The 108,235-nt window shown below is 42.9% G+C and overlaps 2 protein-coding genes across 4 annotated transcripts; both read left to right on the top strand.

Annotated features, from left to right (window-relative positions):
- The first annotated feature begins 45,242 nt into the window (after nt 1–45,242).
- HEBP1 (heme binding protein 1) lies at nt 45,243–82,713 on the top strand. The gene is made up of 4 exons (XM_070371118.1): nt 45,243–45,438; nt 66,751–66,889; nt 69,522–69,702; nt 82,098–82,713. The coding sequence occupies exons 1-4, from the start codon at nt 45,361–45,363 to the stop codon at nt 82,273–82,275; spliced, it is 576 nt and encodes a 191-aa protein (XP_070227219.1). The 5' UTR covers nt 45,243–45,360; the 3' UTR covers nt 82,276–82,713.
- Nucleotides 82,714–97,223: 14,510 nt separating this feature from the next.
- GPRC5D (G protein-coupled receptor class C group 5 member D) lies at nt 97,224–107,655 on the top strand. Of its 3 annotated transcripts, none has more exons than XM_070370038.1 (3): nt 97,224–101,166; nt 105,209–105,263; nt 106,359–107,655. In XM_070370038.1, exons 1-3 carry the CDS (start codon nt 100,272–100,274, stop codon nt 106,441–106,443), a joined length of 1,035 nt encoding a protein of 344 aa, XP_070226139.1. In that variant the 5' UTR covers nt 97,224–100,271; the 3' UTR covers nt 106,444–107,655. The 3 variants fall into 3 exon arrangements, with proteins under 3 accessions (XP_070226139.1, XP_070226137.1, XP_070226138.1); XM_070370036.1 differs by having other exon boundaries at nt 105,209–105,277; nt 106,372–107,655; XM_070370037.1 differs by lacking the exon at nt 105,209–105,263 and having other exon boundaries at nt 106,372–107,655.
- Nucleotides 107,656–108,235: the final 580 nt, after the last annotated feature.

The following is a 108,235-nucleotide window of genomic DNA, read 5'->3' as shown; positions in this document are numbered from 1 at the left end:
CTTTTGCATTCCAGTCCCCTATAATGAAAAGGACATCTTTTTGGGGTGTTAGTTCTAAAAGGTCTTGTAGGTCTTCATAGAACCGTTCAACTTCAGCTTCTTCAGCATTACTGGTTGGGGCATAGACTTGGATTACTGTGATACTGAATGGTTTGCCTTGGAAACGAACAGAGATCATTCTGTCGTTTTTGAGATTGCATCCAAGTACTGCATTTCGGACTCTTTTGTTGACCATGATGGCTACTCCATTTCTTCTGAGGGATTCCTGCCCGCAGTAGTAGATGGCAAACAAAAGTTCTAAGAGATCTCTCACTTGGACTGCCTCATTTGCATGAGAAACAGTCCTAGGACTGTCCTGTGGGGGTAATCCCAGCATTCTAACAGTTATTCCCACTGCACTTTACCCCACACAAAAATATAATATCACTCATGTCAACAGAGGGAAGATTCTGGAGCCAGGCCATGTTTGCATGAGCATGCATGGTGAGTCGCTTGTTCCATGCTTTTTGACCCCATGGACTATAGCCCAGCAGGCTCCTCTAACCATGAGATTCTCCAGGCAAGAATACTGGAGTGGGTTGCCATGCCCTTCTTCGGGTATCTTCCCCACCCAGGGATCAAACCTGGGTCCTCCATATTACAGGTGGAGTCTTTACCTTCTGAGCCAACAAGGAAGCCCTTGAGAATTAAATGGACACATGCAAAGCACACAGAACCATGTGTGCCACTGCGTGTTTTGTGTTAGCTCTCCTTTTTATTAATAATTTACTACTTTTTGACAATGTAATTAATAATAAATTTAATAGTACTTTAGTTAGTTAGTTAAGTCGCTCAGTGGTGTCCGACTCTTTGTGACCCCATGGACTGTAGCCCACCAGGCTCCTCCATCCATGGGATTCTCCAGGCAAGAATACTGGAGTGGGTTGCCATTTCCTTCTCCAGGGGATCTTCCTGACCCAGGGATCAAACCCAGGTCTCCCACAATGCAGGCAGACGCTTTCACCTCTGAGCCACCAAGGAAGCCCCCTAATTAACTTAGTAATAAATTTAATAATACTTTAAGAGATTAGTAAAATTAGTTGTTTATTCTTTGTGTGTACTACCATTCCCGAAACGTCCACTGACACTTCTCTGGAGGTATGATTAAAAACCACGTTTGACATCTATGTGGGTCATCTAAGAAAAGCACCATGACAGGTCACAGTAAACCAGTAGAGGCTTACCTGATATTAGATTAGCTAACTGGAACACATTCTTGAGATACAAAGACTGAGAAAAATAACCTTTAAGCTGAGTAGAATCAGTTTCTGCTGTAGGATAGGAACTTGAGTTTCTGGGAGACGATGCCTGTGAACTGAAATAGCCAGAAATACAGGAGAGCAGGGAAGGAGAAAATCTGTTCATTTTTCTTAGTGAAAGTCCCTTTTTATGTGATGAAAGTAAAATAAATTGTACAAGGGAATTTCCTGGTGGTCCAGTGGTGAAGACTCAGGCTTTCATTGCCTTGGACCGAGGTTCAGTCCCCGGCCAGGTAACTAAGATCCCAAAAGCCGCACAGTATGGCCAAATTTTTTTAAAATTTTTAATTAAATTGTACAAAGTTTGATTAAAACTTTGCTTAAAACTGTACTGTTGGGACATCCCTGGTGGTCTAGTGGCTAAGAATCCACACTTGCATTGCAGGGGGCACAGATTTGATCCCTGGGTCAGGGACCGAAGGGTAAACACTCTGCCTGCAATGCAGAAGACCTAGGTTCGATCCCTGGGTGGGGAAGATGTCCTGGAGAAGGAAACGGCAATCCACTCCAGTATTCTGGCCTGGAGAATCCCATGGACAGAGGAGCCTGGCAGGCTGCAGTCCATGCAGAGGCACTGAGCCACTAACACCTTCACTTTCACTTTTCAGGAAACTAAGGTCTTACAGGTGTGGCCCCTGAAATAAATCAAATAAATAAAAATAAAATTCTAAAAAAGAAAAGAGAATAATAGCATGCATTAAAAAAAAAACAAACTATCATCACCCACAGCACTTACATTTGTGCAGCACATAAGTGTGTGTAATTGTATATGCATCCCACAGATACGGCATCTCTAGCCCTTTTTATGCCTAATCTTTTGGGCATTCCCCCTTTCCCCATCATCACCCCAGCTCTCCCAAAATGATTTTCAGGGGGACACAGATGCCAAGGAGTCCCTCCCTCGTGGCTCCCTGACCTTACCTCCTCTTTGGCTCTCTTAACTCCAGAAATCTCTCCCATCCCCTGCACTTTTTCCCCCCATTTTAACACAGGAACCACAGCTTAAAACAGCGTTTCTCACATTTAATGTACTTTCGTTCAATTACAAGAAAAAATTCAAAGCAGCCACCGAACAAATCAGAATCCTCGACTTTTACCTAAAGAAAACGTGTGACATGCTCTCTGTCACCTGGCGTTCTTAAGTGCCTTGCTGTGCAAACCGCCCCCCACCCCACCCCCCACACTGAGGGCACCCTGGAAAATGCAAACGCCTGGGCTTCCTGGTTTTCTTACCTGACCTCTCTAGGAGGAGTGAAACAAGGGGGGCTGGGGAGACAAGCCTGAAGACAGCCCCCCCTGTCTGACCACTGTGCCTGCCATGAAGAGAAGAAATTCTATATCTGACAGTCACAGCTGAAGCCACAGAACCTATTCTGGTCTCCCTACAAGGATCTGCAGTGAGATTATTCTTCCTCAACCTCCTAAGCTTCCAATACTTTGTGGTGGAAAACCGTATTTGCTGATTTTTATGACCATTGTGATGCCCAGTGTGTTAGTCCCTCAGTCATGTCCAACTCTATGACCCCATGAACTGTAGCCCACTAGGCTCCTCTGTCCAGGGGATTCTCCAGGCAAGAATACTGGAGTGGGTAGCCATTCCCTTCTCTGGGGAATCTTCCTGACCCAGGGATTGAACCAGGGTCTCGAACATTGCATGCAGATTCTTTACCGTCAGAGCCACCAGGGAAGCCCTCAGTTCAGTCAGTTCAGTCGCTCAGTCGTGTCTGACTCTTTGCGACCCCATGAATCACAGCACACCAGGCCTCCCTGTCCATCACCAACTCCCGGAGTTCACTCAAACTCACGTCCATCGAGTCGGTAATGCCATCCAGCCATCTCATCCTCTGTTGTCCCCTTCTCTCCTGCCCCCAATCCCTCCCAGCATCAGAATCTTTTCCAATGAGCCAACTCTTCGCATGAGGTGGCCAAAGTATTGGAGTTTCAGCTTTAGCATCAGTCCTTCCAAAGAACACCCAGGGTTGATCTCCTTTAGAATGGACTGGTTGGATCTCCTTGCAGTCCAAGGGACTCTCAAGAGTCTTCTCCAACACCACAGTTCAAAAGCATCAATTCTTTGGCACTCAGCTTTCTTCACAGTCCAAATCTCACATCCATACATGACCACTGGAAAAACCATAGCCTTGCCTAGACGGACTTTTGTTGGCAAAGTAATGTCTCTGCTTTTGAATATGCTATCTAGGTTGGTCATAACTTTTCTTCCAAGAAGTAAGCGTCTTTTAATTTCATGGCTGCAGTCACCATCTGCAGTGATTTTGGAGCCCAGAAAAATAAAGTCTGACACTGTTTCCACTGTTTCCCCATCTATTTCCCATGAAGTGATGGGACCAGATGCCATGATCTTAGTTTTCTGAACGTTGAGCTTTAAGCCAACTTTTTCACTCTCCTCTTTCACTTTCATCAAGAGGCTTTTTAGTTCCTCTTCACTTTCTGCCATAAGGGTGGTGTCATCTGCATATCTGAGGTTATTGATATTTCTCCTGGCAATCTTGATTCCAGCTTGTGTGTCTTCCAGCCCAGCGTTTCTCATGATGTACTCTGCAGAGAGGTTAAATAAGCAGGGTGACAATATGCAGCCTTGACGTACTCCTTTTCCTATTTGGAACCAGTCTGTTGTTCCATGTCCAGTTCTAACTATTGCTTCCTGACCTGCATACAGGTTTCTCAAGAGGCAGGTCAGGTGGTCTGGTATTCCCATCTCTTTCAGAATTTTCTAGTTTCTTGTGATCCACACAGTCAAAGGCTTTGGCATAGTCAATAAAGCAGAAATAGATGTTTTTCTGGAACTCTCTTGCTTTTTCGATGATCCAGCAGATGTTGGCAATTTGCTCTCTGGTTTCTCTGCCTTTTCTAAAACCAGCTTGAACATCTGGAAGTTCATGGTTCATGTATTGCAGAAGCCTGGCTTGGAGAATTTTGAGCACTACTTTACTAGCATGTGAGATGAATGCAATTGTGCGGTAGTTTGAATATTCTTTGGCATTGCCTTTCTTTGAGATTGGAATGAAAACTGACCTTTTCCAGTCCTGTGGCCACTGCTTATTGCTCAAAAATCTCTGAGCGTCCTCCATGGGCTCATAAGCAAATCTGATCATCTGGTACTTCCCATTCTCTAGACAATATGTTCCGTTTTACTGGTCATGACTCTCCTACAGGCTTTCACCACTTCCTCTTGAAATCAGTACCTCTGTGTCCACAGCAGCTGCCACCCCTCCCTCCTGGCACCACTGGAGCCACCCCAAGCCTCATGGCCATTTCTGCCTCCTTTCAGAAACTGTTACTTCTTCCTGTATCTCCCACCAGCCAGTGCCACCTCAAATTTGAGTGCTGTTGAAATGTCAAAGCTGTTCAGGGCAGAGGCAGGTGGGAAAGACTGTACTCTTCTTTCTGTGTTACACTTGATTAGAAAAGCAAATGCCATGCTGCCTTTCTTCAAGGTCAAATGTAGTATTTTCATTAAACAGTGCTATTTGTTTTTACCCAGTGAGTCAGTCGGAGCAAGATTATTGCCATTATCAACAATCTCAAAACTTCAGTGGTTTTCAAGAATCAGGTCATTTCTGCTCATGGCAAGGTCAAGGTGAAGGTGGGGATAATCAGCCCTGAGACTCTATTCCTCCAGGTCATTCAGGGAACCAGCTTCTTCTGCCTAGTGCTTCTTCCTCCCTAGGGCCTTCGAGTCCCCCACTGGATCATCTGTTATCATCTGATCATGCGGGAAGCTTTATGGGCCAGGACTGGAGGTGATATATGTGACCTCTGCCCACATTTATTTAGCCAGAGCTTAGAAACAAAATGGGCTTCCCTGGTGGTGCAGATGCTAAAAAATCTGCCTGCAATGCAGGTTTGATCCCTGGGTTTGGAAGATCCCCTGGAAGAAGAGATGGCAACCCACTCCAGTATTCTTGCCTGGAGAATCCCATGGACAGAGGAGCCCGGCAGGCTACAGTCGATGGAGTTGCAAAAGAGTCAACACAAGTGAGCGACTAACTAGATGCAAAATAGGTTTGCCAGGGAGGGTATGGGTATAGGAAGAAAAGGAAACAGTTTGGTGAGCTTCGAGCTAGTCTCTGCAACCCTAGTCACCCCCTATCTATACAGGATACAGACCTGAGTTCTCGGTTTTGGGGAGGGTCTTCAGGCTCTGCTCTACTTAGAACAATTCTTCTTTCCTAGGGACTAAAGCTTCGCTCTGGAACTGAGCTTGTTGTCCTGAGTTAGGACTTGCTGCTGCATCTAAGGACAAGCTCTCCTGGGAGGCTCCTCAGCCTCTCCACAGATGACCATTCCTCCATCTGTCAGCAGGGCCAGGACCAGTCTGAACTCTCTGGCAGACATGCCTCAGGCTCAGAGTATTGTCCCCGCTGCTACAGGGTGCCAAAGAGACTGAATCAGGGAGCAATACCTATGAGATCAAAAAAGAAAAATACTATGGGCTTTCCTGATAGCTCAGTTGGTAAAGAATCCGCCTGCAATGCAGGAGACCCCGGGTTCATTCCTGGGTCAGGAAGATCCCCTGGAGAAGGGATAGGCTACCCACTCCAGTATTCTGGCCTGAAGAATTCCATGGACTGTATAGTCCATGGGGCCGCAAACAGTCAGACACAACTGAGCGAGTTTCACTTTCTTTCTTTCACTGTAGCAAATAACAGTGATAGCATGGGGACTACGTTGGTGGCAGAGAGGATAAGAATCCACTTCCCAATGCAAGGGACACGGGTTCGATCCCTGGTCAGGGAAGATCCCACATGCCAAGCAGCAGCTAAGTCCAAGCTGCAACTACTGACCCCGAGCTCTAGAGCCCACACACCACAAGAAAGAGTAGCCCCCACTCTCCATAACTAGAGAAAAGCATGCCAGCAGTAACAAACACCTAGCATAACCACAAATTTAAAAATAAGTTATTTTTAAAAACAGCTCACTCTCCCTCTAATGTTTAAGAAATGACAGCAGGGAGATGGAGAAAAGAAAAGGAAGTGCTCAGCAAAAATCTGGGGATGAGATGCAAATGCCAAGGACCCTATGATACCAGCCTTGCATTTAGAGCAGGAAGTTTGAAAAGGGGAGGTACAAGTGGCATATTTACTTCTCATCACAGAGAACCTCACTCTCTAATCAGGAGTTGCATGGCTTATCACGAAGACAAACAGGTTTATGTTCTGAGTTTAGTTCAGTTCACTCACTGAGTCTCGTCTGACTCTTTGAGACTCCACGGACTGCAGCACTCCAGGTTTCCTCATCTGTCACCAACACCCAGAGCCTGCTCAAACTCATGTCCATTGAGTCGGTGATGCCATCCAACCATCTCATCCTCTGTTGCCCCTTCTCCTCCTGCCTTCAATCTTTCCCAGCATCAGGGTCTTTTCCAATGAGTCAGCTCTTCACATCAGGTGGCCAAAGTATTGGACCTTCAGCTTCAGCACCAGTCCTTCTAATGAATATTCAGGACTGATTTATTTTACAATTGACTGGTTTGATCTCCCTGCTGTTCAAAGGACTCTCAAAAATCTTCTCCAACACCACAGTTCAAAAGCATCAATTCTTCGGCGCTCAGCTTTCTTCATGGTTCCACTCACACACATACATGACTACTGGAAAAACCATAGCTTTGACTAGATGGACCTTTGTCGGCAAAGTAATGTCTCTGCTTTTGAATATGCTATCTAGGTTGGTCATAGCTTTCTTCCAAGGAGCAAGTATCTTTTAATTTCATGGCTGCAATCACCATCTGCAGTGATTTTGGAGACCAAAAAAATAAAGCCTCTCACTGTTTCCATTGTTTCCCCATCTATTTGCCATGAAGTGATGGGATCAGATGCCATGATCTTAGTTTTCTTAATGTTGAATTTTAAGCCAACTTTTCACTCTCCTCTTTCAGTTTCATCAAGAGACTCTTTAGTTCTTCTTCGCTTTCTGCCATAGGGTGGTGTCACCTGCATATCTGAGGTTATTAATATTTCTCCCAGCAATCTTGATTCCAGCTTGTGCTTCACCCAGCTGGGCATTGCGCATGATGTACTCTGCACAGAAGTTAATTAAGCAAGGTGACAATATACAGCCTTGACATACTCCTTTCCAATTTGGAACCAGTCCATTGTTTCATGTCCAGTTCTGTTGCTTCTTGACCTACATACAGGTTTCTCAGGAGGTAGGTAAGATGGTCTAGTATTCCTGTCTCTTCAAGAATTTTCCACATATTGATGTGATCCACACATTCAAAGGCTTTAGTGTAGTCAATGAAGCAGAAGTAGGTGTTTTTCTGGAATTCTCTTGCTTTTCTGTGATCCAATGGATGTTGGCAGTTTGATCTCTGGTTCTTCTGCCTTTTCTAAATCCAGCTTGAATATCTGGAAGTTCTCGGTTCATGTACTGTTGAAGCCTGGCTTGGGGAATTTTCAGCATTACTTTGCTAGTGTGTGAGATGAGTGCAACTGTGTGGTAGTTTGAACATTCTTTGGCATTGCCTTTCTTTGGGATTGGAATGAAAAGTGACCTTTTCCAGCCCTGTGGCCACTGCTGAATTTTCTCAGCTGGCATATTAAGTGCAGCACTTTCACATCATCTTTTAGGATTTGAAATAGCTCAACTGGAATTCCATCACCTCCACTAGCTTTGTTCCTAGTGATGCTTCCTAAGGTCCACTTGACTTCACACTCCAGGACGTCTGGCTCTGGGTGGTTATCTAGGTCATTAAGATCTGTTTTGTGTAATTCTTCTGTGTATTCTTGCCACTTCTTCTTAGTATCTTCTGTTTCTGTTAAGTCCATACAGTTTCTGTTCTTTATTGTGTCCATCTTTGCATGAAATGTTCCCTTGGTATCTGTAATTTTCTTGAAGAGATCTCTGTTGCTGCTGCTAAGTACCCTCAGTCGTGTGGGGCTCTGTGCGACCCCATAGACGGCAGCCCACCAGGCTTGTCCATCCCTGGGACTCTCCAGGCAAGAATACTGGAAAGGGTTGCCATTTCCTTCTCCAATGCATGCATGCATGGTAAGTCACTTCAGTCATGTCTGACTCTATGCGACCCCATAGATGGCAGCCCACCAGGCTCCTCTGTCCACAGGATTCTCTAAGCAAGAATACTGGAGTGGGTTGCCGTTTCCTTCTCCAGAGAAGAGATCTCTAGTCTTTCCCATTCTATTGTTTTCCTCTATTTCTTTGCATTGATCACTGAGGAAGGCTTTCTTACCTCTCCTCGCTTTTCTTTGGAATTCTGCATTCAGATGGATATATCTTGACTTTTCTCCTTTGCCTTTCGCTTTTCTTCTTTTGTAAGGCCTCCTTAGACAACCATTTTGCCTTTTTGCATTTCTTCTTCTTGGGGATGGTTTTGATCACCGCCTCCTGTACAATATTATGAACCTTCGTCCATAGTTCTTCAGGCACTCTATCTATCAGATATAATCTCCTGAATCTATTTGTCACTTCCACTGTATAATCGTAAAGGATTTGATTTAGGTCATACTTGAATGATCTTGTGGTTTTCCCTACTTTCTTCAACTTAAGTCTGAATTTTGCAATAAGGAGTTCATGATCTGAGCCACAGTTAGCTCCCGGTCTTGTTTTTGCTTACTGTGTAGAGCTTCTCCATCTTCAGTTGCAAAGAATATAATCAATCTGATTTCGGTATTGACCATCTGGTGATATCCATGCATAGAGTCGTCTCTTGTGTTGTTGGAAAAGGGTGTTTGCTATGACCAGTGCGTTCTCTTGGTGAAACTGTTAACCTTTGACCTGCTTCATATTGTACTCCAAGGCCAAACTTGCCTTCTTGACTTCCTCCTTTTGCATTCCAGTCCCCTATAATGAAAAGGACATCTTTTTTTGGTGTTAGTTCTCGAAGGTCTTGTAGGTCATCATTCAATTCAGTTCAGTTGCTCAGTCATGTCTGACTCTTTGCGACCCCATGAACCACAGCATGCCAGGCTTCCCTGTCCATCACCAACTCCTGGAGTCCACCCAAACCCTTGTCCATTGAGTCGGTGATGCCATCCAGCCATCTCATCCAATGTTGTTCCCTTCTCTTCCTGCCCTCAATCATTCCCAGCATCAGGGTCTTTTCAAATGAGTCAGCTCTTTGCATCATGTGGCCAAAGTACTGGGAGTTTCAGCTTCAACATCAGTCCTTCCAATGAACACCCAGGACTGATCTCCTTTAGGATGGACTGGTTGGATCTCCTTGCAGTCCAAGGGACTCTCAAGAGTCTTCTCCAACACCACAGTTCAAAAGCATCAATTCTTCGATGCTCAGGTTTCTTTATAGTCCAACTCTCACATCCATACATGACCACTGGAAAAACCATAGCCTTGACTAGATGGACCTTTGTTGACAAAGTAATGTCTCTGCTTTTTAATATGCTATCTAGGTTGGTCATAGCTTTCCTCCCAAGGAGTAAGCATCTTTTAATTTCATGGCTGCAATCACCATCTGCAGTGATTTTGGAGCCCAGAAAAATAAAGTCTAACACTGTTTCCACTGTTTCCCCATCTATTTCCCATGAAGTGATGGGGCCAGATGCCATGATCTTAGTTTTCTGAATGGTGAGCTTTAAGCCAATTTTTTCACTCTCCTTTTTCACTTTCATCAAGAGGCTCTTTAGTTCATCTTCATTTTCTGCTATAAGGGTGGTGTCATCTGCATATCTGAGGTTATTGATATTTCTCCCGGCAATCTTGATTCCAGCTTGTGCTTCTTCCAGCCCAGTGTTTCTCATGATGTACTCTGCATATAAGTTAAATAAGCAGGGTGACAATATGCAGCCTTGACGTACTCCTTTTCCTATTTAGAACCAGTCTGTTGTTCCATGTCTAGTTCTAACTGTTGCTTTCTAACCTGCATACAGGTTTCTCAAGAGGCAGGTCAGGTGGTCTGGTATTCCCATCTCTTTCAGAATTTTCCACAGTTTATTGTGATCCACACAGTCAAAGGCTTTGGCATAGTCAATAAGGCAGAAATAGATGATTTTCTGGAACTCTCTTGCTTTTTCGATGATCCAGCGGATGTTGACAATTCGAGCTCTGGTTCCTCTGCCTTTTCTAAAACCAGCTTGAACATCTGGAAGTTCACAGTTCACATATTACTGAAGCCTGGCTTGGAGAATTTTAAGCATCACTTTACTAGCATATGAGATGAGTGCAATTGTGTGGTAGTTTGAGCATTCTTTGGCATTGCCTTCTTTGGGATTGGAATGAAAACTAACCTTTTCCAGTCTTATGGCCACTGCTGAGTTTTCCAAATTTGCTGGCATATTGAGTAGGTTATCACAGAACTGTTCAACTTCGGCTTCTTTGGCACTAGTGGTTAGGGCATAGACTTGGATTACTGTGATACTGAATGGTTTGCCTTGGAAACAAACAGAGATCATTCTGTCTTTTTTCAGACTCTGCCCAAGTACTACATTTTGGACTGTTTTGTTGACTATGAGAGCTAATCCATTTCTTCTAAGGGATTTTTCCCCACAGCAGTAGATATAATGGTCATCTGAATTAATTTCACCCATTCCAGTCCATTTTAGTTCACTGATTCCTAAAATGTTCACTCTTGCCATCTCCTGTTTGACCACTTTCAATTTACCTTGATTTGTGGACCTAACATTCCAGGTTCCTATGCAATATTGGTCTTTACAGCATCGGACTTTACTTCCATCACCAGTCACATCCACAACTGGGAGTTGTTTTTGCTTTGACTCCATCTCTTCATTCTTTCTGGTGTTATTTCTCCACTCTTCTCCAGTAGCATATTGGGCACCTACCAACCTGGGGAGTTCATCTTTCAGTATCATATCTTTTTGTATTTTCATACCATTCATGGGGTTCTCAAGGCAAGAATACTTGCCATTCCCTTCTCAGTGGACCATGTTTTGTCAGAACTCTCCACCATGACTTGTTCATCTTGGGTGGCCCTACACAGCATGGCTCATAGTTTCATTGAGTTAGACAAGGCTGTGATCGAAGTGATCAGTTCGGTTAGTTTTCTGTAATTGTGGTTTCCATTCTGTCTGCCCTCTGATGGATAAGAACAGGAGGCTTGTGGAAGCTTCCTGATAGGAGGAATTGGCTGTGGGGGAATCTGGGTCTTGCTCTGATGGGCAGGGCCATGCTCAGTAAATCTTTAATTCAATTTTCTGTTGATGGATATTCCCAGAGCATCCCTTAATAAAACATAGGGGCTCAAGGTCATCCTACAATTTGTTCTTACTCTGATATGGAGAAGGAACAATTTAACTCAGTAATCACTGGACACGTGGTATTGCCGTAAGTACTGGGGACAAAGAGGGGATTGTCTTCTCCTCTATTTGACTTCTAATTACTGGAATATTTCATTGCTCAATCCTGGGATCTTTCTTCTTGTCTCAGAAACTGTATGTCCATTTCTTTACATCTATTATTACACATTTTTTCTCCATCTAAACGTCTCCATAGACTTCCAAGCTTGTGTGTACCAACTGGCTACTTGAAATATGTATTTGGTAATGTAATAGATATCATAATTAATATGTTCAAAATAAAACTGTTGTTTCCCCACTCATCAAAAATAAACAAACATAAAACAATAGGGCTCATCCAGCTTCAACTCATATAGACTTCTAATCAATAGAACTTTCTAGACTAGTCTAGCGTAACCTAGACTATAAAATGCTTCCTGGGCCCTGAGATTTAAACAAAGTCTTAACAAGTCCCTAGCTGGCACATATGTTGAAGAGTGACAATTGTAAAAAGGATAACCAACAAGGACCTACTGTATAGCACATTGAACTCTACTCAATATTCTGTAACAGCCTAATCAGGAAAAGAATTTGAAAAACAATAGATACATATATGTGTATAACTGAATCACTTTGTCATCACACCTGAAACTAACACATTGTTAGCCAACTGCTGTCCAATATAAAATAAAAAGTTTACAAAAAAATAGAAAGACAGTAATTAAAGACAGATCCACCAGAATTGACGCTTTCGAACTGCAGTGCTGGAGAAGATTTTTGAGACTGCCTTGGACTCCAAGGAGATCAAACTAGTCAGTCCTAAAGGAAATCAACCCTGAATATTCATTGGAAGGACTGACGCTGAAGCTGAAGCTCCAAAAGTCTGGCCACCAGATGCGAAGAGCTGACTCACTGGAAAAGACCCTGATACTGGGAAAGATTGAGGGCAAGAGGATAAGGAGGAGACAGAGGATGAGATGGTCAGATGGCACCACTGACTCAATGGACATGAGTTTGAGCAAATCCTGGGAGACAGTGAAGGACAGGGAAGCCTGGTATACTGCAGTCTATGGGGTCGTAAAGAGTCGGACATGGCTGATCAACTAAATAACAACAAAAAATGGAAAACTATTTGCTTCATTTATAGCATACTAGCCAAAGTAAAAACCCCTTCAAAATGGTACCTGATTCTTGATAGGTATTCAGTGTTGAAAGTGACTGATATTTGGCCAACATTTGTTCTAACTGGTTGGGAATTCCTAGCTGATTAGTCAGACATGCTCTGATTTGTCAGGACATGTACTGATTTGTTAATATTTATATTAGACCTTGGTTAAGTCTTTTTAGTTCTACACTTCCTGTTCACTGATTGACTCCTGAGTAATGCTCTCAAAGTCAGTAAGTTAGAGTGCTGCTGATTGTATAACTAACATACTAGAAGACTTCATTTTTCTTCCCTTCTCAGAGGATTTATCATAAGCAGCAGTGTTGTAATGATTTGAATATCTGTCTACCACAAAACGTTGAGTTATTTAAGAAAAGAAGTGAGATTTTTTTTCATCTTTTTTAGCCCTACACAATGCAAAGCACATTGTCTCAGCTGTCTGTTGGATAAATTGGAATTCATGAATGAATATCACATTATTGAGAAGAATAAAGTCAAGTTAGAAAAAAATCAATTTTTAATCAGGGGATACCACTTTTTATAAATGTTTTCTTCTTAAGTTCACGTTCCTTGATTCCTGTAATCCAGATATTCTCAAATTCTTTCACTGCACCTCTTCATATCAGTGCCATGTCCAAGCACCCATCTTGTTTGATTTCAGGAAACCCAGTCCCACTGCACATGTAACCCTCAAAAATGCTTATACACTCCATACATGCCTCATGACTTCCAACTGGCCCTCCAGTTAGGTGGACTCAGCTTTTCTAATAATCACCTCTGGTCATCTCTGCATCTCCACAAGACATCATAATAGAGAATAAGCAACACTGACACTTGGAATCAAGGGCCCTAGAGTCCACTGGTTATAGCCTTCTCAAGGGCCATGCCTGGCCAATTCTTTCCCCAGAGTTGGATATGAAGTAGGGAACAAATTCTGCAAGACCCTTCCCTTCAAAGACCTAGCAATCTAGTAGGGGAGACAGACATTAAGCAACTTATAAATAGTCTTATCATTTTGAATGGTGATAAACACTATTACTGAGAGGAACCCAGTACCACGAGTCAGTTACACGGGAAACACAGCTTAACTGGGGGGTGGGGGCGAAGAAATGACTCTCTGAGAACTTAAGACCTAGAGAATGGGTAAAAGTTGACTGTGCCCAGGTCAGAACAGAGCTTGGTTTTCTGGAGGAAAGCAGTGGGCCTGGAGGACAGTTGTGCAAAGAGCTGGTGGTAAGAAGTAAGAGGTAACAGGAGCCAGATCATACCAATGACCTCAAGGCCTTGACCCTGAAGGACTTTTATCAATAAAAGTGGTATCATCTTGTTGTTGTTCAGCCACTCAGTCGTGTCCAACTCTTTGCGACCCCATGGACTGCAGTATACCAGACCCCATGGACTGCTTTCCTGTCCTTCACCATCTCCAGGAGTTTGCTCAAACTCATGTCCATTGAGTCGATGATGCCATCCTACCTTCTCATCCTCTGTTGCCCTCTTCTCCTGCCCTCAATATTTCCCAGCATCTGGGTCTTTTCCAAAGAGTCGGCTCTTCGCATCAGGTGACCAAAGTATTGGAGCTTCAGCATCAATCTTTCCAATGAATATTCAGGGTTGATTTCCCTTAGGATTGACTGGTTTGATCTCCTTACTGTCGAAGGGACTCTCAAGAGTCTTCTCCAGCACCACAGTTCAAAGGTATCAATTCTTCGGTGCTCAGCCTTTTTTATTGTCCATATAGCATCTAGCTAGCTCCTATGTGGAGAAAATAGAGGAAACCAGAAGTGGAGACCAGGCACAAATTCTGACTTTTTACCTGCTTTTCTGTTTTAGCAAGAAGGAAAGCGTGGACACTGTTTATCTTTTTAGTATACAACCTGTTAACACTTTAAAAACTCACATTCCTTCTCCCGGGAGCCTGGCTGTAAATGCGAGTTATCTACTCCCAGCCTGACACATGCCTGCCACTCCAGCAGCCAGGCACCCACAGGACTGAACTATCTGAAAAGTGAAAGTGAAAGTGAAGTCGCTCAGTCTTGTCCGACTCTTTGTGACCCCGTGGACTGTAGCCTACCAGGCTCCTCTGTCCATGGGCCCTCTGTCCATGGGATTCTCCAGGCAAGAATACTGGAGCGGGTTGCCATTTCCTTCTGCAGGGGATCTTCCCAACCCAGGGATCGAACCTGCATTTCCGGAATTGCAGGCAGATTCTTTACCCTATGAGCCACCAAGGAAGCACCATTTGAGGACCGAACCAAATCACATACAGACACCACGGCTCCCTGGATCTCTCTGCCCTGAGTGATGCCCCAGGCATCACTATCGCCTTAGATGACAGCCCAACACACACGTATGGAAATAAACTCTTACCTTCTATATTGATCTGTTACAAGGAAAAGTAAATGGCCATCATATGAGGTATAGTATATAAAAAGTAAGTTCTCCTTAACATACAATCATACTGAATACTAGCCATCATTCACATGCTGCATGCTGTTGCTTTGGTCATGTCCAACTCTATGAGACCCTAGGGACTATAGCCCGCCAAGCTCCTCTGACCATGGGATTCTTCAGGCAATAATACTGGAGTGGCTTGCCATGCCCTCCTCCAGGGGATCTTCCCGACCCAGGGACAGAACCCACATCTCTTATGTCTCCTGCATTGGTGGGTTCTTTACCTAGCGCCACCTGGGAAGCCCCAACCATTATCACTCCTATACAATTAACAGTTTCAGCTTTCCTTATTTGAAGCATATTATAATAATGTAAGTGTTAGTTGCTCATTCATGTTGGATTCTTTGAGACCCCATGGACAGTAGCCCCCCAGGTTCCCTTTGTCCATGGAATTCTCCAGGCAAGAACATTAGAGCGGATTGCCATTCCCTTCTCCAGGGGACCTTCGAGACTCAGGGATCCAACCCGAGTTTCCTGCATTGCAGGCAGATTTGTTACTATCTGAGCCACCAGGGAAGCCTATATAATAAGGTAACTTCTGAATTACACTAAACCTAAAAATTATTTCTCAAATATTTGTCATAAAAATTATTTTGTAAATATTTTTCATCACCTTATTATTCCTTAAATATTTTATTATAATCTGTCTCTAATATAATCTGATAAAACCTGATTGCCATGTATAATACTTGTGGCCATTCTTCTGGGTTTGGCAACAAGCTTAGTTTATCAGCCTGGGGTTTGTCATTTCCAGGGTGTTATCTGAGGTTCTGAGAGGAAAAATGGCAGAGGCGAGAGGATCTAAGTAGTCATAGACTATGCAGATGTTGTGAAACAAATGAATCTCCTCCACCATTGCCACCACAAATATTTTTATTCATTCTTTTTTCTTTTATTTTGGTTTCCTTCCAAGCACTTGTCCTTAAAGAGCTAAAGGCTCTGAGAAAATTTTCTAGAAACTATGTGTATAAAGCTGCCTTTTATGTATCCAGTTCTTCAAATCTCATTCTACTTCTTTCTTATCATAAATCTTCTTTTTTATTTTAGTCATCAAAACCTCTACATTTTATTCTTTCATCTAAGTAATTACTTTTTTATTCCCTTACCCCATTCTTAGAGACCACAGGTGGGGACTTACAGATGAAATTTTGCATAAAGGTATTCTCTCCTTCCCAACACAACTGGGTCATCTATTTCTTTGTATGAGTCGGTCTTAAATATTTTTATTTATTTATTCAGCTTCATTAGGTCTTAGTTGTGGCAAGCAGGATATCCTGTGGCATGTGGAATCTAGTTCCCTGACCAGGGATCAAACCCAGATCCCTGAATTGGGAGCATGGAGTCTTAGCCACTGGACCACCAGGGAAGTCCTTGTATGAGATAATCATGAAAACCTGAGTTTTATTCTTCACTTGGACAACTTTGCATGAAGCCAATCTTTCCTCTGCTTCAGCAGTCTTGAAATCCAGCACTGGTCTTATTTGAGGAAATACTTTGATATGGGTTTTTATATTTCTCTCCATCACTTTTTGGAGGAACACTTATTCCCAATTCCAGATTTCCATACAGCAGCATTTCCGCTAGAGCACCACGGAAGAAGTGTTTTCTGATTGGTGAGGTCAGCAAAAAGGAAGGAAAGCACATTAGCATGGCTGCTTCCCCTTTGGTACATATTCATTCATTCACTTTTTAAATTATTCATTCAACAAATATTTGAGTGACTGCTACTTTCTGGGCTCTATTCTAGACCCACAAACAAAATAATGGACCCAGATCAGGGACAAGATAGGTAAATAAACAAAATATACAATGTATCAGATGGTGATAAATGTCATGGATAAAAATAGAATAGGGAAGGGGAAAGGAAGTGTGGAAGTGCCTGGCAATGGGGGAGGAGATTTCCAATTTTGAATTTGATGGTTAGAGAAGACCTCAGTAAGAGGGTGACATTTGAACCTGGATTTCAACATGGAGATGGCAGGAATAGCAGGTGAAAAGCCCGAGGCATACCTGGACTGTTTCAGGACCAGCAAGAATGTGGCTAGAAAGGATGGTTCTAGGGGGAAATCAGCAAAAGATGAGCTCAGATATGGCCCGAGCAGAAACAGGTTATGTGGACTTTGCAGGTATGAACAAAAACTGGCTTTTAGTGTATATTAAACAGGGAATGATTTAAAGTTTAGGGGCACAGAAGTGTTGATTTTAAAAGACTTAGATTTTATCACTTCTATGTGGAACCTAAAAAAAATGGTAGAAATGAACCTATTTACAAAGCAGAAATCGAGTCACAGATGCAGAAAGCAAACTTATGGTTACCAAGGGGGAGAGGGGCAGGGATAAATTGGGAGATTGAAATTGACATACACACACTAATATATGCAAAAATGCTACGTATTAAGGACCTCCTGTATAGCACAGGGAATTCTATTTAATACTCTGTAATGTCTGGAGAATCGCAGGGACGGGGGAGTCTGGTGGGCTGCCATCTATGGGGTCGCACAGAGTCGGACACGACTGAAGCGACTTAGCAGCAGCAGCAGCAGGAATGACCTATATGGGGAAAGAATCAAAAAAGTGGATATATTTATATGAATAACTGACTCATTTTGCTGCATAGCAGAAACTAACACAATGTTGTAAATCAACTAGGCTTCAATAAAAATAAATAAGTAAATAAAACTTGTTTTAAAGGGATTCTTTTGGGTCAGTTTGCTGTTCTGAGAATAGACTATGAGGATGGTAGGAGTGATGAACAGCTTTTGGCCACAGCAATCATTCAGCCAAGAACTGATGGTGGCTCAGACTAGGGTGGTGGTCCCAGAGGTGAGAAGTAGTGTTAAGATTCTTAATTTATTTTGAAGGTAGACCCCTGGGGAATTGCTGACAAATTGAATGTGAGGTATGAGAGAGAGAGGAACCAAGGAGGCTTTGGAGCTTTGGCCTGAGCAACTGGAAAAGGGGATCAGAGGAGAAGCAGGCTGGAAAGGGAAGGTCAGAGGTTTGTGCTGGGATGTGCTAAACTGGACATCCAATCAGACGTGCAAGTGGAAATGGGGACTAGGCAGCTGATATAAGGATCTGGAGTTCAGAGAGACGCCCTCAGGCTTCACAGGTGGCGCGAGTGGTAAAGAACCCGCCTACCAGTGCAGGAGACCAAAGAGACGCAGGTTCAATCCCTGGGTGGGAAAGATCGCCTGGAGGAGGGCATGGCAACCCACTCCATTATTCTTGCCTGGAGAATCCCCACGGACAGAGGAGCCTGGTGGACTATAGTTCATGGGTCACAAAGAGTCGGACAGGACTGAAGCTCCTTAGCACGCATACCTAAGGGAGGATGTAAATTTGGGAGGCATTAGCATATAGCTTGTTATTGAATGAGGTCTCTAAACAAGTGAGTATAAAGCAGAGAGGAATGGAAGCAAAGGGAGGAGACAGTGGGCCCTGCAGCATTTCAGCATCATAGTTCATAGAAAACAGGTTGAACCAGCCAGGAAACCAGTGGGAGTAGCCAGTGAGATCAAAGGATGGCCAAGGGAATTTGGTGGGAGGCTGTGATTGGGGGTGAAATGCTGCAGAGAAACCAAGGAAGGGAAGACTAGGAGAGATCTGCCTGCTTTGTGAGAGTGCATTTTTGTTCTCCTCTCTGCTGTCTGTGGCTTAAGGAACCTGCAGTTTTCCTGCTTTGCCAGACTAAGCAAGCCTCTCAAATTCAAAGAAAGAATGTGCAAGCCCTTTTGGCCACAGATCTAAGCTGTGTCATTCAGTTTAGCTTTCTTTCCACAGTGAAGCTGATATTTTAATCTCCATCTGCCCATCTCTTTGGTCTCTTCTCCCTTGAATCAGAACTCTGCAGGGAACATGGGTATGAATTTACTGGCCCCCAAAACCTTCAATAACCTCAAATAATCTTTTTGTGTGTCTTGGTTTGATAGATGTTAAGTTTTGTTCTCTTATATTAAATACAATCGGTTTCCCCAGTATTATTTTCTCTTCTTCCTGTTCTTAGAAAGATTCTCCCCCAAACTACTTTCTTCTTCTCTAGTCCAATTTTTAACAACCAATGTAGGAGGTACAGATAGGGTTTCTTAGGTGGCTCAGTGGTAAAGAATTCACCTGTCAATGCAGGAGACGCCAGAGACACAGGTTCAATCCCTGGGTGGGGAAGATCCCCTGGAGGAGGAAGTGGAACCCACTCCAGTATTCTTGCCGAGAATCCCATGGACAGAGGAACCTGGTGGGCCACATTCCATGGGGTCGCACAGAGCAGGACACAACTGAGCGACTGAGCACATAAGAGGTACAGATACCTCAGTGGAGCCAAGGACCATAATCCAGCCATACAGTGATTCTTTCTTCTCAAGGGAAGCAGATGAGATTAAGAAACTATTCCTAATTATCATTCTTAACTAACACTTTCACTTTGGGCTTCCCTGTTAGCTCAGACGGTAAAGAATCTGCCTGTAATGCAGGAGACCCAGGTTCGATCCTTGGGTTGAGAAGATAGCTTGGAGAAGGAAATGGCTACCCACTCTAATATTCTTACCTGGGAAATCCCATGGACAGAGCCTGGTGGGCTAACAGTCCAAGGGGTCGCAAAGACTTGGACATGACTGAGCTACTAACATTAACACTTTTCTAATTATTGTACTTAAGCAAGGTGTGCTTAAAACTTCTTCCCAGAAGCCAGGCTGAACAGCAAACCCAAGTGTCATGATTTTCTTACACCGTTAAAAGCTGCTCTTTCCAGAAAACACCGAGCTGTATGTTTTCATGTTTCTAAAAGGACAGGAGTAAACTTGCCCTTTGGTGACCCAAATGAAGTAGAAGATATCATGGCACATCTCCATGAACCCACAGTATCTGCTCTACCACATGGAGTAAAAAACAATCTAAGTCCTTGGACATGTCACCAGGTCACACCTGCAGACACTCAATTGCCCTCTCGCCTCCATGTACTTATGGACAAAGACACTGAGTCTGGGCGGAGGACCGAGGGGAACTTTTTTAATTTTTAAAATGTATCTGTTTTTCATTTTTGGCTGTGCTGGGTCCATTGCTGTTAGCTGGCTTTCTCTAGGTACAGTGCCTGGGCTTCTCATTGCAGTGGCGTCTCTTGTTGCAAAGCACAGGCTCGAGAAAACGTGGCGTTCAGCAGTTGTGGTGCACAGGCTTAGCTGCTCCACGGCATGTGGGACCTTCCCTGAACTGGCAGGATAATTCTTTTATTTCCTCTTTTTTTTTTTGCAAGTAAATTCTTAACCACCGGACCACCAGGGAAGTCCCTGGACCACTGGGAACTTTAAGGAAGACAACATCAAGCAGAGGACAGGAGTCATAAAGGTCACAATGATGAGAAATCCTCTGATGGCCTCTAGCTCTGGGGCTCTGAAATTTCCATCTCAGGATCAAAAAGCATCAACATATAGTTGAACTGAGAAAGGACACTTGCCCTAATTTGGGAAAAATCTAAAAATAAAACCAAGGAGGATTATTTAGAGAGAAGGTATGGCATGGGGTTACTCATCCATGACATTAGACGTATCTCTTCTTCACTCTGTCTCCTTAACGACCTCAGGGGTTTTGGTGTTGTTTATGCCTCATCAGTATTTAATAGCTTTAAAGACTATTAGTAGGATTCTTGGGCTTCCCTTGTGGCTTAGTAGGTAAAGAATCCATCTGCAATGCGGGAGGCCTGGGTTCGATCCCTAGGTTGGGAAGATCCCCTGGAGAATACTCCCACTCCAGTATTCTAGCCTGGAGAATTCCATGGGCTATAGTAGGATTCTTAGATTTACATGAAGCTATTTTCTTATGGGCTTCCCTGATGGCTCAGCAGTAAAGAATCCACCTGCAACACAGGAGATGCAAGTTTGATCCCTGGGTTGGGAAGATCCCCTGGAATAGGAAATGGCAACCCACTCCAGTACTCTTGCCTGGAAAATTTCATGGACAAAGGAGTCTGGCGGGCTATAGATCATAGGGTCACAAAGAGTCAGACACAACTGAGTACTTATTATTATCACATTTACTTCATTTTCATTCAACCACCCTAAGAGATAAGATTTTATTCTTTTATACTTCCTCATTCCCGTGAAACATGTTTATGTTTCTCTTTAATACCTTGACCTTAAAGTAGTGAAACTCCGCTGTCTTGTTGCAGAGATTTTTATTTACAGACAACCACTCTCTCCTTCAGTAATAAAATCTTTTAAGACAAGTAGATTTCTGATAGAGACATTTCACATAATGTTAACTTGCTCTTTCAGAATACAGATTTCTTTTCAGCCTTCAATACTGAAAGTTGACTTCTCTTTTGAGAAAAATCTGTGTACCTTGTTTCTCTTTCACCTTGAAACTAGGGCCAGAAATGTTACACATTGAAGAATTTCATTTCATTGCCTTTTGGCTTTATCTTATATAATTCTTTCCAAGTGAAATTCCTGAGTTGGGAAGAGCCCCTGGAGAAGGGAATGACGACCCACTCCAGTATTCTTGCCTGGAGAATTCCATGGACATAGGAACCTGGCGGGATACAGTCCATGGGGTCACAGAGAGCTGGACACGACCGAGCCACTAACACTGACTAACTTCCAAGTGGAATAACAATTTAATTTTAAATCTGTCTTCTATGACATCATTACCCAGGTTTTAAAATATTAATCTCATTGATAACACACTATCTCTTCCAGTTTCTAGTACATGCTAAACTACATGTTCTTATGTATAAAGGAAAATAATTGGCCAAAAATTTAGTTTAAAATGGAATAATAAAAATCTTCTTTAATTTTAATCACACTCAATGTATTTGCCTCAGATGCTATTCATCCACTAACTTTAATTTCATGCCTTCTATGTAAATCTAGAATGGCAATTTCAGACTAAAGGACAAATAGCCTTCAGATAGGGACAAAGGGGGTTTCTGTTGGGGGTCTGTGCCTCAGGACATCCCAGGCTTTGAAGTTTCTTGGTGGAAGTGCTTTAAATCTCCTCCAGCACATGGGCCACTCTGTAGCACTGCCCCGCCAGCTCCAGTTTCTCTCCTTAGGGTAGCTCTCTGACCCTGCCTCCACCCACACCCAGGAATTTTGCAATATGTGTATATATATATATATATATATATATATATATATATATAAGCACTTCCCTAGTAGCTCAGCTGGTAAAGAATCCGCCTGCAATGCAGGAGACCCCGGTCCTAGGTTGGGAAGATCTGCTGGAGAAGGGATAGGCTACCCACTTCAGTATTCTTGGGCTTCCCTGGTGGCTCAGCTGGTAAAGAATCAGCCTGCAATGCGGGAGACCTGGGTTCAATCCTTGGGTTGGGAAGATCCCCTAGAGAAGGGAAAGGCTACCCACTCCAATATTCTGGCCTGGAGATCGTGGACTGTATAGTCCATGGGTCACAAAGAGTCAAACACGACTAAGCAACTTTCACTTCACTTCACTGCATGTATTTTCTGGACACATAGCATGGGGGATCCTAGTTCCCCAACCAGGGATCGAACCAGGGCCCCCTGAAGTGGAAGTGTGGAATCTTAACCACTGGACATCAGGAAGTCCCATGCAATATATTTTAAATCAGACTGCTTGGACTGATGAGGCTCTGCTAGAAATATTTCCTAAGGTCCTCACCACCCCATTCACCAAAAGTCTATGACAACAGAGCCACACACCCACAACACCCACCTCTCCACCGTGTCCAGTGTCAGACCAGCTGAAGGGGATTCAAGTGTGTGTTTAATAGCGCTGATATCAATGTTGCAAGGTCTCAGAGGTCTGCAATCTAATCCCCACCGAGTAGGAATTGCTTCTGTAATCCTCAGTCACTTCATCCCTGCTTGGACATTATCAGCTCCTAAGAGCTGGTGGTTATGCAGCTGAAATCCGCTACTGGATTATGTCATGATGGTTACCCATGACCACCACCCCACAATCTAATTTGCCCTCCCAAAGCCACAGCAAACAAGGCCTAATCCTCATTCCATATGGTAACCCTTCTGAGGCCTGAAATACTGAATCAGGGCTCTTAAGAAATTTTGCTTGAAGTTATTTCCTCCTTTCTATCAAAAATATTTTCTCTCCCCCCTTCCTCTTTCTCATAAGTACATGAAGTTCTGTTCCCCAATGCAAGAAGTTTCCTTTGACATTAATTTCTCCTTCAGCAGTCAAGCCTCATATTCCTTAGAGAGAAGGTTTTTGATAGCATTAATTTCTCTTTCCCTTTAGAAATGTTTTTTCTCACTGCTTGGGCTTTAAATCTCTAAAGACCTTAGACATGTATTCTAAAAGCTGAAAATGGCCATTGAAGAGCAAGATTGGATTACCTAGAGAAGAGAATATACCTGGAGCTAGTTTGACCTATGACATCACAGAATCTCTCCTTGTTTCTGTTTCTGGGCTAACCTCAAAGACTTGAGGTTTTGTTCTCATGTCTAAGAATGAAACTCCTTTCTTCTTTACTAGGCCAACCTTAAATAAGAGAAAGCACCTTAGAGAAAGGGTTTTTGCATGAAGTTTTTCTGCCTATCCCATAGAATCCCTAACAAATTCTTTTTAACCTTAATTTTAATCCTACATCTCTGTTTTCTTATCTGAAAAATTGTTGAAAATATTTCCCTCCACTGCCCAGTCTTAAAAATAAGGGATGCAAGAGTCTATTTGCTTCCATTACAAAAAGCATTGCTTTCCACACCTTAGCCTTACAGTACAGATCAGTGGATTTGTGATCTCTTTTAGGGAAGGGACAGAAGTTACAAAATGGCAACTTAGAAAAGAAGAGATACAACTGGGATCCATGACCAGGTACTACAATGTTTACAATGTTTAATTTTAAATGAAGGTATAAAATAAATCTTAAAAAGAATAAAAGAAGGCATGGTTCATTTCAGTTTGATCTTTTTGTATGCCATTTCAATTAAATAAAAATACAATTTACTAATATGTGCACAAGATGAATTTCAGCTATTCAAAATAATGACATAAATCTAAATGTACTAACATGAGAACATACCCATGATAAATTTCAGAAATAAATGTATAATGATCTATTTTATGTGTGTGCATGTAAAAATGGTTTAATGTGTATAAAAAGGTGCAAGGGACTAAATATTTGTGTCCCCCCCCAAAAAAATTCGTATGTTGAAACAATCCCCAATGTGATGGTATTTAGAGGTGAGACCTTGAAAGGTCTTAGGATTAGTGCCCTTATAAAAGAGCCTTTCAGGGACTTCCCTGGTGGGCCAGGGGGTTAAGAATCCACCTTTCAGTACAGAGGACACAGGTTCGATTCCTGGTCAGGGAACTAAGATCCCACATGCTATGGGGCGACTGAGCTCACAAACCACAACTAGAGAGCCAATGTGCCGAAACTAAGACCTGAGACAGCCAAAAATAAATAACATCTTTTTTAAAAGAGTATTACAGAGCTCCTTCGTCTCTCTGCTGCCTGTGGACATGGCAAGTAGATGACCATCTATGAACCAGGAAGCAGGTTCATCTGCTATATCTTGAACTTTCCAACCTCTGGATCTGTGAGAAACGAATTTCTGTTGTTTATAAGCTACCCCATCTGTGATATTTTTGTTAGAGCAGCCTAAGCAGACTAAGACAGGAAAGAGAAATAAACAATTGCCAAGAATGTTTATCTCTGGGAGATATATTGTCTTGAGTTCATGAAAGGAGAGTTTTATCAGAGAACTCTCACTTTTGACTCCATATTCACTTGTATTACTGGATAATAAGCAGGTAACACTTGTAAAAAAAAAAATTTTAAGTTGCTACCAGGACAGAAATAGAAAAGAAAAAATACTAAGAACCTAGAGTCAATCAATAGAACTTATATAAAATGTAGATGTTAATTTCCATTGAAATTTTAAAATATCTTTTTATATTTTATTGACCTCAAATTATGTCACCTAGTTTCATTTTATAATCTACCCCTTCTATTATTTTCACAGTGATCATATTTAAGGTTGATTGTAACTTGTCTATCAAATACTGATGAACTGAAATCTTTCCCATGCATGCTACAGCCTAGGGAAATACCTCTTAAGGACATATGACACTTGTTTACTCATAGTAGAACTTCAGAGGCCTTGTATTATAACATTTCTTCAAAAAGAGTCAATTTTTTATTTTCTCAGTTTGTAGTTCCCAGCTTTGTTGAACCTTTGTTTTCCTGAACCTGACTCTAATCAGGTTCAGTCTCTTTGGGATGTCTTCATAGGATACTTGAAAAGAGGCAATAAACTGCAGTTCCTCCCGTATTTTTTCCTCTTGAAAAAATAAATATTCCTCTCCCTTGTTTAATTTTAAAACTCAAATAGAATTTCTGGTTCCTGGCATAGATTGTTGGCTCCCTTCCCCAAAATCAAACAGGGAAGAGCTTCAAGAGAACATAAATTCCAGGAACTAATGACATGGACAGTAAGAGACCTCTGGGGAGGTGGGAACAGTGTAGCTCAAAGAGGTGGAGGCAGATGGGCTGGCTAGAGCCCAGAGCAGAAGACTGGCTGGCAGAAATAGGTCAGCGAAAACAAGTTTACATTTCCTCCAGCCTCTTCCTTACTCTGCTCTGAGGCAACCATTGCCTCTTTGTCCACCTTGAACTTCAGACTCATCTGGCCAAAACTGTCTACTAATAACTCTCCTTGGATGTCTAATAGGCATCTCAAACAAAATGCCTCCTCAAACAAACTCTTGATACTCCCCCCAAAACCTGTTCCTTTTGCTGTCTTTCCCATTACACTAAGTGATAATTCTATCCTTCTCGTTACTGGTTCCAAATCTCTTGGTGCTGTCTTCCATTTGCATCTGGATAAATTCATACAATGGAGAATAATCCTGCTATGAAAAAAAAAATGTTTCCTATGTACCACTGTGGAATAAATTCCATGACACACAGCTAAGTGAAAAAAGCAAGGTGCAAGATAAAAGGTATAGTATTCTACCTTTACCAAAAAAAAGGAGGAAAAATGAGACAATGTATGTTTTCAAAAATGGAAGAATAAATTAAAATGCAATGGGAAATGGTTGGGATCTTCCCAGGAGGCACTAGTGGTAAAGAACCTGCCAGCCAATGCAGGATGTAAGAGATGCTGGTTCGATCCCTGGGTCTGGAAGATCCCCTGAAGGAAGGCATGGCAACCCACTCCAGTATTCTGGCCTGGAGAATTCCATGGACAGAGGAGCCTGCAGGCTACAGTCCATGCTGCTGCTGCTGCTAAGTCGCTTCAGTCGTGTCCGACTCTGTGCGACCCCATAGACGGCAGCCCACCAGGCTCCCCCGTCCCCAGGACTCTCCAGGCAAGAACACGGGAGTGGGTTGCCATTTCCTTCTCCAATGCATGGAAGTGAAAAGTCAAAGTGAAGTCGCTCAGTCGTGTCCGACTCTTAGAGACCCCATGGACTACAGTCTACCAGGCTCCTCTATCCATGGGATTTTCCAGGCAAGAGTACTGGAGTGGGGTGCCATTGCCAAAGAGTCACACACCACTGAAGGGACTGAGCACACAGGCATGGGAAATGGTTACTTTTAGGAGGAAAGCAGGAGGTTTGAGGAAACAGGGTTAGAAGCTAAACTTCTCTGAAAATACTTTGTTTTATAGCTCTTAACTTCGAAACAATATAAATGGTTTAGTACTCATAAAACCAAATTTAAATCAACATGAGAAAATATTAATCCTTGAAAGCTGAGAACAAAAAATCAAATATATCAAGATGATGGATTAACTACATAGAGGTGATTTAATTCAATAACTTCAAAATACAGCAATTTCTACCTTTCCTATAGGGTACAGTCCAAAAGAAAAACAGAATTGCAAAGTTATCTTAAATTGTATTCAGGGGTCATATTGCTAATAATAAAAGTATAAAACTATTAAACACACATATATACATATAATGCTGCCAAGTCGCTTCAGTCGTGTCCGACTCTGTGTAACACCATAGACACCAGCCCACCAGGCTCCCTTCTCCACGGGATTCTCCAGGCAAGAACACTGGAGTGTGTTGCCATTTCCTTCTCCATATACATATAATAGGATAAAGCAAATAAGTAATTCATTAATGGTGCTTGAAACTATTATATACAGACATAGAATAAGCGAAAGCAAATTAAGTAATGATGCTAATGAGTAAGAGTAAAGAAACACAAATTAAAATCAAAGTTAGGTTTTGAAAATGTGATGCTTTATTTGAATTGGAAATATCCGTATTAACTTAGAAGGTATATATGTTTAAATAACATATATATGTTTGAATTGGAAATATGAGTATTAACTTAGAAGATATTTTCATATATATATATGTTTCTAGCGCTGCCCAGGCAAACGACCTAAAAGCAATGACCAGCCCAATGGGGACCCCTAGTGGCCAGACTGTATTATCTAAATACCATTTCCCACGGAAAGGAACCAGGCCTGCTTGGGAAAATGGATGAATTCCTATCTGGAGCAGGAATGAGCTTGCAATACCGAGTCATACTAGAAAACAAGGAAGCTCTTAAAGTTCACTGGCATCATGTCAAATAGTCCACATGAGCCAGTTTGAAGGAGTTCCCAATGGTCAAAACTGAAACAATTTTTAGGGGCTCCCAATAGCCAAGGGACTTCCCTGGTGGCTCAGACAGTAAAGCATCTGTCTACAGCACGGGAGACCTGGGTTCGATCCCTGGGTTGGGAAGATCCGCTGGAGAAGGAAATGGCACTCCACTCCAATACTACTGCCTGGAAAATCCCATGGACAGAGGAGCCTGGTAGGCTACAGTCCATGGGGTTGAGAAGACCCCTCTAGTTCTCCAGAGGGGATCCACTCACTGAGGTGCTCTCAGGTCATCTTTTCCTCCTTACCTGCTTCATTCTCCCTTCTTCTGTTCTCTGGAGGATAATTTTCCAGAACAATGACCATCACCCAAGGCAAGAGTACTGGAGTGGGTTGCCATTTCCTTCTCCAAGGGATCTTCCTGATCCAGAGATCGAACCCTCGTCTCCTACATTAGCAGGCAGATTCTTTACCACTGAGCCACCAAGGATACCAAACTGCTGGGCTAGCAGAGCTCAAAGAACATTGAATAGCCTAAAGAGGTCTCACGTCAAAATCAAGGACATGATAGTGAGAATCAGAGACCTAAGATGGGGATATCTGGGTGCAAGAGCCTAACCACCTGGAATCCCAATACTTCTTAATCTTCCAGGTTGGCCCAAGATGCTCCCTCCCCTTTGCTAAAGCAGTACAGACTCCATTCAAATGGAGATCCCCCAGCAGACCACACCTGAGGCAGGTAGTTCACAAAATGCTGCTTGTTCTCCTCTAACTCTGGTTCCATCTTGCCCATTTGCCTTCAAACCAATGACTAGGGGCAAGTATGAGCAGAACCCAAGCGGGGAATTCCTCCTCTGGAAGCATATGGCTTATGCAGTCTGTGAATCTGAATACCTGGCCAATATGCAGCAACAGAAACTGGGGCGTGTATGGCAATGGAACTCAAGGATGTTAGACAGGGACTTCCCCAATGGTCCAGTAGTAGAGAACTCGCCTGTCAGTACAGGAGACAAAAGAGTCGGGTTTGATCTCCGGGTCAGGAAAATCCCCTGGAGGAGGGCATGGCAACCCGCTTCAGTATTCTTGCCTGGAGAATCCCATGGACAGAGGAGCCTGGTAGGCTCTAGTCCATGGGGCCACAAAGAGTCAGACACGACTGAGTGACTGAACACAATGTCATAAAAATATATTTCCCAACCCAGCCCATGTATTGAACATATATCCAAACATGTTAAATTTGGAAAAACAATTCACCCTGAAGAACCAGGGGATCTTACTAAAACAATTTTAAATATTTCCAGGTGCTGAAGAAGTTATGAAGATGGAGAAGGTACAAGAAATTTGAAATATTCTAATACTGAAATTTTAATAGAGATCATTAGCAGTTTATAAACACTACCTATGAAACACAAATTGATGATACAGCCTAGACTATTTCCCAAGCTATAACTGGAAACAAATAGCATTTGTGGCTAAGAGATGAAGTACACATTCAGGCTTAGACCTTTAGCAATTGGTACTTGATGAAACCTGATGAAGAAAATCATAAATATTCTGTGGCAGGACAATCAAACTAAAACAGAAAGAAAAAGAAAGGAAGACAAATGACATGCCCCCTTTGTGGCAGGCCTTTCCCAATGTGCAAAGTGCACCTCCATTATACATTAACTAGATCTCCTCAACACAGGAGGACAAAAATCTGTGAGAAAAAGTTAACCCCTTTCTTCAGATGCCAGCATTGCAATATTGTAATTCTATGATTAATATATTTCTTTTTCATCTCATACAAGGGTACAGTGGGTTACACTGACCAAAGTCTTATCTGCACATGCATAATTGAAAAGAAAAATAAAAAACCTTGTTGGCTGAACTATGGATACAAAGCTAACCTGCCAATATGATACATAATTTGTCTCAAAAATGTATAAAACTGCATCTCTAACTCCTGATCAATGGAGCAGTTCTCAGAGCTTCTGAGAATCTGTTTCCCAGGTTATAATCTTCAACGTAGCTTGAACAAAATTCTCTTTTCTTTCTTCTTAAAAAAGAAAAGAAATAGGGGGACTTCCGTGGTGGTCCAGTGGCTAAGACTCCATGCTTCCAGTGCAGGGGGCCTGGGTTTCACTCCTGGTCGGGAAACTAGATCCTATATGCCACAACTAAGACCTGGTGTGACCAAATAAATAAATGAGATATTTTTAAAAAAAAGAAAAGAAATAAAAAGAAAGCCAGGAGAGAAATGGTGTCCTAGCCCAAGTTCATCTCATGGTGGATATACAATGGGTGCACAGACCTGCCAGTGGTTGGCAAGTCCCTGGGTGCATCCTTAGGATGGATGTATTAATACTTAAAAACAGGAAAACCCCTCGGATTTATTCCTTTGGCCTGTTCTGTAACAGTCATTAGGGTATGAGAGAGTCATTTCCTAGGCAAGTTGATAGGGCGTCTAGGGGTCCCCAAGGAGAGAGGGGTCTGGAATTCTCAAGGAGGAAGAAAGGACAAACTTTTTTTCTTTCTCCACATTCCTTAGGATTATATAACAATAATGTATCCTGCCTAAGGACAGTCTTTGGATTAAACCTTCTGTTATCTTAAAATGTTAATTATGGGAGTAGACCTGGTCTTTACAAGGATGTATCTTGCCTGAGGACAGTGTTATCTTAAAATGTAAATTATGGGAGTAGACCTGGTCTTTACAAGGATGTATCTTGCCTGAGGACAGTGTTACCTTAAAATGTAAATTATGGGAGTAGGTCTGATGAGGTCTTTACAACCTCCAGACATTCTTTGGATTCATTAGAGAGTATATAACTTCATTGTTAACACTAGCAAGCGGGTACTCTTTCTACCCCCTTCTGATGCCTATGTCAGAAGCTTTCTCTATCTCCTTTATACTTTAATAAAACTTTATTACACAAAAGCTCTGAGCGATCAAGCCTCGTCTCTGGCCCCGGATTGAATTCTTCTCCTCCGGGGGCCAAGAATCCCGGTGTATTCGCGTGATTCAACAACCACCTTTCAGGTAGAAATGGTGAAGTGAAAGCCTCTGAAATTTCCTGCCTTCTCTTCTACCCATGATAGTGTGGATCAGAAGAAATACCATATACTGGGAAGAATTACAGAAATCAGTACCACCTTCAAAGAATTAAAGGAGACAAAGATGATAGTCCCCATCATATCCCAGTTTAATTTACCTTTCTTGACAGCTGCTGGTTCACTACTCAGTGTTAGTCGCTCTTTGCAACCCCATGAACTTAGCCCACCAGGCTTCTCTGTCCATGGGATTCTCCAGGCAAGAATACTGGAGTGGGTTGTCATTTCCTTCTCCAGGGGATCTTCCCACCCAGGGATAGAACCCGTGTCTCCGACATTGCAGGCAGATTCTTTACCATTTGAGCCACGGGGAACTCTACAACTGCTACTACTACAAACTGATACAAACTGAAGTAACAGTTGTCCCAATCACAGGTGCTACACCAGAGGTGATACCATTGTTGAAACAGAACAACACAGTTTCTGTCACGTGGTATACACTACTGATCTGGCAAGCACATTCTTTTCATTCCCTAGCAATAAAGAGGACCAAAGCCCTTCTCTTTTTTTAATGCGGTATGGACAGCTGCTCATTCTCTGTTTTGTCCCAGGGCAGCTCTCACTCTCCAGACTCTGTCATCTCTCCTCATGGAGCTGTATTTTCTCCTTTGCCCAAAAGCACAGAGAAGTCAAAGGAAAAGGTCCACCAGGAGCTGAAGGAGCTACAGGTTTCTGCTCAAGGCCAACAAGATAAACCAGCAGATCAGTAATGATGTGTCTGAACTGCAATAGCAACTGATGCCCTCCACTGACCTTGAGAGCATTTTAAAAATGGCTGTTTCTGCAACATGGATGGATCTAGAGGTTATCATACTAAGTCAAGTACGTCAGAAAGAAAATGACAAATACCATACGATATCACTTGTATGTGGAATCTAAAATATGGCAGAAATGAACTTATCTACAAAACAGAAAAAGACTCATAGACATAGAGAACAGCCCTGCGGCAGCCAAGGGGAAGAAGGAAGCAGGAGGGGAGAACTAGAAGTTTGGGATTAGCAGACATAAACTAATACATACGTAGGGTGGATAAACAACAGGGCCCCACTGTGTAGCTCAGGGAACTATACTCAATATCCTGTGATAAGCCATAGTGAAAAAAGAAAAGAATGTCCAAATGTATATAGTGGAGTTATACACTATAACTGTTACAATGTATACACTATAACCGTATAGTGTGCAACTCTCTCTGTCTGTCTGTCTCTCTCTCTCTCTCTCTCTCTGCAACATGGATGGACCTAGAGGTTATCATATAAGTCGAGTAAGTCAGAAAGAAAAGGATAAATACCCTATGTTATCACCTCTTTGTGGAATCTAAAATACGGCACAAATGAACTTACCTACAAAACAGAAAAAGACTCACAGACACAGAGAACAGCACAATGTTGTAAACCAACTATACGTCAATAAAAATTAAATTAGAGAAAACAAGACTGCTTCTTCCATTCCACCTTTCAAGATCCGACACAAAAGTCTTCTATCATCAACCCCAACCTGGAACCACACAAGGAAGGAAATTCTAAGAAATGTAGCTTTAGCTTAGCTGGGTTCACATACCCCACCAATTCTCTTGAGCTCCATGGAAATCATAAACAACGGTTCTCAAGTTTTATTGTGCAGAAGTATCAGAAGGCCTTTAAGCACTCCATCCTGAAACGTCTTTCTATGGCATCTATGATAGAAATACACTCACCTTTCATATATGCAACTCCATGGGGGTGGGAAATCCATTCAAAACTGAGTAATCAAATTGGAACTAGCATAGAGCTGTTCAGAGAAATAACAAGGGGGGTGGGGAATGGAGGAGAGGAGCTGGAAAAAAAAAGAAGGAATTAAAAAATGCCAGAAAAAAAATATTGCTATAGATTTGATGAAAATTTAGACCAAACATTTTGTCATGAATCATAATCAAGGAAACTCTTCAGAGATGAAGAGGGGGCACTGCATAATGATAAAGGGGTCAATTTTCCAAGAAGATATACCAATCTTCAAGCCGTTCAAGTCCAAGCTGAATAGAGAAATAGACAAATTGCTTTTGACTGTTGTAATTGGAGACACCAACATATTCCTATTAGTAACTGACAGATCAAGCGGGCAGAAAATTAATAAGGATATAACTGATGTGAGCAGCATTATCAATCACTTGGTCCAGTTAACATTTATAGATTATTTCATCCAACCACAGCAGGAATACACATTCTTCTCAAGCCCACACGGAACACTCACCTCAAAAGAACACATTCTGGGCCATAAGACACATCTTAGCAAATTTAAAAGACTAAAAGTCATACAAAAGCATTTCTCAGATCATAATGGAATTAAACCAGAAATTAACAACAGGAATGATAACTGAAAAATGCTCCCCCCAAAACTTGGCATAATTTCTAAGATATACAGGCAAGTGAAAAGAAAACAACGAACAGGAACCATGAGTGTAGTAGGTTATCATTTGTGTAATAAGGAGAGGGGAGAAAAATATATGCATGTATTTAACTGTCTATGTACAAAAAAAATCTTCAGAAAAAATATATATGAAATAAACATACTAATACATACTTCTGAGAAAGGGAAGTGAGTGGTTGGAAAACAAGGGCCAGATGGAAACTCTTTACAACACATCCTTCAGAACATTTTTAGTGTCTGAAATATGTAGTTTTCTCCAAAAATATATGAAATTTTAAAAGTTAGTTTCCCTGTTGCCCCCTCCCAGAGATTCTGATTTGGGGCTAAAGAATCTGCATTGATAACAGGCTTCCCAAGTGATACAGGAGATGCAAGGAGCACACTGTAACTAAAGCCCCATCATAGGCCCACACACATCACAGGCCCACACACAAAATTATTATACAAGAGGAATCACAAAGAAATGAAAAGGAAGAGAGCCAAAGATGAGATCCAGGCACTGATCCCTCAGAATGGGGAGATTATACCCTTGTTCTCAACAGGAGAAGATGGAAGGGAAACTTCTCAAAAAAAGGACAATCCATCCAGGCAGATGTAAGTAAGAACCAGATCCTTTCTCCATTCTAACTGCAATTTTAATATAGACCCTGCCATCAGAAAGAAACAGCTGATACTACAATTAAGTTATGGACATGGCAATAGAGTTCCTCTCTTTGGATTCCTCTTTTTCTCTAAAACTGCTGATTGTGATCAACCTTAAGATTCAAATACGAACTATGCACAATTTTTTCCTTATTTCTTCTAAAAAAAAGTACTTAGGGGACTTCCCTGGCAATCCAGTGGTTAAGATTCTGAGCTTTCAATGCAGGGGGTACCGAGTTCAACTCCTGGTTGAGGAACTAAGAACCCATATGCCTCGTGGCACAGCCAAAAAGTAAAAACCAATTTAAATAATAATAATAAAAGTACTTGGTATAGGAGAGAATGCTAGACATCAGCACACGCATGGACACATACTCACAGTCTCTCCAATAATCATGTTCATGTTGCCAGCTTTTCTCACCCCAGCCCACCTTCACTCATTCAACAAGCGCATATGGAGAACCTAGGTTTCTGGCGCTATTCTAGTTACTGGGGAACAGAGTCCTGATCAAGGTGCCTCTTCTCATGCTGTGTACATTCTAGTAAAAGGGGGCAGACAAAAGAAAAAAGAAGTATAGAAATGAATCCTATATGTTTAGATAGTAATAAGGGCTTTGTGGGAGATGGAACAGTTCAGGTTCCATCAAGCAAAGTCTTTCTGAAAAGGTGAGCCAAGAGGTGAGAGGAGGAGGAGCCAACCAAGTGAACTCCTGAGCAGACGAATATTCCAAGCAAAGGAAGAGGGATCTGATCTCGAACAAGATTCCCTTCTTGAGGAGTGCAGAGAAGATGAGTACAGGTGGAGGATACTTAACTAGGACGAGGACACTAAAATATTAGAAGAGAAAGAGGCTATGTGTGTGTGTGTACATACTATAACTCACCTCTGCACCATTCCATCACAGTTTACACGGATCGTGCCCTCTTTACCCCTTAAATTCTCTGTGTATATTTCCTAAGAACAAGAATGTTCTCTTACACAACCACAATACAGTCATCAATATGGGGATCTCCAATGCTGGTACATCTATCTAATCTGCAGTCCTCATTCCAATGCAAATGATTATTCCAGTACTTTCTTTATAGCTTTTTTTTTTCTAGACCAAGGTCCAGTCCACAATCGCAGACACTTCATGCATAGTCACTTGGTCATGTTCAACTCTTTGCAACCCTTTGGGCTGTACCCCTCCTCTGTCCATGGGATTCTCCAGGCAAGAATACTGGGGTGGGGTGCCATTTTCTTCTCCAGGGGATCTTCCCAACCCAGGGATCAAACCCGCGTCTCTTGCATCTCCTGCCTTTGCAGGCAGATTCTTTACCTACTGAGCCACTGGGGAAGCTCTTAGTCTCCTTCAACCTGGATCAATTCTTCAGGCTTCACTTGTCTTTTAAGATACTGGCATTTTTAAAGAATACAGGTCAGTAATTTCATAGAATTTGTATCTATGTGGTTTCTGTTGTCTTTATGGTTAGATTCAGGTGATAAATCTATGGCTGGGATGAATGACCCAGGGGTGATTTTCTGTTCTCAGGGTATTGATCCAGAGGCATGCTGTCCCATGTTGGTTATATTCATTGTGGTCAATTATGATCTAGGAGAGGTATTGTCCAGTTTCTCCACTGCACTGTTACACTTTGAGGAAAGATACTTGAGAGCATGTGAGTAGGTTTCCGTGGTGGCTCAGCGGAAATAAAGAATACACCTGTGATGCAGGAGATGTGGGTTTGATCCCTGGGTGGGGAAGATCCCTTGGAGAATGAAATGGCAACCCACTCCAGCATTCTTGCCCGGGAAATCCCACAGAGGGGCCTGGCGGGCTACAATCCATGGGGTCACAAAGAGTTGGACACAACTTAGTGACTAACCACCACCACCACCAAGTATCTTACTCCTCATCAAAGGAACCCTTTAACTATAAACACATTCATTTACACCCAACAACACAGACAATAATTCCTGGGTTCAATTTTCTGGGTTATTTGGAAAAAAAAAATTTTAACTTTAGTTTGTTTAAATCAAGCTCCAAAGAGAGTCCATATAATGTTGGTATGTCTTGTAAGTTTCTTTCGGTCTATGAGCAGGGATCATAAATTCTCACCAATCCTTAGAAGCATGAAATTCCATGATGGAGAAGCATCATGAACACACATGCAAGATCGTGATTCTAGTCCAGCACCTGGCACGTCAAGCTCACCAATTTTTGTTGACTATTGGGTCCTCACTTCCTCCCATGTACACGTCACCTCCTTCTGCAGCAGGTCATGGCCCTGCTGTGGTCTCTCCAGACTCTGAAATCTCACTGCTGAGTGAGGATGAGATCTCAGGCAGAGTTCACAAGAGAGCCAAAGTCCTAGGCCACGTCTGCTCAGGACAGGAAAAAAGCTTTAACTTGGCCAAAAAGTTCATTCAGGTTTACCCAAACGACCTTTTGACCAACCCAAAACCTGCACCACCAAATCAGGGGCCAAACACATAAAATGTGGGTGTGTTGTGGATAGGCCTTCTCAGTCATTACCTCAGGGCTGAGCTACACAAGACCAAGAGCTCTTGCTATGACCACTGATGTAGAGAAGAGATTAAATGCTGAGATTTGACTGTAAAATACCTACTCGCAGGGCAGGAATAGAGAAGCAGATGTAGAGAACCAATATGTGAGCACAGTGGGGGAAGCTGGGGGTGGGATGAATTGGGAGAGTAGCAATATATATATAACACACATATATACATATATATATATATATATAAAACCATGTAAAATAGCTAGCCAGTGGGAAGAAGCTGTATAGCACAGGGAGCTCAGCTCGGTGCTCTGTGATGACCTAGAGGGGTGGGATGGGGCAGGTGGGAGGGAGGCTTCAGGAGGGATATATATATATATAGCTGATTCACTTTGTTGTACAGCAGAAACTAATACAACACTGTAAAGCAATTATAGTCCAACAAAAAAAGTAATTAAAAATTAAATACCATTATCAGGAATGGTAGATACAGAAAAGACTCACTACAGACACTGTAGTTGTGTGTGTGTGTGTGTGTGTGTGTGTATGCTGCTTTAAAGGCTTGAATGCCCTTCTGGTACAGATGGTTTTGTTGGGGAAAACTGCTCACATGGGCAACTCTGACAAACAAATGTAAAGCAGAAATTGCGGTGGGAAAGGACATCGCTTGAGAAGCCATGACTCTAGGGAACCAGAGGTCAGAACACTGTCAAAATGTGATGCTGATGTGAGAGCGGAGGCTGGAAAAAATGTGTCATTTTTAAGTCTGAATTTAGACTTTACTATAGCTAAAAACTCCTGACTCTTTGTCCTCATTTGAACAATTGGAACCTGGAGGTGAGTATATGAAGCAAAGGAGAATTCACAGAGGCAGATGGACAGACAGCATCAACACCCAGTCCTGAGGAATGACCATAAAGATCCACCCCCCCTCCCCCCACCACTGCTGTCCTACCTGCTAGCTTTTTTCCAACTTATTTACTTGTTTTTGGCTGCACTGGGTCTTTGTTGCTGCACACGGGCTTTCTAGTTGCAGTGTGCAAGTTTCTCATTGCAGTGGCTTCTCTTGTTGCAGAGCACAGACTCTAGGGCACGGGCTCAATGGTTGCAGTGCACAGGCTTAGCTGCAGTGCACAGGTGCCGAAGAATTGATGCTTCTGAATTGTGTTGGAGAAGACTCTTGAGAGCCCCTTGGACTGCAAGGAGATCAAATCAGTCAGTCCTAAAGGAAATCAGTCCTGAATATTCATTGGAAGGACTGATGCTGAAGCTGAAACTCCAATACTTTGGCCACCTGATGCAAAGAACTAACTCACTGGAAAAGACCCTGATGCTGGGAAAGATTGAAGGCAAGAGGAGAAGGGGACGACAGAGAATGAGATGGTTGGATGGTATCACCGACTTGATGGACATGAGTTTGAACAAGCTCCAGGAGTTGGTGATGGTCAGAGAAGCCTGGCGTGCTGCAGTCCATGGGGTCGCAAAGAGTCGGACATGACTGAGCTACTGAACTGACTGACTGATGGGCTTAGTTGCTCTGCGGCATACGGAATCTTCCCGGACCAGAAACTGAACCCATGTCCCCTGCATTGACAGGTGGGTTCTTAACCTCTGAACCACTAGGGAAGTCCCCCTGCTGGATTTTTAAGGTTCTTCATTCTCCCAGCTGCTCAGGCTAAACACTTCCTCAACATCTCACAGCCCAGTGCACCAGCAAAATCCTGTTAGTTGTTCCTTCAAGTTCATCCAGAGCAAAACCATTTCTCACCATCCCACAGCTCCCACCTTTGTCTGAGCATCAGTATCTCTCTCTGCATCAACTCCAGGGCCAGCTGCCTGGTCTCTCTGCATCAGCCCTTGTCCCCACCACCTGTGTTCAACAACATAGTAGCAAGGGAGACCTTTTTCATCCCGCCAGTGTTTTCTCTACTTGCTCAAAATAAAGCCAAAGTCCTTATGATGAATGATCTAGGTGAACCTCACCCCCAAAACAAAACCCACAGAAAGCTGCAGATAAGAAGAACATTTATTTGGGGGGCCTTAAGAACTGTAATTCAAGAAACACAGATTTGAGTCAAACTGAAAGAGTGTTCTGGGAAAAAGAAAGCCGCAGGGGCCGATTGAGGCAAAAGCCACAAAGCCAGTCTGACATAAAAAAAGAAGTATTTGTCCTGAGGGATAGGCTGTCGCAGGCCGTTCTAGGGGTACGGGTCTAATAAGTGGGCAGACTGTCTCAGCTGCTTTAGGGAAAGGATTGGTAAGTATCTTGAGCTTCTGGAAAATTCTGCAGATATTCTGGATGCCTGCATTGAAAATAAGTGATCAAAAGGCCAGATTCGCATCCAGGCTGACATACATAAATCATACTCCCTCGATGGCCTCTTGCTCCATTTTATTTTTTTTAATTTATATATTTCATTTGAAGGATAATTACAATATTGTGATGGCTTTTGCTATACATCAGTATAAACCGGCCACAGGCATACATATGTCCCCGTCATCCTGAACCCCCCTCCCACAGCCCTCCCCACCCTATCCCTCCAGATTGCCTCAGAGCACAGGCTTTGGGTTCCCTGCACCATACTTGAAACTCACACTGGTTATCTATTTTACATATGGTAATATGTATGTTTCAATACTATTCTCTCAAATCATCCCACCCTTTCTTCCCACTGAGTCCAGAAGTCTGTTCTTTGCATCTGTGTCTCCTTTGCTGCCCTACCCCGGCTCCATTTTAGAGAACTTGATTCTGCAGCATGTATACTAGAGAGCTCTCTTAGCAATACCAACTCCATGCTTGTTCTCCTTTCACACCCACCATGTCCTACCTGATCTGCCCTGCACCCCATCTGTATTTGCCAGAACTCGCTGGAGAAATGAACCAACATAAGACACAGATCTACACAGATCTTCCTCAGCTCACAATGTGCCAGGCACCGTTCTGAGTGCTTTGTAATTATTCACTCTAGGAAGAAGCCTACAAGGAAGATATTATTGTTATCCTCAATTTATAGATGATAACCTTGAAGCACAGAAAAGACAAATAACTTGTCCAAAGTCATTCAGCTCATAAGCAGTGAAGCTGGGCCTTGAACCTAGGCAGCTTGGCTCCAGGGTCCAGTCTGAGCTATTCTTGCTAATACCTTCTCCCCTTCTCCAGTCGCACTGGCCTCTTCATTTTCCTCAACGTTCTGGATACCCTCCCACCACAGGACCTTTGCACGTGCTCTTCTCAGTGATGTCAAAACTTCTCCCCCAGTTATCTCCTTGATAATGCCCTCATTTCTTCAGGTCTGGGTTCAAAGGTCACCTCTCCATTTGAAGTAGTACACACTGGCACACCAGTGTCTACACACACTCACACAGACCTTGATCTACTTTATATTTATTAGTGTAGTTATTTGGGCTTCTCTGGTGGCTCAGCACTAAAGAATCTGCCTGCCACAGCAGGAGACACAGGTTCAATCCCTGAGTCGGGAAGATCCCCAGGAGGAGGAAATGGCAAACCACTCCAGTATTCTTTCCTGGAAAATTCCACGGACAGAGGAGCCTGGCGGGTTACAGTCCATGGGGTTGCAAAGAGTCAGACATGACTTACTGACTAAACAACAATAACAACAAGAACAGGGTATTTATTTATTGCCTGTCTCTCCTATTGAAATGCAAACTCCAAGAAAGTAAGGATTTTTGTCTGTTTTGCTCACTGCTACAGTTTAGAACCCCAGAGCCTACCTGAGAACATAATAGGTATTAAATAAACATATGTTACAGATGGCCAATAGGCACATCGAAAAGATGCTCAATATTGTTAATTATTAGAGAAGTGCAAATCAAAACTACAATGAGGTACTACCTCACACCAGTCAGAATTACCATCATCAAAGAGTCTATAACTAATAAATGCTGGTGACGGTGAGGAGAAAAGGGAACCTTGTTACACTGCTGGTGGGAATGTAAATTAGCGCAGCCACTATGGAGGACAGTTTGAAGGTTCCTTAAAAAACTAAACACGGAGCTACTATGTGATCCAGCAATCCCACTCCAGGGCATATATCCAAAAAAGATGGAAACTCTAACTTGAAAAGATACATGCACCCCAATGTTTATCGCAACATTATTTACAAAAGCCAAGGCATGGAAGCAACCTAAGTGTCCATCAGTAGATGAATAGATAAAGAATATGCACTATTAATATATATATACACAATGGAATGCTCCTCAGCTGTAAAAGAAAACTTGAAAAACCTAAGAGAAAAATTGCTATTTGCAGCAACATGGATGAGCCTAGAGATTATACTAAGTGAAGTTAAGTCAGAGAAAGTGAAGTAACGCATCTGTATCTAAAAAGTGAGAACTTATTTACAAAACAGAAACAGACCCACAGACTTAGAAAACAAATTTATACTTACCAAAGGGGGAGGTGTGGGGAGGGATAAATTAGGAGTTTGGGATTAACACATACACACAAGGACCTACTGTCAGTAACACAGGAATCTATATTCAATATCTTATAATAACCTATAACAGAAAAGAATGTGAAGATGAAAACAGATACATATATACATGTATAACCCTCTGCTGTATACCTGAAACTAACACAACATTGTAAATCAACTATACTTCAATTTTTAAAATAAATAAACGAAAGTATGTGAAATGAATTTGAGACTAAGCAAATCATACCTTAAGAAGAATTGAGAATTAAAGGAGATGACTTGCATCTTGTAATTTGGAAGGAAAAATGAAAGGAGGTGATTCCCTGGAGAACTGATGTGTGTAGTGCTGATTGTATGCTGGGCTCTAAGAGGAGGCAGAGGTGAAACCACCGCTACTGTGATGAGCAGGGAGTGGGTGTCTCCAGAAGGCTAGACCGCGTCCATAATCAACACCAGGTACACGGTGGGAGCTCCCTCCTCCTTAAGTCTCACATTCTCACTCTCCAAGAGCCTTGGTTACATCAGAAGACATTGTGCCAATGTCAGGCAGGAATACTAATTATTTAACCATGTAAAATGTAAAAATCTTAGTGAGATGGATCCCTATCACCTTGGCAATAAATTCTAGGCTTAATATTATAAACAACAATATTCTGATGCCTTATTGTCAGTTATTATTTAATTTGCCTATGCTTTGCTGATATGGAAAGAACAGTCAGTCCATATCTGTTCTAACTGCTACCTGTTTCATCATCACCATAACCAATTTCACAGAGAAAATGAATGCCTTCCAACACGAGCTCCCCAAACTTTCCACTTCCAACCTACTGAAGTCTGTACACTACTCAGGATCAGTCTCTCTTTCCCTCTTTTTATGATGAACAATATATCTAGGCACTTGCCTCATGGTCCAGTGGCTGAGACTCCACACTCCCAATGCAGGGGGCTCAGGTTTGATTGTTAATCAGGGAACTAGATCCCACATGCCACAACTAAGACCCAGCACAGCCAATAAATATTTTTAAAAAGAAAGAAATATATATCTAACCTCTCATGTTCTGACTCACATTTGTTTTTAACTTCTCAGGAACATCAATCAGTCAACTATCTTGCTCCTGAATCTTTAACATCTTCCTTCTTCCCAGCTTCTTCCTTTCAAAATTAAAGCTCACTTCAGTATTTCCCCATGTTAAAAAAAAAAAAAAAAAACTTGGCCCTATCTCTTCATCGAGCTGCTGTGTATTCTCCTTCTCCTTTTAACAACCTAACTGTGTTGTGTCCACTTTTTTACCATCCAGTCACTCCTGGGGTCTTCACCCTGCAGCCTGCACTATGACTGTTCTGGCCAAGGTCAAAGGCATTCTTATTGCTACATCCAGTGGCCACTTCCCAGACCCTTTTTCTGTGAATTCTTGGCAGTGTTCGTCACTGCCCATCACTCCTCTAGGAACATCCTCTTCTCCTGACTTGGCTTACTGGGTCTCTGGATTGCCCCCCCTCGTGTCCCCATGTTCCCTCATCCTCCTTATACAGTTGTCCCCCATCGCCTGTCCCCTTGAAGACTGGTATCCCTCAGTGTCCTGTCCTAGGCTCTCTTTTCTTGTTCTACATACACCACGGGGCAATTTCATCACTTCCAAGGTGCCAGGGACTAGCCAAAAATGCTGAAGTCTTTCCTATCTATTTCTCCAACCTACATCTCTCCCCTGGACACGACAGTCCTGAGCCTAATTCTCAGTCTCAGCTTTTATGGCTCAAAAACTTGATTTACCAGCACATTCAAAGCAACTTTTTCTCTTGGGGGGGAGGGGAAACTAAGTTATAACTGTCACATAGTAAACCTGCCACAGTTGAGAGGCTGCTTTCATTGCATTGATGCTACTGGTGGTGGTATTCATCATCAATATTAGTATATTGTTAGTATATTCATCATCAGTATTTAAGTAAAATGCCAATATTTTTAACGTATAAGTGATATTTTTGTTGGTGTTTTATAACAATGAAATAACACACATTAATTCTCAATGTTTCTAAAGTTTCAAATTACACTGTACTAAATATTAGGGTTTTAAAGCTCCCCTATACATTTCTGATAATAAGCATTTTGAATGTTTTGCCAACACATTTTAACGGTCATGCAACAGTTATTTTTCCCATTAAATATTAAGATCACTTGGCATGATTTTAACTTACATAGTCATTGCAGCAGTAGCTTAAGTAACAACTGTAGAGATTACGGATAGTATATTTTCCATCAAAGAGAGACTCTTTTTTTCCCTCAGGCATTTAGGTAAGGGGCTGATCAACTTAAGTCAATCAAAAAGCAAGCCAAGCCAGGGCTGTTTTATTAAGACTACAATCTAACTTTGGTGCAGTCTTGAAGTAGCTGGGTTCAGTTCTTGGTAGCAAAACCAACTCGCTGGCTGGCAGGAAGGGTGAGATGGCAGGGAGGGAGATGGGGAGTGGGGAGAGGGGATGGGGGGTCGGGACAGAGTTGGTAGGAAGAGACTCTAGCCCTTAACAATGTACACAGCGCTTTTAAGTACCTGACAAGGCTCTTTTAATCCACCCAGCAGCACTGTGAGTTGACATTAAAACCCCAACTTTGCAGATGTCAAAACTGAGGCCTGGGGCTTCCCTGGTGGCTCGGTGGTAAGAATTTCACCTGCCAGTGCAGGAGACATGGGTTTGATCCCTGATCCGGGAGGATCCCACATGCCCATACGACACAACTATTGAGTCTGTGCTCCAGATCTCAGGAGCCACAACTACTGAAGCCAGCAAGCTCTGAAACATGACAAGCCACAGCAACGAGAAGCCTGTGCACGCAACCAGAGAAAAGCCCATGCAGCAACAAAGACTCGGCACAGTCAAAAATAAATAAACAAATATATTTTTAAAAAACTGAGGCCTGCAATCTTCTGAACAGATGTCTTCTGATTCCTAAATGTTTTTGCTACATGACCACATGAAAAATTAGGCCCCTTTTCACTGTACCTAGTTTAGTAACTAAAATAGATGATCAGCTCTAATATCAAGACCAGCTTTGTTAATCATTTGACAATCATTATGCAACCCCTGGCTGTGGTGAGTGAGGAAAAGGCTAAAGCAAAATAGATCTTTACCCTTGAAGATCTTCATTTATAACAAAAGGACATGGCTATGAGTAGCCCCTCTCAGGGGCTCTTGACAGCAACATACAATTTCTTATGAATTGTAAGCTGCACGCTACTTCACATTTTAGTATCTCTGGATACTGTAAAATCAACTGAACATCACAGTTAACTTGTTAGCATTTGTGTTCTACGTTAATGGGATGTAAAATAACATGCCTCTTATAATCAATGGCATCTTATAAAAGTCAAGAAAGTATAAAATAATTAAGTGGCCACTTATTTTATAGCAATCAACAAATATTTGTCAAAAAGTAAGCCTTTTTATCCACAGGTAATAAAGTTAATATGTTACCATAAAACTGGAGATCATTAGTATCACCGTTATTGATTCCCAATGCCCCACTTGGGTTCAAGGTCTTCCATTACAAGATACAGGCACAGCAAGAGGTTCCTCAGTTTTGGTTCAGAAAAGCCTGCATAGAGGAGGCAAACAATTAGGTTGACAATCCCAGATGACAGTGTAACCAGTGGGCAAATATGCAAAAAGCATAATTATGTTGAACTTCGGGTTCCTCCTTTGTAAAATGACTATAAAAGACGTTTAGTGGTGTGATGAGGAGAGGTAATGTTTGTAAAATATTTGGTAGGGACAGCAGACACTCGATAAATGGTAATAAAATTGGTTAGAATGTTTTGAATAGAAGAAATCCGAAAAGCTGTGACTTGGGAAATTAACGTAGAATCTATGACTAAAATGGGTTGGATAAAGAAAGTGATAAGTAGAAATCTAGTTAATATGCGTTTTCAATCGTCTGGATGGAAGGTGGAAGGGCAGGGGGACAGGTAGGGGGCAAACTAGGACCTCTACCAGTGGAGATGCGGCAGTCGGGGGCCCCTAGGGGCGAGGGCTACAAAGACTGCGAACCTGGTACAGTACCTGCCTGGGTACAGAGCCTGGTGGGTGAAGGCCCCGCAAAGCATGCGAGGAATCCGGAGGGTCTGCAGCCCAAGTACCAGAGAGAGGACGCGGAGGGGGAACAGATTGGGGGTGTGGGGGGAAGGTGTTCACCACCGCTACCTAAGTCCCGCCCTGGGAAGCATCAGTATCCAGGCAAAAAAGTCAGTCAATACTGGAGGCTTGGACTGGCAGAAACCGGTTCCCCCGCGGGATACCGGCGGGAAGCCGGGCGGAGGTGGAGCGCAGTCCCTGCTCCGCCCCTTTCGCCGCGTCCCGCCTCTCCGAGCGCGTTCCGAGGGGCGGAGGCCGAGACGCCCCGCCCATCTTGGCCACTTCCACAAGTCGCGCCCCGCCCTCCCTCCACCCCGAGCGCGTTCTGAGGGGCGGAGCCCAGTGCGCCACATCTATAAGGGCCACGCCCATCCTCCGCGCCCCACCCTCCCGCGCTCGCCCGGGATCCCTGCTCGCGCCGGCTGCGCCAGCCCTTTCCCCCTACCCCGTGTTTCCCCGCGCGTCTTGAGCACCACGGCGACACCATGTTGGGCATGATCAAGAACTCGCTGTTCGGGAGCGTAGAGACTTGGCCTTGGCAGGTCCTGAGCAAAGGGAGCAAGGTAGGCCCACAGGGCTGTTGAGGACCGGAAAGAGGGCTCAGCTGGGAGGAGGGGGAGACAGAGAGACAGGATGGGTTTGAGGGGAGAATCCCAGCTTAACGAGATGGGCTGCGCCTGTTGAATGCACTGGTCCATCTATATATTACAAACATTCTGAATATTCGTGTACTGCGAGGTCTTCGGTTGCAGGAAGGACTGAAAAAGAGCTTATCCTGAAGAAGCTCCCAAACCGTCCTCGGTGGAGAGCGGAGTTTAGAAGAACAAGATCCGCGCCGCGTGGTGGTAACTGTGGAAGGCCAGGAGCACCTGGCAAGGAGCAGTCCACTTCTGCCAGTGGGTGACGGTGAGGCCCTCGCAGAGGAAGTGCCCTCAGCTGGGCCTCGGGAGTATGCAGGAATGGTCAGAAACGAGAAGAGCCTGTGCACAGGCTCAGAGCTGTGAAATGTCTTGTTGGTCAATGGAACTCCCAGAACTGGGCGCCTAGAATACAGGATGAGTGAGGCATCATCGCAGTTTTCCCCCAAATTGACATCAGTGCTCACCCAGGCAGATTGGACTGCTCCCGGAAAACAAGGAATCTGCCACTGGGTGATAAGCTCATTGCAGACAGGTACTTTGTGCTCCTCCTGGCTGGAAACTTAGCTCCCCACCCAGTGCTGCTTTTGTTAAAAAACCGTGTTGTCCGGGCGGCCAAGGCCAGGTACCCATTACAACGATCATCACACAAAACCCTCAACTAGAGTCTGGACTGTTTAAGCAGCTAATAGCCAGAGGCCTGTACCTTTGTCTTTATCTGTCTCCTTACTCATATGTAGAATGAGCAGTTTAGATCTATCAAAGGTGACCTTTTCAGATGCCTACAAGCAGCCAGGCATCTGATGATGAAAATGGGTGACAGACTGAGGCAAGCTGAGGCTACGTGGAGTGAGAACTCAAGTCCTCATCTACACAGAGTGATTCCAGGCAGTTGTCATGCAGTGGTAAAGAATCCACCTGCCAACGCAGGTGATGCTTGAGACGTGGGTTCGATCCCTGGGTCAGGAAGATTCCCTGGAGGAGGAAATGGCAACCCACTCCAGTATTGTTGCCTGGAGAGAATCCCATGGACAGAAGAGCCTCGTGGGCTGCAGTCAATGGGGCTGGAGAGTCAGACACGACTGAGTGACTGGGCACACACGTCATGCATTGATGTGAACCAGGGTTGCCAGGTTTTTAAGGAAAACTAGCAACGCAGACTTTTGTGTGAAATCTCTAGATATAAAATTTATTCATTCAACAAATAACTGTTAAGTGCCAAGTGAGGGTCAGGTACTCCTACAGGCAGTGGGGTAAAATAGTGAACAAAACTGGAAAAAATCCCTGTCCTCGTGGAGCTTCTGTTTTAGTGACTAGTGAACAATTAAATGTCAAATATTTCATGTATTGGGTGGTGGTCAGTACTGTGATTTAAAAAAAAGCAGGAAAGGGGAGGAAGGATTAGAGAGTGTTAGGCTGAGGCTGTAGTTGGAGTAGGGCAACTGTGTCAGTTTTAACTGTTAAAATGTTTGTAAACATTGCAGATCAGGTGGGCAGGAGGAGGTGTCTGATGGGATGTCGCCCGTGTGCACACCCATCTGTGGACTCAGCCCAGTGACCTCCAGGGTCCTTCTTGGTCTTGACACTGAAGAATCCACCACCTGTTACTTAAACCTCGCAGAGATCTTTCCTTTCTGTAATAGAATTGGGCTCACTTTGTCTTTGGGGTACAGGATTATTTGCAATGCAAGCTGAGGGTTTGGTCTCCTGGGAGAAAGCACTAGAAGGAGACAGGAGGATGGGAAGAAGGGAGAGACCAGGGTATTTCTCATCTCCTTCTCCACCCTATGAGGTCTCTGGAACCAGGAGCTTCTCTGGGGCTCCAACTCTTGCTGGCCAGGTTACCATGCTTCTAGGTTTCACCACATGACCCAGGTATCTGAGCTCAGGTAACAGATCACCCTGCCTCCACAGCCCTGTAGGGTTCTTGCAAACCTCTGGGTTGCTTCACTGTTCCCTGGTGGGCTTCTCAGCTCTTTTGCTAAGTTGTTCAGTCGTGTCTGACTCTGCAACCCCATGGACTGTAACCCACCAGCCTCTTCTGTCCATGGGATTCTCCAGACAAGAATACTGGAGTGGGTTGCCATGCCCTCCTCCAGAGGATCTTCCCTATCCAGGGCTCGAACCTGCATCTTACATGTCCTGCATTGGCAGGCTGGTTTTCTTCACCACTAGTGCCACCTGGGAAGCCCCTTTCAGCTTTTTTAGTATCTGTGAAATCAATCCCTTGAGTCAAGGTGCCTCTGTTCAAAAGTCTTTTTCCTTAATAGCCGTTTATCAGTACAGAGTCACCTGCCACGGATTTGTTGTCTCCAGGCATAAATGCACCTCCCTGATAAGCATCTTTCCTCAACATTTGGTAAGAATATGGGGCCAATTTATAGCGACATGGGTGGACCTAGAGATTACCATCCTGAGTGAAGTAAGTCAGACAGAGAAGGAGAAATATCATATGACATCCCTTATATGTGGAACCTAAAACGAAATGATACAAATGAACTTACAAAACAGAAAGAGACTCACAGACTTAGAGAACAAACATGGTTGTCTGCGAGAAGGATGAGGAAGAGGAATAGTTAGTCCTTGATGGATGTGTACAGACAGCCATATTTAAAATGGATAACCAACAAGGACCCACTGTATAGCACAGGGAGCTCTGCTCAATGTTATGTGGCAGCGTGGAGGGGAGTTTGGGGGAGAATGGATACATGTATATGTATGGCTGAGTCCCTTCCCGTTCACCTGAAGCTATCACAGTGTTGTTAATCTGCTACACCCCAATAGAAAATAAAAAGTTTAAACTAAAAAAAAAAAGAATATGGGGCCATACAGGGTGTTATTACCAAGCCGAAGCAAATCATTTAACCCGAATGAACCTCAGTTTCTGCAGCTTAGAAGGGGTATGAAAATATCTCCTCCATCCGCTCCCAGAGTTGACAGAAATTTTACATTTGTTTGAGAAACATGAAAATGATTTATAAACTAAAACACCCTACAAGTGTTGTGATATTGTTATGTCAGAATTCAGCTCAACTCCATTCTCACTAGCTTCATGGTCCTGGGTAGCTTAACCTCTGATGCTGATGAGGGGGGAAAAATACTTCACATCTTGTAAGATTGTATTGAAATATAAATGAGACCCAATTATAAATTGTGCAACAGAGTACCTAGCGCTTGATTGTTAACTTTCCTTTTCTTACAGGTAATTTGGGGTAAGTTACTTAACCTCTCAGGCTCAGCTGGTAAAGAATCCGTCCGCACTGCAGGAGACCTGGGTTCAATCTCTGGGTTGGGAAGTTCCCCTGGAGATGGGAAAGGCTACCCACTCTAGTATTCTGGCCTGAAGAATTCCATGGACTGTATAGTCAATGGGTTGCAAAGAGCTGGACACAGCTGAGCAACTTTCACTTCACTTTGCTTAACCTCTCAAACTCTCTGAACCCTGAAATTCCTCAACTGTAGGATGAGAATGACAGTGCCTTGTGTGAGAATTAAACATTCAAAGACTCTTATAACCCTTTTAAAAAATATATACACTTGCAGGGTGTTATTGTGAAGATGATCTTTTTCTAAATGGTCTCTCCTTGGAAAGAGTCTTAAGTCAGAAACTGTTGTCCACTGTTCTGGGTCAATGGATGGAGCACATGGTATGCCCCATGTAGCTTGAGGTTAGGTTCAACCAGATGTTCAGGGCTGATTTCAGGTACCTGCTGGGGGCCCAGGCTGCTACAGACCTTATCAGGTGCCTTCTGCCTTGCCTGGAGGGGGAGATGGACCTACACCTCTTTGTGTGGGTTTGGGCGGGACTTGTGGGTGCTCAGTGCAGGACTGATATTACTAACTGATATCTTTATGGGATTTGTTTCCAGCCTGTGCACATTGGTTAGGGCCCCACTGTGTGGCTTGGAATCCTGGCTCCACTTCTTGCCAATGTATCTTGGGCATGTTGCTTAACCTTGTGTGCTCCAGCTTCATCTGAAAATGAAGATGAGAACACTTCACTGGGTTGTTGGAGGGTTGAATGAATGGATCCATATAAAATATTTAAAATAATACAGGACACATAGAAAGTGCTCAGCTTGATCATCATTATTGTTATTCCTTTATAATGAGAAAGCTGTCTTCCAAAATCAGTGTGTATACCCACCACATCAGGTGGTGTTGGGGTCCTTTAATGGACCAGAACCTGGTGGTCCGGAGTCGATGATAAGAAAGTGAAAGAGAGAGAGCCGGAGGGAGGGAGACAGAGAAAAAAAGAAAGACACAGGGACCCAAGCTCTGATGAAGCAAAGGTACTTTAATGATCTTTCTGTGAGTATATATAGGCTGTTGTACAAGACATTTCTTTTGACATTGATAAAGATCAGAAAACCAAACATATAGCAACCATTACCAAGGGAACAAGGGATTAATAATGGTCACAAGGTCAGGAGACAATCCATATCTCAAGAAAGGGGATCGCGACTAAGCAGTTTTGTCGTAAAGAGAATGTTCACTGAAGGAGATTCAGGCCTGTCTCACACAATGACCTCAGTCCTGGGAGCAGCGTGCTTTCCCACTTAAAAAGAAACAAAGGACTCATGAGAAACAGCATGTAGGAATCCTCCTGTTAAACATTCCCTGACAATTGCCCCTTATTTATTTATAATATTTGTAAAAAGGGTTCTGACCATTAGAGTTTGTTTAGTTTTAACAATTTTTGCGTGAAGGCAACAGTAAACGACATATATAATTGTTAAGACAGTCACCAAAATTACAGTTCTAGAACCGATGTTGTGAGTAATGCTTTGAAACCATCTTCGTGGGTCTAGCCCAGATAATTGATCAGCTAGTTGTTCAGCTAAAGTTTTCAAATTAGTGGAAGAGGGCAGATTTTTAGAAAAGGTTTCAAAGATTTCTTTTTTTAATAATTGTACATTCAGAAAGGCATTATCATGTATGTTTTGTAAATGAAATTTGATTTGTTCCCAGTTGTAGGCACTATTATTGAATTGAACAGGAGTAACACAAAATTGAGAAGAATTCCAATCACATTTTAGCATCACCTGTTTTTGTACATCTATTAATTGATCTCCAACCCATCTGATGGCTGTTTTTAGTTCCTGTATTTCATCTTGAATTTCCTCATTTATCTGAACCTGAGTGGCCCACATAGTATGAGCATCTTTAGTCCAATTTTGGATAAAATTATGTGTTTGAATTGTAGTTTGTAAAGTAACACCAGTGACAGCAGCAGTGGTGCAAATAACTGTTAATCCCAAAATGCCAAAAATCAGCCATCCAATGAATCGTTTAGATCGCCAGAGCAATTTCGTAAGTAACCGGGAAGCAAGTCCAGCCATGGGATCTTCCCAGGCTTCCCAGGGCCGCTGGAGATTTATTGGTAACCACAGACTATGTCGAGATCGAAGAATCAAAAGGGATTCATTTCTTAAGGAAACAGGAGAGTTAAGACAAGTGTATAATTTGCAATTTATACAAGTTACAGAATGTAAAGTCTTATTGAATTGTAAATTTCCTGTAGCTACAACAAAAGGGAGTGGAATACAGGCTTGTATGAAATATGATTGATTATAGCAAAATAAATAATTATTATGACTATGATTGGTCCCTGTGAAATGTCCAGTCTAAGTCCCAAGTTCTTCAGTGCTCTCAGCAAGTTTCCAGATGTCCCATTGATTAGGCCCAATCTGTTTATCGAGGACGATTTGAGGGTGAGAAGGTGTCATTTCACCGTCAAGCCAGCCAAGGAGTCCTTTTCATGGAAGTGTTTCATTGAACTGTTGGTAGTCTTCTATGCTACTTGAGTAGCATAGTCACACATGGTGCAGTTTATATCATCTGAGCAGTTAGATACCCACATAACATGGTGTCCCCAATCAACAATGGTGAAATTGGCCATAAACATTAATTTCTCTGATTTACCTTGACATTTATCTCAATAAACAGGAGTATGTTTAAAGTTTTTATAAGTAAACCCCTTACATTTTAACTTTTGTCCTTTTCCTAGAGTTTTGGTAGTATTAACATGGTTTTTATAAAAGGACAGGGCAGTAAACAGTCCAAGCAATGTGTGGAATTTCCTTTTTTGGAGGCAGGACAAAAGCCCATGTTTGTCGATTAACATTAATACATAATTTTATTGGGCCCATGCATAAAGGAAGGATTTCATAGCCTAGAGAAATGTTAATTAGTCTTCCTTCTTCCTCAGGATGAGAGGGCTCCTCCAAGCTCCAAGGAGGGGACATATGTGTTGAGTCATTAGTGGATACGATTGGTCCTATATCTGTCCATTCTATAACCTATAATAAAAGGGGAGGTTAGGTATATAAGCCCAATAAGTGTGATCAATCAAGTCAGCCTGAGCGGGGGAAGCAAAAGCAAGCATAGCGACAAAAATATTTTCAGGATTCCGAGGCATTCCGTGTTGAGAAATCAGATTTTCAGTTTGATTAGTAAGGCTTTTTATCTGTCCCCAAGTAGGGAGATCATGAGGTTGATGACGTCAAGTGCGGCATTTTTTGGAAACTTTTAAAGCCGCCATGGCTTGTATTGGAATTTCTTCCTCTTGGGGTTTTTGTTGTTTCGTCTCTAGTTTGAATGCTGGGGGCCCCCCCTAGGTTGAATCTTCTGAAGAGGAAGCCATGTGAGTTCGTTGGATCCATCTGGAGAAATAGAAGCATACCCTTTCCCTGTAAGATTAGTTTTAGATTTCCATTGATTAGTTAACCCATCTTGATACCAAATGGGCAAAGGAAGGGAGGTGTCCTTCAATGTCTCGAGATGTTTTTCTGCTTTTGTCAAAATATCTCTTTGTGGTACGTTTAAAAAAATTAAATAAAGCTGTATTAACAATAGTTATAGGAAGAAAGGAAATGATAATGATGAAAACATTCCTAGGAAATATTTCAGTCCAAAAAAAAATCATCTAGAGATCTGTTTGGGGACTGGTATTTGGCTGTGGTTTTGAAGTAATGAGTTGATTTCCTCCTCATTGAGTACATACATTTTTCCTGATATAAAAAGAAATGGGATCTGACTGTGTTTTAAGTGGTTTGTGTTATTTGGGGCTAAGGATTAGGAGCAAACACTCAAACATTTTTCCTAAGTGAAATTACTGACAAGCTGATGCAGAACAACTTGACATATGAATGCTGCTCACATCCAAATACCTGACCTTGTCCCCGGAAAAGAAAGGCAGCCTGGCAGCTGTTGAATCTCTCTGTTCAGTGTGTTAAGGAAGATGATTATACTTTTAAGACAGACCTGAAAAGAAGGTGAATATTTTGCACTTTTGATACTCTTAGGAACAAATAACTTATTTGGCAAATGGTATAATTTTTATGTTGTTTTTGTTTTGTATTGTGAAACAGGCACTGAAGTTGATGTTATTTTAAGAATCTTACAGACCAGAAATAGAAATAAAGCTATATTAACAATAGTTATAGGCTTAAAGAATATATTGCGTTGGAATCTAGTAAAGTCTCCTCTGGATAAGGAAGATAAAAGTGTTCTTGTGTATTCCCTTTATTTAATTTTTTATTTGTAGTTTTAGTGTGTAATGTATTTGTTTAATTATGTCTTGTGTTTGTGGATTATAAGGAATGATTATAATCTGTTTAATAGAGAATGAATGTAAAAATTGTTTGAATTGTTTAGAAAATAGGCAGGGCCATTGTCTGTTTTTATAGAATTAGGTGTTCTCATTATTGGAAAGTAAGCTATCAGGTGGGTTATTAAATGTCGTATAGTTTCACCTCTGAGAGGTGTGGCCCGTATAAAAGAAGAATTTGTATCAATTGAGACGTAAGAAGGAAGAGGAAGAAAGTTAAGGGCAATGAGTTACATCCATTTTCCATAAAATTTTCTTTCATTTGTCATAAACCTTTTTTATATTTTTGTATTTATCATTTTATTTGCCATTTCTTATATCTTTTTATTAAAAGCATATGTATTTTCTTTAGCAACAAGTGTCTTGTATGTTAGCATTTTATAGATTGGTGAATATATTATAAATATATATATTTATAAATAGTTTAAAATCTCTAGTTTTTCTGTAAGAAAAACTTTTTGTAAGGAAGTTAGTGTTCAGTAATTAATGTTTTAAAATCTTACTTTATTTGGAAATGACCTAGCTATTTAATAAACTTTTATCATTTAGTTTATCATTTCTAAAATATAATTATTTTAATAGAGTTTTTATCTAAAAATTCTCATTTATATATTTATATATATAAAGAGTTACCTTTTGTTGACAAATTTAGTTTACCTTAAACCTAGGCATAGTAAAAGTATTACATTATGTTGATGACTTAAGACATGTCTTAATTAGATTAGCAAACAATTATATGTATATTTAAATAAACATTATTCTTAATATTGAATATTTTTCAGTTCACGTGAACTTAAATTTAAATGGAGCTCATTAATTTCATATTATCCAAAAACAAAGACTTATAGTGAGACATAGATAATTTTAGATAGACAGGCATAGTTTTCTGCTTGAAATTTAAAATTTTTTTTTTTTTTTTTGAGTTCCACCAATTTGTTTATGGCTGGAGTCCTAGGTAGAGTGGGCTGTGTATCCCAAGGACATGATAAGAGTTAACTTCAGGTTTTTTCTTAGGCCTGTTTTTGTTTCCCAGGCAGAATTGGAGTTCCAAAAAAGTATTTTAACAGTATTTAACCTTTTCCTAACTGCATACATAAGAAGAACCAGTTTTGCATTTCAAAAAAGATTTTATTTTAATCAGTTTTCTCTGGAGTCTAAAGAATATCATGGCCTTTCAGTGTCAAAAATATCATTTCTCCTTTTTGTAGTTACAGTATATTATTAATGATATATGAATGAGGGAATTGCTGTCACATTGGATGTTAAGTCTTGGCTACAAAATTTTGACAAATAGTAGGACTGTTAAGCATACCTTGAGGTAACACAGTCTATTGAAATCTTTTATGAGGCCTGATATGATTAGGATAAGGGAGAGAGAAAGTGAATCTCTCCCAGTCTAAAGGATGTAAAGGTATATTAAAAAGGCAATCTTGTAAATCAGTAATAATAACGTGCCAATTTTGAGGAATAGTAGTAGGTGATGGGATCCCTGGTTGTAATGCACCCATAAGTTTCATAGATGCATTAACTTTTCTAAGGTCTGTTAAGAGATGCCATTTGTTAGAGTTCTTTTTTATAACAAAAATAGGAGAATTCCAAGGAGAGCAAGATTCCTCAATATGTTTTAATTCTAATTGTGTGTCTATAACCAGTAACGCTGAAGAAGCTGAAGTTGAATGGTTCTATGAAGACCTACAAGACCTTTTAGAACTAACACCCAAAAAAGATGTCCTTTTCATTATAGGGGACTGGAATGCAAAAGTAGGAAATCAAGAAACACCTGGAGTAACAGGCAAATTTGGCCTTGGAATATGGCATGAAGCAGGGCAAAGGCTAATAGAGTTTTGCCAAGAGAACGCACTGGTCATAACAAACACCCTCGTCCAACAACACAAGAGAAGACTCTATACATGGACATCACCAGATGGCCAATACTGAAATCTGATTGATTATATTCTTTGCAGCCAAAGATGGAGAAGCTCTATACAGTCAGCAACAACAAGACCGGGAGCTGACTGTAGCTCAGATCATGAACGCCTTATTGCCAAATTCAGACTTAAATTGAAGAAAGTAGGGAAAAGCACTAGACCATTCAGGTATGACCTAAATCAAATTCCTTATGATTATACAGTGGAAGTGAGAAGTAGATTTAATGGACGAGATCTGATAGATAGAGTGCCTGATGAACTATGGACGGAGGTTCGTGACATTGTACAGGAGACAGGGATCAAGACCATCCCCATGGAAAAGAAATGCAAAAAAGCGAAATGGCTGTCTGGGGAGGCCTTACAAATAGCTGTGAAAAGAAGAAAAGTGATGAAAAGCAAAGGAGAAAAGGAAAGATATAAGCAGCTGAATGCAGAGTTCCAAAGAATAGCAAGGAGAGATAAGAAAGCCTTCCTCAGCGATCAGTGCAAAGAAATAGACGAAAACAACAGAATGGGAAAGACTAGAGATCTCTTCAAGAAAATTAGAGATACCAAGGGAACATTTCATGCAAAGATGGGCTTGATAAAGGACAGAAATGGTATGGACCTAACGGAAGCAGAAAATATTAAGAAGAGGTGGCAAGAATACACAGAAGAACTGTACAAAAAAGATTTTCATGACCCAGATAATTATGATGGTGTGATCACTAACCTAGAGCCAGACATCCTGGAATGTGAAGTCAAGTAGGCCTTAGAAAGCATCACTACGACAAAGCTAGTGGAGGTGATGGAATTCCAGTGGAGCTATTTCAAATCCTGAAAGATGATGCTGTGAAAGTGCTGCACTCAATATGCCAGCAAATTTGGAAAACTCAGCAGTGGCCACAGGACTGGAAAAGTCAGTTTCATTCCAATCCCAAAGAAAGGCAATGCCAAAGAATGCTTAAACTACCGCACAATTGCACTCATCCCACACGCTAGTAAAGTAATGCTCAAAATTCTCCAAGCCAGGCTTTAGCAATACGTGAACCATGAACTTCCAGATATTCAAGCTGGTTTTATAAAAGGCAGAGGAACCAGAGATCAAATTTCCAACATCCACTGGATCATCAAAAAAGCAAGAGAGTTCCAGAAAAACGTCTATTTCTGCTTTATTGACTATGCCAAAGCCTTTGACTATGTGGATCACAAGAAACTATGGAAAATTCTGAAAGAGATGGGAATACCAGACCACCTGACCTGCCTCTTGAGAAACCTGTATGCAGGTCAGGAAGCAACAGTTAGAACTGGACATAGAACAACAGACTGGTTCCAAATAGGAAAAGGAGTACGTCAAGGTTGTATATTGTCACCCTGCTTATTTAACCTCTATGCAGAGTACATCATGAGAAACCCTGGGCTGGAAGAAGCACAAGCTGGAATCAATATTGCTGAGAGAAATATCAATCACCTCAGATATGCAGATGACACCACCCTTATGGCAGAAAGTGAAGAGGAACTAAAAAGCCTCTTGATGAAAGTGAAAGAGGAGAGTGAAAAAGTTGGCTTAAAGCTCACCATTCAGAAAATGAAGATCATGGCATCTGGTCCCATCACTTCATGGGAAATAGATGGGGAAACAGTGGAAACAGTGACTGACTTTATTTTTCTGGGCTCCTAAATCACTGCAGATGGTGACTGCAGCCATGAAATTAAAAGACACTTACTCCTTGGAAGGAAAGTTAGGACCAACCTAGATAGCATATTCAAAAGCAGAGACATTACTTTGCCAACAAAGGTCCATCTAGTCAAGGCTATAGTTTTTCCTGTTGTCATGTATGGATGTGAGAGTTGGACTGTGAAGAAAGCTGAGCACCAAGGAATTGATGCTTTTGAACTGTGGTGTTGGAGAAGACTCTTGAGAGTCCCCTGGACTGCAGGGAGATCCAACCAGTCTATTCTAAAGGAGATCAGTCCTGGGTGTTCTTTGGAAGGACTGATGCTAAAGCTGAAACTCCAATACTTTGGCCACCTCATGCGAAGAGTTGACTCATTAGAAAAGACTCTGATGCTGGGAGGGATTGGGGGCAGGAGGAGAAGGGGGTGACAGAGGATAAGATGGCTGGATGGCATCACCGACTCGATAGACATGAGTTTGAGTGAACTCTGGGAGTTGGTGATGGACAGGGAGGCCTGGCGTGGTGCAGTTCATGGGGTTGCAAAGAGTCGGACATGACTGAGTGACTGAACTGAACTGAACTGAACTGAAGTTCTTTAGTAGACTGTAATTTTTCTTTCGTAAGGGGCTATTGCTGTGTCCAAATAGGTTCTTCATTCTTCCAAGTTATTTTAATAATTGCTTTATTTGTTAAATGAGCAGTGGCCCTTAGGAAAAATGTGGAATGTGTATCTGAGTTTGTCATTGCATAAGTCTCTTTCTGTTAGATTAAGGGGTACATCTATCACATAAGGTCTTAATGTTGCAGGCTGGCCTTTTGGTCCTTCATATGGGTAGATTTGAACATTTTGATAAATTTCTTGTTCTTTGGTTTGAGAAATTCCTGCAGTTTGGCAAAAGATTTTTTGTATAGGCCAGGATTTGGGCCATAAGTGTTTGGAAATAATAGTAATATTAATATTAGATCCAGTGTTTGAGAAGACCAGAAAATCTTTGGGCATATTGGGCATATTCAGATACCAATGATGTCCATAAGGATTGTTTTTGATCTGCACTGCCGAATCTGCCTGTCTGTATATTTTTAGAGGAGTTAATAGAAAGGTAAGGTAAAAGAAGTAATTGAGCAATTTTGTCCCCCTTTTTGAATTTTCATAGAATCTGCGATGACATCATAATTTGAATCTGCCCTTTGTAATCTGAATCAATTATTCCAGGGTGAATAGTAATTCCTTTAGAAGTCAAACTAGACTGGCCAAGTAAAAGGCTGAAGGTTTGTAGGGGCAGGGGTCCAAAAAGTCCGGTAGGTATTTTAGAAGGGACTGCTTGAGGGTAAAGGAAAAAGTCACTTAAGGCTGGTATATCGACAGCAGTGATGTTGAGGGTTTGAGGGAAAAGATAGAATTTGCCCCTGGTTTTTGTTGAAGGGGACCTGGGGGGTCCCCTGCCTGAAGTTTCCTGGAATAGGTTTTCTTTCAATATCAAATTTAGATTTACAATCTTTGGCCCAATGCACTCCTCTATGGCAGCAAGGGCAAATTTTTGTAGGTTTTTTATTAGCCTTCTTAGGGCAGTCCCTTTTTAAGTGGTATTTATCTCCACATGTAAAGCATCTTTCATTTTCCTTTCTAAAGGTAGCAGCCATTGTCTCAGCTAGCATTTGCATCTTTTGAGTTCCTGATCTTAGATTGCAACAAGCCTTCAAATAATCATTAATAGTCCCAGTCTCATGAATTGGAAAGATAGCTTTTTGACATTTCTGATTTGTATTTTCATAAGCAAGTAATTTCTCTAGCTGTTTTTTGGTTTCTTCTCCAATTACAGTACGGGAAATAGCAGTTTCTAATCTAGCTTAAAAATCAGCGTAACTTTCATTAAGTCCTTGTAATATTTTAGTGTAGCTACCTGTAGGTTCTCCTTGAGGAGTAATTCCATCCCAAGCTTCAAAGGCTACTGTTTTTAATTGTTGATGCAATAAGGGAGGGCACTGTGTTTGAGCTTCTATGGTATCAAATTGTTTAGTGCCAGTTAACATTTCAAAAATAATTTGGTTTTGGGGAGTGCCAGCTCGAGCATTGCCAGTTCTGGTGTCAAAAAACGTCTTAGGAGAGTCGTTACTAGAATCATTAGGTTCTAAAAAAGGAAAGACTTCTGGATTCGTGCCTGCTGGCAGAGGAGGAGCATTTGGAGCAGCCGGGGCAGGGCTAGGAGGAAACTTTTGAAATATTTTATGTTGTTCTAATTGGGCCTTTTGTAAAGTTTCATCATCTAATTCATATTCATGCAATTCGTGTTCTGTCTGTTGTCAAATATCGTGAAGCCTAGAATTTACCTTGAAATGGCAGAATTATAGCTTTAATGTGAGCCCATAGGGGCCAGAAATCAACTGGAATATTTTTTTCCTGCCTGGTGACTCATTCAACATTTTCTTTGACTTGGTGCCAAATCTGTAAATCAAAATGCCCCTATCAGGGAACCAAGGATTACATTTAACCACTGTTTGAAAGCAAGCCTCTATTCATTGGCACGAACCAAAAGTCCGTGAGCTTTAAACAAATGGTGAAGTAAAGCAGAGAAATGATGGGGTTTTCTAGCCGTTTGACCCATGTCTTAGTACTTACCGACCTCAATAGGTCCTGACCTCAATAAGCCTGGAGTCACTCTGTCCAAAAAGCCATGTATGCCAGTGTCCCTGTTCTGGGCGCCACTTGTTGGGGTCCTTTAATGGACCAGAACCTGGTGGTCCAGAGTTGATGATAAGAAAGTAAAAGAGAGCCGGAGGGAGGGAGAGAGAGAGAGGGGAAGAAAGAAAGAAAGACACGGGGACCCAAACTCTGATGGAGCAAAGGTGCTTTAATGATCTTTCTGTGAGTATATATAGGCTGTTGTTCAAGAAATTTCTTTCCACAATGATAAAGATCAGAAAACCAAACATATAGCAACCATTACCAAGGGAACAAGGGATTAATAATGGTCACAAGGTCAGGAGACAATCTATATCTCAAGAAAGGGGATCGAGACTAAGCAGTTTTGTCGTAAAGAGAATGTTTACTGAAGGAGATTCAGGCCTGTCACACATAATGACCTCAGTCCTGGGAGCAGCTTGCTGTTCCACTAGTTTCTGACAACAGAAACTGATAAGGAACAGAGGATTTATGAGAAACAGCACGTAGGAATCCTCCTGTTAAACATTCCCTGACAAAGTGGCAAGGGGAAAAACCAGCCTTGCAAAGGCATTCTTTCAACATGTCTGTCTGGGACTTGACTGTGGTTCCCACTGAATATTGAAAACTGGTGTTTGTGGCCACTGGCTGAAATCCTCATCTAGTAACTGGGAGCATGAGCTAGCTGAATGTGGGGCCAGGAAGGGTCATTATTTTGTTCCATGTAGCAAGGAAATGCACTGAAGGTGTTAAATTTGAAGAATCAAATGTGCTAACAGTGTTAAATTAGGTGCTTTATTTTCTGCAGAAATAGAACCTATTTAAATTCAGCTCCCTGGAGAACCAGAATAGTTGGACAATATCTATCTCTCAAACCTGAATTTTCGTAGTGATCCAGCAGTTCAGGTGAGAAGTTGTAGACACGGATGCTGTGAAAACAGGGGGTACCTGTTGGAGAACCTCCTTCAGACAGTGTGATGCAGCCTTCTTCCAAGACACATATAGTTAGGCTAAGTGCTCCTCTCTCCAGCCATCTATGGTTGCCGAATTCCTTGTCATTAGAGTAAAGCCAGGTTTCACCCCCCCACAGCCTCCTTGTCCACAAATCCGTATAGAGACCCTGCTATATATTAAAGACACGGTCCTTGATACTGAGAGATAACAGTGGTAAACAATGCAGACAGTCCCTGACCCCATGGGGCTTATGGTTGCCAGTAGAAATTAAACATGTTATTATTCCATTACAATTTCCACTGTAATTATATTCCAGTGTTGCTCAGTTGCCAAGTCATGTTGGACTCTTTGTGACCCCACGGCCTGCAGCACGCCAGGCTTCCCTGTCCTTCACCATCTCCCAGAGTTTGCTCAGATTCATGTCCATTGAGTCATTGATTCCAACTAACCATCTCATCCTCTGTCGCCACCTTCTGCTTTGCCCTCAGTCTTTCTCAACATCAGGGTCTTTTTCAGTGAGATGAATCCCCTTCAGGGATCAGAGCCTTGTTATGGCGAAGGGGCTTGCATAACTCAGTGAAGCTATGAGCCATGCTGTACAGGGCCACCCAAGACAGACAGGTCATAATGAAGAGTTCTGAAAAAACACGGTCCACTGGAGGTGTAAAAGGAGAACCACTCCAGTATTCTTGCCGTGAGAACTCCAAGAACAAAAGGCAAAATATCATGGGGCACCTGTTTTAAACTGGGATCCTCTCTGAGGAAGTGACTTTTTAGGTTGAGACCTGTTGGATGAGTAGGAGTTCATCACGCAGAGAAAGGAAGGGAATCCGCCAGGCAGAGGGAGAGGCGGGTACAGAGGCTCTGTAGGAATGACCAAGACATTGACAAAAATAGCAGAAGGCCAATGAGGAGGTGCTCTAGCATTGCTGGTGAGGTAGGTAGACACTCAGTGGTGCCTGAGCCATCACAGGAAAGAGCTTGGTGAATGCCAGCTTTTAGGTGGGGGATTCATGAACATGATTAATTTATATAGAATGCTCTGTATACTTCCCTGGGGCTTCCCAGGTGGTGCAGGTGGCAAAGAATCTGCCTGCAGTGCAGGAGACTCGGGAGACTTGGATTCGATCTTTGGGTCAGGAAGATCTGGAGGAGCACATGGCAACCCACTCCAGTGTTCTTGCCTGGAGAATCCCATGGACAGAGGATCCTGGAGGACTGCAGTCCTTGGGGTTGTATAGAGTCAGACACGACTGAGCACACAGCAGCACAAGTATATGTTCCCTGGGCAACACAACCTCATTCACAGCTTTGGTTACCCCTCTGCTGATGCGTCCCAACTGAACCAGGCCCTGGCTGAGCTCCGGACCTGTTTGTCCAACTATACAGTGGACTGCTTGCTTGTAATAAGAGGCAAATGAACTGCTGGATTTGTAAGCACACTTCCAGCTCTTACCGGAGAGAGCTGGTCATTGGTTTCTCCATTTGCAAGAGAAGGAACTGCATTGAATGACTTTTGATGTCCTTGATCTGAGTTTGACACAGGCCTACAAATGTCGGTCAGAAATACCTACCTCTGTACCTAAACAGAGAGGCTGAAAAACACTCACTTCATCCCCCATGGAGCATACAGCCTTGTGACAAGTGTTAGACCACTGAGTGAAAGTCACTCAGTCATGTCTGACTCTTTGTGACCCCATGGACTATACAATCCATGGAATTCTCTAGGCCCGAATATTGGAGTGGGTAGCCTTTCCCTTCTCCAGTGGATCTTCCCAACCCAGGAATTGTACTGGGGTCTCCTGTATTGCAGGCAGATCCTTTACCAACTGAGCTATTAGGGAAGCCCCTTGACCAGAGTCTGGGGCTTTAAATTCTGGTTCCTAGTTTCAAACACTTAGCAGCTGTATGTTTTTGTTGTTCAGTCACTAAGTCATGTCTGACTCTTTTCGACCCCATGAACCGGCACGCCAGGCCTCCCTGTCCATCACCAACTCCTGGAGTCCACCCAAACCCATGTCCATCGAGTCAGTGATGCCATCCAACCATCTCATCCTCTGTCGTCCCCTTCACCTCCTGCCCTCAATCTTTCCCAGCATCAGGGTCTTTTCCCATGAGTCAGTTCTTCTAATCAGGTGGCCAAAGTACTGGAGTTTCAGCTTCAACATCAGTCCTTCCAATGAACACTCAGGACTGATCTCCTTTAGGATGGACTGGTTGGATCTCCTTGCAGTCCAAGGGACTCTCAAGTTTTCTCCAACACCACAGTTCAAAAGCATCAATTCTTCTGCGCTCATCTTTCTTTATAATCCAACTCTCACATCCATACATGACCACTGGAAAAACCATAGCCTTGACTAGACGGACCTTTGTTGGCAAAGTAACGTCTCTGCTTTTTAATATGCCGTCTAGGTTGGTCATAACTTTCCTTCCAAGGAGTAAGCGTCTTTTAATTTCATGGCTGCAGTCACCATCTGCAATGATTTTGGAGCCCAGAAAAATAGTCAGCCACTGTTTCCACTGTTTCCCCATCTATTTCCCATGAAGTGATGGGACCAGATGCCATGATCTTAGTTTTCTGAATGTTGAGCTTTAAGCCAACTTTTCACTCTCCTCTTTCACTTTCATCAAGAGGCTCTTAAGTTCTTCTTCACTTTCTGCCATAAGGGTGGTGTCATCTGCATATCTGAGGTTATTGATGTTTCTCCCAGCAATCTTGATTCCAGCTTGTGCTTCCTCCAGCCCAGGGTTTCTCATGATGTACTCTGCATGTAAGTTAAATAAGCAGGGTGACAATATACAGCTTTGACGCACTCCTTTTCCTGTTTGGAACCGGTCTGTTGTTCCATGTCCAGTTCTAACTGTTGCTTCCTGACCTGCATACAGATTTCTCAGGAGGCAGGTCAGATGGTCTGGTATTCCCATCTCTTTCAGAATTTTCCACAGTTTATTGTGATCCACACAGTCAAAGGCTTTGGCATAGTCAATAAAGCAGAAATAGATGTTTTTCTGGAACTCTCTTGCTTTTTTGATGATCCAGCGGATGTTGGCAGTTTGATCTCTGGTTCCTCTGCCTTTTCTAAAACCAGCTTGAACATCTGGAAGTTCACGGATCACGTATTGCTGAAGCCTGGCTTGGAGAATTTTAATCATCACTTTACTAGCGTGTGAGATGAGTGCAATTGTGTGGTAGTTTGAGCATTCTTTGGCATTGCCTTTCTTTGGGATTGGAATGAAAACTGACTTTTTCCAGTCCTGTGGACACTGCTGAGTTTTCCAAATTTGCTGGCATATTGAGTGCAGCACTTTCACAGCATCATCTTTCAGAATTTGAAATAGCTCAACTGGAATTCCATCACCTCCACTAGCTTTGTTCGTAGTGATGCTTCCTAGGGCCCACTTGACTTCACATTCCAGGATGTCTGGCTCTCTAGGTGAGTGATCACACCATCATGGTTATCTGGGTCATGAAGATCTTTTTTGTACAGTTCTTCTGTGTATTCTTGCCACCTCTTCTTAATATCTTCTGCTTCTGTTAGGTCCCTACCATTTCTGTCCTTTATGGTGCCCATCTTTGCATGAAATGTTCCCTTGGTATCTCTAATTTTCTTGAAGAGATCTCTAGTCTTTCCCATTCTATTGTTTTCCTCTATTCCTTTGCATTGATCACTGAGGAAGGGTTTCTTATCTCTCCTTGCCATTCTTTGGAACTCTGCATTCAGCTGCTTATATCTTTCCTTTTCTCCTTTGCTTTTCACTTCCCTTCCTTTCACAGCTATTTGTAAGGCCTCCTCAGACAGCCCTTTTGCTTTTTTGCATTTCTTTTCCATGGGGATGGTCTTGATCCCTGTCTCCTGTACAGTGTCATGAACCTCAGTCCATAGTTCATCAGGCACTCTATCTATCAGATCTAGTCCCAAATCTATTTCTCATTTCCACTGTATAGTCATGAGATTTGTTTTAGGTCATGCCTGAATGGTCTAGTGGTTTTCTCCACTTTCTTCAATTTCAGTCTGAGTTTGGCAATAAGGAGTTCATGATCTGAGCCACAATCATTTCCCGGTCTTGTTTTTGCTGACTGTATAGAGTTTCTCCATCTTTGGCTGCAAAGAATATAATGAATCTGATTTCAGTGTCGAAAAAGGATATATGTGTGTGTGTGTGTGTGTGTCTGAATCATTTTGCTGTACACTTGAAACTAACACAACATTGTAAGTTGACTATAGTCCAATTAAAAAAAGAAAAGGCATGTGTCATCATGCATCCAATCCATAAGGGTAAAGTGTTATTTTGTGAAACTTTGCTTCAGACATGTGTGTCCATGATAGGGCATGATGTGAAAATGTATTTCTTATTCTGGATTGTGGGTTTTTTTTAAGTTTGAAAGCACTGCTTTACTATATGTTCGGGAATGCAAAATTATATCGTGTTTGTGTGTGTGTGCTCGGTCATGTCTAACTCTTTGCATCCCCATGGACTGTAGCCCTCCAGGCTCTTCTGTCCATGGGATTCTGCAGGCAAGAATGCTGGAGTGGGTTGCCATTCCCTTCTCCAGAGGATCTTCCCAACCGAAGGGTTGAACGGATGTCTTATGTCTCCTGCATTGGCAGGCACGTTCTTTACCAGTTGAGCCACCAGGGAAGCCCAATATCATAATGAGACGTCAAAGGGCAAGGAAGAGGAAGAGGCCTGGAGGAGAGCTGTGTGGGTCTGTAGGGTAAAGATAACGACATTAGCACAGAGACTCAATGCAGGAGGAGATCACTGCCAAGGAGGAAGTTTTGAAGGGGAAGTGGCAGTGCGGCTGATTTCTCAGGGGTTGTGCTTAGTGAGCTAGGCTGGGAAGAGGAGTCATGACTGGGAGTACAGTGTGAACAGAACTACTCTGATTCTTCTTGAAAGGCAGTCCTGCTACTGCTGCTGCTGCTGCTAAGTCGCTTCAGTCGTGTCCGACTCTGTGCGACCCCATAGACGGCAGCCCACCAGGCTCCCCCGTCCCTGGGATTCTCCAGGCAAGAATTCTGGAGTGGGTTGCCATTTCCTCTTCCAATGCATGAAAGTGAAAAGTGTGAAGTCCTTCTACTAGATTGAGGCTTATCTTGGGGCCTCAGAGTTTTGTGGGATTGTCATTGTAGTTGTTTGTTTCCTTTGCCATTTTGTGTTCTCTTTTCCTGTGTGCATGCGTATTCATATCCAACTATTTGTGACCCCGTGGACTGTTGCATGCCAGGCTCCTCTGTTCATGGAATTATCCCGGCAAGAAAACTGGAGTGGGTTGCCATTTCCTCCTCCAGGGATCATCCCAGCCCAGAGATTAAATCCTGATCTCCTGTGTCTCCTGCATTGGTCGGCAGATTCTTTACTCCTGAGCCACCTGGGAAGTCCTCTCTTTTCCTAGATCTCTCATTATTCAGATGTTGGATCTCTTGGCTTGATCCTTTTCCTTTTCTGTTTTCTACATCTTTGCCTTTTTACTTGACTTTCTAAAATATTTACTTCAATTTTATCTTCCAACCTTTCTACCGAATTTTTTCACCTCTGTTATATTTTTAATTTCCCAGAGCTCTTTGATCTCAGACCATTCGGTTTTTACAGCATTCTGGGGCTGTTCTGGGTAGTTTGGGATGTAATATCTTCTATTATTTCTCTGAGAATGTTGATTATATGAAGTTGTTTCATGTTCTTGATAAGGCATGATGTAAAAAATATTTCTTGTTCTGGATTTTGATTTTCTTGTTAAGTTTGAAGGCACTGCTTTACAATATGGCAAAGGGTGAAACAAACCAATACAACGCCAATCCCACAAAACTCTGAGGCCCCAAGACTAGCCTCAATCTAGTAGCAGGGCTGTAATTCAAGAAGAATCAGAGTAATTCAGTTCACACTACTCCCAGACGTGACTCCTCTTCCCAGCCCGTCTCACTAAGCGACACCCCTGTGCCCCTGAGCCATCGGCTGCCCTGTCACTCCCTCCCAAATCCTTCCTCCTTGGCACCAGTCCCCTCTCTGCCGTCTGTAGGTCTGTAAGAACTCTCAGAGTCTATTTCTTCTGGGCCTTCATACTCCGGCCTGTCTCTTCCACTGTCACCAGAGTTAGGCTCATTATGGCAAGTTCCTTAGCAGTCTGTGCCTCTTGTAGCTGGACTTTCACTGCTTGTAGGGGCTTCCCTGGTGGCTCAGATGGTAAAGAATCTGCCTGCAATGTGGGAGACCTAGGATCGATCTCTGAGTCAGGAAGATCCCCTGGAGAAAGAAATGGCTGCCCACACCAGTTTTCTTGTCTGGAGGATTCCGTGGACAGAGGCTACAGTCCACTGGGTCACAAAGAGTCGGACACTACTCTTTGTGTTAAGTGACTAACACTTTGAAAGTCATCACAGGTTGCTACCTTCCACCTCTTCAGTGCTGTGCCTTCTCTGCCTCCAGGGAGATGTCTTCTACGAGGAGAGGGCCTGTGAAGGCGGGAAGTTTGCCACAGTGGAAGTGACAGATAAGCCTGTGGATGAGGCTCTGAGGGAGGCAATGCCGAAAGTCATGAAGTATGTGGGAGGCTCCAATGATAAGGGTGAGTGTCCCTGGAGGATGGGCTCTGGTCACCCAGGCCAGTGCTGCAGTCTCACGTCATCGATGGAAAGCACAGGAAGGGACCCAAGATGCCTGTTTCAGTGTCCTGTGACCTTGCTGTTCTGTGTGGGCAGGGGGGCTCTGGGGAGACCCACTGACGTCATGCCCGCTCAGGAGCACTGAGTTCATGCTTCTCTCCCGGGTCTGAAGACACAGGCTTCGTTTGTTCGTCCATTTGTTATTTTTTCGCCTTGCAGTGCTTATCTGTGGATTGGTAAACTGGGAAAGGTGTGTCCGCGGTAAGCCAGGCCACAGAACAAAGCCCGCCTCTGACTCGAGACCTCTGCCCCCAGGCCAAAAATCTCATCAGCCCCTAGTAGCTCAGATTCTACGGGGTTCTGAAGATCAGTGAGTGATGAGTGTGGCTGGTCCCTGGCTGTGTTCTGGCAAATAAAGCGCCTGAGAGTTCTTAGTCCCCTTCTGAAACACTTGACAGTCCATGGGGATTCCCTGGCAGTCCAGTGGTTAGTACTCAGTGCTCTCACTGCTGGGGTCCAAGATCTGATCCCTGGTCAGGGAGCTAGGATCCTGCAAGCCACGTGGCTTGGTCTAATAATAAGACTTGGTAGTTCATGCTGGCTGCCTCCCTGTTTTTGTGATAAAATGAGAGGCCTGAAGTTTCAGTATACCTGTTTTATATAAACCATATTTAAATAGGACTTTAACACTTAAGGGCTTCCCTTGTGGCTCAGCTGGTAAAGAATCCACCCACAATCTGGGAGACTAGGTTCAATCCCTGGGTTGGGAAGATCCCCTGGAGAAGGAAAAGACTACCCACTCAAGTATTCTGGCCTGGAGAATTCCATGGACTGTATAGTCCATGGGGTCACAAAGAGTCGGACACGACTGAGCAACTTTTCATTTAACTCTTAAGTTCTCTAACTTGGCCTGCACTTTAGAATCAGTACAAACCCAAAATGGTTCAGTATACAAGATGAAAAAAAAATGTATTTAATATTTAGGATATATCTCAAGTTGATAAATGAGAAAGAAGCTTGTATCAAGCTTAGTAATATTTGCTAGAACCAAAGAAATCAGGCTTCGGACATAAGTCACCCAGTAGGAGGTCACGAAGAAGTCTTTTCCTTTCTTAGCACTGTCATAAATTTTCCTCGGAAGAAAATATGTGTAAAAATTATAAACTCACCAAACATTTTTGAAAATAACAAAACAGCACCCCAGTCCATCTTTTCTAATGTAATCATTGTCATATTTGAGTGTATTTTTAGGGCTTTATAATAGGTTTTTAAAATGTAATCATAATAGTATCTTCCTTGGTGGCTCAGATGGTAAAGAATCTGCCCACAATGCAGGAGACCCAGGTTCAATCCCTGGGTCGGGAAGATCCCCTGGAGTAGAAAATAGCAACTCACTCCAGTATGCTTGTCTGGAGAATTCCATAGACAGAGGAACCTGATGGGCTACAGTTCATGGAGTTGAAAAGAGTTGGGCATGACTGAGCAACTCACACACAATATGTAATCGTAGGGTTTGTGCAATATATCCTGTTTCTGTTCCTTATTTCATAATTATTTTCCATTGTAGCTAACTAGTCCTAAGCATGACTATTCATAGCTAAATCATATTGCATCATGTGCCTATAATTTACTTAAACATATTCCTCTTTTGAACATATCTAAATTTTTAACAATTATAAATTCTGCTGAAAGGAAAATCCTATTCCCTAAATAGCCTTTTTCATATTTTAGATTATTTCATTAAAATCAACAATTATGACTTCTCTGGTAGTATAGTGGTTAAGAATCCGCTTGCCAATGCAGGCAAGTGGGGTTCCGTGGGGCAACTAAGCCCATGCACCACAGCTGCTGCAGCTCGTGTGCCCAGATCCCAGGCTCGGCCACAAAAGAAGCCACTGCAATGAGAAGCCCAAGCATCGCCTCTAGAGAACAGCCCCGACTCTCTGCAACTAGAGAAGTAGCCCCCACTAGAGAGCAGCCCCGACTCTCTGCAACTAGAGAAAGCCCGTGCACGGTGGTGAAGACCCAACACAGCCAAAAATGAAAAATTAAATAAAATTTAAAGATAAAATCAGCAATTAGACAGGATGTACTCTGTTGTTATTTAGTTGCTAAGTTGTGTCTGACTCTTTTGCGACCCCATGGACTGTAGCCCACCAGGATCCTCTGTCCATGGGATTTCCCAGACAAGAATATTGGATTGGGCTGCCGGGGTATCTTCTCCAGGTACCTTCTCCAGGGTATCTTCCCAACCCAGGGGTCAAACATGCATCTCCTGCATTGGCAGGTGGATTCTTTACCACTGTACCACCTGGGAAGTAATTGGGTACTGATATATTTATAGTCTTAATATATATTGCTAAATAATTTTTTCTGGACAAGTTTGAATCACTATCTTCCTACCTCTAGTATGTACAATTAAGAGGTACTTTATATGTATGTGGTGATACATGCTAATGCCTTAAATGCCTATTATAAATTTCAAGAACAACAAATATTGTCTTGAAAGAAGAATGAGACCAGCAGGTGGTCCATGGGCCTCAGCAGGTTCTGTCTCTAACACCCATGTCTCTCTGTGGGGTTTTGTGTTTTCAGGACTCGGAATGGGGATGACAGTTCCTATTTCCTTTGCTGTGTTCCCCAGTGACGATGGGGACCTACAGAAGAAATTAAAAGTCTGGTTCCGGATTCCAAACAAGTTTCAAAGCGACCCGCCAGCTCCCAGCGATGACAGCATTAAGATCGAAGACAGGGAAGGCATCACTGTCTATTCCACGTAAGAAGACAATTCTTTGGGCATCCAAGGGTAGTACGTGATTTCCATAATCACTTCTTGAATCATCTGCCATGAACATTTGCATTTAAATTATTTTTTTCCAGTTTTGAGCTGTAATTGATATATAATGTTGCATTAAAGTGTACAGCATAATGCTTTGATTACATATTTATGAAATGATTACCAATGGAAGTTAACATCTTTCATTTGACAAAATTCCAAATTTTTTTCCTGAGATGAGAAATCTTAAGATCCATTTTCTTGCTGCTGCTGCTAAGTCACTTCAGTCGTGTCCAACTCTGTGTGACCCCAGAGACAGCAGCCCACCAGGCTCCCCCTCCAGGGAATCTTCCTGACCCAGGAATAAAACCTTTGTCTCTTACATCTCCTGCATTGCCAGGTGGATTCTTTACCATTAATCTCACCTGGGAAGCCCAATTTCAGAATGCTGCTGCTGCTGCTGCTAAGTCACTTCAGTTGTGTCCGACTCTGTGCGACCCCATAGATGGGAAGCCCACCAGGCTCCCCTGTCCCTGGGATTCTCCAGGCAAGAACACTGGAGTGGATTGCCATTTCCTTCTCCAGTGCATGAAAGTGAAAAGTGAAAGTGAAGTGAAAGTCAGACGCTCAGTCGTGTCTGACTGTTCGTGACCCCATGGACTGCAGCCTACCAGGCTCCCCCGTCCATGGGATTTTCCAGGCAAGAGTACTGGAGTGGGGTGCATTGCCATCTCCGAAGATCCACTCTCTTAGTAACTTTCAAATATGTAGTGCAACAGACAGTGTTGTTAGCTCTAGTCACTTTACTATACATTACATCCCCAGAGCTAATTTATCTTATAGCAGGGTGTTTCTACCTTTTGACCACCTTTACCCATATCTCCCACCCCCTCACCTCCCCACCCTCTGGCAACCACCAGTCTGTTCTGTGTATCTATGAGTTCAGATTTTTTTTTTAAATTCCACATGTAAGTGAGATAATACAGTATTCCCCTATCTCTGTCTGTCCTATTTCATTTAGCATGATGCCTTCAAAGTTAATCCATGTCATCACAGATGGCAAGATTTCCTTCTTTCTATGGCTGAATGATATTTCATTGTACGTATATTCCACATCTTTATCCATTCATCTGTCTGTGGACTCGGGTTATTTCTATATCTTGGCTGTTGGTAGATTGGCACTCCTATGAACATAGGAGTGCCACTGTCTCTTCAAGTTCATGGTTTCATTTCCTTCAGATATATACCCAGAAGTGGAATTGCTCGATCATGTGGTTCTATTTCTAATTTGTTTGAGGAACTTCCATACTGTTTTCCATAATGGCTGCACCAGTTTACATTCCCACCAGCTTTACACAAGGATTCCCTTTTCTCCACACTTGTTACTTCTTGTCTTTTTCATAGTAGCCATTCTAACAAGTGTGAAGTGACATTTCGTTGTGGCTTTGATTTGCATTCCCCTGCTGACTAGTGATGATGAACACCTTATTATATACCTTTTGCCCATTTCTATGTCTTCTTTGGAAAAATATCTATTCAAATCCTCTGCCCATTTTTTTAATTAGATTGTTTAGAGTTTTTTAGTCAAGTAATAGGAGTTTTTAACATATATTGGCTATTAACCCATTACATATATATGATTTGCAAATAGTCTCTCCCATTGAACAGTTTGCCTTTTTCCTTTGCTGTGCAGAAGCTTTTTAGTTTGATGTCGTCTCACTTGTTTAGTTTTGCTTTTGTTGCCTGTGTTTTTGGTGTCAAATACAAAAAAAAAAAAATCATTGTCAAGACTGGTGTCAAGGAGGCTACCCTCTATGGTTTCTTCTAGGAATTTTACAGTTTCAGGTCTTATGTTCAAGTCTTTTATCCACTTTGAGTTGGTTTTTGTGTATAGTAGTCCAGGGACTTGCCTGGTGGTCCATTGGTTAAGTCTCAATGCTTCCATTGCAGGAAACATGGGTGTGATCCCTGGTGGGGAAACTAAGATTCCACACGCCACACAGTGTGGGCGAAAGTTAAAAAAAAAAAAATTTGTGGTCCAATTTCAATATTTTGTATTTGACTGTCCAGTTTTCCCAGCACCATTTATTGAAAAGACTATCCTTTCCCCGTTGTACATTCTCAGCTCTTTTGTTAAAAATTAGTTGGCCATATATGCATGGGTTTCTTCTGGGGCGTTCTGTTCTGGTCCATTGATCTATGCATCTGTTTTTATGTCAGTATCATACTGTTTTGATTATGATAGCTTTGTAATATAGCTTGAAAGCAGGAAATGTTATGCCTTCATCTTTGTTCTTCCTTCTCCAGATTCAAGGTCTTTTGTGGTTCCATACAAATTTTAAGATTTATTTCTGTTTAAAAAAAAAATTCCCTTGGAATTTTTATAGGGATTGCATTTAATCTGTAGATTGCTTTGAGTTGTATGGACACTTGAACAATATTAGTTCTAATCCATGAGCCTGGAATCTTTTAATTTCTTTTTGTCTTCTCCAGATTTTCCATTAATGCTTTATAGTTTTGGGTGTAAAAATCTTTCACTTCCTTGCTGAAATTTATTCCTGGGTGTTTTGTTCTTTTTGATGCAATTGTAAATGGGGTTGTTTCTTAACTTCTCTTTCTAACTTCTCTTTCTAAACTCATTGATGAATTAAGTAAGAAATACTGAGTACTAACAGTTTCTCTCAGAATTTCTTCAGCCTGCAGCACACAAACATTTGCATTGTTTCTAAGTAAACGCCTTTATGTGCTGTGTGTGTGCTCAGTTGCTCAGTTGTGTCTGACTCTTTATAACTCCATGGACTATAGCCCACGAGGCTCCTCTGTTCGTGGAATTTCCCAGGCAAGAATTCTGGAGTGGGTTGCCATTTTCTTCTCCAGGGGTTCTTCCTAACCCAGGGATCAAAGCCATGTCTCTTGTGTCTCCTGCATCAGCAGACAGATTCTTCACCACTGTGCCACCTGGGAAGCCCAGATAAATGCCTTTGCCTGTTGCCAAATTGATTTGGATGTAGAGAATATTCTCCCAACCCCAGCTGAAGCTGGACACCTGCATTAGCCACAGCGGAATTCTGGGAGAATCAGAATATCTAGGTCAGTCTGTAGTTTGGGGTCATGAATACCTGTGGAGCAGGTATTCCCCTTGAATTCCCCACATTCCCCTTGAATGCCAGAAGGGCAGGGAGTGTTATTCATGGTCTGAGGACTTTTAGCAGGGCACATGTGCATCCTGTTGTTCTAGTCCTATTTCCAGGGCCTCACGTGGGGTCCAGGTCCCTTGACTGTAGAAAACAACAGGCGCACGTGTTTTCCTAATTTTGTTCTTCAGGCCTCAGCCTCTCCTAAGAGGTCAGGTCTCTTCGGGATAATCAGTGACTTCCCATTTGCTAAAATCCTCCTGTGTGACAGGTGTGAAACCATGGACAGACGAATGAGACCAGGAGCTTCGCCAGGGTTCTGCTCTAGAACAACCTCATGAAAAATATACAAATAATCTCCCACCAGACAGTTTTTGTCCACTCCTCAGGTCTCCAAACTTAGTTACTTTTTATCTGCCCTGCTCCAGCTGCACCCAGAAGGGTGCAGCTTTCAACACTGCTGCTGCTGCTGCTAAGTCGCTTCAGTCGTGTCCGACTCTGTGCGACCCCATAGACGACAGCCCACAAGGCTCCCCCATCCCTGGGATCCTCCAGGCAAGAACACTGGAGTGGGTTGCTAATTCCTTCTCTGATGCATGAAAGTGAAAAGTGAAACTGAAGTCGCTCAGTCGTGTCTGACTCTTTGCAACCCCATGGACTGCAGCCTACCAGGCTCCTCCGTACACTAATGCTGAGAACGTAAGCTTGGCTGCTCTGGGCAGTCCTAGACTGGGTGACACAGAGGCCCCCAGAGGACAATGTGTGCACTGCAGCTGGACAGCTGAACTGGAACCTCCAACTCCCACTGCAGTCCTCATTCCAACTTTCCAGCCTCCACTGCATAGGCTGCAGAGAAAGCAAACTCTATTTACAGATTGTCAGGACTCTCTTTTCACAGGGCCGGGAGTAAGATGGGGAAGCGGGGTGCCTGTTATGCAAAATTTAGGTAGGCGCTCACTCTCACCGTTGTCTAGTACATATAGGGTAGGCCCTGAGAGTGAAAGGAAAGTGAAAGTGTTAAGTCACTCAGTCATGTCTGACTCTTTGTGACCCGGTGGACTGTATCCCTCCAGGCTCCTCTGTCCATGGGATTTCCCAGGCGAGAACACTAGAGTGGGTTGCCATTTCTACTCCAGGGGATCTTCCCAACCCAGGGATCAAACCCAAGTTTTCTGTATTGCAAGTGGATTCCTTATCAACTGAGCCACCAGGGAAGCCCCTTATCAGCCAGAATACTTTGGTAAAGAGAATCTTCCCTCAACTATTGTTTGGTTTCCCTAAGACAGAGTCACAGAGAAAAGGCCAGATACCTTCTCTTTAGCTTGATGCCTTCTCTTTATCAGTTTCCAGAATAATGACTTCTTTTCTTAACATCCTCTAAAGGGGAGATAGTGTTGATCTCTGTTTTCTGATTATCAATATAAATATATGAATTCACACATAATTGATGTGTTTCAATTCTTTGCAGTTATTATTCTCATTGATGCTCAAATTGTCCCATCTTTGGCCAGTGAGAGCCTCTTCAAATTGGTTTCTTGGTCCTTTTGACATGACCCTGGTAATCTCCATTAGCTTCCTTGGTTATTGGTAGGACAAGATATTTTAAGCACATCTTAACGTTTCTTGCTCTAGAGCTGAAATTAGCCATTTTGCCAAGGAACCCTGCTACCCTATGGTGAAAAGGGACTCTTTAAAAGGTAATTTTCAAGCCAGGTCTGTGGAAGTTTCCTTTACTGCAATTTAAAGGATCTTTTCTCTTCTCCTAAACAGAGGGGAGTGTCTAACATAGCTTGGTGAATTTTTTTTTAACCTGTTATTATCTCTGATAGGCTTTCTTGGATTTCAGTCCCTGGGTCGGGAAGATGTCCTGAAGAAGGGAATGGCACCCCAGTGCAGTATTTTTGCCTGGAAAATTCCATGGACAGAGGAACCTGGCAGGCTACAGTCCATGGGGTCGCAGAGTGGGACACGGCTGAGCAACTAACACTTTGACTTTATCTTTGATGCTTTTAGTATCTGATCATTCCTCCACTTGCCACTTGGTGTCACTGCATAGTCAAGTGTGCATTTAAAAGTACCTTTCTGTGGAAGGCAGTTAATGACATAGCGAAGGCACAAGTACTGTTTCAAATACACATGGGTGCCAACTCACTTCAGTCATGTCAGATTCTTTGCAACCCTGTGAACTATAGCCTGTCAGGCTCCTCTGTCCATGGGGTTCTCTAGGCAAGAATACTGAAGTGGATTGCCATGCCCTCCTCACAGGAGGGATCGCTCCTGCATCGGGCAGGCGGGTTCTATACCACTGGTGCCACCCAGGAAACCCTTCAGATACACAGTGCATCCTCAACTCAGTCTTCCTGTTTTGTGACCTTGTGATGTCCATTGATTAGTAGTATGTGTTAAAAAGCAAATGCTTTTTAAATGAATAGACATCTATGAGGAATTAAGAGTCAACAGCTGTTCCTCTGGTCTTTTACAAATGGTGCTTACAAGGGGCTTCGGTCATTCATTTCCAGGTGGATGAACCCAAATCAGCAGGGCCAGCGCTGCTGTCTTTTGTCCCAGGTTTCCTATCGCCAAGTAGACCTCTGTGCTTTATGTGCTGTGTTCAGTTGCTTCAGTCGCTTCTGACTCTTTTCAACCCAAAGGACTATAGCCCTCCAGGCTCCTCTATCTATTGATTCTCCAGACAAGAACTCTGGAGTGGGTTGCCGTGCCCTCCTCCAGGGGATCTTCACCCAGGGATCGAACCTGTGTCTCTTACTTCTCCTGCATTGGCAGCCAGGTTCTTTACCACCAGTGCCACCTGGGAAGCCCCCAAATCCACATGCCCCAGTGGAACTCAGATTCCCTCCCACTGTGTTCTGAGTTCTGCCTTCTGCCTTCCTAGAGGTCCCCTGCATCCTCCCATCCCGTTCAGATCCATCCTGACTCCTCCGTCTTCCACATCAGTTGCTGGCTCAGTCCTCGTCACCCCCTGCTGTGCGTGCCCCTCCATCCTTATGACCACGGTCTTCATCATCTCTTGCCTGAACTGTTGCAAGGCCTCTTGAGCATTTCTAGCTCTTCCACTTCTGCCCCTTCTGACCTGCCCCTCTGTCTCCTCCAGCCCTAAAGCTAAGGACCACCGATGGCACTCTGCCCCCTTCTGTTCGACTCTGGTTGTGGGCCTCGCCTGCCTCTGCCTGAGGCACATCCCGAGGTTGGGACCGAGCCCGGGGTAGTGGTAAAACCAGACGGGAGAGGGATAGGCTTTGGGTTGGGTCCCCAAAGGTTCCACCAAGCAGTGAATCCTACCGAGTAAAGAGCCTTGTCGTGGTTTATGCTGTCCTCTACAACACAGCCCCACTCCAGGGTTCCACCTGGCCTCAGAGCATCCCATCCCCACCTCCCAAAGCCCACCTAAACACACACATACAACATCCACGACCAGACCTTCACTCACTCACCCAGCACCTCTCAGCCCCTCCCCAGTCTCTGTTCATTGGCAGCTCTGTGAGGCAAGAATTTTGGTTCTGTTCATTGCCAGCAACACAAGAGATGCTCCAGCAATAACAGCTTGATGTCACATCCTCCTTAGCCTCCTCCCCTTCACGTTCTAAGTCGGAACCAATCATTCCTTGTTCTTTGCCCCGAGAGTGTTCCGTATGTACCTCTAGCCTAATCTTTTCTCCTGCCCTGCATAATTTTTGTGTTTCTGTCCTGACCAGTACAGTTGGACCTTGCCAGGGCAGAAAGACTTCCCCATCATCTTTACAACTCTCTGTTGTCAAGCGTGTGTTTCCTGCTCAGTGATGCTCAACTTGTTAAGCCTGGTTCCATCCAATTAAGTGGAATGCCATATGGTGTTATGCATCTTTCCCATTGACATGGGATTATCAGCTCTTTGTCTTAGGCTTCTTTTGCGTAGCACAGGAGCTTCCTGCATAGCAGACTCTCCGCAAATCTGTGCTGACCTGTAGATTGCAAAAGTTCTAGACCAAATGGTCAGGCTCAGAGTCATTCCATTTCTCCTCTTCCTTATTGCACTCCCTGAAAGATAACGCTTGATCATTTTTTGAACTTTGGACCAGAGCTTCTATCTGCTAGCCCGCCTTCATCATCCCCCTCCACCCCAACTCTTCCGGAACTTTTAGTCAGTTCCTTTTGTATTTCTGGAATCCAGGGTGTGTGTTTTCTTTCTCAGTTCCCATGGCAACCAAATTCTCGGGAATACTGAACTCTGACGTTGAGTAAGATAAAAAAGACAGCCCTGGAGGTGAGCAGCTTTGAAGATGGAGATTTAGACTCTTGTTAACAGACTTGTATACAGTCTAATGTACAGACTTCTCATTTCTTTCTTTTGAGGAGCTCAAAGAGCTTACAAGCATTCCGCAACAGGTGCAAACATGCCTGTGGCCTTGGAGTATGGGGCACCACATGGTTATCTTCCAAGTGCAGCGTGGAAGCTGAGCTCTGAGGATGAGGCAGCCAGAGCTGGGCCTCCTTCACATCTTGGGGCCCTGAGCCTGGAAGGGTTTGGTGTCCTGGCTTATTCGTGCGGTTCTGTGATGGAGGTTTGGGAGGGATGGTTAGACTGAAGGCAGGGAATACACATGGATCTTTCTGCAGCTCACCCAGCTTTGTTTGTTTCCTTGATGAAGCAATAGGGAAATTTTCATCCTCGTTATGAGCGTCTCAGTCGGCCTGAGAATAAATATCAAGAGTCAAGGGTTTTTGTTCTGGTGATGAATGAAAGAATCCCTGAATGATGACGTTCTCCACATCACTCTGCTGGGTCTCCCTGTACTCAGACGGCTCCTTCTCAGTGGCCTTTTCTGAGTCCTCATCTTCCTCCCACCACCTGGGGATTAGGATTCCCAAGAACAGCGTGCCTGTTTGCTCACCACCTGGCCTCGTCTGCCTCTTGGCCATGACCACAGCCAGCACTCACTCACGGGTGACGCCCAGGTGTCTGTTACTGGACCCGTCTTTTTCCCCAGTTGTTTCTCTGACTCCAGTTCTTTCCAGAGGCTGAGATTTCGCAATGCCCTCCATGTGCTTAGGGGCACAGTGACTGTTGCATGAATGTGGTTCATTCATAAGAGACACCTTTATATCAACATGTCCCAAACCAGATGGTGAACCCACCCACCCCTCCTCTCCAAAGGGACTCTTCAGAATCCCTCTTCTGCTTGGCGGCATGTTTCCATTCAGAGACTTAACTGGAAGCCCTCAAGAATCCTCCCTTCTCCCCACCCTTCACCCTGGCCTCCCTACCCTCCAGCTCACCTCCCAGACTTGCCTTTGTCCAGGCTTTCATTGTCTCACATTTGGCTGTTCCTAGCCTCCATGTCTCCCTTCTCCATCCCTCTACCACCTCCAGAGGGGTCTCTTCAAACTACAGTCTGATAATGGCATGGGGCGGGGGGGTGCCACATGTTGTGGCATGCAGTTTAGTTCACTGACCAGGGATCGAACCCGTGCCCCTGCAGTGGAAGCACAATTCTTAACCACTGGACCATCAGGGAAGTCACTAGTCCCTTAACTTTAAAACCCCTTCCTGAGTCCATCTTTGTATCTAAGGTCAGCCTCAGAGTCCTTAGCATGACCTTCAACATGACCCTAGTCAGTCCACTTGCTTTGCATTCCCACCACTGTGCCCTTAGTAGGTGCTCCAGATTTTATTCTACGAGTTAGTGAATATGGAGGCCAACAGATTCAGTGCCCTCAAAAACAGCAACTTTGATTGTTTATCGCAAAATTGTTCATTTAGCCAAGGGGTCTAATATATGTGTTAGGTCAGAATATGCTGGTGGACAAAGAATGACCAGGATCACTGCCCTCACGGGGCGTGAGTCTCCCTACCACGGAACTCAGACTGTAAACAATGAATAATTTATATAGCATGTTAGAATAAATTATATAGTATTCAATATGTTAGAAGGTGAGAAGTGCTGAATAAAGAAAAGGATAGGAGAGAAGGAAGAAAGAAACAGGGAGGAAGGGTAAGGGAAGAATGGGGAAGGGGAGTGCTATTAGACGATAAAAAGCATTTTGAGAGGAGACCTCACTGAGAAAATGAGATTGTCATTTGAGCCAGGTCTTCATTATTAGGCCCTGGGTTCTGGATCTTACTTTCAGTTGCCATCCTGTCCCTCACCTTGGGAGTCAGGGAATTGAACAACTGTTCTGAGCGGACTATAAAGTCCAATGACAACAGTACCTGCCGTTTGCTGTGAGTTTCCTCTGTGATGGGCATGAGGCTGAGTCGTTTGCAGGGTTTTCTCGTCTGTCATCTTCACAACAGTTTTCTGAGATTGACGCCCTCATCCCTACTGAGCAGTTGAAGGACCAGAAGGCTAGAGACATTAAAGCACTTGCCCAAGACCAGGAGCTGACAGACAATAGCAGAGCTAAGATGTGAGCCCACAACTATCCATTTTGCCTCCAGCTGATGAATGAAAAAGGTTGAGGACAAACCACTGCTTTGGATGTTTCTAGAAACCAGTAGCTTAAAGAGCCAACATCGTCCATTTTCATAGAAAACAGTATCAATATGTGAGAGGGGGCTGCAGAGGCACTAAATTCCTGCCCCCCGCCCCATTCAGCATTTGATTGGTTGCAGACAGGTGGTCCTTAATCTATAGACATTCTTTGAAAATAAGCCGAACATCTTACGGGCTTTTATTGCCAAACCAGTACATCCTTAATATTCACCCTCTGTCTCCTCATCCAGTTTTATCTCACTAGAGCCTCGGTGAAGCTAGAACTCACCTTTCTCCGTCAGTCTTACACTCTTGCATAGACTTGAAGAACTAACCATCATGTCTCCCAAATTGGTCTCAGCCCTGTGTTCTATAGCTGTTATCTAGACACTGGAACCAGCTCCTTCAAGATGAAATCCTGGGTATTTGCAGATCAGTAGCCCTGTGATGTACGTGCTGAATGCTTAGCAAGCCTGACTAACCACTCATAAAAGAGCAAAGCGTGAGTCAGAGAACCCCACCAAAAATAATGCATTTGGCTGAATCTTGGCTTGGTGTGGATTCAGACCTTTGAGTCATAAAGCTCATTAGAAATGGGGATGTCCTTGACTCTAATAAAGATTTTAGTGCAGCCCAGATTTAGAATGATATATTTAGGGGAGGTCGCAGGATGAATTTTTGGAGCAGAGGCAGTGATGTAAGGAAAGAGTCATAGTCTTGAAAAGACGAGCTTTATTGTTTCTCTGTCTCCACCTTCTGCCATCAAGAGAAATGCCTGATTTAGGAAAATTCTCTTTACTTAGAAAACGAAGGCTTTCCTGATTTGAGCAGGAGAAGGGGTTCATTGAATCTTCCCTGGTAGCTCAGATGGCAAAGAATCTCTGCAATGCAGGAGACCCAGGTTCTATCCCTGGGTTGGGAAGATCCCCTGGAATAGAAAACGGCAACCCGCTTTAGTATGCTTGCCTGGAGAATTCCGTAGACAGAGGAGCCTGGTGGGCTACAGTCCATGGAGTCGCAAAGAGCCAGACATGACTGAGCAACTAACACACACAAGCACAAGGATTTATTGGGCTTCCCAGGTGGTGCTAGTGGTAAAGAACCCACCTGCCAATGTAATAGATGTGAAAGACAGGGGTGTCAGAAAGATCCCCTAAAGGAGAGTATGGCAGCCCATTTCAGTATTCTTGCCTGGAGAATCTCATGGACAGAGAGGAGCTTGGTGGGCTACAGTCCATGAGGTCGCAGAGTCAGACATGACTGAACAACTTAGCATGCATGTATGCAGCGATTTATTACAAGTGATTTCTTGGCAGGTGCTTCAAGCTTGTCTTGGAGCCCTCCCAGGGCTTCCTCGGGTCCCTGTCTTTGGCTGCTCTGTATTTTAACAAAGCTGCTACTTGTCCCAGCTGGGATGTGTGAGAAACCAGTGCTCCATCTCCACCCTAACAACCCTGGTCCTCCCCCATCCCCTCCACCTCTCCACCCACCCCCATCCCAGCTGGAGACAGAGAGGCAGCTGGGGCAGCAGAGGGAGCTAGAGAAAACAATGAAGGCTTGGCCTTGGGAAAAGTTGGCCTCCCATCTCGGGGAAATTTCAGGAAGGGAAGGGAAGCTCGCCTTTAGTACAGTACTGGTTCCAGGAACCCCGCCATTACCAAAATCCAAGGATGCTCGAGCCCCTTATATAAAATGGTATATAATCCTTCTGTATACTGTAAATCATCTCTAGATTACTTAGAATACCTATCACTATAAATGCTATGTAAATAGTTGATATGTGTCATTGTGCTCACTCAGTTGTGTCTGACTCTTTGTGAACCTATGGACAGACTGTAGCCCACCAGGCTCCTCTGTCCATGGGATTCTCCAGGCAAGAATACTGGAATGGATTGCCACTTCCTCCTCCAGGGGATCTTCCCGGCCTAGGGATCAAACCCTTGTCTCCTGAGTCTCCTGCATTGCTGCTGCTAAGTCACTTCAGTCGTGTCCGACTCTGTGCGACCCCATAGACGGCAGCCCACCAGGCTCCCCTGTCCCTGGGATTCTCCAGGCAAGAACACTGGAGTGGGTTGCCATTTCCTTCTCCAATGCATGAAAGTGAAGTTGCTCAGTCAGGGATTCTTTACCACTGAGTCACCAAATAGTTGGTGGCAGGTGGCAAATTTAAAGTTTTGCTTTTTGAAACTTTCTGGAAGGTTTTTTTTTCCCCTAAATATTTTCAGTCTGCTGTTAATTGAGTCTGCAGGCCCAGAACCCACCAATAGAGAGGGCCGGTGGTACTGTGTTTCAGGTTCTGCGTTAGTTTTTTTATACCCGTGATTGTAGTTAATGTTCATAATTAATTGAAAGGAAAAGGAAACATACCCCAATTTTGGGTTCTCAGGTGGCCCTAGTGGTAAAGAACACGCTTGCCAGTGCAGGAGACATAAGAGACTCAGGTTCAATCCCTGGGTCTGGAAGATCCCCTGGAGGAAGAAATAGCAACCACTCCAGTATTCTTGCTGGGAAATCTCGTGGACAGAGGAGCCTGGCGGGCTACAGTCCATGGGGTTGCAGAGAGTTGGACATGACTACAGTGACTTAGCACGCATGCACCCGAATTTTACACAGGATGCTCTGAGGCTCAGTGAGCTTCAGTCCACCCCAGTAGAAAGGGGCAGATGTGAAATCTTACCACTAGAGCCTGCTTGTTGTAAATAAGAGTGATGAGTGACTTTTTTGGAAAAAAATCCCCCCTCTCTCTGAGACTCTGCCCTTTCTTAACCTGCAACTTGCTCTGTGTCCCCAGGCAGTTTGGTGGTTATGCTAAGGCAGCTGATTACGCTGCCCAAGCCGCCCAGCTGCGGTCCGCCCTGGAGAGCACAGCCAAGTACCAGACTGACTTCTACTTCTGCACTGGGTATGACCCTCCCATGAAGCCCTACGGACGTCGCAACGAGGTCTGGCTGGTGAAGAGCAGTGAATGAGTCACTGGCTGTGCCCCAAGCTCCGCGGGGGTCTGCATCTGTGCCCACTTTCCCTGGGAAGAAGCAGCGCCCCCGTGCCGCTCCAACAGAACCAACTTCCCTTCAGAGCCAGTCACTGCCAATTTCCTGAGATAAGCATGGTCCAGATGCTGAGGCTCTGTTTCTCTTGGTGGGAAATAACGTACCCACGATACACATGCGTCCTTCTAATTGACTGATAGACAATTCAGTGGTAGGCCAGAAAAACCCAGCAGCATTTTTCCAGCTCTCTGGATCCCCTAAAAACAGATATTTACAACTGTATTTTTATTAATCCACGAAGAAGTGTGATTTACGCGTGATCTTTCATATGTAATTCTTAGAAGAGCTTTCTTTAAAAAGAAGCCAAAAATAAAGATCTTTGACTTTAAACAGCTGAAACAAATCCTGTTGTTGTTTAGTCACTTTCTCTTCTATCCCCAAAAACCCCAAACAGTGGAGCATCATCAGATGACGAAGGGAGGACTTTCAGTCTCCTGCCCCATGGTGAGGACACAGGTAATGGGATGTCAAACAGTGAATTAAGAAAAGACAGGGACAGGAGCCGAGGAAATATTAATTGTTTATCTTCATTCTGGATTAAATAGTGAAAAATAGGACAGAGACCAAGGTGGCTGATTGTCAACCTATGGACTAGTAAAGCAATCGAAAAATGGATGGAAGACCTATAGACATTTCTCCAAAGAAGAAATACAGATGGCCAGTAGGCACATGTGAAGATGTCCAACGTCACTAATTATTAGAGAAATGCAGGTCAGAACTACAGTGAGGTACCACACAGGTCAGAATGGCCATCAGTAAAAAGCCTATAAATAACAAAGTCTGGAGAGGGTGTGGAGAAAAGGGAACCCTCCTACACTGTTGGTGGGAAAGTAAGTTTGTGCACCCACCATGGAGAACAGTAAGGAGGTTGCTCAGAAAGCTAAAAATAGAATTATCATATGATCCAGCAATCCCTCTCCTTGGCATATATCCAGACAAAACTAAAATTTAAAAGCCCCTATGTTCATAGCAGCACTGTTTACAAAAGCTAAAATACAGAAACAGCCTAAATGTCCATCAATAGATGAATGGATAAACAAGATGTGGTAAGGCTTCCCTGGTAGCTTAGTGGCAAAGAATCCTCCTGCCAGTGCAGGAGACACAGGTTTGATTCCCAGTCCAGGAAGATCCCACCTGCTGTGGAGCAACTAAGCCCGTGAGCCGTAACTATTGAGCCAGTGCTCTGAAGCCCAGAAGACACAACTATTGAACCCATGTGCTGCAACTGCTGAAGCCCTCACATCCTAGAGCATGTGCTCCACAAGAGAAGCCACTGCAATGAGAAGCCCAAGGACCACAACTAGAGAACAGCCCCCACTCACCACAACTAGGAAGAAAGCCTATACAACGGTGAAGAACCAGCACAGCCAAAAATAAAATTATTTTTTAAAAACTCCAAATCTTGTATTTAAAAAAAGATGTGATGTGTGTGTGTGTGTATACACACACACACAATGGAATATTACTCAGCCATAAAAAATGAAATAATGCCATTTGCACCAACATGGGTGCAACTAGAGATGATCATACTAAGTGAAGTAAATGGAAAAGAGAAAGGCAAATACCATATGGTATCACTTATATATGGCGTATAAAATATGACACAAATGAGCCTATCTATGAAACAATCACTAACAGAACAGACTGGTAGTTGCCAAGGAGGAGAAGGTTGAGGGAGGCATGGAGTGGGAAGTTTGAGGTTAACAGATATCAGCTGAAGAGTGGATAAACAACAAGGTCCTAATGTATAACACAGAACTATATTCAATATCCTATGATAAACCATAATGGAAATGAATATTTTTTTAAAGTATACATTTACATATATATATACATATATATGTTGGAGAAGGAAATGGCAACCCACTGCAGTGTTCTTGCCTGGAGAATTCCACGGATGAAGGAGCCTGGTGGGCTGTAGTCCACGGGGTTGCAAAGAGTCAGATACAACTGAGCCACTAACACATACACACACACACATATATGTATAGATGAATAACTTTGCTGTACAGCAGAAATTAACATTTCTGTAAATCAACTATACTTCAATAAAAAATATTGATTAGAAAAATAAAACATCCCTCAAGAAAAAGAATTATCCTTGTATGTTTTGTGATCACACCCAATAAACTTTGTCCTGTGTGTACCACAACATAATTCCACACTCTCCTGCTTACACAGATACTTAGGGGTCATCAGGTGATTGTACTGTGCAATGCTTGGCTGAGCTCAGGTTAAGACCTTCATTTACATTTGGCTTCTCCACTCTTGAGTAATGTTACTTTGATCTTGAGCACTGTAATTAAAGCTTCATAGCATGCCACGCAGATGGGTATTTATTTGATTGAATGCCATAGGTTTTGCCTTCGAATTTATATCCTTGACAAGCTCTAGGTTTTCCTTCAAAGTATTTGGTTTCTATAGCAACCATAATTCTCTAGGAATAAGAAGATAGACTGAAGCAATACACATGCAGAATCAGAAACCAATCCATGTAAGGTGGAAAATGGCCAGGGTAGACTGAAGGTGTGGGCTGCATAGAGTCTTCTCATAATCAAACAAGGAATAAAATCTGAATCACCTTTTCTTGGCAAGGAGTTAATTATCAGTCGCTTCAGTCATGTCTGACTCTGCGATCTCATGGATTGTAGCCTGCCAGTCTCCACTGTCAATGGGAATCTCCAGGGAAGAATACTGGAGTGGGTTGCCATGCCCTCCTCCAGGGGATCTTCCTGACCCAGAGAGCAAACCTGTCTTTTATATCTCCTGCATTGGCAGGCAGGTTCTTCCAACTAGCGCCACCTGGGCAGCCCAGACTTTCATCAAAAAGTCATTTTATGTGCTGGCTCAAACACAGCCTTTTCTCACATCGTGCCTCTTCCTCCTGGGTTCCCTTCCCTCTAGCAGAACCAGAATAAATGCTGGTTCCCCTGCAACGTCCCCCACTTTCATGCTCCGTGACTTTGCTTACCTTGCCTCCCACACCTAGAATCCACCCCCCACCTCCCTATCTATCCTCTACCCATCTTTCAAGTCCCAGCTCAAGAGTCTTTGAATCTGTTAGAATAGGACAGAGTCCAGAATGGGGGTGGCTAAAAGACAAGGAAGGGGAAAGCCCTCAAAAATAGAACCAGGGAAGGTCCCAGGACCTCAGAGTGAGGACCTCAGGTAGAACAAACAGCTCTCCTGGCTAGCCCAATTTACATAGGGAAGGCCCAGGGGGAGGAGAAAAAACATACAAAAAGAGGAGCCAAAGGGCCGGGTGTCTCTCTCTCTCTCTCTCCTCTTGGATAGGCATGCCCTCATGCCTCGAGGATGTATTTTCCTTTATTTTCTAAATTGAGCTGTAACACTGATCACTGTGACACCATCTCCAGTTACATCCCTCTTCCTTGATGATTTATAGTCCCCAGTCACCCTGTAGAGTAAGGGCAAGAAAGGGAATACTGCCTGCCATATCAGTACACAAAGGCTGTCATGGTCATCAGCCAGTGAGCCCTGGGGGAACTCGGAAAGGAAAAGAATACCTGCCATCTAGTAGCCATCTGACTGCAGCTTCCCCCTACGGTGAGTCCTGAGGACACTCAGGATGTGAAAACACAGGATGCTAACCCCAGAGAGCTGAGGTGCATATTAAATAAATGATTTTAGTGAGCCCAGACTCTTGCATCTTCCCATACAAAGAACAGTGCTAAATTCCTTAACTTATTTTCCTTTTAATTCACAATAATCTCTTGACTACCTGCCCTTTGTTCAGACTACCAGCCCTTTGTTGTAAAACTTTTGTGAACCTGGCTCTGCCTCCCCAGACCAGTTCTCTCAGGGTTACTTGAGCTACTGCCTCCTGGGTTTGAAGTCCTAAAAATTCCTGCCGAATGAAACATAATGTTTAGGTTGTGAATACTTTTTAAGTCTACAAGGGTATGTGTACAAAAGATGCTCGGTCTTATCAATGTAGATCAGCTGAATTTTAAAAAATAAGAGTTATTGATGGCTAACATTTATTAAGCATTCACCATTCCCTTTTTATTAGACCCCACAATCCTATGAGGGAGTCATAGGCAATACCCCCATTTACAGATAAACTAGGGCAGTCCAGAGAGGTTCATTAACATGCTCTAGGCTACACAGATGATACTCAACAGAGCCAGAATTTGAACTTAGGCAGTTTAACTCCAAGACCAAATACGCTGAACTCTCAGTGTCTGTTTCCCTTGTCTGGCAAGAAAGGTAATGAGGCAGAATGTGACTCAACGAGTGTAGGAGGTGGGTGCTGCTTCCTCCCTGTATCATTTATTCTGAGGCTCAGCCAATGTGGCAGTGCTATGATCCCTGTGTCTCTAGGGCATAAGCCGCTGCCTGGAGTGTAGATGAACAAATTCCATGAGCTTCTTACTCTAGAGACAGCAGAGAACAGCAGCAACCTATTTGCCACCTGTCAGATCAGCAGCCCTGACTATCCTCTCTCTTGATTAAAAGTCAGATAAAAGAAGTTCTTGTTACCCCAATACTAACAAAGGACCATCATCCCTCCTTAAATAATGTCTACAACATAGGGACTTTTTCTTCCAGTTTTAATGAGATATAACTGACATACAGCACTGTATAACTTTAAGGTGTACAATATAATGATTTGACTTCTATATGTGATTAAATCATTACCACAATAAGTTTAGTGAACGTCCATCAGCTCATATAGAAACAGCTTTAAATGGGAGTTCCCGGTGGCCTAGTGGTTAGGACTCTGGGCTTTCACTGCCAGGGCCTGGGTTCTGTCCCTGGTTGGGGAACGTCCCAAAAGTCACATGGTGTGACCAAAAAAAAAAAAAAAAAGAAGAAGAAAGAAAGAAACATTAAACAAATAGAAAAGTATTTTTTCCTTTTGATGATAACTGTTAGGATTTCCTATATAACAGACATCAGTGTGAGTTATATTTATCCTTTCATAGGGCTTCCCTGGTGGCTCAATGTAAAGAATCTGCCTGTCAGTGCAGGAGACGCGGGTTCTACCCGTTGGATCCTGATCCTTCGAAGCAGGTAGGGAAGATTCCCTGAAGAAGAAAATGGCAACTCACTCCAGTATTGTTGACTGGGAAATCCTGTGGACAGACAAACCTGTGCCCCATGGAGTTGCAAAAGAGTCAGGCACATCCTAGCGACTAAACGACAACAACATAATTGATTTACTCTTTGTGTTAGTTTCTGGTGTGCAGCAAAGCAATTTGGTCATACCTAAACATGTGTATCTATTCTTTTTCAAATTCTTTTTCCCAGTAGGTTATTACAGAATACTGAGCAGAATAATACTATTCATTTCTGTACCCCCAGCTCCCAGCAAAAGCTCAGTGTATGAATGTGGGATGAATAAATGAATGAATGTGTTTCCCAATTCATGCAACAGCTGAAAGCAAGCTGGAAAATGAGGGATGGAGAGGGGTAGCCAGCCCACCTGTTTGCCATCCAGCTTGGTATACATCTACAATGCCGACAGGAAGTTAAACATTTTTGAAAAGTACAAAAAGGCAGAAATAAATCTATAAGCTCCAGATGTATGGATCCAACGACTTGCTTGACGTTTTCACATAAGTAATTCAGATTTCTCAGATGACACAACCAGAATGGGACTTTTGGTTCAGATTCTTTAAACCCTCCAAATCTTTTCCTTCCTTCATTTTCCTGGACTCTCTGAACAGCACCACTATTCACAAACTCACTGTAGTCAAAAAGCCAGAAATCATCCTGAGATCAAGACATTTGCCCAAGACCAGGGCGGCAGCAGCAGCAGCAAGAGAGAGCTAGTTCATAGCAAACAGCCAGACTCAAGTCAGAGTGCAAGCAAGAACTCATTTAATGAGGCTAGTATTTTTCAAGCTTTGTTCTTACCCCAATCCACAATCAGAATTACATTTTACCTTTCAACCCAGTACAAGCACTCACACATGCGTAACACATGTTTTATGAAGCAATACTTTCCATTACTACCAATGGTAAAGTAAAAGCTCAGCCGTGGAGAGAAGGAGGGGTAAATAGATGGAGTATAGGTGATTTTTAGAGTAGTGGAACAATAAATACTATATGACCCTGTAATGATGGATATATGTTATTATACATTTGTCAAAATCCATAGAATTTACAACAGAAAGAACAAATGTGAACATCATAAACAATAGACTTCAGAAAATAATTCCATGGACAGAGGAGACTTCCCTGGTGGCTCAGAAGCTAAAGAGTCCACTCCTTTGTCAAGGAATTCTCCAGGCAAGAATACTGGAGTGGGTTGCCATTTCCTTTTCCATGGGATAGTCCCAACCCAGGAATCGAACTCAGGTCTCCTGCATTGCAGGCAGATTCTTTACCATCTGAGCCACCAGGGAAGCCTTTAGAAAATAATAATATATCAATATTAGTTCATCAATAGTACAAATGTACCACACTAATTCAAGATGTTAATACTATGGGAAACAAGGGTAGGGAGAAAGAAAGGGGGAGAATGGGAAATCTGTATGTTACACTCAGTTTTTCTGTAAAACTAAAACTGCTTCTGAAAAAAAAGTCTATTGGGAATTCCCTGACTGCGCAGTGGTTAGGACTCCATGCCTTCACTGCCTGCCTAGGGCACAGGTTCAATCCCACAAGCCACACAGCCTAGCCAAAATAAATAAATAAATAATTTTTTTAATTTAAGTCTACTTAAAAAAAGCATGACAGAGACAACATTGCATAGTATTTTATTGCTATTCATATAGAATATAAAAATTCTAAACAAATAACACAAACAAAAATTTAAACATGATTGTTATGGAGTGAACAGGTGTGCTTACCTGTGTGTAAAATTCATTCCAGTGGACGACCTGAGGACACAATAACATGTACATCTGGTACACTATTGGACCTCTTTTTAAATCCAACCAAAATTGAAAAAAAATCACCCAAACAGGTTGTTGTCATTGGTACTATAGTAATCTTTACTATTTAGCACCGGAAATTTTTTCTTTGATCTTAATCTACATGATAAACATAATGTAGTGTAAGAATTAAATGAAGTCATTTATTCTCTTCCTTGTTCAATTATTGATTTACAGTTTTGAAAAGCAAGTATCTTTTATTCACGTTTTTCTTTCAAGCTTCATATTTTCCTCTAAAAAGTTATGATTGTGACCATGAGAGAAAAGCGAGATGTAAAAATGCATATCTCTAACTTTTTCATTCCAACTGACTTTATAACATTCCATTCTCTGTATTGCAATCATGTTGAAAATATGCATCAGCTAGAATTACTCCGATTATAAAGAAAATTTAAAGACTTTGGAATGAACATCCTTTTCGATGGAATGCTGGTGCCTCTGAGATTACCTGATCATTCAGGGATACGTGCCTTTGGCTTCAACTAGGCTATTTTAGAACTCTTTTGAACTTGTAGAAAACTCATAACAAAGCAAGTATGTCTTGCATTTGACAAATACATAAATTCTGTTCAGCGAAGATTTGATTGAACTGCTGAAACAAGAGAATCCATTTCCCAGCAGACTTCCATTCCCATGTCTGGTCCTTTGGCCATGATTGCTGGGAGGCTGGTGTCAGCTGGTGATGTTGACCAGAGAACCTGCGTGTAGTCTCTTGTGTGGCTTGGGCTTCTCAGAACAAGGAAGCTGTGTCTCAGAAGAAAGAATCCAGAGTAGTCCAAGGGACCAAAACTGAAGCTGGAAGGCACATTTTGACCTAGCCTTGGCAGAAATCGCATATCATCACCTCCACTCCATTTTATTGGTTACAAGAGAATCACTAAGGCCAGCCAGAGCTTCAAGTGGAGGGGAATTCGACCCCATCTCTTGATGAATTACAACCCTCTTTTAAAACTGCCACATTTCTTGGAATCTTCAGATGTGTTTGACATGTTAAAATATACCATGGTTTTCTTCCAAAATTGTACTCAAGAATGTTCAAAAAAGCAGTTAAAAGTGCACTTTTATTATCCAAATATCACGTAAATATTGGCCAAGTGAGATAGTTTTTCAACTCAAGAAATTGACATCTTATTTCTGAGTTTATATATTATGCTCAGCTTAGTACCTTCTGGCAACCAGGAATTCTACCGTGTGCAGTAAGTGGATATAGTCAGTTCCAACATGTGAACAAAATATGTCTAAAAGTTTTGCTCACTGGCATTTCATTTGATTTCAAGAAACTCATGAGGTTCAAGTAAAATATCTTTAGGTTGCAAAGCTTCATGATGAATAAACCAGGGTTGTTAGCCATTTTCAACCATTTTTTACAACTCTGCCATATTTTTGGTCACATTTGTTGTCTAAGTTTATAACTCCTTTACAGTTTTTCTAGTTTAAACAGTTGAATTAACAATATATTTTTCCATCTCAGAGATCATACTTAATCCAGTGTGAGTGAAATTAAACAGCACAAGAAATCCTCTATAAAAATTGTTTTTTCCACTCATTTTGAATCTCACCAAAAGTGCTGGCAATTTTCAACAGTGCTTTTATCAAGCTGAATCACAGACTCTACATCATACCGTAATGGCGTTAAAAAGTTGCTTCCTATGTTCTGTAGTAATACAGATTTGATGAACTGTTATGGGATACTAAGAGGTATAATTTTTCATTGTTAGCTGATTTATCATTTTTATCCTCAAAAATCATATCTACTATTCCATGGGGCTTCCCTGGTAGCTCAGTTGGTAAAGAATCTGCCTGCATTGCAGGAGACACAAGTTCGATCCCTGGGTTGGGAAGATCTCCTGGAGAATGAAATGGCAAACCACCCCAGTATCTTTGCCTGGAAAATCCCATGGACAGAGGATCCTGGTGTGATCCCATGGGGTCACAAAGAGCTGGGCACAACTGAACGTCTAATACAACAACATATATCCTGAAAGAACGAATTTTTAGCAGCTGTATGTCCCGTTTCTTTTTTTTTCTTTTTTGCCACCTAATATATTATTGGGCTCCCCTAAGGGTTCAAGTGGGCCTTAGGAAGCATCACTACAAACAAAGCTAGTGGAGGCAATGGAATTCAAGTTGAACTATTTCAAATCTTGAAAGATGATGCTGTGAAAGTGCTGCACTCAATATGCCAGCAAATTTGGAAAACTCAGCAGTGGCCACAGGACTGGGAAAGGTCAGTTTTCATTCCAATCCCAAAGAAAGGCAATGCCAAAGAATGCTCAAATTGCACAATTGCACTCATCTCACACGCTAGTAAAAAGTAATGCTCAAAATTCTCCAAGCCAGGCTTCAGCAATATGTTAACTGTGAACTTCCTGATGTTCAAGCTGGTTTTTGAATAGGCAGAGGAACCAGAGATCAAATTGCCAAAATCCGCTGGATCATCGAAAAAGCAAGAGAGTTCCAGAAAAACATCTATTTCTGCTTTATTGACTATGCCAAAGCCTTTGACTGTGTGCATCACAATAAACTGTGGAAAATTCTGAAAGAGATGGGAATACCAGACCACCTGACCTGCCTCTTGAGAAACCTGTATGCAGGTCAGGAAGCAACAGTTAGAACTGGACATGGAACAACAGACTGGTTCCAAATAGGAAAAGGAATATGTCAAGGCTGTATATTGTCACCGTGCTTATTTAACTTCTATGCAGAGTACATCATGAGAAATGCTGGGCTGGATGAAGCACAAGCTGGAATCAAGATTGCCAGGAGAAATATCAATAACTTCAGATATGCAGATGATACCACCCTTGTGGCAGAAAGTGAAGAACTACAGAGCCTCTTGATAAAAATGAAAGAGGAGAGTGAAAAAGTTGGCTTAAAGCTCAACCTTCAGAAAACTAAGATCATGGCATCTGGTCCCATCACTTCATGGGAAATAGATGGGGAAACAATGGAAACAGTGGCTGACTTTATTTTTCTGGGCTCCAAAATCACTGCAGATGGTGATTGCAGCCATTAAATTAAAAGACACTTACTCCTTGGAAGGAAAGTTATGACCAACCTAGACAGCATATTAAAAAGCAGACACATAACTTTGTCAACAAAGGTCCGTCTAGTCAAGGCTATAGTTTTTCCAGTGATCGTGTATGGATGTCAGAGTTGGACTATAAAGAAAGATGAGCGCAGAAGAATTGATGCTTTTGAACTGTGATGTTGGAGAAGACTCTTGAGAGTCCCTTGGACTGCAAGGAGATCCAACCAGTCCATCCTAAAGGAGATCAGTCCTGGGTGTTCGTTGGAAGGACTGATGTTGAAGCTGAAACTCCAATACTTTGGCCACCTGATTAGAAGAACTGACTCATGGGAAAAGACCCTGATGCTGGGAAAGATTGAGGGCAGGAGGAGAAGGAGACGACAGAGGATGAGATGGTAGGATGGCATCACTGACTCAATGGACATGGGTTTAGGTGGACTCTGGGAGTTGGTGATGGACAGGGAGGCCTGGCGTGCTGCGGTTCACGGAGTCGCAAAGAGTCGGACACGACTGAGAGACTGAACTGAACTGAGGGTTCAATGATAAAGAATCTACCTGCTAATGCTGTAGACACAGGTTTGATTTCTGGGTTGGGCAGATCCCCTGGAGAAGAAAATGGCAATCCATTCCAGTATTCTTGCCTGGAGAACCTCATGGACAGAAGAGCCTGGTGGGCTACAGTCCATGGAGTCTGCAAAGAGTCAGCCCAAAATTAGCCACTGAACACACACACACACACACACACACAGTATATTGCTAAATAGATTATTAGAAGCTTCTTTCATTAACAGTAGATAACAACTTAGGAATCACTGATAAATTCACGTATTTTACCTTTGGAAATATGAGTGGGATTTAGTGGCAGGATACTGTGTTGTTTCCCTGGATATGTTTTTAATTTTGAAGATTTTAAGTTTTCATTTATAAAAATTTCATTATAGATTATATGTTGAGTCTCACTTCTGTTAAGTTTTGCATATTTTTAAAATCACATTTAAATAATCTTCATTATAAGATCCTGCATCTACTTTTCAGAATACAGCTCAAATAAAATAAATTTTTTTATTAATCAACATTTTTTTCAGTATTGTCATGTTTACACTTCCAGATCCAGAAATTGAACTTGAACATACCTCTATATTTTTCTCATCATCTGCTTTCTTATAATAATGATAAAACAACCCACTATAATAGCAATTTATATTAGTTAGGGCTTCCCTGGTGGCTCGGTGGTAAAGAATTCGCCTGCCAATGCAGGAGACCCAGGTTCGATCCCTGGGTTGGGAAGATCCCCTGGAGAAGAAAATGTCAACCCACTACAGTGCTGTTGCCTGGGACAGTCCACGGACAGAGGAGCCTGGCAGGCTAGTCCATGGGGTTGCAAAGAGTTGGACACAACTTAGTGACTCAACAACAACATATTCGTTCACTTTAAATGTTATAATAGGCAAAAACTGGAGAAAAATGTCAGGTAAATTCCCTCCCCCAAATACCCTTATTAACTAAATAAGGCTTGGTTGAGAGTTTTCACAGTATCCTGACCCAAATAAAATACTGCAATTCTTCACAACTATTAATAACTTCACATTATAAAATACAATTAAACTCTACAATATTTACATCCTGGTAGGAAATTGGTCAAGTTAGCTATCATATGCCAGAAAACTGAAGGATATGACCAGGGCTAGTTACATAATTTGCATCAGTCAGTTTAGTTGCTCAGTTGTGTCCAGAGCCTGTTCAAACTCATATCCATTGAGTCAGTGATGTCATTCAACCATCTCATCCTCCATCATCCCCTTCTCCTCCTGCCTTCAATCTTTCCCAGCATCAGGGTCTTTTCCAATGAGTCAGTTCTTTGTATCAGGGGCCAAGGTACTGGAGTTTCAGCTTCAGCATCAGTCCTTCCAATGAATATTCTGGACTGATTTCCTTTAGGATTGACTGGTTTGATCTCCTTGAAGTCCAAGGGACTCTCAAGAGTCTTCTCCAATACTACAGTTCAAAAGCATAATTTGCATGACCCAGTGCAAAATGAAAATGTAGTATCTTGCCTGGACATAAATCAATCCCCCCTTTCCAAGGGTCTATCACCCCAACCCATGTCAGACAGGTGAGCCCAGGTGGAGTGTGGAGGGAGTCTAGGGACAGGGGCAGAAATGGGGAAACGGCCCTGGGGCCCCAAGGGGTGGCAGAGAGGGGGTGGCAGAGAGAGGGTGGCCAAGAACCTGTCCCAGGGAGACAGACAGGTGATGAGACACAAAAGAGATGGGAGGCAGGATCATGCATGAGCCGAGACTCCAAGTCCCATCTGACTTCACTCATAAAACAAATTCAGGGACTTCCTGGTGGTTCAAGGGTTAAGACTCCACCTTTCCACTGCAGGAGACACCAGTTCAAGCCCACATAGGGGATTTAAAATCTCAAATACAATAAATAAATTTCTTAAAAAATATTTTTTTAAGCCAATAGCTTTTTCATTAAAAATAAATAAAACACAAATTCAAGATTAAATTATCAAGAATTTGAAGATGATGATGGCAGGACATTAGACTGTAAGCACAGGAGCCCTCTGTGTATTGTGCCCTAAACAACTACACTGGTGGCAATCCCCTGAAGCCAGACCTGGAAAGGCCAGTGAGCAAAAAAATCAGTGATGTTCCTCCCAGCCAGATCAACCCATCTCATATAGCTGGTCCTCACATGTTTACCAGGACAGCTGAAGTTCCAATATTTTGGCCTCCTGACGCAAAAAGCTGACTCATTGGAAAAGATCCTGATGCTGGGTAAGATTGAAGGCAGGAGGAGAAGGCGACGACAGAAGATGAGATGGTTGAATGGCGTCACCAACTCAATGGACATAGGTTTGAGCAAACTCCGGGAGATAGTGAAGGACAGGGAAGGCTGGTATGTTGCAGTTCACGGGGCCACAAAGAGTTGGACACTACCGAGCGACTGAACAACAATGATAGCTGTTTTGGGATAAAGGGTATATGATGCATTCTCCTAATCAATACTTTTCTTTCTTTCTGATCCTGACCCGTTTGCCACATCTAAGGGCTTATTCCTCCTAGGGCTTGTCCTCACAATATGAAACATATCAGGAAAGTAACCTGGTACAGCAGCAAGAATGGGACCAGGAGTCAGACAATGCTGGCTGTCTCCCCTAACATCCCACCCTTGGGTACCTCCCTTTATCTCTCTGGGTCTCTGCCTCCCTGTTGTTAAAATCCTCCTATTATCATGGTGGCTTCCTTATTATTATTAATGAAAGGGTTAGATTAGGTCACCTCTAACATTCCCTCCAGCTTGTTTCTAGGAGAAGGAAACAACACAAAAAGATGTTTGGCAAAAGGCGTTTGGCCTCTTGACAGTTTTATCTCCATTTTTAATGGACTTGTAATCAATATACTTTGATTCATCAAAGCCTGAGCTGTTTGGTGTGATGTTGTCACAGCATAAAAGACAAAAGGAAGGAGATGTGAGTAATTTGAATGCGTGTAGGCAAAGGGAGCCCTCTTTCCTTAGGGCCTAGAGAAGATGGGCTAACTTTATTACCCTAGATTTTAAAATAACAATAATTAGTACTTGAGACAGTTCTTTTATCTAAGGTGCTCAAAGGGCTTTGTGGTCATTAACCCATTAATTCACCTGCCTCAAGCCATCAGGGGGTCAGGAGGAATCTCCTTAGAAGACAAGTATGCCAGGAACTCTAACCTCACAACAGTGAGGAATGCCCAAAGGGGTTGACCCTCTCTGTCTCTCCTCCAAAGGTCACCAAAATGGTCATCTTGGAAGAATCAATGGGAAATCCTCTCCTGCTGGTCTAACAGCAACTTCATCATTCACACGTGGCTTTGGGTGAATCCTCCCAGATGTCATATTTCTGCATCTGGAAAATCCCTTTACCCTTAATGTAAACTTTATAGAAAAGCTTTTACAGCTTCAGACAAACTGTGATTGTGCCCAAAGTGAGAAAAGGGGAGGACGCTTCTCCCTAAAATAGTCTTTTCTCAAAGTGGGGGAGAAAAACACGGCTTTTTAAAGTTAAGGAGGAAGGGCGGCCGGAGACGCCCCCCAGCGCTTCGACCCGGTACCTGCCGGGGGCGGGCGGCGCGAGGGGCGCGAAAAAAAATAAATAAATAAAGTTAAGGAGATTCTAGATGATAGAATGCCACTTCAGAATGAATTTGTCCAGAGTTTGTTAAGATTCTTATCTCAGGTGGCTTCCATTTAAAAGCATGGGTTGGAAAAGCACACTACTAAAAAGCAACTCATGTGGCCTGGAATTCTATCCTTAGAATCCTTCCATTAATCAGTTCATCCATCACCTAGGAGGTGCTCCCTGCAGTGCCAGGTGCTATGAGGACATAAAATGTGGAGCCTAACCCCCAAGCAGCTATAAATCTAACCAAAGGGATCAATTACAAATAAAAGAAATTAATAAATGTGTTGTTTTTATTGGAAAAGACCCTGACGTTGGGAAAGATCGAGGGCTGGAAAAGGGGATGATAGAGGATGAGATGGTTGGATGGCATCACCAACTCAACGGACTTGAGTTTGAACAAACTCCAGGAGACGGTGAAGGACAGGGAAGCCTGGCATGCTGCAGTCCATGGGATTGCAGAGTCACACGTGATTTAGTAACTGAACAACAACGACAATTGTTTTTGTTATTATTTATTATTTTTTAACTTTTTATTTTGTATCAGGGTATAGCTGATTAACAAGCTATATCATTAATGTTATGATAGTTTCAGGTGGAATGCAAAGGGACCCAGCCCTACATGGACCCCAGATCACAAGGAAACTTGAAACCACACTATACATGTATCCATTCTCACTAAACTCCCCTTCCATCCAGGCTGCCACATAGCACTGAGCAGAGTTCCCTGTGCTATACAGTAGGACTTTGTTGGTTATCCATTTTAAATATAGCAGATGTCGATCCCAAACTCCCTGATTATCCCTTCCTTCATCCTTCTCCCCTGGTAACCATAAGTTCCTTCACTAAGTCTGTGAGTCTGTTTCTGTTTTATTATTAGTTATTATTTAAATTCATTTTATTTATTATAGTTATTCATACATTTATTAATACAAATAAAATGTGCAGAAAATATTATTTCCATAACTTTGGACAGTACAGACTGTGAAGTTCCCTGAGGGAGTGATCAGTGAGGGCCAGAGTGATGAGGGTAGGAAGGAACACTCACAGAGGAGATAAGATGAACTGGATCTCTGAGGCAGAGAAATTACTTGGGTAAGAAGCAGGATCAATGAGAATCGAGCACAGAGGATAAATGGGAATAGAATAAAAGGCAGTTCAGGACAGGGACAACCTCTAAGAAAAGGTGAGCAGATGGGAGGGAGAAAACTGACCTGAATGAAAAACAAGGCCTGGAGAGGAGAAAGAAATATGGTTGGATGGTGGAAGTTGGGGCTGGATCATAGGGAGACTTGAAACCACACTAAAAAGTACTGATTAGGGTCTTCAGAAGTCCTCTGTTGGAGCTTCCCTGGTGGTTCATCAGTTAATACTCCATGCTTCCACTGCAGAGGTGCAGGTTCAATTCCTGGCCAAGGAACTAAGATACCACATGCCAAAAAATGAATAAGTAAATAATATTTTAGAAGCAAATATCCATATATTCAATAACCCATAATAAACCATAATGGAAAAGAATATGAAAAATAATATATATATGTATACACAGTCAAGGGGTTCAGACATGAAATAACACAACATTGTAAATCAACTATATTTTCAAGTTTTAAAAATTAATTATAGATAAGTAGTAGGAACCTACTGAACAGTACAGGGAACTCTACTCAATACTCTATACTGGCCTATACAGGAAAAGAATCCAAAGAAAGAGACGATGTAGGTATATGTATAATTGATTCACTTTGCTATACGCATAAAACCAACATTGTAAATCAACTATACCCCAATAAAATTTTTGATTAAATTGAATTAAAATTTTAAAAATTATTAATTTAAAAAATGAAACTAAAACCTCCAAACTTTTTTTTTTAATGCAAATATCCAGGAAAAGAACCAAAGAGTAAGTAAATTTGAAGGGGGGATTAGGGGTGGCCTGTGGCCAGATAGCCTGGACCCTGTCCTGCCTGCTGTATTATACATCACCGCAAGAGAAAAAGAATATGTTATACCAATATGAGCTGGAACTGTTAATTGCACATTCTTCTGTCTTGGGCCCTGGGAAAGCCTCAATGGAATGAGACCCAATAAGAGTGCATTCTGATAAGGGTGAGGGGAGCAAGGAGAGAGGGAAGTTATACCAAAGGCCTTGGCAATCCCGGAAGAGCTGGTCCAGGTAGAGCCCCCACCTTATGCGCAGCCAAAGCTTGAGGAAGGACCTCCAAAGGAGAGGAAGGTGGCAGAGTAGAAAAGTCACATTTCCCTGAAGTCACAGAGATGGCAACCAGTGGACCTTTTAATGTGCATGATCCTTCTAATCCTTTATGGCTCAGCCAACCTTTGATTCCTTTGGAAAGGATGCTCCTTTGGATCTTAAGATCAAAATAAAGATGTGGGAAATACTCTGGAGATGGCTTTGTAGGGAGTGGTGGTAGTTTAGTCACTAAGTCATGTCCAACTCTTGCAACCTCATGAACTATATCCTGCCAGTCTCCTCTGTCCATGGAATTTTCCAGGCAAGAACACTGGAGTGGGTTGCCATTTCCTTTTCCAGGGGATCTTCCTGACCCAGGGATAGAACCCGAGTCTTCTGCATTGCAGGCAGATTCTTTACCACCGAGCCACTTGAGAAGCTCTTGGTAGGAGTAGGTCAGATGAAGAACGACGTGTCCTCATGTGGCCAAGGGAAGGCCTTTTGCAGCCCCCCATCACATCTGCACCTGTGGAGAAGAGGCGGTCTTTCCTAAAGCCACACCCCCTTCAGGACCTCCCTAAGGTCAAGGTGCCTCTGGTTAGCAGTAAAATGAAAAACAGTTGTTCTCACCAAAGAAATCTCTGTAGACAGGCTGCTGGGAAACTTGAATAGGTGTGTCTTTCTGACCTTCCGGTTCTTTTTATAGGTTCTGTAGGAACCCCAGTGGGTGCCTCCATCCTTCCGCCCATTTGGGGAGAGATTAAAGACACTGAGGTTGTCTCTTTCTTACTCATTGGCAGTTACAACCTCGCAGCCACTACAGCCTCAGCCTCCAGCGTGGACACGGAGGAGGTAAGTGGGAATGAAGGGGCCATGCCCTCAGCTGTCAGCCTGGGTCACTCAAGCCAGCTGGCTTGGGAATAACCAGAGAGGAGTGGAACTAGGGGTATTCAGCTGCTAGGTACTTGTTTCCAAATGAATATGTGTGATTTTTTTTCTAGACAACCGTACTCAAGACAGAGTTTGGTGCTACCTCTCCAAAAAATTAATTGAGGGCAGAGACCACTTTGTAAAATTCTTTGACAAATTAACAGCAGATATTTAAGCACAATGTGTTGGATTGACTTGAATTAAAAGAAGGTACAGTCATTAAAATGACTGGGAAGAGCCTGTCTCCTTTGAGGAGCACTTCATGTCTTGAATGATCAAATGGTCCATTAATGTTGACAACCCTTGTTCTGGAGCCTGCTACAACTGGAGTCCAGCAATCATACACACGTTGTCACACAGCCCATCTTTATGAAAAAAATTCTGCCTTAGGCTTCAAAAAGCCTTGGTGGAAATTATGACATGAAATTCATGAATGATCCAGAGTCCTCAGGTGAAGATGGTTCTCCTTTCCTAGCAGGACAGAGCTAGGATAGTTCTGAGGGGTGGATAGTTCTGAGCTGTTTCATTCAATGTGTCCAGGCATCTTCATCTGGGAATCAGAGATACTATAGTGTCCTGTCCAGGACTACCCAACAAACGTTCTTGTGGGTAAACGTAAAGTCATGTTGTTTCATTCTGGTTTTTTTTGCAGGGGAAAAGAAGATCGTTCTAGTGAGGTACCAACAAGTCACCATGTATGAGGACTGCAAGGAGTCCACAGGGGACTATTACTTCCTCTGTGACACTGAGGGAGCATGGGGCATTGTTCTGGAGTCCCTGGCAGCAGTTGGCATAGTGGTTACAGTCATGCTGCTCCTGGCGTTTCTCTTCCTCATGAGAAGGGTCCAAGACTGCGCCCACTGGAATGTCCTCCCCACCCAGTTCCTCTTCCTCCTGGGTGTGCTGGGGCTCTTTGGCCTTGCTTTTGCCTTCATCATCCAGCTGAATCAGCAGACTGCCCCCATCCGCTACTTTCTCTTTGGGGTCCTCTTTGCTCTCTGCTTCTCGTGCCTCTTGGCTCACGCCTCCAACCTGGTGAAGCTGGTCCGGGGTCGAGTCTCCTTCTCTTGGACGACAATTCTGTGCATTGCAATTGGTGTCAGCCTGTTGCAGACCATCATCGCCATTGAGTACGTGACTCTCATCATGACCAGGGGTGGCATGTTTGTGCACATGACACCCTATCAGCTCAACGTGGACTTCGTGGTCCTCCTGGTATACGTCCTCTTCCTGATGGCCCTCACGTTCTTTGTCTCCAAGACCACCTTCTGCGGCCCTTGTGAGAACTGGAAGCAGCATGGCAGGTTGATCTTTGTCACCCTCCTCGTCTCCATCATCATCTGGGTGGTGTGGATCTCCATGCTCATGAGGGGCAACACACAGCTCCAGCGGCAGCCCCAGTGGGACGACCCCGTCATCTGCATCGCCCTGGTCACCAACGCGTGGGTTTTCCTGCTGCTGTACATTGTCCCGGAGCTGTGCATTCTCTACCGATCGTGTCAGCAGGATTGCCCCCTGCCAGGCAATGCCTGCCCCCTCCCGACTTACCAACGCAGCTTCAGAGCAGAGAACCAGGAGCTCTCAAGAGGTACTCTCTGGGGAACTCGGGGAGGCTCTCCTGTGAGCAAAGCAAGAGGAAAAACAGGGCCAGAGGATACAGCAGGAAGGAACAAAAATGGAATGGTCAGGATCTAGTGTTAGTCGCGCAGTTGTGTCTGACTCTAGGTGACCCCATGGACTGTAGCCCACCAGGCTCCTCTGTCCATGGGATTGTCCGGGCAAGAGTATTGGAGTGGGTTGCCATTTCCTCCTCCAGGGGATTTTCTCAACCCAGGGATTGAACCCAGGTCTTCTGCATTGCAGGCAGACTCTTTACTGACTGGACCACCAGGGAAGACCTAGGGAAGTGACTAAATAGCTCAAGCCTAGAGAGGCAGACAGAGTCAACGTTAAACTTTTCTGAAAAATCAGTTCATCCAGAATACAGAGATTCATGAGGAGAGGCCAAGACAGAAATGACTCAGAGGTCCTAAATAAAGAGGGTGTAGCTCTGAGTATTGTTACTGGATAAAGAAAGGCACCCACTATAAAAGGAGTTTACCAGCCCCAAATTAGGCTTTGGTTGTGCCCTTGCATGACATAGCGTGCTAAGTCCAGATGTTTTGCCCATCAAGTGCAAAAGTCACCCCTGGCAGCAGTGACTGACAGTTTTAAAATTTAAGTCTCAAAACTAACTTCCCCTAACATCATAGTAGACTGATTCATACGACTCATCATCTCATTAGAGTCACAAAGCCCGATAACTTCTGGATGTCTACTTTGCAAACCATTCACTTCCTGAGAGCCTTCAAGGTTTACAAAAAGTGACAGGAAGTGCCATTAAGTGAGAATTCTGAGCAGAGGCTCAGATGTGTAATCATTAATAGAAATAAAAGAACTTGCTTATGTGACATTTTCATAATAATTTCTGGGTCAGATTTGAATCCTTATGTAAGACCAAGTCACCTGACTATACATTTGTTAGAGAATAAAATGTATTATCCATGATAACAAGGTGACTTGGACTCCAATAACCTGGGGGAATAAATGGCTAATATCAGTGATCTAGAAATACATCAAAACTCATTAATTCCTTTCTGAAACATCTGGCCCATTATTCATAACCCAACATCACAGTTTTACATTCATTTCTGTGTCTTAATAGGCATCTGATTTCTCACAATGTATTTCTAATGTGCAAAGAGGATGTTATTTTACATATTGCATAGCGCACATTACGTTCACCAGGCTCAAAAAAATTAATAGAAGCTTTCCTGTTAAGTCATACACTTTTTGAGTTGTAATCTATGGCTAATTACACATTCAAATTAATTCCTGTTCAGATAGCTGCATCCATTAATTCTGTTCAGTTCAGTTGACCATGAATCGGAAATTGAGACTACACATCCTTTCTATATGAGTTTTTCATTGCTTTTGATGATGTGAGGTTCATGGCAGAATTGCAGAGTCAATCTTTCTTGAAATGACTTCTCATAGTTCTCACCAAAAAATAAGATAAAACTTCTATGTCTGCTTTGTCTGCTGTCATATGTCTCTGCTGCTGCTGCTGCTGCTGCTGCTGCTGCTGCTGCTAAGTCGATTCAGTCGTGTCTGACTCTGTGCGACCCCATAGACGACAGCCCAAAAGGCTCTCCCACCCCTGGGATTCTCCAGGCAAGAACACTGGAGTGGGTTGCCATTTCCTTCTCCAATGCATGAAAGTGAAAACTGAAAGTGAAGTCACTCAGTCATATCCAACTCTTTGCAACCCCATGGACTGCAGCCTACCAGGCTCCTCCATCCATGGGATTTTCCAGGCAAGAGTACTGGAGTGGGGTGCCATTGCCTTCTCCATCATATGTCTCTAGGAAACAAAATCAGAGAGAGAGAGTTCTTAGTGTTTCATAATACCCAAAACACACTGGGACTTGTAACAATCAATTTTCCACACCCCCAAAGATTAGGCAGGTATTTAAAGTGTTCTAAGAAATGTCCTATGGAAAAACAAGAGCTTTCGAAAGCGCAATGTTTCCTTATAACTGTCTTTATACTAGAGCATTGGTAGAAAATCCATTTCTGCCAGAGATAGTCACTGTCAATGCAATTTGATATTTTGTGGGAAGAAACATCAGTGGCGTAGAAAAGAACATGTAGATTACTATCCAAAACTGGGCAGAATAACCAGAAACTTAAGCTTAGAGAAGGGAATCAGGATGGAGGTTACCTGGAAAAATTAGATGTCAAAAATTAGAAGAACGATTCAAACTCAGGAATGTACAAAATGACACCTAGCTTGGAAAAAACATACAAAGAGATGCAAAATAGATAAGAACGAGAGCAGTACAGTGTAATAACAATAATGTAAAAAATTCTAAGTGTTGCTGTAGGTCAAGAGCTGGCAGTGGGAAAGCAACTCACAGCTGTGTTTGTTTTTGTCTGCTCAAGAAACAATCGCAGTGCTGTGTAGACAGATGTGTGGTCAGCAAGAACAGTCAGGCCTTTGTTCTCAGCATCGGTCAGTCCCTGACAAGAATACCCATTCCAGCTCTGGGATCCACTCAGGACAAGTGTGGGGATCTGGAGAGGTTTGGTGGAAAACCTCAAAGATGATGAAGGGGTTATAACATTAGACCTATGTGGGAAGGTTAAGAAGATGAAAGTGAGATGGTAGTTCTTAAGCTTTAGATGCCTTTCTCACCGACATTCAGTTCTCTCTAAATTCTGTACCAAAACACATTTTGTTCCAGTCTGTGAGGCATGCATTTGTCATGTGACTCTTCTGATTTATAGCTGTGATTGCAGTCACATAATTATTTGATTTACCACTGGGGTCTGAGACCAGAATTAATCAGTTAAAAGAAGAGTAAGACAAGAGGGGATTAGCAAGGAATTTCACACATATGACGACTTCTCCCCAAGAGGCTGTTGTCCTGTTTTCTGTCTCCAGCTAAAGATGAAGGGTAGAAATAGATCCAAATGGAAGCGCGAAGCATTCAGATTAAATGCAAAGAGTTGGTACGCTGAAATAAATCAGCAAAGGGGATTAAGGCTTTCATTTCCCTGGAAGTCTTTCAAAAGATTAGTCTTTAAAGATTCTCTCTAAAGTGATGTATGGACTTAGTTCAAAGATATAAAAACATCTAGATGAAGAATAAAAATCCAATCAGGCATATTACTACAAAACACCAAGAAAATGGGTATAAATAGTCTGTGCCCTGAGATATAAACATGTTCCTGAAAAACTGCACATCAACTGAATTTTTTAAATCAATTGCTCTTTTAACTGAGAATTTTTAGTGTGACATCATTTGCAAAGATCCTAAACCTAGAATATCAGGGGACTTCCTGGTGGTCCAGTGGTTAAGACTCCACGCTTCCACTGCAGGGAGTGAGGGTTCAATCCGTGGTCAGAGAACTAAGATCCCACATGCCTCGGGATGTGGCAAAAAAAGCAATAAAAATCTAGAATATCAGCCATGAACCATTTTTTATTAAAGGAAAGCTCCTGTTCTAGTAGTGCCTACTTTATCTGTTCTAGATTACTTAGAATATTGTTTTATCAAGTTCGCTAAAACCAAGACCCATGTGCATTTTAAAGAATCACATTATTGTGGGCATTTTTTCTATCCGTTGTTTAAATATCTACAGACAAATCTAGTATGATTTTTTGGAAGGTATTAAGACAGAAACGAGGCTATGCAATGTAAAAAAGGAGTCAATGAATAGCAAATGATGGAAAACAGGAGAAAAGCGCTCTTGCCAACCCAAGCCCTTCAGATTATTTTCCTTACCGCAAATACCAGCTTTTGCTCAGCATAGAAAGTGATGATGAGGCTTCAGCCCCTTCAATTACTAAGCACAGAGGTACTTTTCCTGCATACACAATTGTGATCTGTATGCAACCTTCTTCCGAAGCTTTAACAATGCTCTTTTTTAAATCACAAATTAAAAAAAAAAAAAGTAGCCTCAGTGGAGAATTTATTTTTAAAGGAAGGAGCCTCTTTGCAAGCCACTGAGCCCCACCCTCCTCAGGTGCTGTTTCCAGGTGAACCTCTGACACTAACCCAGACCTTCCCTCCTTTGGCTTTCAGCCCGAGACAGTGATGGCGCTGAGGAGGATGTAGCATTAACTGCATATGGTAGCCCCCACTCAGCTGCAGGTAAATGTGCTCATCTGCATTCTCCAAGGAGGGATGGAGGAAGCCCACCTTCCTCAGGTGAGCTGTCAGGCTTCCTCTCCAGTGGCTTTCCTGACCCAAGAGAGGATAGATAGGGCAGGGTCATTCCTCCAGACATGCAGAGCCTGAGCCATCCAGACTGAATCCATACCAGGGCAGTGCAATGAAGCTAAATCATGCCTTTTGCTTCTTCCCAAACCATTCCCAACCCTCAACTGCCACTGCCATTGACAATAAATTCTGATGCAGGTGAATGTCCCTGAAAGAAAAGGCAGCTTGAAGGGTTCAGGTGGAGAGTGAAGAGGAGCAAGCTCACCGCTTTTTGCCTTGGGGACAAGGGGGAGGGAGGTTAGAAATATGCATGAGTGTAGGAACTGTTTTTAGCATCAGTGGTCTAAATGCATCTCCTGGACCATGCTGGCTGCCTCTCTGAGTCACTGTCTGGGCCGCCCCAAGAACTGGGCTGGGTCTGTCAGCATCATCTGGACACCCTTGTGGGTGCACCCGTTTTATGCCTGCAAAAACAGGGACACTGCTGAGTAGAACCAGAGGTAACCTACATTGGTGCCATGATGGCTTGAAGACAGACAAAGCCAAACAGCCAAAAATACCACTTTGGGACACATTTGTATTATGGGGTCAGAAGCCACTAAGATCCAAGACAGAAAGCCACGCCCAGACTGCTCGTTCAGTGAACTGAACTAGGCAACTGTAACTAGGTTAAGCCCTTTGGTCTGCTATCTAACGTTGCCTTTTCCTGGAATGACAGGCCAGGACATAGCTATATCATTTGCTGTAATTAAGCCTCCTGAGGGTATTTACACCATGAGAAAATCTTCACTCTCCCCGTCAAGAACTTCTTGGGTTACTTTCAACTTCCAGTAATTTTGCAAACAGATTCTTACTAAGGGCTAAGAGAAAAAATGATGTGGGTAGACTCAACATTTTTTTTCTTTTTTGTTTAATTAACAAAGGATTAAATAATGGTGAAATGACAATATTTCGGGCATAGTGTTGCAGAGTATCATCCCCTATGTTGGCTGAGAAAGCTATTAATGGCATTTCTTCCGTTGCAGATTGTTGATGCCACACAGAAATATCTCATTCCACGGGCTAAAGGCAGCCCCCAGCAAGATGCACAATTATAAAGTCCACAGAAAACATGAATCGTGAAAACCCAGAAGATCCTCCCAGTGTCGTCCCCATGGGCAAGTGGGAAGCCTATCTGCCAATAAAGCATCCTTCCTTCCCTGCCTCCTGGTCCTCTCCATCCATCTGGAGCCCTTCCTCAGGACACTGCCCTTCAAGCATAATTACAATCTTTCTGGCCACCCTACCGTGACTACGTGTCTCTTTCTTCATTCATGTAACTGAAAGATTCTCTTCCCCAGCAATGCTAGGACAAATTGGCGCCTCTTACTAATGAGACCAAAAGACCTCAGTTTGATGAACGGAGTCATGCTAATGTGACAAAGTACAGATTTGCCAAAGTACAGATGGCAGTAGCGACTTACTATTGGATAACTCCTCTAGCCATTTTTTTAAAAGGGGCCCCTAAATATGATTGACTCAGAATTTGCAATAAATGTCATAGCAGAACCCTCAGGATCTCCACAATGGTACATTTCAGGAGCTTGCAATCGGGCAGGTTCCTCCCACAGCTTAAGAACTCCCATGACAGCAAGAATGGCATAGACATGACTGAGGCCAGTGACCTGCTTTGATGAACCAGTAACAGCAAGCTAAGAGCCACCCGAGTTGATGCTCATAAAGGATTTCAGCATTGTCACCCATCCTCCTAGTTTTTATCCCCAAAATGATGACAACGCACCTTCAACATAATTTTGTTTTGTTTCGTTTCAAAGGTGAGAGGTGTTTGAGTCAGCTGACAAATTTCAGTAAACCCATTAAAGACATATAGAATGGCTAATGCTGTTTCCCAAGATGTTTCCCCTAAAATTAGTAAAGGTAAAATTGAACCTCTTTGTACCAAATTGCCTCTGAGGTTTATCCTCATTTTATCAAAATTTGGGCCATGTGTGTGTTAGTTTTGGGGGGTTGTAAGGCTGCAAAGTGTCTCCTTCGGGCTGTCTGAGGAATGGAACTGTAAGGTTACACCTTTCAGGAAAGAGAGAAAACCCTGTCTGGGAACCCTCTACAGTCCCTCAGCCAGGTTCACAGAGATGGAACACTGTCGGGTGTTGAGGGGACCCTGCTTTCTCCCCATTCCCACAACCACCCCTCTCCTAACACTTTGACACTTGCCTCACTATTTCCTTTTGTGGTATGTTTACTTACCCAGCCGACTCACTTTCTCCCTGTATGGCATAATTCGGATTCCTGAGAGAGACTCTGATTGGTTCAGCTGCTCGCCAGTGTCTCTGATTGGGCGCTCTTTTGCATTGGCCCACCTGTTAACTTATAATCACCCTGTGGATTGGCTGCCCTTGGGCCCGGTAATCACCACTGGTCCCTTCAGCTGTGTTTGGTGTGGTCATGTGGTACAGACTTGACTACATATGTCTGCTTCCTCAGTGAGACACCGTGGGCAGGGAATTATGCTCTGGGCAGCTAGGGAGCAATAACATGCACCATGAGTGACCAACTCCAGAAAGATGAATCCAGGAAAATATAATTTATGAAAATTATAGAATATCTTTATGAAAATATCAATTCTTTTGAGTTTATGTAGCAATTCACATAACGCTAAACACCCCAATCATCTTCTGAGTTGGGATCCATGAGGAACCACTTAAAAGAACAGATAAAACTATTAATGAATAGCTTGTGTTCTTAGTTGCTCAGTCATGTCCGACTGTTTGTGGCCCCATGGGCTCTAGCCTGCCAAGCTCCTCTGTCCATGAGATTTCCCAGGCAAGAATACTGGAGTGGGTTGCCATTTCCTCCTCCAGGGGATCTTCCTGGATTGGGGATTGAACC

This window comes from Bos mutus, chromosome 5 (genome assembly GCF_027580195.1).
Source record: "Bos mutus isolate GX-2022 chromosome 5, NWIPB_WYAK_1.1, whole genome shotgun sequence".
NCBI classification, from domain to species: domain Eukaryota; kingdom Metazoa; phylum Chordata; class Mammalia; order Artiodactyla; family Bovidae; genus Bos; species Bos mutus.
This window is presented reverse-complemented; position numbering and strand designations above follow the sequence as displayed.

What these genes read in the sequence shown, in the direction of transcription:
- GPRC5D (XM_070370038.1), top strand. Translation starts at nt 100,272, where the DNA reads ATGTATGAGGACTGCAAGGAGTCCACAGGGGACTATTACTTCCTCTGT. An exon ending in GAACCAGGAGCTCTCAAGAG is followed by an intron (nt 101,167 to 105,208) that starts GTACTCTCTGGG and finishes TTTGGCTTTCAG; the next exon opens with CCCGAGACAGTGATGGCGCT. An exon ending in TTAACTGCATATGGTAGCCC is followed by an intron (nt 105,264 to 106,358) that starts CCACTCAGCTGC and finishes ATTAATGGCATT; the next exon opens with TCTTCCGTTGCAGATTGTTG.
- HEBP1 (XM_070371118.1), top strand. Translation starts at nt 45,361, where the DNA reads ATGTTGGGCATGATCAAGAACTCGCTGTTCGGGAGCGTAGAGACTTGG. An exon ending in TCCTGAGCAAAGGGAGCAAG is followed by an intron (nt 45,439 to 66,750) that starts GTAGGCCCACAG and finishes CTCTGCCTCCAG; the next exon opens with GGAGATGTCTTCTACGAGGA. An exon ending in GGGAGGCTCCAATGATAAGG is followed by an intron (nt 66,890 to 69,521) that starts GTGAGTGTCCCT and finishes TTGTGTTTTCAG; the next exon opens with GACTCGGAATGGGGATGACA.